The sequence below is a fragment of the Ranitomeya variabilis genome, chromosome 4, assembly GCF_051348905.1.
Source record: "Ranitomeya variabilis isolate aRanVar5 chromosome 4, aRanVar5.hap1, whole genome shotgun sequence".
Taxonomy (NCBI): domain Eukaryota; kingdom Metazoa; phylum Chordata; class Amphibia; order Anura; family Dendrobatidae; genus Ranitomeya; species Ranitomeya variabilis.
This window is the reverse complement of record NC_135235.1, coordinates 289,996,011-290,136,952: the sequence shown is the minus strand read 5'-3', so window position 1 is coordinate 290,136,952 and position 140,942 is coordinate 289,996,011. Positions and strand designations below refer to the sequence as shown.

Below are 140,942 nucleotides of genomic sequence, written 5' to 3'. Positions count from 1 at the left end.
GAGTTCATGAACTGATGACTTTCATGGGTTCTGTGTTGGGAGGGTGATAAGGAAGGGGGTATTTATCCTTTTAGGGGTTAACCAAAACAAACAACCCCTGTAGTGTCCAACTTCTTGAGAGGCAGATCTGGATCTGCAAGGGTGAAATGGTAGATCCACCGGGCAATCAGATCAACCAAATTCGTTCTAGCAATCAATGTGGTGGCAGATATCGCAACCATATCTCTCCCACATCCGGTTTATCCCATTTATAGTCTGTATTTGTTATATCGTTCTCTGTAAATTTGGTAAAATGTACAAAATCTAAAACTCTGCCGTTACATCTGTTATATATCGTGTGGAGAAACGGGTTCAGTGTGTGCTCTTGTCCGCTGGCCCGGCTGTCTTTAGCAAGACTGCATGGACCACGGCTCATACCATTGAACGCCCGCTCTATCTCCCAGTGGGCAATACACTGCACAGACAACACAGGGTTAAGGTAAAACAGTGTGGCAATACTTTATTGAACCACAACACACAATAGCAAACAGAACAATCCCACCCTGGCTGGAATGGCTTGGTTACATGGGCGCATATAAAAGATCACTGCGTCTCCACGTATTTCCAGTATGACATGAAGTCAGAGCTCCCAGGGTCGCTACTCCATCTGTGGATGCACGCACAGAGAAGAGGTAACAACAAGCATAGGGAGATGACCAAGAACTGTCCAGAGTCCATACAAGGTCCACAGCCAGTTGACATGATGTCAGAGCTCCCAGGGTCGCTACTTCATCTGTGGATGCACGCACAGAGAAGAGGTAACGACAAGCATAGGGAGATGACCAAGAACTGTCCATAGAGTCCATACAAGGTCCAAAGCCAGTTGACACGAGAGCCACCACCTGGCTTATCTGACCATCTCCATGGAACCGGGCAACCAGTGGGTCCCAAACCTGGCTTTCTCCAAACATATCCATGGTTCAGAGATGGTCACTGGATCAGATCTGTGTTCTTCCAACAAGAGCCGAAAACCCCTAGGTTGTTTCCTATAGAATCATAGATCAGTGTCCCTCATGATGGTGCCATGATGAATTGGCTGCAGTCCTTTCTCTGGTCTGTTGGGTGGTTTGCAGAATGTCTGGCTGGTAGCTTTGTTTTACTTCAGTCTCCAGGATGTGATCTGAGTCTTTTTATACCCAAGGCATGTAAGCTATTTTTAGAATTACCCAGGGTCTTTCAGTCCAACATCAAGATAAGGTAAACAATGGTGATGAGATTAAGTAGCACTATTAGCATATAAGCACATCAATAAACAAAGCTTAAAGGCCCCGTCTCACATAGCGAGATCGCTAGCGAGATCGCTGCTGAGTCACAAGTTTTGTGACGCAACAGCGACCTCCATAGCGATCTCGCTATGTGTGACACGTACCAGCGATCAGGCCCCTGCTGCGAGATCGCTGGTCGTGTCGGAATGGCCTGGACCTTTTTTTGGTCGTTGAGGCCCCGCTGACATTGCTGAATCGGTGTGTGTGACACCGATCCAGCGATGTCTTCACTGGTAACCAGGGTAAACATCGGGTTACTAAGCGCAGGGCCGCGCTTAGTAACCCGATGTTTACCCTGGTTACCAGCGTAAATGTAAAAAAAAACAAACAGTACATACTCGCCTTTCGGTGTCCAGGTCCCTTGCCGTCTGCTTCCTGCTCTCACTGACTCCCGGCCGTACAGTGAGAAGTGAGAGCACAGCAGTGACGTCACCGCTGCGCTCTGCTCTCAGTGTACGGCGGCTCAGTCAGTCAGAGCAGGAAGCAGACGGCAAGGGACCTGGACACCGAAAGGCGAGTATGTAGTGTTTGTTTTTTTTGGTAACCAGGGTAAACATCGGGTTACTAAGCGCGGCCCTGCGCTTAGTAACCCGATGTTTACCCTGGTTACCCGGGTGCTGCAGGGGGACTTCGGCATCGTTGAAGACAGTTTCAACGATGCCGAAGTCGTTCCCCTGATCGTTGGTCGCTGGGGAGAGCGGTCTGTGTGACAGCTCCCCAGCGACCACACAGCGACTTACCAACGATCACGGCCAGGTCATATCGCTGGTCGTGATCGTTGGTAAATCGCTAAGTGAGACGGGGCCTTAACACACTCAATGTACAGTCACTATTACAGACTAAAGGTACCGTCACAGCGACGCTGCAGCGATACAGACAACGATGCCGATCGCTGCAGCGTCGCTGTTTGGTCGCTGGAGAGCTGTCACACAGACCGCTCTCCAGCGACCAACGATGCCGAGGTCCCTGGGTAACCAGGGTAAATACCGGGTTGCTAAGCGCAGGGCCGCACTTAGTAACCCGATGTTTACCCTGGTTACCAGTGTAAAATGTAAAAAAACAAACACTACATACTCACCTTCGCGTCCCCCGGCGTCCGCTTCCTGCACTGACTGAGTGCCGGCCCTAACAGCAGAGCGGTGACGTCACCGCTGTGCTGTGCTTTCACTTTACGGCCAGCGCTCAGTCAGTGCAGGAAGCGGACGCCGGGGGACGCGAAGGTGAGTATGTACTGTTTGTTTTTTTACATTTTACACTGGTAACCAGGGTAAACATCGAGTTACTAAGCGCGGCCCTGAGCTTAGTAACCCGATATTTACCCTGGTTACCATTGTAAAACATCGCTGGTATCGTTGCTTTTGCTGTCAAACAAAACGATACACGGCGATCTGACGACCAAATAAAGTTCTGAACTTTAATCAACGACCAGTGATATCACAGCAGGATCCTGATCGCTGCTGCGTGTCAAATTCAACGATATCGCTATCCAGGACGCTGCAACGTCACGGATCGCTAGCGTTTAGTGTGACGGTACCTTAAGGCCATGTGCACACGTTCGGTATTTTTCACGTTTTTTTCGCGTATTTTCGCTATAAAAACGTGATAAAAACGCGAAAAAAACGCTAACATATGCCTCCTATTATTTACAGGGTATTCCGCATTTTTTGTGCAAATGTTGCATTTTTTTCCGCGAAAAAATCGCATAGCGGAAAAAAAAGCAACATGTTCATTAAAAATGCGGAATTGCGGGGATTCCGCACACCTAGGAGTGCATTGATCTGCTTACTTCCCGCACAGGGCTATGCCCACCATGCGGGAAGTAAGCAGATTATGTGCGGTTGGTACCCAGGGTGGAGGAGAGGAGACTCTCCTCCACGGACTGGGCACCATATAATTGGTAAAAAAAAAAGAATAAAAATAAAAAATAGTGATATACTCACCCTCTGATGGCCCCCGAAGTGTTCCAGCCTCTCCGGTGCATGCTTTCTCTTCCGTTCCTATAGATGCCGGTGTGGTTCAGGACCTGTGATGACGTCGCTGTCTTGTGATTGGTCGCGTGACCGCTCATGTGACTCACGCGACCAATCACAAGCCGCGACATCATCGAAGGTCCTGAACCACACCGGCATCTATAAGAACGGACGCCGCTGAGATCGGCTGTCTGCAGAGGGTGAGTATAAACATCTTTTTATTTTTTTAATTATTTTTAAACATTCTATCTTTTACTATAGATGCTGCATAAGCCGCATCTATAGTAAAAAGTTGGTCACACTTGTCAAACAGTATGTTTGACAAGTGTGACCAACTTGTCAGTCAGTTTTCCAAGCGATGCTACAGATCGCTTGGAAAACTTTAGCATTCTGCAAGCTAATTACGCTTGCAGAATGATAAAAAAAAACGTGAAAAAAAACGGAAAAAAAACGCAAAAAAAAAAATGCGGATTTCTTGCAGAAAATTTCCGGTTTTCTTCAGGAAATTTCTGCAAGAAATCCGGACGTGTGCACATACCCTAAAGGTACCGTCACATTAAGCGACGCTGCAGCGATATAGACAACGATGCCGATCGCTGCAGCGTCGCTGTTTCGTCGTTGTGTGGTCGATGGAGAGCTGTCACACAGACAGCTCTCCAGCGACCAACGATGCCGAGGTCCCCGGGTAACCAGGGTAAACATCGGGTTACTAAGCGCAGGGCCGCGCTTAGTAACCCGATGTTTACCCTGGTTACCAGTGTAAATGTAAAAAAACCAAACAGTACATACTTACATTTCGGTGCCTGTCGCATCCCCCAGCGTCCGCTTCCCTGCACTGTGTAAGCGCCGACCCTAAAGCACAGCGGTGACGTCACCGCTGTGCTTTGCTTTAAGGCCGGCACTGACACATTCAGTGCAGGAAGCTCTGAGCAGCAGCGCGGACGCCGGGGGACGTGACAGACATCAGAAGGTGAGTATGTAGTGTTTTTTTTTTACTTTTATAATGGTAACCAGGGTAAATATCGGGTTACTAAGCGCGGCCCTGTGCTTAGTAACCCGATATTTACCCTGGTTACCATTGTAAAACATTGCTGGCATCGTTGCTTTTGCTGTCAAACACAACGATACACGCCGATCTGACGACCAAATAAAGTTCTGGCCTTCTAGCTCCGACCAACGATATCACAGCAGGATCCAGATCGCTGCTGCGTCAAACACAACGATATCGCTATCCAGGACGCTGCAACGTCACGGATCGCTATCGTTATCGTTGGAAAGTTGGTCAGTGTGAAGGTACCTTTACACAGTATGTTAGATAGTATATCAGTTGGCAAGTCTGTATTCTTGACCCACCAGACATAAACACTTAAATTCACAAGCCAATATACAGATAAAAAGCCAGTTCTTTTGGTTTTTGCAAAAGCATGGCTGTCTGGGAAATTAAGATACAATCTGGTTTTTCACATTCCTCCCCCATCTTAATTAACCAGACATGATAGGCTTCCGATCATCCAGTTTCCTTAGAGCATATTCCATATGCTCCTTACGAAAATAAACTCCATACGTAATTGAAGAGTAACAACTGGCGTAACGGGTTCTACTGTGCTGGAGTACCTCTTTCAGCACCACCCTGTGTCTCAGGAGGCCCATTCTGCCCTGGCTGGAGTCTGAATGAAGGACGCTGGCTGGAACTCCTTGGTTACATGGACGCATATAAAAGATCACTGCTTCTCCACGTATTTCCAGTGCGACAACACTCCACTCACAGGACACAGAATATAAGGATGCTGGCTGGATCCCTTGGTTACATGTATGGACTCTATGGACAGTTCTTGGTCATCTCTCTATGCTTGTCGTTACCTCTTCTCTGTGCGTGCATCCACAGATGGAGTAGCGACCCTGGGAGCTCTAACATCATGTCAACTGGCTTTGGACCTTGTATGGACTCTATGGACAGTTCTTGGTCATCTCCCTATGCTTGTAGCGACCCTGGGAGCTCGGACGTAACATCTACCATTATCTCGGCGAGTCAGCGGAAGGGTGAGGCCCTATAATGTGCACCATCTTGGGGTAATTGGTGGGATTGTTCTGTTTGCTATTGTGTGCTGTGGTTCAATAAAGTATTGCCACACTGTTTTACCTTAACCCTGTGTTGTCTGTGTAGTGTATTGCCCACTGGGAGATAGAGCGGGTGTTCTATGGTATGAGCCATGGTCCATGCAGTCTTGCTAAAGACAGCTGGGCCAGCGGACGAGAGCAACCACTGACCCCGTTTCTCCACATATCGACACTATCGCTTTAAGCAAAAGGGAAGGGCAGCCCTCCAGCCATGGTTCCCTAGAGGTTTCCTCCACAGGGGGTTTTCCTTTCCTGAGTGCTGGAGGTTGACTCTTTGTGAGTCCGGGGTTGTGCCATTTTTGGTGTCGTGAATAATTTAATAATGTTGAGAACGTTTGACACCTAATTGCAGTGCTTTGTGTATTTATTTTGTATGCGTCTCATTTAGTTTTGGAATCGGGGTCCATCACATACCACAAAGTCATCTGGCTAGACATCTGATGGCCGCACAGGACGCTCGCCTACCAGTGAGTGCAGTTTTTTCCTAGGAGTTGCCCCTGATCTGGTGAATAGGAGACAAGCATTACAACACAATTTCCGCAAGTGTGCACTCATCCTCAGAATAAGAACTTCTATTACAAGCAGCTTGTCTGCCTCGTTTACACAATGAAGATTTTTGACAGTATTTTACATTAGTATTTGTAACCTAAAACCTGGAAAGGAAAAAACACAAAGAAAAATTATAATGGATACACTTGCACCGCTTCTGTGTTTTGGTCCCAAGTACTCATACAAAATATTGACATGCAAAGGTTCCCTAATCCTTACTGGCTTCATCATTACTGCCACATAAGTGGCTGTTTTGGCAGTGGGGGTGGCAGGTAATTGGGGAAGGTTGCAAGTATTAACCCCTTAAGCCCCCAGGGTGGTTTGCACGTTAATGACCGGGCCAATTTTTACAATTCTGACCAGTCTCTTTATGAGGTTATAACTCTGGAACGCTTCAACGGATCTTGGCGATTCTGACACTGTTTTCTTGTGACACATTGTACTTCATGATAGTGGTAAAATTTATTCGATATAATTTGTGTTTATTTGTGAAAAAAATGGAAATTTGGCGAAAATTATGAAAATTTCGCAATTTTCCAAATTTGAATTTTTATGCCCTTAAATCACAGAGATATGTCACGCAAAATACTTAATAAGTAACATTTCCCACATGTCTACGTTACATCAGCACAATTTTGGAACCAAAATTTTTTTTTGTTAGGGAGTTATAAGGGTTAAAAGTTGACCAGCAATTTCTCATTTTTACAACACCATTTTTTTTAGGGACCACATCTCATTTGAAGTCATTTTGAGGGGTCTATAATGATAGAAAATACCCAAGTGTGACACCATTCTAAAAACTGCACCCCTCAAGGTGCTCAAAACCACATTCAAGAAGTTTATTAACCCTTCAGGTGTTTCACAGGAATTTTTGGAATGTTTAAATAAAAATTAACATTTAACTTTTTTTCACACAAAATTTATTTCAGCTCCAATTTGTTTTATTTTACCAAAGGTAACAGGAGAAAATGGACCCCAAAAGTTGTTGTACAATTTATCCTGAGTACGATGATACCCCATGTGTGGGGGTAAACCACTGTTTGGGCGCATGGCAGAGATCGGAAGGAAAGGAGCGCCATTTTACTTTTCAATGCAAAATTGACTGGAATTGAGATGGCACGCCATGTTGCGTTTGGAGAGCCCCTGATGTGCCTAAACATTGAAACCCCCCACAAGTGACACCATTTTGGAAAGTAGACCCCCTAACGAACTTATCTAGATGTGTGGTGAGCACTTTGACCCACCAAGTGCTTCACAGAAGTTTATAATGCAGAGCCGTAAAAATAAAAAATCATATTTTTTCACAAAAATTATCTTTTCGCCCCCAATTTTTTATTTTCCCAAGGGTAAGAGAAGAAATTTGGCCCCAAAAATTGTTGTGCAATTTGTCCTGAGTACATTGATACCCCATATGTGGGTATAAACCATTGTTTGGGCGCATGGCAGAGCTCGGAAGGGAAGGAGCGCCATTTGACTTTTCAATGCAAAATTGACTGGAATTGAGATGGGACGCCATGTTGCGTTTGGAGAGCCCCTGATGTGCCTAAACATTAAAACCCCCCACAAGTGACCCCATATTGGAAACTAGACCTCCCAAGGAACTTATCTAGATGTGTTGTGAGAACTTTGAACCCCCAAGTGTTTCACTACAGTTTATAACGCAGAGCCGTGAAAATAAAAATTCTTTTTTTTTCACAAAAATGATTTTTAGCCCCAGATTTGTATTTTCACAAGGGTAACAGGATAAATTGGACCCTAAAAGTTGTTGCACAATTTGTCCTGAGTATGCTGATACCCCATATGTGGGGGGGAACCACTGTTTGGGTGCATGGCAGAGCTTGGAAGGGAAGGAGCGCCATTTGGAATGCAGACTTAGATGGATTGGTCTGCAGGCGTCACGTTGCATTTGCAGGGCCCCTGATGTACCCAAACAGTACAAACCCCCCACAAATGACCCCATATTGGAAACTAGACCTCCCAAGGAACTTATCTAGATGTGTTGTGAGAACTTTGAACCCCCAAGTGTTTCACTACAGTTTACAATGCAGAGCTGTGAAAATAAAAAAATCCTTTTTTTTTCCCACAAAAATGATTTTTAGCCCCCCAAATTTTTATTTTCCCAAGGATAACAAGAGAACTTCGACTCCAAAAGTTGTTGTCCAATTTGTCCCGAGTACGCTGATACCCCATATGTTGGGGTAAACCCGTTTGGGCGCACGGGAGAGCTCGGAAGGGAAGGAGCACTGTTTTACTTTTTCAACGCAGAATTGGCTGGAATTGAGATTGGACGCCATGTCGCGTTTGGAGAGCCCCTGATGTGCCTGAACAGTGGAAACTCCCCAATTCTACCTGAAACCCTAATCCAAACACACCCCTAACCCTAATCCCAACGGTAACCCTAACCACACCCCTAACCCTGACACACCCCTAATCCCAACCCTAATCCCAACCGTAAATGTAATCCAAACCCTAACCCTAACTTTAGCCCCAACCCTAACCCTAAATTTAGCCCCAACCCTAACCCAACTTTAGCTCCAACCCTAGCCCCAACCCTAGCCCCAACCCTAGCCCTAACCCTAGCCCTAACCCTAGTCCTAACCCTAGCCCTAATGGGAAAATGGAAATAAATGCATTTTTTAAATTTTATTATTTTTCCCTAACTAAGGTGGTGATGAAGGGGGGTTTGATTTACTTTTATAGCGTTTTTTATATCGGATTTTTATGATTGGCAGCTGTCACACACTAAAAGACGCTTTTTATAGCAAAAAAGTTTTTGCGTCTCCACATTTTGAGACCTATAATTTTTCCATATTTTGGTCCACAGTCATGTGAGGTCTTGTTTTTTGCAGGACGAGTTGACGTTTTTATTGGTAACATTTTCGGACCCGTGACAGTTTTTGATCACTTTTTATTCCGATTTTTGTGAGGCAGAATGACCAAAAACCAGCTATTCATGAATTTCTTTTGGGGGAGGCGTTTATACCGTTCCACATTTGGTAAAATTGATAAAGCAGTTTTATTCTTCGGGTCAGTACGATTACAGCGATATCTCATTTATATCTTTTTTTATGTTTTGGCGCTTTTATACGATAAAAGCTATTTTATAGAAAAAATAATTTTTTGGGGGGGATCCGGGGACTGCAGGGAGGAGACGCTCTGTACAAGGTGAGTACATCGCCTTGTACCGATCGTCTCAGGGAAGCACGCAGGGAGCCCCCTCCCTGCGCGATGCTTCCCTGTACCGCCGGTACACTACGATCATGTTTGATCGCAGTGTGCCGGGGGTTAATGTGCCAGGGGCGGTCCGTGACCGCTCCTGGCACATAGTGCCGGATGTCAGCTGCGATAGTCAGCTGACACCCGGCCGCGATCGGCCGTGCTCCCCCCATGTTCCGTGTGCCATTCATATGTACGTATGTGACATCCGTGTATCCGTGTGACACGTACAGGTGCCTGGGAAAATTAAAGCAGTACAGGTTGCGTGGTTCCCAGGCGCCGAGTGCTGAAGACAGCTTTCATCATTGTCACCTGTGAGATTAGTTCGACCAGATGACAATGATGGGAGTTGTATTCAATACCCACTGTGTACATCCTGTGTAAAATTAAGAATTAAATAAAAAAAAGGCATGGACTCACATATAATTTTCATCAACCAGCAGAGGAAAAGCCCACAACTATTGGCTGATGTTAATAATCTGGTTAAGGGGACAATATCCCAAAAGGTTAACAGCTCACAGCTGTTTTGCTTAGCCTTTACTGGTTAGTTTACGAGGGACCACAGAAATAAAATGTCATAGGGTCCCCCTATAATTTCAAGCCAGCAAAGGCTAAACGGACAGCTGTTGGTTTATATTAATAGCCTGAAAAGGGCCAGAAATATTGCACCCCCTCCTAGGCTACAAACATCAGTGCTCAGCCATCCCAGAAATGGCGCATCCGTAAGATGCGCCAAATCTGTCTCTTAGCTTCGCTCTTCCCACTTGCCCTGGTGGAGGTGGCAAGGGGGGTAATAGGGTTGGGGTTGATGTCAGCTTTGCATTGTCAGCTGACATCAAGCCCAGGGGTTAGTAATGGAGAGGCGTTTATAAAAATACACCCATAACTAACCCCATAGTAATTTTTGAAATAAACACACAGGTACGATAAAATCCTTTATTTGAAATAAATACTCCCTGACACTCTTTTTCCTATTTATTACTGAAAAAATGAAAATAATAGAAAACCATATTCCTCACCTGTCTGACGAGAAGATAATCCATTTGTCCCACATCATAATCCATCCATAAGACATCTGAATGTCTTGATGAGCGGTGGCATCATGCGACTGTTCACCCTGATATCCAGTAGATACTGAGCTGAGCTTGGGGCGCAACATCAGTGACAAGTGGTAATGTCATAGAGGTTACCGTCAGTCACTGCCGGCCGTTCCCATGCTCAGTCTACTTTGAGCGACCCGATGAACTGTGGTGACCTCAATGACATCACAGTGCTTGTGGTGACGTCATGAAGGTTACCCCAGTATAAGGTTACCCCTACAGCTTCCTTCCTTGATAAACCACTCCAGGGGACACATGCTCCGCATCCCAAGTTATGCGCCAGTTAAAGGTGATTCTTGCTCATTAGCAGAATACATATATGAGGCACCTGGAGTTTTCTGAATCAATAATAAAAGCATGAGTACGGTGACACCCAAAATCCATGGTCATGAAGATGCTGTTGATCTCAGCGCTGTGCGAGAAGAGGCATACGACAGATTCAACTGGTGATCAATGGGCTCCTTCTGACCTATAATGATTCGATGGGGGTCATTTTAGGTTTCCATACCAAAAATAGTGCTACTGTTTTCGTGGGTGACATGACCTCTCAACAGGGGCTCCATACTGAACACTAACTGGTGGAAACAGTGGAGTTCATATCGAGAATCTGCAGTAAATACGCCAAGCCTGAACATGACCTCAAAGTTTAATGGCAGCGAGCAAGGCTCTACATACTTATCACAAAACGAAAAGCATATGTTATTAATTGCACGTAAAGTAGTAGTAAGCAGAAAATATCCACAGGCATAAAGTTTCATACAAGACGAACTATGATGAGACGGCATGGAGTGGTTTTTCTGCCAACTTACACTCTGCAAAAAGTTACTGACATCTAGTGCCGGTAGAGTGAAATGCAGAGAAGTTGTGCCCAAGTCCGTACTTGTGCCTGTAAAATACAGGAAATATCTAACGCTATAGGATATGTGCCCATGGATGATGGAGGGATGGGGTCACTCACCTCCTGCTCCTGCAAGTCACATTACACAGTCTCACGATCATCATTTTGATTATTATTGAAGCTCCTCTAATTTATTGATATATGTTGCACAAAAGTTATGATTGCACTTTATTAATAAATTTGTTGCAACCAACATGTTTATACTTTTTTTTTTTCTTGCACGGGCATCCATCCATTCCTGTCCTCTATATGACTATCTAGTTAGTTTATATAAAGTTTTTTAGGAGGGTGGGGGTGGACGAACTATTAAAATGTTACGCTTTTCATGTGCTGCACAAATATAGACTTAAAGCGGGTTGTACCCTTTCAAAAAAGTTTTATCCGCAGCTGCAATTTGCTATATATAAAAAAAAAGCAAACAGTCTATGTTTCTGCTACCGATTTTGACATCACGTCGACAGATCGGCAATTAAAGGGGTATTCCCATCTCCAATATCCTATCCCAATATATCTACTACATATTAATAATAATAATACTACATAATAATAATATTAGCAAATATCTCCAATTAGAAATGTAGTATAGTTCTTCTGATTTGCTGTCTCTCTCTTCATGTGCAGGGCATTGCAGGACCTTAGGTATCCATGGTTATGACCGCTTAGTCACATCACGTGAGCCTGGCTGCAACCACTGCTGACATCCACTGATGTCACGTCAACTTCCAGACCTCCTGGATTCCCCCAGGCATGACCCACCGCACGTCACAGCCCAGCATCCAGCTGGTATATATGTCTCACATCCTGGTATATATATCCCCCATCCTGGTACAGTGGAGAAAAAAATATTTAGTCGGCCACCAATTGTGCAAGTTCTCCCACTTAAAAAGATGAGAGAGGCCTGTAATTAACATCATAGGTAGACCACAACTATTAGAGTCAAAATGAGAAAACAAATCTAGAAAACCACCTTGTCTGATTTGGCAAGATTTATTTTGCAAATTATGGTGTAAAATAAGTATTTGGTCACCTAAAAACATGTAAGATTTCTGGCTCTCATAGACCTGTAACTTCTTTAAAAGGCTCCTCTGTCCTCCACGCATTACCTGTAGTAATGGCACTTGTTTGAACTTGTTATCAGTATAAAAGACACCTGTCCACAACCTCAAACAGTCACACTCCAAACTCCACTATGGTGAAGACCAAAGGGCTGTCGAAGGACACCAGAAACAAAACTGTAGCCCTGCGCCAGGCTGGGAAGACTGAATCTGCAATAGGCAAGCAGCTTGGTGTGATGAAATCAACTGTGGGAACAATAATAAGAAAATGGAAGACATACAAGACCACTGATAATCTCCCTTGATCTGGGGATCCACCCAAGATCTCACCCCGTGGGGACAAAATGACCACAAGAACGGAGAGCAAAAATCCCAGAACCACAAGGGGGACCTATTGAATGACCTGCATAGAGCTGGGACCACCGTAACAAAGGCTACCATCAGTAACACACTACGCCGCCAGGGACTCAGATCCTGCAGTAATGTCCCAGGTATAAATGCACACTTACTATGATCCTAAAAACTCTGCACAGAATCCTCGCAAATATTTTTTACCCATGGTAGGAAGCATGGTAGAAATGGTACCTGAAATTCTTTAACTGAGGGATATGCTATGTAGAGAATATTCCAGTGTTTACGGATGATTTTATGTATGAGTAAATGGGTGGTAGGTGTGTACCTGAAGGAAGCGATTGTCAATAGAAAGCCGGGTCCGTGGGGTGGATGTCAAGACAGAAGACAATTCTTTTAAGAGATTAGATGGATAGCCACTTTCTGAAAATGTCTTGCTCATTTCCTCTAACCTCTGTTTTCTTACGAAGGGATCACTGACAATGCTTCTCACTCTTTGGAATTGCGACCGGGGAATAGACTGTATCGTTGAGCTGGGATGGAGACTATGGCAGTACAACAAACCATTCCGGTCAGTAGGCTTAGTATATAGGTCAATTGTCAAGTGTCCCTTGGTGTCCTTAAAGACTAAAGTATCGCAAAAATTAATTTGACGTTGGTCTTGTGACATGGCGAAAGTCAAATTACTCCAAGAGGAATTGAGGACTTGAAAGAAGATATTGAGAGACTCAAGTGGGCCCCCTCATATGCAAAAAAATGTCATCAATGTAACGTTTCCACAGTAAGGAATATTTTTTGAACAACATATTGGGATAAACTATGGAGTCTTCAAAAGCAGACATGGAACAATTTGCATATGGAGGAGCCACATTAGAGCCCATGGCAGTCCCCTTTATTTGGAGATAAAATGTATCTTGAAAAAAGGAAATAATTTTTAGTGAGGACCAATGTTAATAGTTCTATACAGAACTCGGTGATTTCTGGAAAGGTTTGTGATACTGACAAGAGTTCAGATACCGATCTGATACCTTGTGAATGAGGAATAGAGGTATAGAGGTTATTGACATCAAAGGTCACTAAGGTCGCTTCAGGATGAGTTTGATTAATATCTCTGATAACTTGTAAAAAGGCACCCGGATCTAATAAGAAAGAACGACTGGTTTTGATCAGTGGTGTTAGAATTTTCTCAAGGAAAATTAATAATGGTGAAAGTAAGGAGTCTGTTGATGCTACAATTGGGCGACCTGGTGGGTGTTCAAGATCCTTATGAATTTTCGGGAGTATATAAAATACTGGAATAATTGGATGTTTATTGAAAAGGAAATCACGAGTTTTTTGACCAATCACCCCTCTAGTGAAGTTTGTGTCTAGAATATCCAAAATTAATCTACTGATCTGGTGTTAAGGGTTGTAAGGGAGGCGCTGGTAGACAGTGTTGTCCTGAAGGTGTCTTTCTATTTAAATGTTATATTAGATTCTGTTCATAACAACAATGGTGCCACCCTTATCAGCTGGCTTGATCATTAGATTTTTGGCATCCTTTAGTAATCCTTTTCTAAGGGCCTGTTGGTCTAATGGGGAGAGATTGGACTGGTAATGAAGGCGACCCTAGTCCATATCTGACCGGAGAGATTTAAATGCATTATCCATGAAGCCTATAAATGTTTCAAGGGCATGCCTGCCAGAGGGGGGTCCGTAGGTATTTTTGGGACGTAAACGCAGGCTAGCGGCAGTAATATTGGTCTCTAATGTAGTGGTAGGAGTTTGTGTAGGAGATGGGGCCTTTTCTTGAGATAAATGTACCTTCAGTCTTAAAGAATGATAAGATTTTTGACGTTACGTATCAGACAGAATGGTTTTGCATTTATATAGAGGACAAAAAGACCCTTTTGTAACACAGATAATTCAGCTGGATTCAGACTCCTTGATGAAATATCTACCACTATCGGTGCTGTACCTGGGATCGGGTCACACAGACTGTTTCTATTGAGCCGCTTACACTGGCCCCCTCGTCTGGTTTTCTTGGTAAGAAATTAATTGGCAAGTCCCTCCGGTCAATTTCTGAGAATTTTAAAACACAGGGAAGCCTTTGGGATCCATGAATTGAATTAACTGGCTCCAAAAGGATTAAATAGGGAATGTGACCTTCAGGTCTTCATATGAATGTGATTTATTGGTTTAGATTGTCTGCATATTAATATATGACTCCATATCTCTCCTATGCATTCTTCACTTAATATTCCTTCTCTCTCCAGGCGTCCTCTCATAATTTAACATATGTCTAAGTCTGATTCTCTCCATAATTTCAGAGTTAAACCTAGATCTGCATTTAAGTTCACTCTCTCCCACCGGTGTCTCCTGTCATATACTATTATTCCACAGTACTACTGGGTTAGACCGTTTACCATTAACACCAAGCTGACCTATAGTTTACATATGGTGGAACGCAGCTTCCTGCCGACTGACACGCAAGCCGTACAGGTTTAGACTGTGCCAGCACTTCCTATACGATACCTATGAGCGAACAAGACCTTTTTGTGTCACACACTACGTCAATTCCGGTCTCCTGATTGCTTGGAACCACGACTAATCTTTTGAATATTAGATATATTTTGTCTATACCTATGGTTTAAATCATATTTTACATTCTTATATTGTTTTCTTTGTTTAATTTTATTTTAGTACTCTGATGAAGGTCACTCTTGACTGAAACGTCACATTTGTACAGTCACACTGCTATTAAAATCATTAAAAAATTTGATCTTCTGCCCGAGTGCCAAATTTATCCATAATTTCTGATAGGTAGACCGTTTGGATTTTGGGGATATAGTTACCTTACAGGCACTTATCACTTATCTATGCTATGGGGTTTTGAGTTTATAGTTTGATTTTATATATACACAAGCCTCATTCATACATACTTATGTATTGTTTGTTATTCATGATTGATGAGCGAGTATACTCGTTACTCGAGATTTCCGAGCACGCTCGGGTGATCTCCCGAGTATTTTGGGCATGCTCGTAGATTATGTTTGTGTAGCCACAGCTGCATGATTTGCGGCTGCTAGACAGCATGAATACATGTGGGGATTCCCTAACAGGCAATCCCTGCGTGTATTCAGGCTGTCTAACAGCCGCAAATCATGCAGCTGCGGTGACACAAACGAAACCTCCGAGCATGCCCAAAATACTCAGAGATCACCCGAGCGTGCTTGGAAATCTCGAGTAACGAGTATACTCACTCATCACTATTATTTATTCATTTTTTACCATTTCCCTTATTTATTTTCTTTTATTATACCAGACTGTATACATACTATTAGGATATATATTTAATACTGATATATCTTTAATGGTTTTGTGCCTGTTTACGTCTCTGCACTTTGGAATGGGTGGTTATGGGGCTGCATATGTGCTGTTTAGCTGCAATTCTCTACCTAGTTAGGCTACTTCCACACTAGCGTCGTTTGCAATACGTCGCAATGCGTCGTTTAGGAGAAAAAACGCATCCTGCAAAGTTGTCTGCAGGATGCGTTTTTTCCCCATAGACTTACATTACCGACACATTGCGAAGTATTGCCACACGTCGCAACCGTCGTGTGACGGTTGCGTTGTGTTTTGGCGGACCGTCGGCACAAAAAAAGTTACATGTAACTTTTTTTGCGCATCGTGTCTGCCATTTTCGACCGCGCATGCGTGGCCGAAACTCCGCCCCCTCCTCCCCGGACCTTACAATGGGGCAGAGGAAGCGTCGTAAGACTGCTTCCGCTGCCCACGTTGGGCATTATTTTCACAACGCGCGTCGGCACGTCGGGCCAACACTAGTGTGAAAGCAGCCTAATATAGTTGGCACGCGTGCAGGATTTGACTCTTTGGTTTTTGGTGTTTTACTATTCCATTAGCATGCATTTTGACCATTGGTGTTTGCACACCTGCGCATATCTCGGCTTATTAGGATATGTGGTAATATGGTCATATGTGTGCTATTCAATTGATGATAAATGCTTTATATCTGCACCTGCACATACTTAGATACAACGTTTGATATGATGACATGGCTGCATGCCCACTACTCAACTGTTGGCAAATGTGTTGCCCTGAATGCACCAATGTACTTTGTGTGAATGCACTGGTTTTTCAATTCAGGTTTTCTTGGCGCGTTGTGTGGCATGAGACTGTTGTAACTGTCACCACTGGTAAATCATTATCATTTTACTTTATGATATCTATACATAGCGTTTAAGTCTCCTTCTTCTCAGAAGTGGCAATTAGAAATTTGCAATTTCCCAGAAGAACATTGCACTGTCTATGTCTCCGTACACTGATAACATGCACTCTCCTTAGCCTTCTGCAGAGACAGTACACCTTAGACCTTGATCAGTGGCCTCACATGCAGCCAAATTAGACCTTTTGCTTTGCACTGATAATGGGCAAACACCCCGAAACAAATGTCTACAAATACAGTTTCTGGTGTGACTTTTAACCTAAAAGCCCCGTCTCACATAGCGAGATCGCTAGCGAGATCGCTGCTGAGTCACAAGTTTTGTGACGCAACAGCGACCTCAGTAGCGATCTCGCTATGTGTGACACGTACCAGCGATCAGGCCCCTGCTGTGAGATCGCTGGTCGTGTCGGAATGGCCTGGACCTTTTTTTGGTCGCTGAGGTCCCGCTGACATCGCTGAATCGGTGTGTGTGAAAAAAAACAAACAGTACATACTCACCATCTGATGTCCGTCAGGTCCCTTGCCGTCTGCTTCCCACACTGACTGAGATCCGGCCGTACAGCGAGAGCGCAGCACAGCAGTGACGTCACCGCTGCGCTCTCGCTGTACGGCGGCTCAGTCAGAGCAGGAAGCAGACGGCAAGGGACCTGACGGACATCAGATGGCAAGTATGTACTGTTTTTTTTTTTTTACATTTACGCTGGTAACCAGGGTAAACATCGGGTTACTAAGCGCGGCCCTGCTGCAGGGGGACTTCGGCATCGTTGAAGACAGTTTCAACGATGCCGAAGTCGTTCCCCTGATCGTTGGTCGCTGGAGAGCGGTCTGTGTGACAGCTCCCCAGCGACCACACAACGACTTACCAACGATCACGGCCAGGTCGTATTGCTGGTCGTGATCGTTGGTAAATCGCTATGTGAGACGGGGCCTTAAGTCATGCGGTAAGGCTAAAGGGTCTATAATTAACTTTTAGAACTGATACTTCTTATAGGTGGTGTCACGGCTCTGTTGTCGGGTGTCCCGGACCAGGGGCTCCTTCTCTGTCCGTAATGCTAGGGGCGACCTAGCTCGCCCTGTTCCCCAGATTATTTCTGATGGTGATGGGGCCACATACCTTGCCTTAGCTCCTGAATCCACCCTCAGTCTGTACCTTCACCCACCCAGGGAAGAAGGGAGTATTAGTGTACCGGGCAGCACGGTGGCTCAGTGGATAGCACTGCAGCCTTTCAGCAATGGGGTCCTGGGTTCTAATCCCACCAAGGACACATCTGCAATTAGTTTGTATGTTCTCCCCGTGTTTGTGTGGGTTTATTCTCGATACTCCGATTTCCTCCCACACTCCAAACACATCCCGATAGGGGATCTAGATTGTGAGTGCAAATGGGGACAGTAATAGTAATGTATCTAAAGTGCTGCAGAATAAGATAGCGCTATATAAGCACAAGCATAATAATTGTACTCGCTCCGCTCCGTCCATGTCGCACATACGACTCTGTTCTGTACACATTGAACACACACAACTCCACTCCACATACATCATATACACACGGACCCATGTCATACAGTGTTCCACTCCTTAAACACACGGCTGGTTTGTACACATATGCCTCCGCACATGACTCCGCTCCATACATATCATATAAAACACAGCTTTGCTTGGTACATGTACGCAAAGTGCTCCCCTCCGTACACATATGGCTCCGTTACGTACACGTCATACACACACACAAAACAGCTGCATTCACGCATTGCACACAGTGTTCCACCCCGTACACACACAGTTCCGTTTCATACACATACAGCTCTGTTCCATACACATTATATAGACATGCAGCTCCACTCCATATACGTCGCACATACCTGGCTCAGCTCTGCTGACATTGTACATACATGGTTCCACTCTGTACACATCATATATACACACAGCTTCACTCCAAACACATCATACACACACCGCTCTGCTCCATACACATCATATACACACAGCTCCGCTCCGTACACATCATACACACACAGCTCCGCTCTGTACATATCATACACACACAGCACTGCTCTGCACACATCATATCCACAAAATGGCTGTTGTACACAGTGCTCCACTCTGTACATGTCGAACACACAAGACTCCGCTCCGTTAAGTCCACAAACAACTCTGTTCTGCACACATTGACACACAACTCTGCTCCGTAAATATCATATACACATGCGGCCTGGCTCCATACACACACCGCACCAAGCTGTACATACAGCTCCGCACACATCGTACACACACACACACAGCTCCATTCCATACACATCATATAGACACACGGCTCCGCTCTGTATGTACCCAACATATGCACACACCGCTCCGCTCTATACACAACATATGCACACACGGCTCCGCTCTGTACCCAACAAAACTCAAAAATGACAATAAAATACAACGCGGCGCGGAGCCCTGGTGTGAATACGCTTTAAAGCCGCTACAAAAATGATAAAACTGCACAAAAATGGGCATCAAGGTGGGCACCGAAGGGCGTTACTGAAAGGGTTAATGACTTTGGGCCACACATAATGGCGGTGTGAGATCGGTGGCCACAGTCAGTTATCCCTTTCAGTAACGCCCTTCGGTGCCCACATTGATGCCCTTTTTGCGGTTTTATCGTTTTTGTAGCTGCTTTGAGGCGTATTCACACCAGGGCTCCGCGTCGCGTTGTATTTTATTATTGTGTCATTTTTGAGTTTTATATCGTAACTAAACCTGTAAAAACAGGAAAAAAAGAGACTAACGAATAAGAAACCAACTTCAGCTTGGTAAAACATGGCTTCTGGAAGAAGCTGAGGAAAACTCCCCTCTAGGAGCTAGAAGCCGCAACCCCCCAGGTGTGACCGCACCACACACCGGTGTGACTTCCTGTCAGCAGACGACGCCACCACCGGCGCCGCCATGACTCAGCCCGGCCTCCTCCCACATCTCCTCACACGTCACTTCCCCGCCCGGCCGCCATTTTAGTTCCTGTGGTGTCGGAGCGCAGGCGGAAGTGCCGCCATCTGCTCGCAGCGGCTGCGGTCCTCCTCGCCGTGTATCCTCCGAGTCAGGAGGTTTTCGTGAGGAGAAATCTCGGCGGCCTGATACATAATGCCGTCCACCCCGCTCCGTGTGGCCGTGGTGTGCTCCAGCAACCAGAACCGCAGCATGGAGGCGCACAATATCCTCAGGTAATGGCGCAGCCTCCGCTCCTTGTTCCGTGTGTGACGTGCTCTGGGCGCCTAGTTCGGGTCTGTGAGGCCTGGGGGACGTTGTGTCATGTCTCCAAGCCTCTGTTTGTGATGAAGGACCTCGGGAGCGTCCATATCTACCTGCACATACCTCCATGGTGGCCATTCCCACCCAGATGTGTAAAAAATACACATTTGTAACTGAATTTGTTCTAAGCTTTTTTAGGAAATTTGCACAATATTGCAAATATCCGGCCATTTTTTTTAAAAATTCTTTTATATGGCTGGGAAAGGATTAAAAACAAAACAATATTCGCCATTCCTGTTCTCCGTGCTGACACGGCCTGGCATGGGTCCTGGTCAGCATCAGGGAGTCCAGTCTGAGAGCGGCTATGGCAGCAGGGCAGGGGATGTCTTCATTTTTTATTTTCCCTAATCTTCAGGGGTCTGGAGGTCCCAGAGACCCTTTTATTTGGAGTGAATGATTTCTGGACCATACAATCTTAGATTTGTTTCTCTCTGGTGGAAACAGAGCTAGATGTCGCCTTCTTCAGAGGGCGTCTTAAGGATGTGACTGCGTCACCCGGGGTCAAAGATTATTATTATTATTATTTATTGTTATAGCGCCATTTATTCCATGGCGCTTTACATGTGAGGAGGGGTATACATAATAAAAACAAGTACAATCTTAAACAATACAAGTCATAACTGGTACAGGAGGAGTGAGGACCCTGCCCGCGAAGGCTCACAATGGTGACTATGTCCTGGTCTTAAGCCTCCTATGTACATTAGACTGTCAGCCGAGCCCACTGATACTGATTAGTGATGAGCGAATATACTCGTTACTCGAGATTTCTCGAGCACGCTCGGGTGACCTCCTAGTATATTTTAGTGCTCGGAGATTTAGTTTTTCACCGCAGCTGGATGACTTACAGCTATTAGCCAGCTTGATTACATGTGGGGATTCCCTAGCAACTAGGCAACCCCCACATGTATTTATGCTGGCTAACAGATATAAATCATTCAGCTGCGGCGATGAAAACTAAATCTCCGAGCACTAAAAGATACTCGGAGGTCACCCGAGCGTGCTCTGGAAATCTCGAATAACGAGTATATTCGCTCATTATACTGATGTGTTCGGCTGGACAGATAATGATCCGGAATTAGATTTTGGCCTGTCGATCGCTTTTGGCTCTGGGAGAGGAATCTTCCAGCAGAACGATTGTCCAACAACCATGTAATCTGTACGGGGGGCTTTACATTCAGTATGGTATCATATCATGTGGCTGAAGTCAGCAAATAGCCCCAGTGAACACCAAATGGTATGTGAGGTGCATGTGTGATTTTTCTGTTTTTGGAGTGAAAAAAATACCACTTTTTTTTTTTTGGGGGGGGGGGGGGGGACTATAAGATGCACTTTTTTCCCCCAAATTCTGGGGAGAAATGGGGGTGCGTCTTACAATGAGGATATATCTTACCGGCTGTGATGGAACAGGGTCGCTGCTGGAGGAGGCAAGAGTGGAGCGTTGCTGCAGGCTGGGATGAGGGGGTGTTCGGATATGCGCTGGTGTTCGGTGGTGTGGGGTCTCTGCCAACATTTCGTGAAAAAATTAATTTTGATCAAATGTCTAATAAAGGTTTTATGCACACCTCCAAACAATCATATTAAACATAATCCCTTTTGAATTTCACAGGGACAAAGAGGCATAAGCAACAGAATAGTTAAAATGTATCTTTAATTCTAACAATAATAAAACCAATTAACATTCATCAAGGGAAATTTCTATGAGTACATACAGCCAGGAGCAGTGACCAAAGCCAGGTGAAAGTAATGTAGGGCAGCAAGATCTAATCACCTACGTGTATACAGAAATAACGGAGTGCTTAGAACATATCGTTTTAACATACTGCAGTGTAGGTGACTAGCAATAATCACATATGCCCCACATTGAGGAAGCCAGTCAGGCGAAACTGGACTGTCGGGGTAGCTGAGGAGCATCCTTAGCCAGGATATTTACCGATGTAAGGGTACCGTTACACAAAACCATTTACCAACGATCATGACCAGCGATACGACCTGGCCGTGATCGTTGGTAAGTCGTTGTGTGGTCGCTGGGGAGCTGTCACACAGACAGCTCTCCAGCGACCAACGATGCCGAAGTCCCTGGGTAACCAGGGTAAACATCGGGTTACTAAGCGCAGGGCCGCTCTTAGTAACCCGATGTTTACCCTGGTTACCATCGTAAATGTAAAAAAAAACAAAAACGTACATACTGACATTCCGGTGTCCGTCAGGTCCCTAGCCGTCTGCTTCCCGCACTGACTGAGTGCCGGCGGTAAAGTGAAAGCAGAGCACAGCGGATCGTAGCGACAAAAGTGCCACTGTGAGACGGTACCCTTAGTGTAACTTTTTTTACCTATGTTATTGGCATCTGATTATTCCTAGTCACCTACACCGCGGTATGTTAACCCCTTAATCCCATATGACCTACTATCCCGTCGAGGTGGGGTGGGCCTTAATTCCCACCGACGGGATAGTACGTCATATATGCGATTGGCCGCGCTCACGGGGGGAGCGCGGCCAGGTGTCAGCTGACTGTCGCAGCTGACATCCGGCACTATGTGCCAGGAGCGGTCACAGACCGCCCCCGGCACATTAACCCCCGGCACACTGCGATCAAACATGATCGCAGTGTTCCGGCGGTATAGGGAAGCATCGCGCAGGGAGGGGGCTGCATCCGGGTCCTGCAGGGACTACTTCCGGGTCCAGAGCAGGCGCCGGTAAGCCTGCGACGCTGTAAGTCAGATCGCCTATCTGACAGAGTGCTGTGCAAACTGTCAGATCAGCGATCCGTGATGTGTCCCCCCTGGACAAAGTGAAAAAGTGTAAAAAAAATAATAATAAAAAAAAAAATTCCATAAATACATTTCTTTATCTAAATAAAAAAAACAATAAAAGTACACACATTTAGTATCGCCGCGTCCGTAACGACCCAACCTATAAAACTCTCCCACTAGTTAACCCCTTCAGTGAACACCGTAAGAAAAAAAAACGAGGCAAAAAACAACGCTTAATTATCATACCACCAAACAAAGTGGAATAACACACAATCAAAAAGACGGATATAAATAACCATGGTACCGCTGAAAACGTCATCTTGTCCCGCAAAAAACGAGCCGCCAAACAGCATCATAAGCAAAAAAGTAAAAAAGTTATAGTCCTCAGAATAAAGCGATGCCAAAATAATTATTTTTTCTATAAAATAGCTTTATCGTATAAAAGCACCAAAACATAAAAAAAATGATATAAATGAGGTATCGCTGTAATCGTACTGACCCGAAGAATAAAACTGCTTTATCAATTTTACCAAACGTGGACCGGTATAAACGCCTCCCCCCAAAGAAATTCATGAATAGCTGGTTTTTGGTCATTCTGCCTCACAAAAATCGGAATAAAAAGCGATCAACTGTCACGTGTCCGAAAATGTTACCAATAAAAACGTCAACTCGTCCCGCAAAAAACAAGACCTAACATGACTCTGTGGACCAAAATATGGAAAAATTATAGGTCTCAAAATGTGGAGACGCAAAAACTTTTTTGCTACAAAAAGCGTCTTTTAGTGTGTGACAGCTGCCAATCATAAAAATCCGCTATAAAAAGCTATAAAAGTAAATCAAACCCCCCTACATCACCCCCTTAGTTAGGGAAAAATACTAAAATTAAAAAAAGGTATTTCCATTTTCTCATTGGGGCTAGGGTTGGGGCTAGGGTTGGAGCTAAAGTTAGGGTTGGGGCTAAAGTTGGGGTTAGGGTTTGGATTATATTTACGGTTGGGATTAGAGTTAGGGGTGTGGTTAGGGTTACCGTTGGGATTGGGGTTAGGGGTGTGTTTGGATTAGGGTTTCAGGTAGAATTGGGGAGTTTCCACTGTTCAGGCACATCAGGGGCTCTCCAAACGCGACATGGTGTCCGATCTCAATTCCAATTCTGCGTTGAAAACAGTGCTCCCTCCGTTCCGAGCTCTCCCGTGCGCCCAAACGGGGGGGGGGGGGGTATCAGCGTACTCGGGACAAATTGGACAACAACTTTTAGGGTCCAATTTATCCTGTTACCCTTGTGAAAATACAAAACTGGGGGCTAAAAAATCATTTTTGTGAAAAAAAAAAAAAATTATTTTCAAGGCTCTGCGTTATAAACTGTAGTGAAACACTTGGGGGTTCAAAGCTCTCAAAACACATCTAGATAAGTTCCTTAGGGGATCTACTTTCCAAAATGGTGTCACTTGTGGGGGGTTTCAATGTTTAGGCACATCAGGGGCTCTCGAAACGCAACATGGCGTCCCATCTCAATTCCAGTCAATTTTGCATTGAAAAGTCAAATGGCGCTCCTTTCCTTCCGAGCTCTGCCATGCGCCCAAACAGTGGTTTACCCCCACATATGGGGTATCAGCGTACTCAGGACAAATTGTACAACAACTTTTGGGGTCCATTTTCTCCTGTTACTCTTGGTAAAATAAAACAAATTGGAGCTGAAATAAATTTTGTGTGAAAAAAAGTTAAATGTTCATTTTTATTTAAACATTCCAAAAATTCCTGTGAAACACCTGAAGGGTTAACAAACTTCTTGAATGTGGTTTTGAGCACCTTGAGGGGTGCAGTTTTTAGAATGGTGTCACACTTGGGTATTTTTGATCACATAGACTCCTCAAAATGACTTCAAATGAGATGTGGTCCCTTAAAAAAAAAAAAAAAAAAATGGTGTTGTAAAAATTAGAAATTTCTGGTCAACTTTTAACCCTTAACTCCCTAACAAAAAAAATTTTTGGTTCCAAAATTGTGCTGATGTAAAGTAGACATGTGGGAAATGTTACTTAAGTATTTTGCGTGACATATCTCTGTGATTTAACCCCTTCACCCCCGGAGCCGTTTTCGTTTTTCGCTCCCCTCCTTCCCAGAGCCATAACTTTTTTTATTTTTCCATCAATATGGCCATGTGAGGGCTTATTTTTTGCGGGACGAGATGTACTTTTGAACAATACCATTGGTTTTACCATGCCGTGTAACCGAAAACGGGAAAAAAATTCCAAGTGTGATGAAATTGCAAAAAAAGTGCAATCTCACACTTGTTTTTTGTTTGGCTTTTTTGCTAGGTTCACCAAATGGTAAAACTAACCTGCCATTATGATTCTCCAGGTCATTACGAGTTCATAGACACCTAACATGTCTAGGTTATTTTTTATCTAGGTGGTGAAAAAAAAATTCCAAAGTTTGCTATAAAAAAAAAATTGCGCGATTTTCCGATACCCGTAGCGTCTCCAATTTTCGTGATCTGGGGTCAGGTGAGGGCTTATTTTTTTGCGTGCCAAGCTGGCGTTTTTAATGATACCATTTTGGTGTAGATACGTTCTTTTGATCGCCCGTTATTGCATTTTAATGCAATGTCGATGCGACCAAAAAAACGTAATTTTGGCGTCTTTATTTTTTTTCTCGCTACGCCATTTAGCGGTCAGGTTAATCCTTTGTTTTTATTGATAGATGCAGCGATACCAAATGTGTAGGTTTTATTTTTTTTTTTTATTTTTTTTTTTATTGTTTTATTTTGATTGGGGGTTGATTTGAACTTTTATGTATTTTTTATTTTTTTTATATTGTTAAACACTTTCTTTTAAAAATTTTGTCATGCTTCAATAGCCTCCATAGGAGGCTAGAAGCATGCACAACTCGATCGCCTCTGCTACATAGAGGTGAAGCACAGATCACCTCTATGAAGCAGAAATGCAGGTGTACTTTGAACGCCGACCACAGGGTGGCACTCAAAGCAATCGGCCATCAACAACCATAGAGGTCTCAAGGAGACCTGGTTGGTATGGCAATGCACCGATGACCCCCAATCATGTGACGGGGGTCAGCGGTGTAAGCACTTCCGGCCTAGCGGCCGGGAGCGCTAGTTAAATGCCGCCGTCAAGCGCTGACAGCGGCATTTAACTAGTTAATGGGCGCGGACGGATCACGATTCCGCTCGCGCTCATTGCGCGCACATGTCAGCTGTACAAAACAGCTGACATGTCGCGGCTTTGAGGTGGGCTCACCGCCGGAGCCCACCTCTAAGCGGGGGTTCTGCCAGCTGATGTACTATTCCTTCAGCTGGCAGAAAGGGGTTAAGGGCATAAAAATTTAAAGTTGGAAAATTGCGAAATTTTCGCCAAATTTCCGTTTTTTTTTTCACAAATAAACGCAAGTTATATCGCAGAAATTTTACCACTATCATGAAGTACAATATGTCACGAGAAAACAGTGTCAGAATTGCTAAGATCTGTTGAAGCGTTCCAGAGTTATAACCTCATAAAGGGACAGTGGTCAGAATTGTAAAAATTGGCCCGGTCATTAACCCCTTTCTGACATTGGACGTACTATCCTGTCGAGGTGGGGTGGGCCCGTATGACCACCGACGGGATAGTACGTCCAGCGCGATCAACGGCGCTCACGGGGGGAGCGCGGCCGGGTGTCAGCTGACTATCGCAGCTGACATCCGGCACTATGACATGTGGGAAATGTTACCTATTGAGTATTTTGTGACATATCTCTGTGATTTAAGGGCATAAAAATTCAAAGTGGGAAAATTGCGAAATGTTCAAAATTTTCGCCAAATTTCCGTTTTTTTCACAAACGCAAGTTATATCAAAGAAATTTTACCACTATCGTGAAGTACAATATGTCACAAGAAAACAGTGTCAGAATCGCCAAGATCCCTTGAAGCTTTCCAGAGTTATAACCTCATAAAGGGACCGTAGTCAGAAATGTAAAAATTGGCCCGGTCATTAACGTGCAAACCACCCTTGGGGGTAAAGGGGTTAATGTACAAACCACCCTCGGGGCTTAAGGGGTTAAATGATATGTTCTAAGCACTCTAAGGGTATGTGCACACGTAGAATGGACCTCTGCGGATTTTTCCGCAGCGGATTTTAGGAATCAGCAGGTAAAAGGCACTGCGTTTTACCTGCGGATGTAAGGCTGTTTTTATGCGTTTTTTGTGCAGATTCCCCTGAGGATTCCTATTGTAGAGCAGGTGTAAACCGCTACGGAATCCGCACAAAGAATTGACATGCTGCGGAATGTAAACCGCTGCGTTTCCGCGCGTCTTTTTTCCGCAGCATGGGCACAGCGTTTTCTGTTTTCCATAGGTTTACATTGTACTGTAAACTCATGGGAAACTGCTGTGGACCCTCAGATGCAGATCCGCTGCGGATATGCAGCAAAATCCGCAACGTGTGCACATAGCCTCAAGATTGTCGGGCCACATTTGGTGATTTTACCGCAGAGTAATATGATTCACTTTAGTTCAAACATTATGCTGTATAAGTTAGGTGAAACTAATTGAAGTGGGTCTCCATTTAGTTTGGTCCGTTATTTCTGTACACGTATGTAGATGATTAGGTCTTGCTGTCCTATATTACTTTCACCTAGCTTTGGTCACTGCTCCTGGCTGTACGTACTCGCAGAAATTTCCCTTGCTGAATGTTAATTGGTTTTATTATTGTTATAATTAAAGATACATTTTAACTATTCCGTTGCTTATGCCTCTTTGTCCCTGTGAAATTCATAAGGGATTCTGTTTAGGCTTCTTTCACACTAGCGTCGTCCCCGACGCTAGCGCTGTCTCCGCCGCACAACGGGGGCAGCGGATGCATTTTTCCAGCGCATCCGCTGCCCCATTGTGAGGTGCGGGGAGGTGGGGGCGGAGTTCCGGCCTTGCATGCGCGGTCGGATAAAGTGGACCGTCGGGAGCAAAAAACGTTACATGTAACGTTTTTTGCTCCCGACGGTCCGCCACAGCACGACGCAACAGTCGCACGACGGTTGCGACGTGTGTCATTGCTTCGCAAATGCGTCGCTAATGTTGGTCAATGCAGAAAAAACGCATCCTGCAAGCACTTTTGCAGGATGCGTTTTTTCGGCAAAACGACGCATTTGCGACGTAATGCAGTTAACGCTAGTGTGAAAGTAGCCTTAGTAACATTTTGTGAAAGCCCAGATCCCCTGCACTTAAATGGTTTACTATGCGGTGGACTCTTGGGAAAACTGTTGCCGATGGCTGGTGCATGCTCAGATGGAGATCTCGGGAGATGAGATCTGAACATTATGGGCAGCACTGATTAGTCTATGGGGACAGAACTATTGTATTAGCGATTATTGTGCCTCATTGCTCGTTGGCCCGTGTAAATGAACACTGAATGATGTGTATCGCTATTTGTTAAAAGCACTGCCATAACTTCCCTTCCCTAAACCAGTGTAAATGGCCATGTGTGGTTAATATACCAGTCTGTCTACCGTGGTCTTCTTCGATACCCAGCACTGTTCTGGTCCTCTTCTGAGTCACATGACACCAATTCAGATCCTCTCCGTCACACTGGGCTCTGAGTGACTTGTACAATGTAAGCCAATGGGGCATCAGAGCAAGGCTCCATAGACTGACAATGTAATGGACTTACGGCTCACAGAGCACAGTGTGGGGTGGTCAGGATAGTCTGACTTGCTATCATATAACTTGGTTGACTGCAACATCGCTGAATACCAAAGAAAGACCGTGATGAGTGAGTACCTTAGCACACGTTAGACTACACTTCCATTTTATCCTAGTTTAAGGGTGGAAAAATTGAGTGCTTTAACCCCTTCATGACTAGGTTTTTTCCGCTCCCCTCCTTCCCAGAGCCATAACTTTTATTTTTCCATCAATATGGCCATGTGAGGGCTTATTTTTTGCAGGATGAGCTGTACTTTTGAACGACATCATTGGTTTTAGCATGTCATGTACTGGAGAACGGGAAAAAATTCTAAGTGTGGTGAAATTGCCAAAAAAAGTGCAATCCCACACTTGTTTTTCATTTGGCATTTTTGCTAGGTTCACTAAATGCTAAAACTGACCTGCCATTTTGATTCTCCAGGTCATTACGAGTTCATAGACACCAAACATGTCTAGGTTATTTTTTATGTAAGTGGTAAAAAAAAAAGCCAAACTTTGCTAAAAAAAAAAAAAAAAAAAAAAAATTGCGCCATTTTCTGATACTCATAGCGTCTCCATTTTTCGTGATCGGGGTCAGGTGAGGGCTTATTTTTTTGCGCACAGAGCTGGCGGTTTTAATACCATTTTGGTGCAGATACGTTCTTTTGATCGCCTATTATTGCATTTTAATGCTATGTCACAGCGACCGAAAAACATAAAACATAATTCTGGCGTTTCAGATTTTTTCTCGCTACACCGTTTAGCGATCACATTAATCCTTTTCTTTTATTGATCGGACGATATGTGTATATTTTGATTTTTTTTTTTTTTTTTATTTTTTATTTTGAATGGGGCGAAAGGGGGATGATTTAAACTTTTATATTTGTGTTTGTTTTTTTTTCCATATTTTTTGAAAAAAAAAAGTTTACTTTTGCCATGCTTCAATAGCCTCCATGGGAGGCTAGAAGCTAGTACAGCTCGATCGCCTCTGCTAGATAGGAGCAAAGCTATATATTCTATGTAGTAGAATTGTTGCATTGCTATGAGCATCGACCACAGGGTGGCGCTCACAGCAATCTCGCATCAACAACTGATGGCCGGAAGCGCTATTTAAATGCCGCTGTCAGCGTTTGACAGCGGCATTTAACTAGTTAATAGCGGCTGGTGAATTGCGATTCCACCCGCCGCTATTGCGGGCACCTGTCAGCTGTTCAAAACAGCTAATTTGCCCTGGCTTTGATGCGGGCTCACTGCCAGAGCCCGCATTGTAGCAGGGGATCTGACCTCAGACGTACTATCCCTTCCGAGGTCAGAAAGGGGTTAATGGTGCATTTACGGGCCAAAATCGTCATGTGAAGGTTTGCACCTTAATGACAAGGCCAATTTTTACAATTCTGACCACTGTCACTTTGGAACGCTTCAACGGAACCGGTGATTGACATTTTTTTTTTTTTTTTTTTTTTGTGGCATACTGTACTTCATGATGGGGGTAAAAAAAATTTCTTAGGAATTGCGTTTATTTGTGAAAAAAGCAGGGCTGTGGAGTTGGTAAGCCACAGTTGTGACTCCTGGATTTTATCAGGTTCCGGCTCCGACTCCTTCATAAATGGCCAATTCGTAACAATAAATTTACTATTGTAAAATATTAACATCGTGCTTATTCAGTTTCTCACCATCTTATAAGTAATTAGACCACTTAGAGCAAAAACCTATATTTATTAGAATATAGCAAATAACTTTTATAAACTTTTCTAAACTCTTGTAAGTAAATATGCAATAAACACTGTTATGCAGTTAATAAGAAGAAATCTATAAATTTGTCCTCAGAAAAAGTATTGCCTCTGTCAGATCCTCCTTCATGGATGCCCTCAAATCTGATCTAATTATTTTGAGAGCAGAGAACAACCTCTCTACACTAACTTGGGTTGGTGGCAAAGCAGTAACCACTCGGGCAACATCTGACAATGTCAGGATACAGAGGAATCGCTTGTTGCACTGTTATTTTTGATGAACGGTCAAATTTCCCAATTTCTTTTAGTGCACATGAAAAATTCTGCTGAAATGTACTGGCTGTGTTCTTTGATGGGGATGACTCTTCTTCTATGCGGGAACGCTTTGCACGGTCCTTGTGATCCAAATATTTTTCAAAATTAAATTCATCAGTTGATGAGGGTAAAGATGTGGCAGGACGACCAAATTCTTCTTGTTCCTCCTGACTGTTCTGCAACCCTTTCATCCTTACTGCTATTTCAAACATAGCTTCTTTTCCTTTAGTTAGCTGTTGATCATCTAGAAGAATCCGATGCATTGGGTCTACATAAACAGCTGCCAAAAGAATGTTATTTTGTAATAGTAGCTCCTCTCTCAGTTTTATTGATGTAGCAATGCCACTTGCAATTAACCCTCCTCTTTGGGACAGGCGAAACATCAGGTTCTTCCACTTCTTTAAGAAAATACCTGGAGTTAAGTCCTCTGCTTGTAATTTTTTAGTCACTGTACAGTAAGTGGGTGCTCTAGCAATTTTTCCAGCTCAGTCACCTGATTCCACTGACTTTCATTTAGCATCAGTTGAGGGTTAGCCATGTCTACAAGAAAGGTTTTCAATTCAACCAAGCGCTGAATCATTAAGTAAGTACTGCCCCATCGTGTGGCTTGATCAATAATTGCCCCTTTTCCAGCACATCTCTTCAAAATTGAGTCAACTTTAGGGGTTCTGGCAACAGTAGCCAATTTTCTCACCTTGCCAATCAGTGCAGCAGCATGTCCTTCTTGCAGACTGTCTCTTATAGCCAGCTGTAGCGTATGCACAACACAGCGCATGTGATGAATGAAAGAACGTATTGACACAGTTTCAACAAGATCATCTAAACTATCATGTTGCTGTTCATCTGAAGCAACTTCAGTTTGCTCCTCAGTTACAATACTGTGTTCCTCTATTTCAAACATTTCTGTGTCTGTGGACCCAGAATGTTCTTCTAGCTGCTGGTCACCATCATTACACTCATTCATTAGCTTAATAGTACTTATCATATTTGAAGCATTGTCAGTTACGACAGAAATAACTTGCTCCTTTTTAAGTTCATAGTCTTGCAGAACCTTTTCCACCAAGACCTGGAGAAACTCACTGGTGTGATGAGCTTTGGTGTCTTTTACTGCCAATGTCTTGGTAACTATTTCATTTTTGTCACAAACAAATCGGACATTGATGACAAAATAGTTCACTCTGTGACGTGTGCAGGCATCCATTTTAAGAAACAGAAAGAGTCCCTTGAGAGTTTTTTTAAGTTCTTCCTTTTGTTTAAAAGCTTCTTCGATTACTAATTTTCTAACTCTCTCTCTAGAGAAACACCAAGCTTGCGGGCCATTTCCCCATTCAGACACATAAAAGCTTGTCGTGAAAATAATGAAATGGGCACACTATCCTTTACAACAAGCTCTATGATCTGTTTTTTTTTTTTTATTTATCTACTGTCATTGTCACAGTAACTTTGTCACTGACAAAATATCTTGCAACTGATGGCTGCAAAGTTCTCTGCTCCTTTGTTTGGCTGGAAGAGCTGGGCACTGGTTCATTGGTTTGGATGCAGTCTTTCTCATCCACTGCGTTCAGTACTTCTGGATGAAAGCGCTGTAAATGTCTCTTTAGATTAGAAGCTCTTGTAGGAGCATTTTTAGCTTTGCCTGACTATGCACTGATCTTGGCTTCACAGCATTTGTTTTCGTCTGGCTCATTTGTCATACACTGACAGACATAATGTTTTCTATCTTGAGTGATGGTGAAATGTTCAAATACAGCTGATTTAATGTGACGCTTCTTTGACATTCTCAGGTTTTTAATTCTGCATTCACAATCCAAATGACAATTGTTTTTCCTAAAAACAATTGTACAAAATTATTGCCAGGTCGTACAACTGATATAGTGGTCAGTAATACTGTTATTCCTCATGTACTCACAGTTAACTGATGAAAAGTTTGTTGAAAGGATACCGTATATACTCGAGTATAAGCCGACCCGAGTATAAGCCGACCCCCCTAATTTTGCCACAAAAAACTGGGAAAACTTATTGACTCGAGTATAAGCCTAGGGTGGAAAATGCAGCAGGTACCGGTGAATTTCAAAATTAAAAATAGATACTCCATACCGTTCATTATGGCCCCATAGATGCTCCACATAAAGCTGTGCCACATATAATGCTCTGCACCGTTCATTATGGCCCCATAGATGCTCCACATAAAGCTGTGCCATATATACAATGCTCTGCACCGTTGCCCCATAGATACTCCACATAAAGCTGTGCCATATATATAGTGCTCTGCACCGTTGCCCCATAGCTGTGCCATATATATAGTGCTCTGCACCGTTGCCCCATAGCTGTGCCATATATATAGTGCTCTGCACCGTTGCCCCATAGCTGTGCCATATAGTGCTCTGCACCGTTGCCCCATAGCTGTGCCATATAGTGCTCTGCACCGTTGCCCCATAGCTGTGCCATATAGAGCTCTGCACCGCTATTGCCCCATAGCTGTGCCATATAGTGCTCTGCACCGCTATTGCCCCATAGCTGTGCCATATAGTGCTCTGCACCGCTATTGCCCCATAGCTGTGCCATATAGTGCTCTGCACCGCTATTGCCCCATAGCTGTGCCATATAGTGCTCTGCACCGCTATTGCCCCATAGCTGTACCATATAGTGCTCTGCACCGTTATTGCCCCATAGCTGTGCCATATAGTGCTCTGCACCGTTATTGCCCCATAGCTGTGCCATATAGTGCTCTGCACCGTTATTGCCCCATAGCTGTGCCATATAGTGCTCTGCACCGTTATTGCCCCATAGCTGTGCCATATAGTGCTCTGCACCGTCCATTATTGCCCCATAGCTGTGCTGCTGCAATAAAATAATAAAACACATACTCGCCTCTCTTGCTTGCAGCTCCTCGGCGCCATCTTCCCGGCGTCTCTCCGCACTGACTGATCAGGCAGAGGGCGGCGCGCACACTATATGCGTCATTGCGCCCTCTGACCTGCACAGTCAGTGCAGAGAGAGACGCCGGGAAGATGGCGCGGCGCCCGGCGTGTGGAACGAGGACAGGTGAATATGCGATACTTACCTGCTCCCGGCGTCCCGCTCCTTCCCCCGACAGCTGGTCTTCGGTGCTGCAGCCTCTTCCTCTGTCAGCGGTCACCGGCACCGCTGATTAGAGAAATGAATTATGCGGCTCCGCCCCTATGGGGGGTGGAGCAGCCTATTCATTTCTCTAGTGAGCGGTCCCACGTGACCGCTCAGGGGAAGAGGCTGCGGCACCCAGAGACCGTGGGATGGGCAGGGGGAGCGACAGGATCGCCGGGACTAGGTGAGTATATGACAGTCCTCACCCGCCGACCCCACCGCCGATCATGACTCGAGTATTAGCCGAGAGGGGCACTTTCAGCCCAAAAATTTGGGCTGAAAATCTCGGCTTATACTCGAGTATATACGGTACTTCTTAGTCTTCCTCTTCTGAGTAGCAGCTGTGAGATGCTTGGAAGACGCACACCTAGTAAACATCTAGTCTAGAGGAGGAGCTTTACTACTAAGAATTTGCAACACATTTTCACTTTGTTTCATACATTGTAAGTAGGGGGGTTGGGGCAGCATGAGGTTAACCAAGTATAAGATTAGATAAGGGCAGTGGAGAACAGTGAGGCTGAGTTCACACGTTGCAGAATTTGCATGCATTTACCCGCAGAAAACTAGCGTTTTGCAAGCATAATTAGCTTGCAGAGTGCTAGCGTTTTCCAAGCGATCTGTAGCATCGCTTGGAAAACTGTTTGACAGGTTGGTCACATTTGTGACCAACTTTTTACTATAGATGCAGCCTATGCAGCATCTATAGTAAAAGATAGAATGTTAAAAAAAAGAAAAAAAAAAAAGGTTATACTCACCTGCAGACCTCAGCGGCTTCCGTTCCTAATGCTGTGTGTTCAGGACCTTCCATTGACGTAGCGGTCACGTGACCGCAACGTCATCTCAGGTCCTTCACACACACCTCGGAAGCCTCTGAGAAGGTCGGGCCGCCAGAAGGTGAGTATATCGCTATTTTTTATTTTAATTCTTTATTTTTTTACCACTTATATGGTGCCCAGTCCGTGGAGGAGAGTCTCCTCTCCTCCACCCTGGGTACCAACCGCACTTGATCTGCTTACTTCCCGCATGGTGTGCACAGCCCCGTGCGGGAAGTAAGCAGATCAATGCACTCCTATATGTGCAGAATCGCCGCGATTCCGCAATTTTAATGAACATGCTGCGTTTTTTTTCTGGATTGCGATTCCGCTCAGGAAAAAGATGCAGCATGTGCACAAAAAATGCGGATTGCAATCTGTTACATAGGATGCTTAATGTTAGCGTTTTTTTCGCGGTTTTATAGCGTTTTTATAGCGAAAAACCGCGAAAAAACGCAAAAAATCTGCTACGTGTGCACACAGCCTGACACACAAGAAGTAAGAAATGTCTCTATCTCCAGCAGAACTGCTTATCACTGTTGTTCATAGTTTGATAGAACATATATATTTGAGTAACATTTATAAAATTCATATGAAAGTTCAATTATGAAATATTAATACATTTTTTTTTTAAGCTGGAGTCGGTACATATCTACCTACTCCGACTCCAACCAAAACTCCGACTCCACGACTCCGACTCCACAGCCCTGGAAAAAAGCAGTAATTTGGCGAACATTTGGCAATTTTCCAACTTTGAATCTTCATGCCCTTAAATTACACAGTTATGTGACACAAAATAGTTGATAAATAAAATTTCCCACATGTCTACTTTACATCAGCACAATTTTAGAAACAATTTTTTTGTTAGGAAATTATAAGGGTTAAAAGATAAGCGATTTTTCATTTTTCCAACAAAATATACGAAAACTTTGTTTTATGGACCACATCACATTTGAAGTCACTTTTAGGGGTCTACAGGACAGAAAATAACTAAATGTGACACTATTCTAAAAATTGCACCCCTCAAGGTGCTCAAAACCAGATTCAAGAGGTTTATTAACCCTTCAGGTGCTTCACTGGAAGTTTTGGATTCTGGGGGAAAAAAATGAACATTTAACCTTTTTCACAAAAAAATTACTTCTGATCCAATTTTTTTTTTTTTATTCTGACAAGGTAACAGGAAAAAAAAAAAAACCCCAAAATGAGTGTAATTTCTCCTGAGTATGCAAATACCCCATATGAAGGAGAAAACCACGGTAGAGCTCGGATGGTAAAGAACGCCATTTGACTTTTTGTATGCAAAATTTGCTGGAACCATTGGCGGATGCCATATCATGTTTGGAGAGCCTCTGATGTACCTAAATAATGAAAATCCCCCACATTTTGGAAACTAGACCCCTTTGGATTTGGGAGAGCAGAATTTGCTGAATTTCTTTTGGAGTGTGAGGAGTCATTTCACTTTTCCAGAGCCTTTGTACTGTCAGTAATGTGGAAGCCCCTATATTTCCATTATCAGAGGGCATACCTGATGTGGAACTTGCTTTTTTTGTGGATTGAGTTGAAGCTTTTATTGGGAACATTATCCATAACGTTTGGGTTCACATTTATCCTGTGTTCTACACTGAACATTTACTTTGGGGTTTCCCCAAGTCTGAGTGACATGATTCAGATGAAACCCCTGATGGATCCATTCACTATAGTGAGGCAGCAGTGTTACTCGGTACTCCGTCTGGCCTCTGTTCAGCCGTGTCCTTCTTTTCAGAAGTGCACAAAACTGTGGCCGACGGCTTTTATGCAATCCTAAAAAGACTGACACCGCTTGATCACAGGTCAGATGGTGTCCACAGTGCCTCCATCTGCCTCATTGTAGGGAATCTTCAGTTGAGGGTTCCGTCTGAATCACGTATTTCCGAGATTAGCACGGAAATCTCGGTGTAAGCGCTCAGCGCAGAGTGCAGAATAAATGTGATCTTTCGGAGGCAGAATGAAAAAAATCAACACCAGGTGAAGAATTAGTTTTTATTTTTTTATGCCGTTCCTCGTGTGGTATGTGATTAGGCGACTTTATTCTTCAGGTCAGTGCGATTACAGCGATACCAGATTTATGTCAGGTTTTTGTTTGGCTACTGTCAGACACTAAAAGATGCTTTTAATTGCAATCAGTCATGTGAGGGCTTGTGTTTTACGAGACAAGTTAACGTTTTTATTGGTACCATTTTCAGACACAAGACCTATTTTGATCACCTTTCCAATGTTTGGGAGGCAGAATTTTTTTTTTTCTGGGGGGGTGATGGTGGTTGTCATTCCACGTGTGGTGAAATTGATAAGGCAGTTTTATTCTTCTGGTCAGTGCGATTAGAGATATCACATTTATATTTTGTTTTAGTTTTTATAGTGTAAAAGCACCATCTTAAGAAAAAAAATAATTTTATTTTTCCATTGCTTTATTCTGAGATCTACAACTTTTTTTATTTTTCCTCTGTAGCTGTATGGCAGGGTGGATAAAAATCAATGTTTTTTTAAAAAAAAATCAAAAAAATCGGATTTTTTTGATTTAAATCGGATTTTTTTGATTTAAATCGGATTTTTTTCAATAAACTGCTTTTTGAGGAAAATATTTTACCATCCAAAGGTTCTTCCATCATGAGATAAAGCTGAGTTGTTTAACTCAGTAGAATAAAGGCTGTATATGTGTAACATTCACAATGCCATGCTCTTCCAGAGGTTTCTGTAGGATGCTGACTATCCAACAAGTTTGGGCATGTCAACTGAATGGAAAAAGAAACTAAACCAAAAGTGAAACCAAGCTAGAAGTGTGGAATTAAAGGGGCAGTATGAACAAAATGTGGAGGCTATTAATAGTTTATACAATTAAGACATGCTGCTTTTAAACACCTACCTATTGCCATATAGTAAAACAAAAAAGATTTTTACTTACTTTGGGGTCCCCCCCTCACCCTGGCGTTAGATCGTTGCCCCTAGTTTCGTCCGTGTAACTATGGGCGCACATGCGCACTGCTCTCACTTCTCATTTTAATCGTGATTTATATTAAAAAAAACCTTTTGATTTAAATCAGTGATTTAAATCATGATTAAAATCATGATTTAAATCGATCCGATTTAAATAGAAAAAAATCTTTTGATTTAAATCGTGATTTAAATCATGATTTAAATCGGCGTGATTTAAATCAATCCACCCTGCTGTATGGTGGCTTGTTTTTTTGCGGAACAAGATGACATTTTCAGCAGTAACAAGTTTATATCTTTTTGGTCGCGTTTTATTTCTTTTTGTTCAGCGGTATGATAAAGCATTGTTTTTTATTTTATTTTTATGGTGTTCACTAAAGGGGTTATTTAGTGGGACAGTTTTATAGGTCAGGTCGTTCCCGATGCGGCAAAACCAAATGTGTATTTTTTGTTTGTGTGGTTTTTTTTCTCATACAAATACTTATGGCTACTCTAACTGTCAGCTCTGCACTTTATATGAAAGTTGCTGATCATTCATTACTAGCTCTTGTAACCCATCTTCATGAAAGGCTGAGATGGTTTATGTATTCAATAGCGTGATTTGATGTTACTCTAGTATAAGGAGGTTTGCACAGTAAAATGTTAAAGGGAACCTATCACCCCGTTTTTTAAAGATTAGATAAAAATAGTGTGAAATAGGGGCAGAGCTGGGCTTTACATTAGTGCCTTTTTGGTGCCTTTACACCCCCGTTAGGCTGCCGAAATACCTTTGTGAAGTGGCCGTTTTGTCCTGTCACTCAAGTTGGTCAGGTCGGATGGGCGTGGTCACAGCGCTGTTTCTCCCCCAGATCAGGCTCATCATTACGTTGGTGGCGTAGTGGTGTGCGCATGTCCAAGTTCCCGAATCCTGCACAGGGGAGTGAAAATAGCAGCGATGTCCGTTATTTCATTGGTGGTCGGTGGGCGCGGCCATCTTGCTTTGGCCGCGCGTGCGCAGAAGCGGCGCTCTGCTGGCCGCGGCTTCAGGAAAATGGCCGCGGGCATCCGCGCGTGCGCAGATGGCTATCGCGGCGGCCATTTTCGTGAAGCCGAGTTCACATCTCGGCTTCACGAAAATGGCCGCAGCGATAGCCATCTGCGCACGCGCGGATGCCCGCGGCCATTTTCCTGAAGCCGCGGCCAGCAGAGCGCCGCTTCTGCGCACGCGCGGCCAAAGCAAGATGGCCGCGCCCACCGACCACCAATGAAATAACGGACATCGCTGCTATTTTCACTCCCCTGTGCAGGATTCGGGACCTTGGACATGCGCACACCACTACGCCACCAACGTAATGATGAGCCTGATCTGGGGGAGAAACAGCGCTGTGACCACGCCCATCCGACCTGACCATCTTGAGTGACAGGACAAAACGGCCACTTCACAAAGGTATTTCGGCAGCCTAACGGGGGTGTAAAGGCACCAAAAAGGCACTAATGTAAAGCCCAGCTCTGCCCCTATTTCACACTATTTTTATCTAATCTTTAAAAAACGGGGTGATAGGTTCCCTTTAATGTCTGAACTGAAACAATTGTATGAAACCTTATTCTGTTTTGGCAATACTTGTTGAATAGATATGAGCATTTAAAGTTTAATGTTAACCTATCACCAAATATTTGCTGCCCTATCTGACAGCAGCATAATGTTGAGGTAGAGAGCCTGATTCCAGTGATGTATCACTAACTGGGCTTCTTGTTGCAGTTTTGATAAAACCACTGTCTTCTCTGCTGCATATCATGCAGTTCTCTAACTGCTGAGCCCTCTATAACCCCATCCACACCAGTGATTGGCAGCTTTATGTATACACTGTGTGTGTATAGGCAGAAAGCTGCTAATAATTGGAGGGAATGGGGTTATACAGAGCTGACGGATATAGAGGACTCCATGATGCTGGTTTACTAGTGATGATCTACTGCTGATGAAACAGATTTTTACCAAAACTACAGCAAGCAGCCCATTAAGTGACACCGCTGGAATCAGGGGCTTTGTCTTCACATGATGCTGCTGTCAGATTTGCTGCAAAAAACCTGGTGACAGTTTCCATTTAAATTTTTTTGTGCAGTGTCCTACTTATTTCAATTTTTTTTTTTTTAAATTCAAATAGGTTTTTATTGAGTATAAAGTTTCAATAAAACACTTGACATCAGTATATGAATTTTCGAATTTCCCCTACAACAACCCCACCCCCCTTACCAACCCCTCCCCCCTCCTTCCCAGTTAGACAGGTCACGCTCTTCTTAGTGTATCTTGTAACAGTATATACATTAGCATTATATAGTGTCTTCCGTTATGAACATATAGATCATTATTTCACATGAAAAATATCCCCAGGCCTATCTTCCCTTAAGGTACCATCACATTTAGCGACGCTGCAGCGATCTAGACAACAATGCCGAAGTCCCCGATGTTTACCCTTGTTACCAGTGTAAATGTAAAAAAACCCCCAAACACTACATACTTACATTCCGGTGTCTGTCGGGTCCCCTGGCGTTCTGCTTCCCTGCACTGTAAGCGCCGGCCGTAAAGCAGAGCGGTGACGTCACCGCTGTGCCCTGCTTTACGGCCAGCCGGCGCTGACACAGTGCAGGGAAGCAGAATGCCGGGGGACCCGACAGACACCGGAATGTAAGTACCGTATATACTCGAGTATAAGCCGAGATTTTCAGCCCAAATTTTTGGGCTGAAAGTGCCGCTCTCGGCTTATACTCGAGTCATGATCGGTGGTGGGGTCGGCGGGTGAGCACTGTCAGTGTCATATACTCACCTAGTCCCGGCGTTTCTGGCGCTCCCCCTGGCTGTCACACTGTCTTCGGTGCCGCAGCCTCTTCCCCTGAGCGGTCACGTGGGACCGCTCATTAGAGAAATGAATAGGCTGCTCCACCTCCCATAGGGGCGGAGCCGCCTATTCATTTCTCTACAGCGGTGCCGGTGACCGCTGACAGAGGAAGAGGCTGCGGCACCGAAGACCAGCTGTCTGGGGGAAGGAGCGGGACGCCGGGAGTAGGTAAGTATTACATATTCACCTGTCCTCGTTCCACACGCCGGGCGCCGCACCATCTTCCCGGCGTCTCTCCGCACTGACTGTTCAGGCAGAGGGCGCGATGACGCATATAGTGTGCGCGCCGCCCTCTGCCTGATCAGTCAGTGCGGAGAGACGCCGGGAAGATGGCGCCGAGGAGCTGCAAGCAAGACAGGTGAGTATGTGTTTTATTTTTTTTTATTGCAGCAGCAGCAGCAGCTATGGGGCAATAATGGACGGTGCAGAGCACTATATGGCACAGCTATGGGGCAATGGTGCAGAGCACTATATGGCACAGCTATGGGGCAACGGTGCAGAGCACTATATGGCACAGCTATGGGGCAATGGTGCAGAGCACTATATGGCACAGCTATGGGGCAATGGTGCAGAGCACTATATGGCACAGCTATGGGGCAACGGTGCAGAGCACTATATGGCACAGCTATGGGGCAACGGTGCAGAGCACTATATGGCACAGCTATGGGGCAATGGTGCAGAGCACTATATGGCACAGCTATGGGGCAACGGTGCAGAGCACTATATGGCACAGCTATGGGGCAACGGTGCAGAGCACTATATGGCACAGCTATGGGGCAACGGTGCAGAGCACTATATGGCACAGCTATGGGGCAACAGTGCAGAGCACTATATGGCACAGCTATGGGGCAACGGTGCAGAGCACTATATGGCACAGCTATGGGGCAACGGTGCAGAGCACTATATGGCACAGCTATGGGGCAACGGTGCAGAGCACTATATGGCACAGCTATGGGGCAACGGTGCAGAGCACTATATGGCACAGCTATGGGGCAACGGTGCAGAGCACTATATGGCACAGCTATGGGGCAACGGTGCAGAGCACTATATGGCACAGCTATGGGGCAACGGTGCAGAGCATTATATATGTGGCACAGCTATGGGCAACGGTGCAGAGCATTGTATATATGGCACAGCTTTATGTGGAGCATCTATGGGGCCATAATGAACGGTGCAGAGCATTATATGTGGCACAGCTTTATGTGGAGCATCTATGGGGCCATAATGAACGGTATGGAGTATCTATTTTTAATTTTGAAATTCACCGGTACCTGCGGCATTTTCCACCCTAGGCGTATACTCGAGTCAATAAGTTTTCCCAGTTTTTTGTGGCAAAATTAGGGGGGTCGGCTTATACTCGGGTCGGCTTATACTCGAGTATATACGGTATGTAGTGTTTGGTTTTTTTTTTACATTTACACTGGTAACCAGGGTAATTATCGGGTTACTAAGCGCGGCCCTGCGCTTAGTAACCCGATGTTTACCCTGGTTACCAGTGAAGACATCGCTGAATCGGCGTCACACACGCCGACTCAGCGATGTCTGCGGGAGATCCAGCGACGAAATAAGGTGCTGGCCTTCTAGCTCCGACCAACGATGTCACAGCAGGATCCTGATCGCTGCTGCGTGTCAAACACAACGATATCGCTATCCAGGACGCTGCAACGTCACGGATCGCTAGCGCTATCGTTGTTAAGTTGTTCAGTGTGAAGGTACCTTTAAAGGGAAGGTGCCACCAGTTTTCTTGTAGTTTGTTTTTTTGTGAAATTAAGCTTAAAAAAGTAAATAAAATGTATTAATGCAATGTTTGCACTGTTTGCAAACATTTCTATATGAAAAATATTATATATTTTCTTACAAATATATATATTGACCACTAGGGGAGCATTTTCCGTTTTAGACCTCAAGCAGCTATAGTAAGACTTACCAGCTTTACTGTTAGCTGGAAAATTGGGGCAGTAACTGCTGACATCAGCATTTCCCTCCCCTTTTGGGTGGTCTAATATCCCTGGGGCAGAATGAAGAGCAGCATTTTGTGTGTGACTGCCCTGTGATCTGCTATCACCAGCAGTTACTACATCAGAAGTACAGTTACATAGTTTATGTGGTGTGTATGGAGCAGCATTGTCTGTGACTCATCCCTCAGTAAGATAAGAAGGAGCTCCAGGTCTGCAGTGAATGGCCAGGCATTGTGGAGGGAGGGGAGAGATACATTGTATGGCTGAGCGAGGTGTCAGGTGTCACCTCTCTCTGCAGGCTGTGAATGCAGCTTAATGGAGTGAATGGAGCTCCTGTGATAGAGTAAAGGCCCAGTCACACATAGCGAGATCGCTAGCGAGATCGCTGCTGAGTCACAAGTTTTGTGACGCAACAGTGACCTCAGTAGCGATCTCGCTATGTGTGACACGTACCAGCGATCAGGCCCCTGCTGCGAGATCGCTGGTCGTGTCGGAATGGCCTGGACCTTTTTTTGGTCGTTGAGGTCCCGCTGACATCGCTGAATCGGTGTGTGTGACACAGAGCCAGCGATGTCTTCACTGGTAACCAGGGTAAACATCGGGTTACTAAGCGCAGGGCCGCGCTTAGTAACCCGATGTTTACCCTGGTTACCAGCGTAAATGTAAAAAAAACCAAACAGTACATACTCACCATCTGATGTCCGTCAGGTCCCTTGCCGTCTGCTTCCCACACTGACTGAGCGCCGCAAAGTGAAAGTACAGCACAGCGGTGACGTCACCGCTGCGCTCTGCTCTCACTGTACGGCGGCACTCAGTCAGAGCAGGAAGCAGACGGCAAGGGACCTGACGGACATCAGATGGTGAGTATGTACTGTTTGTGTTTTTTTGGTAACCAAAACCTAACCTGCGCTTAGTAACCCGATGTTTACCCTGGTTACCCGGGTGCTGCAGGGGGACTTCGGCATCGTTGAAGACCGTTTCAACGATGCCGAAGTCGTTCCCCTGATCGTTGGTCGCTGGAGAGAGCTGTCTGTGTGACAGCTCCCCAGCGACCACACAGCGAGTTACCAACGATCACGGCCAGGTCGTATCGCTGGTCGTGATCGTTGGTAAATCGCTATGTGTGACGGGGCCTTTAGTGGAGCTTGGCAGAGAGCACTGGGCTATAATAAAATGGCTGCTAGTCAAACCTACAGCAGTGAGTTGTGCAGCCCGCAGAGGCGTGCCCAGCTCACTGCTAACACCTCTCCAATGTTATAGACAGGGTCCTCGCCGGTCTATTATCTCCTATGTCCATGGGGTGCTGTAAAATGACAGTTAGTGTTGTGAACTGCTGTGAAACCAAGATGTCAGCCCCCAGTTCCTTCTTTAAACACATATAACACACGAAATCTGTTTCACATGCATTTAAAACTTGGTTATAGCAGCATGTTATGCTACATTACAGTGATTTATTAATGATCTACAAACGCGGTACCTTACCTTTAACCTCCTCTTAACTCAATTCCAACCAAGGCGTCCACAATTTGTCATACAAGACCAATTTCCCTCTCTTCTGGTACACTCCCTTTTCCAGGGCGATAACATGCCCCACATATTTAATGTACTCTCCCCTCGAAGGAGGCTCCTCTTTTATCCAATTTCTTGCTATGACCTTCCGAGCCGCAATGTCCTACTCTAGTAGCATATTTAAAGGGAAACACAAGTCAAACTAATTACAACGTTGGGTATTGAAATAAGAAAACAATTTCTATCCTTTTAACAGATTTTTCACAGCTGAGAAAATAAAGTATGAAGCTGCCAGGCAGAGAAGGTGGGCAGACTTCAAGCTAGTGCATTGATCATTAGTTATTGCCCACCTTAACTCCACCTGTTCAGTGCTAATAATTCTCTATTCTCACCAAAACCGCCCCAAAAAGTAGCACTTTGGAATGACTTGCCTAACTGCACTTGTTGCCTAATTTCTCAGTTAAAGTGAACCTGTGTGCAGGATTTTGTTAAGTAAGGCCTCTTTCACACTTCAGTTGTTTGGCGTCAGTCTAAATCCGCCATTTTCCTCAAAAAACGGATCCGTTTTTTTTTTTCGACGGATCCGCTTTTTTCCCCATAGACTTGCATTAGCGACGGATTGTGACGGATGGTCGTCCGTTCCATCCGTCATGCAACGGATCCGTCAAAATTTAGCGGACGTCATCTAGACATTGACGGTCATTGCAACGTTTTTTGTCTCCGTTGAAATGACGGATCGCGACGGATCCGTCGCGTCCGTCATTCCATAGAATGACCACCTATGGGCAACGGATCCGTCGCAACCGTTATTTCGACGGATCCGTCGCCCCAATCCGTTTTTTCAATTTTTTTCAATTGCGCATGCTCCAAAAAGTATATACAACCCCCGAGTGACGGATCCGTCGATCCATCACTTTGTCGGAAGTGACTGACGCCAAACGACTGAAGTGTGAAAGAAGCCTAACCCACAGACAGTCAGTTTGGCGCTGTTAAACTGATTAAAATTATAACTTTGCCGCGATGTAACCAAATCGGTACTCCTACAGCTACTGACAAGCAGGGCCGTGGAGTTGGGGCCTGTATAAAATGAACCGACTTTGACTCCTAAAATAAATATATATATATATATATATATATATTTATTTATATTTCTGTGCAGGATGTGCTGTAAATGTTTTCGTAATTTGGGAAAGTTATAAAATGTTCTAGGCTTTTGGTTGAGATGAATCTATGCTGCACTTCATGTACATGCTCAGTAGTGAATTGGTGGTTTGGCTTCCCAACTCCACAGGCCGGCTGACCCGTGTTTGATGAGTGAACGTGCTCGGATAGGGTGTTATCCGAGCATTCTCGTGTGTTAATAGAGTATCTTCCGTGTGCTCGATTATTATGTTTGAGTTGCCGCGGCACGCAGAATATACTCTATTAACCCCTTCCCGACCTTTGACGCATACGCTGCGTCATGAAAGTCGGTGCCAATCCGACCTGTGACGCACCGTATGCGTCATGGAGGGATCGCGTCCCTGCAGATCGGGTGAAAGGGTTAACTCCAATTTCACCCGATCTGCAGGGACAGGGGGAGTGGTACTTTAGCCCAGGGGGGGTGGCTTTGCCCCCACGTGGCTACGATCGCTCTGATTGGCTGTTGAAAGTGCAACAGCCAATCAGAGCAATTTGCAATATTTCACCTATGAAAATGGTGAAATATTGCAATCCAGCCATGGCCGATGCTGCAATATCATCGGCCATGGCTGGAAATCCTGATCTGCCCCCCCCCCCCCACTGCCACCGATCTGCTCCCCGGTCCTCCGTTCAGTCCGGTACTCCCCTGCGTCCGCCTGTCCGCTCCCCCTGTGCTCCGATCCACCCCCCTGTGCTCCGATTCACCCCCCACCCCTTCATACTTACCGATCCTCCCGGAGTCGGTCCGTCTTCTCCCTGGGCGCCGCCATCTTCCAAAATGGCGGGCGCAGTGCGCCCGCCGAATCTACCGGCAGATGCGTTCAATGTACATTTTGATCACTGTGATATAACCCATCACAGTGATCAAAATAAAAAAAGTAAATGAACCCCCCCCCTTTATCACCCCCATAGGTAGGGACAATAATAAAATAAAGAAAATATTTTTATTTTTTTTTCTGCTAGGGTTAGGGCTAGGGTTAGGGCTAGGGTTAGGGCTAGGGTTAGGGCTAGGGCTAGGGTTAGGGCTAGGGTTAGGGCTAGGGTTAGGGCTAGGGTTAGGGCTAGGGCTAGGGTTAGGGCTAGGGTAAGGCTATGTGCACACGCATTCTGGTACTCTGCGGATTTACCGCGGATTTACAACTGTTTTTCTGCGGTTTTTCTGCAGATTTCACTGCGGTTTTACAACTGCGTTTTCTATTGAAACAGTTGTAAAACCGCTGCGGAATCTGCAGAAAGAAGTGACATGCTGCGGAATGTAAACCGCTGCGTTTCCACGCAGTTTTTTCCGCAGCATGTGCACAGCGTTTTTTGTTTCCCATAGCTTTACATTCAACTGTAAACTCATGGGAAACTGCTGCGGACCCGCAGCTGCGGAAACGCTGCTGCGGACCCGCAGCTGCGGAAACGCTGCTGCGGACCCGCAGCTGCAGAAACGCTGCTGCGGACCCGCAGCTGCAGAAACGCTGCTGCGGACCCGCAGCTGCAGAAACGCTGCTGCGGACCCGCAGCTGCAGAAACGCTGCTGCGGACCCGCAGCTGCAGAAACGCTGCTGCGGACCCGCTGCTGCGGAAACGCTGCTGCGGACCCGCAGCGGCGGAAACGCTGCTGCGGACCCGCAGCGTTTGCACATACCCTTAGAATTAGGCTATGTGCACATGGTGCAGATTTGGCTGCGGATCGGCCACTGCAGATTCGTAGCAGTGTTCCATCAGGTTTACAGTACCATGTAAACCTATGGAAAACCAAATCCGCTGTGCCCATGGTGCGGAAAATACCACACAGAAATGCTGCGTTGTGTTTTCCGCAGCATGTCAATTCTTTGTGTGGATTCCGCAGCGTTTTACACCTGTTCCTCAATAGCAATCCGCAGGTGTAATCCGCACAAAAAACACTGGAAATCTGCGGTAAATCTGCATGTAAAACGCAGTGCCTTTTACCTGCGGATTTTTAAAAAATGGTGCGAAAAAAATCTCACACGAATCCGCAACGTGGGCACATAGCCTTAGGGTTAGGGTTGGAATTAGGGCTAGGGTTGGAAATAGAGTTAAGATTAGGGTTGTGGTTAGGGTTAGGGGTGTGTTGGGGTTAGGGTTGTGGTTAGGGTTAGGATTAGCGTTAGGGTTGGGATTTGGGTTAGGGGTGTGTTGGGGTTAGGGTTGTGGTTAGGGGTGTGTTGGGGTTAGGGTTGTGATTAGGGTTATGGCTAGAGTTGGCATTAGGGTTTAGGGGTGTGTTGGGGTTAGAATTGAGGGGTTTCCACTGTTTAGGCACATCAGGGGTCTCCAAACGCAACATGGCGCCACCATTGATTCCAGCCAATCTTGCGTTCAAAAAGTCAAATGGTGCTCCCTCCCTTCCGGGCCCTGACGTGCGCCCAAACAGTGGTTTACCCCCACATATGGGGTACCAGCATACTCAGGACAAACTGGGCAACAACTATTGGGGTCCAATTTCTCCTGTTACCCTTGTGAAAATAAAAAATTGCGGGCTAAAAAAATCATTTTTGAGGAAAGAAAAATGATTTTTTATTTTCATGGCTCTGCGTTATAAACTTCTGTGAAGCACTTGGGGGTTCAAAGTGCTCACCACATATCTAGAGAAGTTCCTTGGGGGTCTAGTTTCCAAAATGGGGTCACTTGTGGGGGTTTCTACTGTTTAGGCACATCAGGGGCTCTGCAAACGTAACATGATGCCCGCAGGCCATTCCATCAAAGTCTGCAATACAAAGCGTCACTACTTCCCTTCCGAGCCCCGGCATGTGCCCAAACAGTGGTTTTCCCCCACATATGGGGTATCAGCGTACTCAGGAGAAACAGGACAACAACTTTTGGGGTCCAATTTCTCCTGTTACCCTTGGGAAAATAAAAAATTGTGGGCTAAAAAATTTATTTTTGAGGAAAGAAAAATGATTTTTTATTTTCATGGCTCTGCGTTATAAACTTCTGTGAAGCACTTGGGGGTTCAAAGTGCTCACCACACATCTAGATTAGTTCCTTGGGAGGTCTATTTTCCAAAATGGGGTCACTTGTCGGGGAGCTCCAATGTTTAGGCACACAGGGGCTCTCCAAACGCGACATGGTGTCCGCTAATGATTGGAGCTAATTTTCCATTCAAAAAGCCAAATGGCGTGCCTTCCCTTCCGAGCCCTGCCGTTCGCCCAAACAGTGGTTTACCCCCACATATGGGGTATCATCGTACTCAGGACAAACTGGACAACAACATTTGGGGTCCAATTTCTCCTGTTACCCTTGGGAAAATTAAAAATTCCGGGCTAAAAATAATTTTTGAGGAAAGAAAAATTATTTTTTTATTTTCACGGTTCTGCGGTATAAACTTCGGTAAAGCACCTGGGGGTTTAAAGTGCTCACTATGCATCTAGATAAGTTCCTTGGGGGGTCTAGTTTCTAAAATGGGGTCACTTGTAGGGGAGCTCCAATATTTAGGCACACGGGCTCTCCAAACGCGACATGGTGTTCGCTAACGATTGGAGATAATTTTCCATTCAAAAATTCAAATGGCGCTCCTTCCCTTCCGAGCCTTACCATGTGCCCAAACAGTGGTTTACCCCCACATGTGAGGTATAGGTGTACTCAGGAGAAATTGCCCAACAAATTTTAGGATCCATTTTATGCTGTTGCCCATGTGAAAATGAAAAAATTGAGGCTAAAATAATTTTTTTTGTGAAAAAAAAGTACTTTTTCATTTTTACAGATCAATTTGTGAAGCACCTGGGGGTTTTAAAGTGCTCACTATGCCTCTAGATAAGTTCCTTGTGGGGTCTAGTTTCCAAAATGGGGTCACTTGTGGGGGAGCTCCAATGTTTAGGCACACGGGGGCTCTCCAAACGCGACATGGTGTCCGCTAAAGGTTGGAGCCAAATGTTTCCTTCAAAAAGTCAAATGGCGCTCCTTCCCTTCCGAGCCCTGCCGTGCGCCCAAACAGTGGTTTACCCCCACATATGAGGTATCAGCGTACTCAGGACAAATTGGACAACAACCTTCGTGGTCCAGTTTCTCCTTTTACCCTTGGGAAAATAAAAAAATTGTTTCTAAAAGATCATTTTTGTGACTAAAAATTTAAATGTTCATTTTTTCCTTCCATGTTGCTTCTGCTGCTGTGAAGCACCTGAAGGGTTAATAAACTTCTTGAATGTGGTTTTGAGCACCTTGAGGGGTGCAGTTTTTAGAATGGTGTCACTTTTGGGTATTTTCAGCCATATAGAACCCTCAAACTGACTTCAAATGTGAGGTGGTCCCTAAAAAAAATGGTTTTGTAAATTTTGTTGTAAAAATGAGAAATCACTGGTCAAATTTTAACCCTTATAACTTCCTAGCAAAAAAAAATTTTGTTTCCAAAATTGTGCTGATGTAAAGTAGACATGTGGGAAATGTTATTTATTAACTATTTTGTGTCACATAACTCTCTGGTTTAACAGGATAAAAATTCAAAATGTGAAAATTGCGAAATTTTCAAAATTTTCGCCAAATTTCCGTTTTTTCCACAAATAAACTCAGAAATTATCGACCTAAATTTACCACTAACATGAAGCCCAATATGTCACGAAAAAACAATCTCAGAACCGCTAGGATCCGTTGAAGCGTTCCTAAGTTATTACCTCATAAAGGGACACTGGTCAGAATTGCAAATAACGGCCAGGTCATTAAGGTCAAAATAGGCTGGGTCATGAAGGGGTTAACTCACAAGGCATTATCCGAGCATGCTCACTCATCACTACCTGTGTTATATATTGTTTGCTCAATGTTTATTAGATCTTGCAAGTATGTAGCAATTCAAGGCAGAAGAAATAAGATGCACATTCTGTGCGGCAGGGAGACACACCTAGTGACCTAGAACAAAGTAGAACTAAAGCATCAAACCTCATGTCTTAAAATAATTCTATTAATGTAGACTTTGGGAGTGGCTAGCAAGGAGGATCATGGGCACCAGATCAGTGTAATAAATTAGCCTAACACCAAACATGTTGGAATTCCCCTGTATTTCCTGGTCAGAATTATTTCTTTGTGCCAACATGCTTCTCAGTGTTGGGGCAAAGTTTTCATCATTCAGTCCCTGTCCCCTCGAGACTCGCAGTCAAATTGTGCGCTACTTGTTTTTTTTTTTCTCCCAAAAAAATCTCTTGAATCATATGTTGACTTACTTGAAGCTACTATGAGACTGACAGCAAAGTTTACTCACATCTGTGTATATAAAGTAGCTGAGATTCTCAGGACAGAAAGGTTGGTGTCATGCCATTGTGCTGTTTTTTTTTTTTCCTCGCCTGAAATGCGTGTGCAATGCGATTTTTAACTTAACATTCGCTTTTACATGCAGTAATTGTCATTTCAAGCTAGTTTTCAAACTAATAAAATTCTTATATATAGATGATAGTAAGACATTTGACATTTCAGTAAGCTATATAATTAGTACAGTGCGTGTGGCTTTTACTGTACATGTATTTGGATAATAAAATGGCTTGAGGGCTGGTGTTCTTATTCTGGGAAAAGGCCAATATCCATGAAGCTTCCCAGCCTATTAACAGCTTACAGCTGTCTGTTTAGCCTTTACTTGTTATCCAAAAGGGGGTCCAAAAAGTGTGGTACCCCCTCTTTTTAATCAGGAAAGACTAAGCAGACAGCTGCTGGCTGATATTAACAGGCTGGGAAGGGTCCATGGATATTGGGCCCCTTCCCAGACTAATAACACAAGCCATCAGCTGCCCCAGAAATGGCGCATTCATTGGATGCTCCAATTCTCTTGGCCTCGGCTCTTCCTGTTTGACCTTGCGGGTTGGCAAGTGGGGTAATGGTTTTGGGGTCTTGTAATGTCAGCTGACATCAAGCCCAGAGGTTAGTAATGGAGGGGCGTTTATAAAAGACACTTCCTAACCCTGTAAGTTTTAAATCAAAACACAGAGAAATCCTTTATTTGAACAGAACGTTCCCCCCTCTTTTACACATTTGTTAGGCCAGGTTCACATTGCGGTAAAGCAAGCCCGTTCAACACATAGCGTTGATGGGCTGCTTTAACGCTATAGCATACATGCCATCACCTTATGCTATACTGCTAGCGCAGATTCATCTGCGCTAGCGGTGACTGAGCCTCAGACGCTGCAGCCCGCGTCCGAGGCTCCGTCACTGAATGACGGCAGATCGCAAGCGCATGCCGATAATGGCATGCATTGGCAATGCGCCCGATAATAGGGGTTAATGGCAGCGTTAACAGACTGCATTATGCCGCGGTGTAACGCGGTCCTTCTAACTGACTGTCATAACGCAATGTGAACCCAGGTAAAACCTCCGGTTCCAAAGGGGTCCGCTGTAAATCCATTGCATGTCTCACGACTATCTCCAACTCTGCTACATCCAGATGGTGTGTTGAGCGGTGACATGACACGCCATCTGAAACACACAGTAGCGTGAGAATGCGCCTGTGGTGATGAGCGCTGACATCAGTAAGGTGACAGGAGTTCATAGCCTATGATGATGGAGAGGGAGAAACTTCACCGGTCCGCCCATCCCTGCTCGTCACTGCAGGCTCGTTTACGCTACTGTCAGTGTGTTGCGGCTGGTGTGCTGAGCATTTGCATTATGTCACTGCTCAACACACCATCTGGATGTAGCCCAGTTGGAGATGGTTGTGGGACATGGAATGGATTTACAGCCAACCCTTTGGGAATATTTGGTGTTTAAAAGGTAATGAGGTTCGATTAAAGGGAATCTGTCACCTAATTTTGGCCCTATAAGCTTCGGCCACCACCATCGGGCTTGTCTACAGCATTCTGTAATGCTGTAAATAAGCCCCCGATGTAACCTAAAAGATGAAGGAAAAACAATTTAGATTATACTCACCTGGAGGGGTGGTCCGGTCCAATGTGAGTCGCAGTTCCGTGTCCGGTGCCTCTCCATTATTAACCCTTGGGCTTGATGTCAGCTGACATCAACCCCAAAACCATTACCCTGCTTGATAATGCACCAGGGCAAGCGGGAAGAGGCTAAGTGCCAGAATTGGTGTATCTAATGGAGCTGTTTGCTTGGTTTTTGCTGGTTAATAAAAATAGGGGGAACATGCACCATTTTTTTAGTTAAGTTCTCTATTAAGGAAATGCATGTACAATAAGCTACACACTGCACTAATTGTATATCTCACTGACATTTCTATGTATGTATCCTAGTCCGAAGGTTCATGCTGTGAATTTACTGTACTCTGCTGATGAAATGTTGGGTTTCCTACTAGATGGGTGCGAAAAATTGCATGGCTCAGGCATGGTCCGTGAGCTGTTTTTTTTTTTTTTTTTTTGTTTTTTTTTCCTCCTCGAACCCATTGATTTGCATTGGTGAATCTCAGCTGTTTTACGCTGCCATTTTATACACAGATGTGAGCGTACCCTGTAAACTGTAGGGCAGGGAAGAATCGTACTGGTTTCTAAACTTGTTTAACCGGCTTTTCAAGCCCACAGTAAACCTGGCAATACACACTAAATATGTTCTGAGTCTGCCAATTATCTAATGCGGGAAAAGGGTGACCTCACTCTCCTCAGGTGTCTGAGGAAAGAAAGGCAACATGCACATTCTTTCAATTCCCAGGCTTAGGCAAACCTTAAGGGTATGTGCACACGTCAGGATTTCTTGCAGAAATTTCCTGAAGAAAACCGGAAATCCACATGTTTCTTTCTTACTTTTTTTTCCCCCGTTTTTTTCACTTTTTTTTTTTTTTTTTTTTTTTTTAGCATTTTGCAAGTGTAATTAGCTTGCAGAATGCTAAAGTTTTCCAAGCGATCTGTAACATTGCTTGGAAAACTGATTGACAGGTTGGTCACACTTGTCAAACATAGTGTTTGACAAGTGTGACCAACTTTTTACTATAGATGCAGCCTATGCAGCATCAATAGTAAAAGATAGAATGTTAAAAATAATTAAAATGGTTATACTCACCTTCTGCAGACAGCCCATCTCCTCAGCGGCGTCCATTCCTATAGATGGTGTGTGCAGGACATTTGCTGACGTCGTGGTCACTTGACCGCGATGTCATCGCAGGTCCTTCACACACCAGCTATAGGAACGGAAGCGGCAGCATGCACCGCTGAGAGGCGGGAAGACAGCGGGGGCCATCGAAGGTGAGTATATGACTATTTTTTTATTTTAATTATTTTTTTATTTTTTTTAGCAATTATACGGTGCCCAGTCTGTGGAGGAGAGTCTCCTCTCCACCCTGGGTACCAACCGTACATGATCTGCTTACTTCCCACATGGTGGGCATAGCCACGTGCGGAAAGTAAGCAGATCAATGCATTCCTAGTTGTGTGGAATCCCCGCAATTCCGCAAATTTAATGAACATGTTGCTTTTTTTTCCGCGATGCGATTTTTTCGCGGAAAAAAATGCAACATTTGCACAAGATATGCGGAATACACTGAAATAATGGGAGGCATATGTAAGCGTTTTTTTCGCGTTTTTATCACGTTTTTATAGCGAAAAAAATACTGAACGTGTGCACATGGCCTAACAATTTTGCTCCTGCAGATTTGTTCCTGCTGTTGGTGTCTGGCATCTGCTTTTCTTTTTAATATGTTTGTAGCTAATCTAGTGTTAATGCTTGTCCTTCTGTGATGCATATTACACAATACTTATGACACACTCAACCCTGGTAAAAGATAACATTTGAAGGCAGAGACTGGTATCTGTATGTGATTGTTGCCTTGTAATAACATGTTGCTTCATTCTGGAAGAACTAGATGAGGGCAGTAGCTGTTCAGCAGTGTTGCACTTGAGTCATATGGTTGTGAGTCATTGCTCTCTGCTTTTTTTTTTTCTTCTGCTGAAAGCAGTGACTGGATTGTTAAATCATAGGCTGTTATAGAACATGGCTCTATGGACAGAAAAGTAGATATTAACCGTATAGTCTGATATACTATAGCAAAACCTGAAAACTACAATACATTTGTTTTAACTATATACTGCTTTACGTACAAAGATGCTGCATTTCTAGCAAAGGGAATCTTTTTATGTTTAGGTACTTTTCACTTTGCCTTAAATTGAATATGTCAGCAGCCTGTCACTCCCCCACCACTGTCAAACTATTGATATGCAAATATAGCTTTTAATGATGAGTCTAGCAATACCTTTTCATGGCTAGTGTGTTCCTCCATTACTAAGAAATCCACATTTGAATTGATATGCAAATTAGGCTGAAGAACTATGGTAGATCTAAAGCTTCTGTCAATCCATCTCTATTACTAGCCCTGTGCTGCCTTCTCCTGCTTGACTGACAACCTTTATGCCTATGCTGTGACTTCAGGCAAAGGATTGATCAGTTGCGCAGGAGGTGGCTGCGCTAGACGGGTAATAGAGCTGGACTGCCAAAGGCTTCAGATCTACCATAGCTTTTCATTTGCATATCAATTCAAACCCTGATTTCTTAGTAACAGGAACGGATTGGCTAGGTAAAAATATGGTTGAACTTGTCTTTATTTGTGCACATAGCCATTTCAAATAGTTTGGCTGGTGAAATTCTGTTGGCACATTTCCTTTAACCCCCTTCACCCCTGGGCCATTTTCAGTTTTTAAGTTTGTTTTTTGCTCACCTTCTTTCGATAACCATAACTTCTTTATTTTTCCGTTAATATGGCCATGTGGTGGCTTATTTGTGGGATGAGTTGTACTTTTGAATGACACCATTGATTTTACCATATAATGTACTGGAAAACGGTAAAAACAATCCAAGTGTGGTGAAATGGCAATAAACGAGTGTGTGGGCTTTTTGTTTTACTATGTTCACGAAATGGTAAAACTGACCTATTATGATTCCCCTGGTGTTTTTACAGGGAATCTGTCACCCCAAAATTGGCCTATAAACTAAGGCCACCGGGATCAGGGGCTTATCTACAGCATTCTGTAATGCTGTAGATAAGCCCCCCCCATGTATCCTAAAAGACAAGGAAAACAGGTTATATTATACTCACCCATGGGCGGTCCCGGTGCGATGATAGATATATATATATATATATTTTCACCGGCCACTTTATTAGGTACACCTGTCCAACTTCTTGTTAACACTTAATTTCTAATCAGCCAATCACATGGCGGCAACTCAGTGCATTTAGGCATGTAGACATGGTCAAGACAATCTCCTGCAGTTCAAACCGAGCATCAGTATGGGGAAGAAAGGTGATTTGAGTGCCTTTGAACGTGGCATGGTTGTTGGTGCCAGAAGGGCTGGTCTGAGTATTTCAGAAACTGCTGATCTACTGGGATTTTCACGCACAACCATCTCTAGGGTTTACAGAGAATGGTCCGAAAAAGAAAAAAAATCCAGTGGGCGGAAATGCCTTGTTGATGCCAGAGGTCAGAGGAGAATGGGCAGACTGGTTCGAGCTGATAGAAAGGCAACAGTGACTCAAATCGCCACCCGTTACAACCAAGGTAGGCCTAAGAGCATCTCTGAACGCACAGTGCGTCGAACTTTGAGGCAGATGGGCTACAGCAGCAGAAGACCACACCGGGTACCACTCCTTTCAGCTAAGAACAGGAAACTGAGGCTACAATTTGTACAAGCTCATCGAAATTGGACAGTAGAAGATTGGAAAAACGTTGCTTGGTCTGATGAGTCTCGATTTCTGCTGCGACATTCGGATGGTAGGGTCAGAATTTGGCGTAAACAACATGAAAGCATGGATCCATCCTGCCTTGTATGGAGCATCTTTGGGATGTGCAGCCGACAAATCTGCGGCAACTGTGTGATGCCATCATGTCAATATGGACCAAAATCTCTGAGGAATGCTTCCAGCACCTTGTTGAATCTATGCCACGAAGAATTGAGGCAGTTCTGAAGGCAAAAGGGGGTCCAACCCGTTACTAGCATGGTGTACCTAATAAAGTGGCCGGTGAGTGTGTGTATATGTATATGTATGTATATGTGTGTGTATATATATATATATATATATATATATATATCGCAGTACATTGCGCAGCCCACGCAGTACAGCAATGTGGGCACGATATCCCTGTTAAAGTAAAAAAAAAAAAAAAGTTATATACTCAACCTTCCATTGGCACCTGGATCCAGGAAGCAGTTACCGACGCTTGGGATCCACCGAAGCTCCGCCGAGCCGCTCGCGCCGGCCGCCATCTTCCGTTCCCAGGATGCATTGCGAAATTACCCAGATTACTAATTTCACAATGCATCGCCGGGAACGGAAGATGGTGGCCGGTGCGAGCGGCTCGGCGGACTACAGAGGGTGAGTATAGCAGATTTTTTTTATTTTTTTTTTATCATTTTGAACATTACATTTTTTTACTATTGATGCCGCATAGGCAGCATCAATAGTAAAAAAAAAATTTGGGGACACACAGGGTTAATAGCAGCGGCTACGGAGTGCGTTACCCATGGCATAACGCGGTCCATTACCGCCGGCATTATCCCTGTGTGAGCGGTGACCGGAGAGGAGTATGCGGCGCCGGGCACTGAGTCAGGGAGGAGGGAGCGGCCATTTTCTTCCGGACTGTGCGCGTCGCTGATTGGTCGTGGCAAATCGCCCACGACCAATCAGCGACTTGGATTTCATGACAGACAGAGGCCGCGACCAATGAATATCCGTGACAGAAGGACAGAAAGACGGAAGTGACCCTTAAACAATTATATAGTAGATATAGATATATACTCTAATTTTTTATTTTTATTTTTTAAAGAAAAAAATCTTTTTACTGATTTCAAGTCGCCCTAGACTTGAAGCTGCGAACTTCTGCTACACATGTCAGGGCTTGTGATCATGACAGCTGTTTTGATTGACATGACAACCAGAGGTCTCCTGCAGACCTCTATGGTTGTCACTGCAAGATTGCTATGAGCGCCGCTCGATGCTCATGGCAAGTGAGTAATTCTGCTACATACAGGCGATCTGATCTCCTGTATGTAGCAGTGCCGATCGGGTTATGGCGGCTTCTAGTCGCCCATGAAGACTATTGAAGCATGCCAAAAGTTAAAAAAAATAAAAATTATATATATATATATATATATATATATATATATATATATATATATATATATATATATATATATATATATATATATATATATATATATATATATATATATATATACATATATATATATATAATGTCTAAGAGTTTCTCTGTGTGTCCTGGAAATCCCACGTCTCTGATTGGTTGAGGCCGCCAGGCCTCGACCAATCAGCGACGGGCACAGTCTTCTGCGAATTCTGGAATCATCGTCCATATACTACGGAGACATGCATATTCTAGAATACCCGATGCGTTAGGCCATGTTCACACAGTGCGTTTTTTACCGCGGAACCGCGGCGGTTTTGCCGCTGCGGTTCCGCAGCTGTTTTCCATGCAGGGTACAGTACACTGTACCCTATGGAAAACAGGACACACTGTGCACATGGTCCGGAAATTTAAAAAAAAAGCCGTGCTGAATAGCTCCCGGAAAAAAGAAGGAGCATGTCAATTCTTCTTCCTGAACCGCAGCGGTTCTGCACCCATAGACCTCCATTGTGAGGTCAAAATCGCAGTAAAACAAAATCGCAGATCAAAAATATATCTGCGGGTTTTACTGCGGTTTGTTGTGCAGAACCGCTGCAGCCGGAAGTGCGGGGAAGCCGGCGGAAGTGCGGGGCCGGAAGTGCGTGGGCGGAGAGACATGGAGGCATACCGGCGCATGGGGATCGTGTCGGCCGTTTGATTGATTTGGTATGTGTGTGTGTGTGTATGTGTGTCTGTGTGTGTATGTGTATGTGTGTGTGTATGCGTGTGTGTGTGCGTGTCCCCATGCGACGCTAGTGCCACCATTGTGCTAAGTCGCCGTATGGACTACGACTCCCATCCGGTATTAGGATGGGAGAGTTGTCCCTGTGTCCGGCGACTTAGCACAATGGTAAAGTTACACCAAACACCTACACACAATACACATACATGACACACAGTACAGTACATACAACACATAACACAGTATATACTCACCAACAGCACACTTGTAGGCGAAGCCCTCGATCCTCCAGGAAAAAATCGCAAAATAATAAACCAAATCCATACTCCCTGTCCGCAGAATCCATAAAACGAGTGTCCCACGCCGATCGGCTGCTCTCCGGCGATACACTGCCAGGAGCGAAGCTCCTAGCAGTGTGTCGCGTACTGTTCCGGAGTTCAATGACTCCGGCGTCTCGGTTAACAGCAGTACAGCTGCGTTGAACTTTCCCACGCAGCACTGCCGTTAAGCGAGAGTGCCGGGGTCAATGACCGCCGGTAAACTCGCTCGCGCATGCGCAGTGACACACCGACAGGAACTATGGCTCCTGTCAGTGTGTTGCTGCATCCGTGGAGAGCAGACATATCTCTGGATGTGTCTGTTCTCCATGGAAAATCTTCGTGGGATACGTGGCACTTAAATACGTGGCACTTAAATACGTGACACGTGTCACTTATACGTGATACGTGTCACTTAAATACGTGACACGTGTCACTTATACGTGATACGTGTCACTTAAATACATGATACGTGTCACTTAAATACGTGGCACTGAAATACGTGGCACTGAAATACGTGATACGTGGCACTTAAATACGTGGCACGTGGCACTGAAATACGTGGCACTGAAATATGTGGCACGTGGCACTTAAATACGTGGCACGTGGCACTAAAATACGTGGCACTGAAATATGTGGCACTGAAATACGTGGCACGTGGCACTGAAATACGTGGCACGTGGCACTGAAATACGTGGCACGTGGCACTTAAATATGTGGCACGTGGCACTTAAATACGTGGCACGTGGCACTGAGATACGTGGCACGTGGCACTGAAATATGTGGCACGTGGCACTTAAATACGTGGCACGTGGCACTGAAATACGTGGCACGTGGAACTGAAATACGTGGCACGTGGAACTGAAATACGTGGCACTGAAATACGTGGCACGTGGCACTGAAATACGTGGCACGTGGCACTGAGATACGTGGCACTTAAATACGTGGCACTGAAATACGTGGCACGTGGCACTGAAATATGTGGCACGTGGCACTGAAATATGTGGCACGTGGCACTTAAATACGTGGCACGTGGCACTGAAATACGTGGCACGTGGCACTGAAATACGTGGCACGTGGCACTTAAATATGTGGCACTGAAATACGTGGCACGTGGCACTTAAATATGTGGCACGTGGCACTTAAATACGTGGCACGTGGCACTGAGATACGTGGCACGTGGCACTTAAATACGTGGCACGTGGCACTTAAATACGTGGCACGTGGCACTAAAATACGTGGCACGTGGCACTTAAATACGTGATACGTGGCACTGAAATACGTGGCACTGAAATACGTGGCACGTGGCACTTAAATACGTGGCACTTAAATACGTGGCACTTAAATACGTGGCACGTGGCACTGAAATACGTGGCACTTAGGCTCTGTTCACATTTGCGTTGTGCGCCGCAGCGTCGGCGCCGCAACACACAACGCAAAGTAAAACGCAGCAAAACGCATGCACAACGCTGCGTTTTGCGCCGCATGCGTCCTTTTTTTGATTGATTTTGGACGCAGCAAAAATGCAACTTGCTGCGTCCTCTGCGCCCGGATGCGTGCGCTGCAGTGACGCATGCGGCGCAAAACGCGGAGCGCTGTCATTCAAAACACGTCCACTCATTTTGGTGTTTAGTCCCAAAATGGAGGATGGAAGAAGAAAAGGGTTGGCCAAGGAAATGACATCATTTCTTTTTTTTTTTTCCCCCACTGCAGTTAAAGCTTTATTTGTGTCAAACACAGACAATTTGCAGAGAAAACTGCATACAAAACGCACAAAAAACCGCACTAAAAAACGCACCAAAAACGCACCAAAAACGCACCAAAAAACGCACCTGCGTTTTCTGCAGAGACCTGCAGATTCAGTCAGGAAAAAAAAAGGATGGAAATCCTGAACGTGTGAACATAGCCTTAGGATCGGGCCACAATCTAGTGTGTGTGTGTGTATGTGTGTGTATATATATATATATATATATATATATATTTTATTTTTTTTTTCAAATCACGCCCCATTCAAAATAAAACAGAAAACATCAAACATACACATAGAAAAAAAAAGACGCCAGTATTACATTTTGTTTTGGTCGCCAAGACGTTGCATTAAAATGCAATTAAGGGTGATCAAAAGATCAGATCTGCACCAAAACGGTATCATTTAAAAACATCAGCTCGGCATGCAAAAAGTAAGCCTTTACCCAACCAGAAATCATTAAAAATGGAGACACTACACTATGTTCCAAATTATTATGCAAATGACATTTTTCTCTGATTTTCCTAAATGGTCGGTCCAAATGACAATCAGTCTAATAAAAGTCATCACCCGATAGAGCATACATCGAATTTTATTGAAGAAACCTCCCAATGATAACAGTATAATCTCCAAAATGAATAAAAACGTAAAATGCACTGTTCCAAATTATTAGGCACAGTAGAATTTCTAAACATTTGATATGTTTTAAAGAACTGAAAATGCTCATTTGTGGAATTTGCAGCATTAGGAGGTCACATTCACTGAACAAAAAAGCTATTTAACTCCAAAACCTCCTAACAGGCCAAGTTACATGTTACCATAGGAACCCTTCTTTGATATCACTTTCACAATTCTTGCATCCATTGAACTTGTGAGTTTTTGGAGAGTTTCTGCTTGTATTTCTTTGCATGAAGTCAGAATAGCCTCCCAGAGCTGCTGTTGTGATGTGAACTGCCTCCCACCCTCATAGATCTTTAGCTTGATGATAATCCAAAGGTTCTCGATAGGGTTGAGGTCAGGGGAAGATGGTGGCCACACAATGAGTTTATCTCCCTTTATGCCTATAGCAGCCAATGACTCAGAGGGATTCTTTGCAGCATGAGATGGGGCATTGTCATGCATGAAGATGCTTCTGCTCCTGAAGGCATGTTTCTGCTTTTTATACCATGGTAGAAAGTTGTCAGTCAGAAACTCTATACACTTTGCAGAGGTCATTTTCACACCTTCAGAAACCTTAAGGGCCCTACCAGCTGTTCCGGACCAAAACATGACTCCTCAACCTCCTTGCTGACGTCGCAGCCTTGTTGGGACATGGTGGCCATCCACCAACCATCCACTACTCCTTCCATCTGGACCATCCAGGGTTGCTCGACACTCATCAGTAAACAAGACTGCTTGAAAAATAATCTTCATGTATGTCTGGGCCCACTGCAACCATTTCTGCTTGTGATAACTGTTTACGGGTGGCCGAATAGTAGGTTTATGCACCAAAGCAAGCCTTTGAAGGATCCTACACCTTGAGGTTTGAGGGACTCCAGAGGCACCAGCAACTTCAAATAACTTTTTGCTGCTTTGTAATGGTATTTTGGCAGCTGCTCTCTTAATTCAATGAATTTGTCTGGCAGAAACCTTCCTCAATATGCCTTTATCTGCATGAACTCTGTTTCAGTCATAAATCTCTTCATAGTATGATGATCACTCCTAAGTTTTCGTGAAATATCTAATGTATTTCCCATATTGCTTGAAACCTGTGGCCTGCTTAATAATGTGGAACATCATTTTTAAGTAGTTTTCCTTTAATTAGAATCACCTGGAAAACTAAATATCACATGTTTAAGATTGATTTCAGTGATCCATTGAGCCCTGAGACACAATACCATCTATGAGTTTATTTTAAAAACAAAACGATTAAATCTTTGACACTTAAATCCAATTTGCATAATCATTTGGAACACAGTGTACGGGTATCGGAAAATGGCGCATTTTTTATTTTTTTTTGTAACAAACTTTGGGGTCATTCCGTGTCAAGTGGACCAGTGGTCCCCACTCGACCTTCTCCGATTTTGCTGAAAATTTATAAGGATGTACATGTTTCTTTGAAAAGAGGTTCTGTAAATTTTTAGGGCCAGATCTCAAATACATTGGCCACTGTTGACCTTTCACTGGAGGTTCCACCAAGCCTGCGGCTTCAGCTAAGAGGATTTTGCAAACTTTGGCACCTAGCCATTAGAGTTCTATACTGGCTATGATGCTGAAATTTGGCATACTAGCCCAACTTTTGCTGCTAAATACGATAAATTTATTACCGGCTATGACAAAACAATATTTGGGCCATAATTTTGTGTCAAAGTAGCTTGAAAAACGCGTCGCATAAAATTTATGCCAAACTTTGCCCATATACAACTCAAGACCAAAAACCAATAGTAACTGGTGCTTTGCCCTGTACACCAAACATCTACATGACTTTGCATTGCTGCAATATCACGGTCAAAGCATATGTATTTGTGGAAATATTCACACCCACATATGATGAAAAACGTTAAAAAAACGAATTTTACCTATTTTTAGGTTAAATTTCTCAAAAAGAGTACCCCTAAAATATATTAATTCTGATATCATTAGAAAGAGCACATTTTTCTCTACAAGGATCATTGTTTGTTTTTTTGGAGTCTCTCCGTTTAAAGGGAACCTATCACCCCGTTTTTTTCGGTATGAGATAAAAATACTGTTAAATATGGCCTGAGCTGTGCATTACAATAGTGTAGTTTGTGGACCCCGATTCCCCACCTATGCTGCCGAAATACGTTACCAAAGTAGTCATTTTCGCCTGTCAATCAGGCTGGTCAGGTCGGATGGGCGTGGCTTCTTCCCCCAGATATTGCGTAGTTTTCCGTTGGTGGCGTAGTGGTGTGCGCATGTCCAACGTCCCCAATCCTGCACGGGGGGGTGAAAATAGCAGCGATGTCCGTTATTCCATTGGTGGTCGGTGGGCGCGGCCATCTTCCTTTGGCCGCGCGTGCGCAGAAGCGGCGCTCTGCTGGCCGCGGCTTCAGGAAAATGGCCGCCGCGATCTCCATCTGCGCACGCGCGGCATCCCGCGGCCATTTTCCTGAAGCCACGGCCAGCAGAGCGCCGCTTCTGCGCACGCGCGGCCAAAGGAAGATGGCCGCGCCCACCGACCACCAATGGAATAACGGACATCGCTGCTATCACTGTACGGCTGCACTCAGAGCAGGAAGCAGACGGCAAGGGACCTGAAGGACACCGACGGGTGAGTATGTACGGTTTGTTTTTTTACGTTTACGCTTGTAACCAGGGTAAACATCGGGTTACTAAGCGCGGCCCTGCGGGATGCCGCGCGTGCGCAGATGGATATCGCGGCGGCCATTTTCCTGAAGCCGCGGCCAGCAGAGCGCCGCTTCTGCGCACGCGCGGCCAAAGGAAGATGGCCGCGCCCACCGATCACCAATGAAATAACGAACAGCGCGCTCTTTTAAATCCCCTGGCAGAGGATTTGGGACCTTGGGCATGCGCACACCACTACGCCACCAACGGAAAACTACGCAAAATCTGGGGGAAGACAACACGCCCTTTTGACCAGACCAGCCTGATTGACAGGCGAAAACGGAGACTTTGCAAAGGTATTTCGGCAACTTAGGTGGGTAATAAACGCATAACAAACACACTAATGTAACGCCCACCTCTGCCCCTATTTAACGCTATTTTTATCCCATCTTCCAAAAACGTGGTGACACGTTCCCTTTAACAGTAATTGTGGAGTATCTCAAGACTCTCATCTATGGGATTCGTCATATCCACTACTTCAGCGATGGATCTGCAGCCCAGTACAAAAATTTAAAAAATGTTCTCAACTTGTGCCACCACAATGCTGATTTCAATATCAGCGCTGAATGGAATTTTTTTGGTACCAGTCATGGAAAGTCACCCTGTGATGGGATTGGAGGGACAGCAAAGAGGTTGGCAGCTCGTGCCAGTCTTCAACGCCCAACTGAAAACCAAATACTGACCCCCGGTGGATTTATTCAACTTTTGCAATGAGCAACTGCATGGAATTAAGTTTTTTTTTTTTTTTTTTTGTTCCAAAAGAAAAAATTGACGAAATACGGGTAGTTCAAGAGGAAAGGTTCAAAGATGGACATACAATTGCTGGAACAAGAGAAAATCACCAGTTTGTGCCACTTGATGACAAAAAGATTCGCATTTCAAGGGTGTCAAATGACCCATCATCTTTCATTGCCTATGTAGATAGATCTATCAGATCAGAAATGCCTTTTGTGCCCATTGCAAACCTCCAGCCAGGGCAATACATTGCCTGCATTTACGATAGGAACTGGTGGATTGGAAATATTTCTGAAATTTCTGTCGACGAGCATGATGCATTAATAAATTTTATGCATCCTCATGGACCAGCTAGCTTCTTTCACTGGCCTGTGAGAAATTATACATGCTGGATTCCCGAGCAGTCAATCATTGCAATAATTCCAGCACCAGCTGCAACAGCAATGGGCCGACAATACAGCTTCTCTGAACCGATTATGTTGCAAATTCAGCATCAATTCCAGACCACTTAGACTGAACATTATGGCTTGGGAACCAACAAAAGATACCCAATATTAGGCTTGGGATCCTAGGCAAAGACACCCACCCTCAGGCTTCGGAACCTGAAATAGAGACCGCCCGAGGCTCGCCTTGCACGGCTATCGGCCATGGCTCCTAGGCGATGGGGCTGCCAATTCTCGAAAGACAGCATTACAATTCTTAATAGGATTATAATACCAATTCTTAGGGAATTGGTTGTGGTATAACCACCATGGACCAACGCAAGAGTTTGACTAGTGCAGTTACCATTCATTGCATATTAATAAATAACACCATGTTCAGTGGCATTTTTCATTTCTTAACCCCTTAACGACCGCCGATACGCCTTTTAACGGCGGCCGCTAAGGGTACTTAAACCACAGCGCCGTTAATTAACGGCGCTGTGGAAAAAGTGAATAGCGCCCCCCAGAGTCGGATTTTCTCTGGGGTCTCGGTTGCCGAGGGTAGCCGAGACCCCAGAGAACATGATTCGGGGGTTTTTTACCGACCCCCGAGTTGCGATCGCCGGTAATTAACCGTTTACCGGCGGTCGCAACAAAAAAAAAAAACGCGATGTGCCGTTTAATTTCTCTGTCCTCCGATGTGATCGCACATCGGAGGACAGAGAAATAGGGTCCCCGATGGCCCCCAATAGCCCCCCGATACTTACCTACCTCCCCCGGTGCTCCTCGTGGGTCCCCATGGGCGCCGCCATCTTGTTTCCGGGAAAAAATGGCGGGCGCACGCGCAGTACGCCCGCCACCCGGCAGATCTTTGGGGTCTCGGCTGCCGGGGGTAGCCGAGACCCCAAAGAACATGATCGGGGTCGGTTTGCACCGACCCCTGTTTTGCGATCGCCGGTAATTAACAGTTTACCGGCGACCGCAAAAAAAAAAAAAAAAAAAGCGATCTGTATTTCTCTGTCCTCTGATGTGATCACACATCAGAGGACAGAGAAATAGGGGGATTCGGTGACCCTAACATACTCACCCGGTGTCCCTGGGTCCTCTTCTGTCTTCTCCTGCCAGCCGGCTTTTTCCTTATGGCGGGCGCATGCGCAGTGCGCCCGCCATCTGCTGCCATCTGCTGGCCGGCAGGAGAAGACGAGTTGGGGCTAAAATTAGGGTTAGAGTTAGGGTTAGAGTTAGGGTTAGAGTTAGGGTTAGAGTTAGGGTTAGAGTTAGGGTTAGAGTTAGGGTTAGAGTTAGGGTTAGAGTTAGGGTTAGGGTTAGAGTTAGGGTTAGAGTTAGGGTTAGAGTTAGGGTTAGAGTTAGAGTTAGGGTTAGGGTTAGAGTTAGGGTTAGAGTTAGGGTTAGAGTTAGGGTTAGAGTTAGGGTTAGAGTTAGGGTTAGAGTTAGGGTTAGAGTTAGGGTTAGAGTTAGGGTTAGAGTTAGGGTTAGAGTTAGGGTTAGAGTTAGGGTTAGAGTTAGGGTTAGAGTTAGGGTTAGAGTTAGGGTTAGGGTTAGGGCTAGGGTTAGGGCTAGGGTTAGTTAGGGTTAGGGCTAGGGTTAGGGGCTAAATTTAGGGTTAGGGTTAGGCTACTTTCACACTAGCGTTTTTTGGCTTCCGTCGCAATGCGTCGGAGAAAAAACGCATCCTGCAAAAGTGCTTGCAGGATGCGTTTTTTCTCCATTGGCTTGCATTAGCGACGCATTGCGACGGATTGCCACATGTCGAGGATGCGTCGTGCTTTGGCGGACCGTCGGCACAAAAAAAGCTACATGTAACTTTTTTGTGCGACGTGTCCGCCATTTCCGACCGCGCATGCGCGGCCGGAACTCCGCCCCCGCCTCCCCTCACAATGGGGCAGCGGATGCGTTGAAAAAACAGCATCCGCTGCACACGTTGTGCGGCGCTTACAACGCTAGCGTCGGTACGTCGGCCCAGCACACTGCAATGGGCCGAGTACGACGCTAGTGTGAAAGTAGCCTTAGGCTTCTATCACACTTGCGTCGGTACGGGGCGGTCGCAATGCGTCGGCCCGACGTACCGACGCACGTTGTGAAAATTGTGCACAACGTGGGCAGCGGATGCAGTTTTTCAACGCATCCGCTGCCCAGTCTATGTCCTGGGGAGGAGGGGGCAGAGTTACGGCCACGCATGCGCGGAAATGGCGGACGCGACGTACAAAAAAAAGGTTACATTGAACTTTTTTTGTGACGACGGGGCTAAAGTTAGGGTTAGGGTTGGGGCTAAAGTTAGGGTTAGAGTTGGGATTAGGGTTTGGATTAGGGTTGGGATTAGGGTTACGTTTGGGATTAGGGTTAGGGGTGTGTTGGATTTAGGGTTTTGATTAGGGTTATGGTTAGGGTTGAGATTAGGGCTGTTTTGGGGTTAGGGTTGTGATTAGGATTATGGATCGGGTTAAGATTAGGGTTAGGGGTGTGTTGGAGTTAGGGTTGGAGTTATAATTTGGGTGTTTCCACTGTTTAGGTACATCAGGGGGGTCTCCAAACACGACAGCCAATTTTGCGCTAAAAAAGTCAAATGGTGCTCCCTCCCTTCTGAGCTCTGCCGTGCGCCCAAACAGTGGTTTACCCCCACATATGGGGCATCAGCATACTCGGGATAAATTGGACAACAACTTTTGGGGTCCAATTTCTCCTGTTACCCTTGTGAAAATAAAAACTTGGGGGCTAAAAATCTTTTTTGTGGGAAAAAAAAATATTTTTTTATTTTCACTACTCTGCATTATAAACTTCTGTGAAGCACTTGAGCATTCAAAGTTCTCACCACATATCTAGATAAGTTCCTTAGGGGGTCTAGTTTCCAAAATTTGGTCACTTGTGGGGGGTTTCTACTGTTTAGGTACATCAGGGGCTCTGCAAACGCAACATAACACCCACAGACAATTCTATCAAAGTCTGAATTCCAAAATGGCGCTCCTTCTCTTCCGAGCTCTGCCGTGCGCCCAAACAGTGGTTTACCCCCACATATTGGGTACCAGCATACTCAGGACAAATTGGACAACAACTTTTGGGGTCCAATTTCTCTTGTTACCCTTGTGAAAATAAAAACTTGGGGGCTAAAAATCTTTATTGTTAAAAAAAAAAATATTTTTTATTTTCACGACTCTGCATTATAAACTTCTGTGATGCACTTGGGCATTCAAAGTTCTCACTACATATCTAGATAAGTTCCATGGGGGGTCTAGTTTCCAAAATGGGGTCACTTTTGGGGGGTTTCTACTGTTTAGGCACATCAGGGGCTCTCCAAACGCGACATGGCGTCCGATCTCAATTCCAGTCAATTTTGCATTGAAAAGTCAAATGGCGCTCCTTTGCTTCCGAGCTCAGCCATGCACCCAAACAGTGGTTTACCCCCACATACGGGGTGTCGGCGTACTCAAGACAAATTGTACAACAACTTCTGGTGTCCATTTTCTCCTGTTACCCTTGGTAAAATAAAAATTTGGAGGCAAAAAGATCATTTTTGTAGAAAAAATGCGATTTTTTTTTTTTTTATTTTCACGGCTCTACGTTATAAACTTCTGTGAAGCACCTGGGGGTTTAAAGTGCTCACCGAATATCTAGATAAGTTCCTTAAGGGGTCTAGTTTCCAAAATGGTATCACTTGTGGGGGGTTTCCACTGTTTAGGCACATCAGGGGCTCTCCAAACGCGACATGGCATCCGATCTCAATTCCAGCCAATTCTGCATTGAAAAAGTCAAACGGTGCTCCTTCACTTCCAAGCTCTGCGGTGCGCCCAAACAGTGGTTTACCCCCACATATGGGGTATTGACGTACTCAGGAGAAATTGCACAACAACTTTTGTGGTCTAATTTCTCCTGTTACCCTTGTGAAAATAAGAATTTGTGGGCGAAAAAATCATTTTTGTGAAAACAAATGCGATTTTTTATTTTCACGGCTCTACGTTATAAACTTCTGTGAAGCACTTGGGGGTTCAAAGTGCTCACCACACATCTAGATAAGTTCCTTAAGGGGTCTAGTTTCCAAAATGGTATCACTTGTGGGGGGTTTCCACTGTTTAGGCACATTAGGGGCTCCCGAAACGCGACATGGCGTCCGATCTCAATTCCAGCCAATTCTGCATTGAAACAGTCAAACGGCGCTCCTTCACTTCCAAGCTCTGCGGTGCGCCCAAACAGTGGTTTACCTCCACATATGGGGTATCGGCGTACTCAGGAGAAATTGTACAACAAAATTTGTGGTTAAATTTCTGTTTTTACACTTGTGAAAATAAAAAAAAATGGTTCTGAAGTAAAATGTTTGCAAAAAAAAGTTAAATGTTCATTTTTTTCTTCCACATTGTTTCAGTTCCTGTGAAGTACGTAAAAGGGTTAATAAACTTCTTGAATGTGGTTTTGAGCAGCTTGAGGGGTGCAGTTTTTAGAATGGTGTCACACTTGGTTATTTTCTATCATATAGACCCCTCAAAATGACTTCAAATGAGATGTGGTCCCTAAAAAAAAAAATGGTGTTGTAAAAATGAGAAATTGCTGGTCAACTTTTAACCCTTATAACTCCCTAACAAAAAAAAAATTTGTTTCCAAAATTGTGCTAATGTAAAGTAGACATGTGGGAAATGTTATTTATTAACTATTTTTTGTGACATATCTCTCTGATTTAAGGGCATAAAAATACAAAGTTTGAAAATTGCAAAATTTTAAAAATTTTCGCCATATTTCCATTTTTTTCATAAATAATCGCAAGTAATATCGAAGAAATGTTACCACTAACTTGAAGTACAATATGTCACGAAAAAACAATCTCAGAATCAGTGGGATCCGATAAAGCGTTCCAGAGTTATAACCTCTTAAAGTGACAGTGGTCAGAATTGTAAAAATTGGCTCGGTCATTAAGTACCAAATTGGCTCTGTCACTAAGGGGTTAAACTGAGAGACTCCAAAAAAACAAACAATGATCCTTGTAGAGAAAAATGTGCTCTTTCTAATGATATCAGAATTAATATATTTTAGGGGTACCCTTTTTGAGAAATTTGACGTAAAAATAGGTAAAATTCGTATTTTTTAAGTTTTTCATCATATGTGGGTGTGAATATTTCCACAAATACATATGCTTTGACCGTGATATTGCAGCAATGCAAAGTCATGTAGATGTTTGTTGTACAGGGCAAAGCACCAGTTACTATTGGTTTTTGGTCTTGAGTTGTATATGGGCAAAGTTTGGCATAAATTTTATGCGACGCGTTTTTCAAGCTACTTTGACACAAAATTGAGGCCCAAATATTGTTTTGTCATAGCCGGTAATAATTTTATCGTGTTTAGCAGCAAAAGTTGGGCTAGTATGCCAAATTTCAGCATCATAGCCAGTATAGAACTCTAATGGCTATGTGCCAAAGTTTGGAAAATCCTCTTAGCTAAAGCCGCAGGCTTGGTGGAACCTCCAGTGAAAGATCAACTGTGGCCAATGTATTTGAGATCTGGCCCTAAAAATTTACAGAACCTCTTTTCAAATATACATGTACATCCTTATAAATTTTCAGCAAAATCGGAGGTCGAGTGGGGACGATTTTTAAAACTGGTCCACTTGATGTGGAATGACCCTTTGGAATTTTTTTCACCATTTCAATAAAAAAAAAGAACCTAGACATGTTTGGTGTCTATGAACTTGTAATGTCCTGGAGAATCAAAATGGCAGGTCAATTTTAGCATTTAGTGAACATAGTAAAAAAGCAAAACAAAAAATTGTGGGATTGCACTTTCTTTTTTGCAGTTTCACTGCACTTGGAATTGTTTTCCAGTACACAATATGTTAAAACCATTGATTGTCTCGCAAAAAAACAAGCCCTCACATGGCCATATTGACTAAAATAATAGCTATGGCTCTGGGAAGAAGGGGAGCAAAAACGAAAATACCTCAGGTCATGAAGCGGTTAAACACTAAGGCTATGTGCACACGTTGTGGTTTTTACCGCGGAACCGCAGCCTTTCTGTAGCTCCTCCTCCACCCCGGGTACCATCCGCACATTATCCGCTTACTTCCCGCATCGTGGGCATAGCCCCATGCGGGAAGTAAGCGGATCAATGCATTCCTATGTGTGCAGAATCGCAGCGATTCTGCACAAAAGTGACATGCTGCGGAATGTAAACTGCTGCGTTTCTGCGCGTTTTTTCCCGCAGCATGTGCACAACGGATTGCGGTTTCCATAGGTTTACATGTAACTGTAAACGCATTGGAAACTGCTGCGGACCCGCAGCTGCAGAAACGCTGCGGTTCCGCGGTAAAAACCGCAACTGCGCATAGCCTCATACCTGGGATAGTTCATCAAAATCAGATCAGTTGTGTTCAACACCTGACACCTTCAGCAGCCAGACATGCAGGGAGCAGAACACCACATCTATATACACTTTTCAGTAGGTGCTGCTGTGTACTGCAGCTCCTCTTCTATTGAAGATAATAGCAGCTGATCTACAGTACTTACTAAATAGTAGAATATTTCACCGCCACCAGTAACAGTACAATGAGCTGGCAAGTTCCTGGAGGAAATACCTTATGGGAGGGGTTCTGGATTTGTATGGCTACTTTCACACATCAGGTTTTCGCTGTCAGGCTAAATCCGGCTAAATTTTTTTTTAAAAAAAAAACGGATCCGGCGAATGTTGTCGCTGGATCCAGTTTTTTTTCCCATAGACTTGCATTAGTGCTGGATTGCGCAGGATGACATTGCGTTTCGTCCGGTTTTCGACGGATTCGGCAAATCTGCCTTTTCCCGTTTCTGGAAAAAACCTCCATAGCAACGTTTTTAGTCTCACCCGCTTTCGGCTGTTTGCTAGAATGGAAGACTGTGAGCCGGGAGGTGCCAGATCCGGAAAATGACGGATTCTGGCTTTTTAAATTGAGCATGCTCCAATTTATTTTTTTTTTTAATATACCATAGTCTAGATATGCTAGTCGGATCCGTCGAAAGAACTGATCCGTTGCATCAGTTTTTCACAATCTGTGCCGGATCTGGTTTTTCCAACATTTGCCGGATTGTGCCTGATGTAAAAAAAAAAAAACCTGATGTGAAAGTAGCCTTAGGCTGAGTTCACACGTATTCACACGTAATTGCTCTATATTTATACAAAGACAATTCCCTTCCAAACGAAGGGTGTATGTACCACTAAATCAAACTACCACATGTAGTGGGACCTGTGTAGTAAAGCAATCTCCACTATGGTACTGATATTAAAAATAGATTTTATTAAACATCATGTAAAAAATACAATAGAATAAAATTACTACATGTAAGAAGGTGCAGAAACCAATAATAGGGACTATACTGCCATAGGAAATTGCAGGATTATTCAAACTAAATACAGCATATATTAAATGGCAGATGCCTATGCTCTCATACGGGAGTCCATGGATGAAAAGCTGCCTGGATCACCAGGACAGTACTCAATACTAGAATATCCTAAGTCGGACCCCTCAAAATGCATGGCATATATGAAAAATAGTAAGAGAATATTACCTTGCTGTTGTCTACTGCAATGACCCCGGCGTCCCGCTGCCCCCCTGGGCAAAAAACTAGCGTTTAGCAAGCATAATTAGCTTGCAGAGTGCTAGCGTTTTCCAAGCGATCTGTAGCATCGCTTGGAAAACTGTTTGACAGGTTGGTCACACTTGTCAAACATAGTGTTTGACAAGTGTGACCAACTTTTTACTATAGATGCAGCCAATGCAGCATCTATAGTAAAAGATAGAATGTTAAAAATAATAAAAATAATAATAAAAAAAAAGGTTATACTCACCTCAGCGGCTTCCGTTCCTAATGCTGTGTGTTCAGGACCTTCCATTGACGTAGCGGTCACGTGACCGCGACGTCATCGCAGGTCCTTCACACACACCTCGGAAGCCGCTGAGAAGGTCGGGCCGCCAGAAGGTGAGTATATCGCTATTTTTTATTTTAATTCTTTTTTTTTTTAACACTTATATGGTGTCCAGTCCGTGGAGGAGAGTCTCCTCTCCTCCACCCTGGGTACCAACTGCACTTGATCTGCTTACTTCCCGCATGGTGTGCACAGCCCCGTGCGGGAAGTAAGCAGATCAATGCATTCCTATGTGTGCAGAATCGCCGCGATTCCGCAATTTTAATGAACATGCTGCGTTTTTTTCTGGATTGCGATTCCGCTCAGGAAAAAGATGCAGCATGTGCACAAAAAATGCGGATTGCAATCTGTTACATAGGATGCTTAATGTTAGCGTTTTTTTCACGGTTTTATAGCGTTTTTATAGCGAAAAAACGCGAAAAAAACGCATAAAATCTGCTACGTGTGCACACAGCCTTAATGATCCAGGTTGTGCAGTTTCTGGAAGAAATCCCTGACTCCTGTCTTCATTGTTATACCTGCGCCCTGTACTCCCTGGGAAATCCATACCTCGTCCTCCCTTCTGTGGGCTCTGCACTCAGATCTTCTGCTTGGGTGACTTCCGCTCCAGTGACATCTGGCATGTGCACCGATAAGGTGCTCTCCCCACTTCCTCCCTGCATAGTCATCACCATGTACACATGGTTCTTAGCAATGACTGTGCAAGGAGGAAGTGGGGAGCTTAATATTACAGGCACGCATACCGGAGGTCACAGTGACTCGCCTGTGCAGAAGATCTGAGTGCAGCGCCTACAGAAGGGAGGATGAGGTATGGATTTCTGAGGGAGTGCAGGTTCTGGGGCTGTAACTGATAATGATGGGTGTGGGGGGGGGAGTATTACAATGAAGACCTGTAAGAGAAGAAAAATCACTTTATTATCCTCACCTGCGGTCTGGTCCGAGGGATGTCTTTTTGGTACGGTGCCTCCTCCTTCATGGTTCGTGTGGTTTGGTTTGCCCTCAAAAGGGCAGATAAGTTCGCTTGCACAAGAGCGCGATGCCGAGCAGACTGTGGATGGTGCAGGGACGCATATCGGCCTAACCTGGTGACAGGTTCCCCTTAACGTTTCTACTACCTGTATGCCCATATTAATAGGTCATTTATATTCTGGGGGGTGACAGGTTCCCTTAAATTTTTTTCCGTGCACTCATTAAGGCAACAGGCAGCATTGTAATCCTATTTACTTCCAGAATAACTTTTTCTGCATGTAAATTGCGTTTTCTGATGCGACTGGTTCCCTTTAAGCGACTGATCTATACCAAGTGCAATAATTGCTTATATTTTTTTTTGTTTTCATAGATGAATGAGGGTTTTTTTTTTGTTTGAGCTAGGCTTTTTTTTTTTTTGTCGACTCTTGGAGGTGTATAAACTAGTGAAGTTTTCATTGGCATATAGTGCAATGTCGTGTGTATTATGTACATAAATAATGTTGCATGGAATAGCTTTGCCTATTATGCTTTTTCTTTTTATGCTTTTTTTTTTTTGTGAAGTTACAATATTCCAAAAATTGATTGTGCCTCCAAAGTAAATAATGGCTGTGGATGCAGATGCTTTGGTAGTCTATTGGAGAGCGTTACTTGTATACCGAATTCCTATATACCAATCAGCAGCTTATCCCCTTCATGACCCAGGGTATTTTCATTTATTTATTTATTTTTTCCGCTTCTCCTTCCCAGGAGTTGCGGGACGAGTTGTACTTTTGAACGACCTAATTGGTTTTAGTATGTCATGTACTAGAGAACTGGAAAAAAATTCCAAGTGCGGTGAAATTGCAAACAAAAAGTGCAATCCCATGCGTGTTTTTTGTTTGGCTTTTATGCTAGGTTCACTAAATGCTAAAACTGACCTGCTATTATGATTCTCCAGGACATTACAAGTTCATAGACACCAAACATGCCTGGGTAATTAGTTATCTAAGTGGTGAAAAAAAAATTCCAAACTTTCTTTTTTTATAAAAAAAAAAATTGCCCCATTTTCCGATACCCGTAGCGTCACCATTTTTTGTGATCTGGGGTCAGATGAGGGCTTATTTTTTTGCACGCTGAGTTGACTTTTTAACTCATGACCTTGGGATTTTCTGTTTTTCCGTGTTCGTTTTTCACTTAATTCCTTCCCAGAGCCATAACTTTTTTATTTTTCTGTCAATATGGCCATGTGAGGGCTTATTTTTTGCGGGACGAGTTGTTCTTTTAAACATCATTGGTTTTACCATGACGTGTACTAGAAAATGGGAAAAAAAATTCCAAGTGCGGTGAATTTGCAAAAAAAGTGCAATCCCATGCATGTTTTTTGTTTGGCTTTTTTTGCTAGGTTCACTAAATGCTAAAACTGACCTGCAATTATGATTCTCCAGGTCAGTACGAGTTAACAGACACCAAACATGTCTAGGTTATTTTTTATCTAAGTGGTGAAAAAAATTCCAAACTTTGCTAAAAAAAAATTGTGCCATTTTCCGATACCCGTAGCGTCTCCATTTTTTGTGATCTGGGGTCAGGTGAGGGCTTATTTTGTGTGTGCCGAGCTTACCTTCTTAACCCCTTCATGACCCAGCCTATTTTGGCCTTAATGACTTTGCCATTTTTTGCAATTCTGACCAGTGTCCCTTTATGAGGTAATAACTCAGGAACGCTTCAACGGATCCTTGCGGTTCTGAGATTGTTTTTTTCGTGACATATTGGGCTTCATGTTAGTGGTAAATTTAGGTCGATAATTTCTGAGTTTATTTGTGAAAAAAACGGAAATTTGGCGAAAAATTTGAAAATTTTGCAATTTTCACATTTTGAATTTTTATTCTGTTAAACCAGAGAGTTATGTGACACAAAATAGTTAATAAATAACATTTCCCACATGTCTACTTTACATCAGCACAATTTTGGAAACAAATTTTTTTTTTGCTAGGAAGTTATAAGGGTTAAAATTTGACCAGTGATTTCTCATTTTTACAACAAAATTTACAAAACCATTTTTTTAGGGACCACCTCACATTTGAAGTCAGTTTGAGGGTTCTATATGGCTGAAAATACCCAAAAGTGACACCATTCTAAAAACTGCACCCATCAAGGTGCTCAAAACCACATTCAAGAAGTTTATTAACCCTTCAGGTGTTTCACAGCAGCAGAAGCAACATGGAGGGGAAAAATGAACATTTAACTTTTTAGTCACAAAAATGATCTTTTCGCAACAATTTTTTTATTTTCCCAAGGGTAAAAGGAGAAACTGGACCACGAATGTTGTTGTCCAATTTGTCCTGAGTACGCTGATACCTCATATGTGGGGGTAAACCACTGTTTGGGCGCACGGCAGGGCTCGGAAGGGAAGGAGCGCCATTTGACTTTTTGAATGAAAAATTGGCTCCAATCTTTAGCGGACACCATGTCGCGTTTGGAGAGCCCCCGTGTGCCTAAACATTGGAGCTCCCCCACAAGTGACCCCATTTTGGAAACTAGACCCCCCAAGGAACTTATCTAGAAGCATAGTGAGCACTTTAAACCCCCAGGTGCTTCACAAATTAATCCGTAAAAATGAAAAAGTACTTTTTTTTCACACAAAATTTCTTTTAGCCTTAATTTTTTCATTTTCACATGGGCAACAGGATAAAATGGATCCTAAAATTGGTTGGGCAATTTCTCCTGAGTACGCCAATACCTCATATGTGGGGGTAAACTACTGTTTGGGCACATGGTAAGGCTCGGAAGGGAAGGAGCGCCATTTGACTTTTTGAATGAAAAATTATCTCCATAGTTAGCGGACACCATGTCAGGTTTGGAGAGGCCCTGTGTGCCTAAACATTGGAGCTCCCCCACAAGTGACCCCATTTTGGAAACTAGACCCCCCAAGAAACTAATCTAGACGCATAGTGAGCACTTAAAACCCCCAGGTGCTTCACAGAAGTTTATAACGCAGAGCCATGAAAATAAAAAAATTATTTTTCTTTCCTCAAAAATGATTTTTAGCCCGGAGTTTATTATTTTCCCAAGGATAATAGGAGAAATTGGACCCCAAATGTTGTTGTCCAGTTTGTCCTGAGTACGATGATACCCCATATGTGGGGGTAAACCACTGTTTGGGCGCACGGCAGGGCTCGGAAGGGAAGGCACGCCATTTGGCTTTTTGAATGGAAAATTAGCTTCAATCATTAGCGGACACCATGTCGCGTTTGGAGAGCCCCTGTGTGCCTAAACATTGGAGCTCCCGCACAAGTGACCCCATTTTGGAAACTAGACCTCCCAAGGAACTAATCTAGATGTGTGGTGAGCACTTTGAACCCACAAGTGCTTCACAGAAGTTTATAACGCAGAGCCATGAAAATAAAAAATTATTTTTCTTTCCTCAAAAATGATTTTTTAACCCACAATTTTTTATTTTCCCAAGGGTAACAGGAGAAATTGGACCCCAAAAGTTGTTGTGCAGTTTCTCCTGAGTACGCCGATACCCCATATGTGGGGGTAAACCACTGTTTGGGCACATGCCGGGGCTCGGAAGGGAAGTAGTGACGATTTGGAATGCAGACTTTGATGGAATGGTCTGCGGGAATCATGTTACGTTTGCAGAGCCCCTGATGTGCCTAAACAGTAGAAACCCCCCCTAAGTGACCCCATATTGGAAACTAGACCCCCCAAAGAACTTATCTAGATGTGTGGTGAGCACGTTCAACCCCCAAGTGCTTCACAGAAGTTTACAACGCAGAGCCGTGAAAATTAAAAATCATTTTTCTGTCCTCAAAAAAGATGTTTTAGCAAGCAATTTTTTTTTCACAAGGGTAGCAGGAGTAATTGGACCCCAATATTTGTTGCCCAGTTTGTTGTGAGTATGCTGGTACCCCATATGTGGGGGTAAACCACTGTTTGGGCGCACGTCAGGGCTTGGAAGGGAAGTAGTGACATTTGAAATGCAGACTTTGATGGAATGGTCTGCGGGCGTCACGTTGCATTTGCAGAGCCCCTGATGTGCCTAAACAGTAGAAACACCCCATAAGTGACCCCATTTTGGAAACTAGACCCCAAAAGGATCTTATCTAGATGTGTGGTGAGCACTTTCAACCCCCAAGTGCTTCACATAAGTTTATAACGTAGAGCCATGAAAATAAAAAATTGTTCTTTCCTCAAAAATTATGTTCTAGCAAGTAATTTTTTATTTTTGCAAGGGTAACAGGAGAAATTGGACCCCAATAGTTGTTGCCCAGTTTGTCCTGAGTACGCTGGTATCCCATATGTGGGGGTAAACCACTGTTTGGGCGCACGTCGGGGCTTGGAAGGGAGGGAGCACCATTTGACTTTTTGAACGCAAGATTGGCTGGAATCAATGGTGGCGCCATGTTGCGTTTGGAGACCCCTGATGTGCCTAAACAGTGGAAACCCCTCAATTCTAACTTCAACACTAACCCCAACACACCCCTAACCCTAATCCCAACTGTAGCCATAACCCTAATCACAACCCTAACCCCAACACACCCGTAACCCTAAATCCAACCCTAACCCTAATCCTAACCCTAATCCCAACCCTACCCACAACTGTAACCCCAACACAACCCTAACCCTATCCTTAACCCTAACCACAAGCCTAATCTTAACCCTATTTCCAACCCTAGCCCTAATTCCAACCCTAAGGGTACCGTCTCACATAACGATTTACCAACGATCACGACCAGCGATACGACCTGGCCGTGATCGTTGGAAAGTCGTTGTGTGGTCGCTGGGGAGCTGTCACACAGACCGCTCTCCAGCGACCAACGATGCCAAGGTCCCGGGTAACCAGGGTAAACATCGGGTTACTAAGCGCAGGGCTGCGCTTAGTAACCCGATGTTTACCGTGGTTACCAGCGTAAAAGTAAAAAAAAAAAAAACGTACATACTCACATTTCGGTGTCCTTCAGGTCCCTTGCCGAAATGTGAGTATGTACGTTTTTTTTTTTTTTTACTTTTACGCTGGTAACCACGGTAAACATCGGGTTACTAAGCGCGGCCCTGCGCTTAGTAACCCGATGTTTACCCTGGTTACAAGCGAACGCATCGCTGGATCGCTGTCACAACGATCCAGCGATGACAGCGGGAGATCCAGCGACGAAAGAAAGTTCCAAACGATCTGCTACGACGTACGATTCTCAGCAGGGTCCCTGATCGCTGCTGCGTGTCAGACACAGCGATATCGTATGGATATCGCTGGAACGTCACGGATCGTACCGTCGTAGCGATCAAAGTGCCACTGTGAGACGGTACCCTAACTCTAATTCCAACCCTAACCCTAAGGCTATGTGCCCACGTTGCGGATTCGTGTGAGATTTTTCCGCACGATTTTTTAAAAATCTGCAGGTAAAAGGCACTGCGTTTTACCTGCAGATTTACAGCAGATTTCCAGTGTTTTTTTGTGCGGATTTCACCTGCTGATTCCTATTGAGGAACAGGTGTAAAACGCTGCGGAATCCGCACAAAAAATTGACATGCTGCAGAAAATACAACGCAGCGTTTCTGCACGGAATTTTCCGCACCATGGGCACAGTGGATTTGGTTTTCCATAGGTGTACATGGTACTGTAAACCTGATGGAAAACTGCAACGAATTCGCAGCGGCCAATTCGCTGCGGATCCGCGGCCAAATCCGCTGCGGATCCGCGGCCAAATCCGCTGCGGATCCGCGGCCAAATCCGCTGCGGATCCGCGGCCAAATCCGCTGCGGATCCGCGGCCAAATCCGCTGCGGATCCGCGGCCAAATCCGCTGCGGATCCGCGGCCAAATCCGCTGCGGATCCGCGGGCGGATCCGCGGCCAAATCCGCGGCGGATCCGCGGCCAAATCCGCTGCGGATCCGCGGCCAAATCCGCTGCGGATCCGCGGCCAAATCCGCTGCGGATCCGCGGCCAAATCCGCTGCGGATCCGCGGCCAAATCCGCTGCGGATCCGCGGCCAAATCCGCTGCGGATCCGCGGCCAAATCCGCTGCGGATCCGCGGCCAAATCCGCTGCGGATCCGCGGCCAAATCCGCTGCGGATCCGCGGCCAAATCCGCTGCGGATCCGCGGCCAAATCCGCTGCGGATCCGCGGCCAAATCCGCTGCGGATCCGCGGCCAAATCCGCTGCGGATCCGCGGCCAAATCCGCTGCGGATCCGCGGCCAAATCCGCTGCGGATCCGCGGCCAATCCGCTGCGGATCCGCGGCCAATCCGCTGCGGACCCGCAGCCAAATCCGCACATGCCATAACCCTAACCCTACCCCTACCCGTAACCCTAACCCTAACCCTACCCCTAGTTCTAACCCTAACCCTAGTTCTAACCCTAACCCTAGTGGAAAACGAAAAAAAAAAATATATATTTTCTTTATTTTATTATTGTCCCTACCTATGGGGGTGATAAAGGGGGGTATTTATTATTTTTTTTTATTTTGATCGCTGTGATAGAACCTACCACAGCGATCAAAATGTACCTGTAAGGAATCAATAAGGGCAGGAGGACGGGGGAGCCGGCAGGCGGACGGAGGGGACCGGACCCCATAACGGACCACTGGGGGGGCGATCGGTGGGTGTGGGGGGGGACATTTTAGGTTTTCCAGCCATGGCCGATGTTATTGCAGCATCGGCCATGGCTGGATTGTAATATTTCACCAGTTTTTTAGGTGAAATATTACAAATCGCTCTGATTGGCAGTTTCACTTTCAACAGCCAATCAGAGCGATCGTAGCCACGGGGGGGTGAAGCCACCCCCCCTGGGCTGAAGCACCACTCCCCCTGTCTCTGCAGATCGGGTAAAATGGGAGTTAACCCCTTCACCCGATCTGACTTGCAGCGTATGCGTCAAAGGTCGGGAAGGGGTTAAAGGAAACCTGTCACACCCCCCCCCTCAGGCGTTTGTAACTAAAAGAGCCACCTTGTGCAGCACAAATGCTGCATTCTGACAAGGTGGCTCTCTTAGTTATGCTCCCTGCACATGCTGAAATAAATGTTTATAAAATGCGCCCCTCATACCCTGAATTCGGCAGGGAGGCAGGTCTTTCCTTCCTAAGCCAGATGCCTCCCAGCTGTCACTCCGGGCCTGTGTGCGCCGGGCGCCACCTCCTCTTGCTTCATTATCAATGGCCTACCAAAAAAAGTTCAGAAATTGTAAATGTACTAATACTAGCATATGTTTTCTAGCAATGATGTATGTTTTATTGAAATCCTCCTCTTTCTGCACTTTTAGTTGTTACTTGATCCCTTCTGCTTGCGTTTGCATCCATTTTGTACTGGATACCTTTTCTACATGAGTTTCTTCTTTGCTAGAAAAACTGATCTCAAAACACTTGTGAACCGAGCCTTGCATTGTGGTATGCTCTGTGATTAGCTATTGCATTTGATAACCTGTAGAATGTGCTATAAATTATGAAACTTTAATTTAAACCTGTCTGCAGAATGTGCAGTGATATTTGTAGTCTTCCTTGAATCTAAAGTTGTTTTTGTTTTTTGTTTTTTTTGTCTTGTCTTTCAGCAAACGGTCCTTCAATGTCCGATCCTTTGGAACAGGAACACATGTGAAACTTCCGGGCCCAGCACCAGACAAGCCAAACGTTTACGATTTCAAAACCACATATGAACAGATGTACAATGATCTGCTTAAGAAAGACAAAGAACTGTATCCCCAGGATTGCATTTTATGTAAACCAAAAAGGTTTCAGCGCTCAAAGGCGTAAAACATTGCATTTGCAGCTCAACTATGTGATAGTAGGAAGGTATAACATCAGTACTGTAATATCGCTTGATTTTCAGGGAATTCTGATGCATGTGTATCTGAATAGTGTGGTAGTGACATACGCCTTTTATTTTTAGTGTATTGGTAAAGTGAAGCCTGTGCAAAGTATGTTCTCAGTTTAGGCTTGTCACCATGGATTACTGATAAAGAGGAGCTATAATCAAAATTTTTTATTTTTGGGTAAGTATAAAAGCTAAATAACCTCTATATACACTATATTTAAATGTGTGGGACTGGTCTTCACTGCATGCAATGTTTCATTTGTGATAACATTGACCTGCCTATTAATTCTTTTCCAAGCACCGTCATATGCTAAGTTGAAATTCCCACCCAACTTTAGGATCTAGTCATTATTCTTGCGTTTGAAGGCATCATATTAAAGGGGTATTCCCATTTCATAAAATGGAGAGAGAACTAGGAAACAAAAAAAACGCAATAGGGTCTTATCTGATAACAGGAGAATAAGTAATGAGACCACTCGCCTGATGTTTGCAAATAGAAACATGAGATAAGCACGTATTACAGCTGCTGCAGGACGCTGGTCACAAATGTGACCAGGGTAAATGGCAAGTAGGAAGGAGGTGTCATCAACTGCGCTGCTAAGGACACGATAGGATAAAATCACGGATTTTATTACAAGGTTTATAGGTCAACGCGTTTCCTTTACACCTTATGATAAAATCCGTTGACTTTATCCTGCTATTGAGTCCTTATCAGCAGCACAGTTAATTACACCATTTCCTACTTTCCATTTCATAAAGTGGCACATTCCTGGGTCGTGACTTTCCTTTAGGACTCAAGCAGACTGTATAACTCGGACGAGTGTTAGCAGTCTTCTTGACAGTCGGTCCAAGGAAATCAAAATCGCAGCATGCACGATTTACCTCTGAGAATCTGATGGCAATTGCCCATTCAACTCTATGGGTCCATGCCAAACATCAGACATCAGTCAGATGACCTCAGAGTGCAGTCCAAATTTCATGGACTGAAATTGTAGAGGTCAAACTTGTGTTTTGTGCTTTTTTTTTTTTTTTTTCTTCTTTTCACCTCTGAGAAAATTGTATCAAAGTCTGATAAGTGTGTGCTTAGCATAATCAGACAGATCTTTCTCGGTTGTAGAGAAAACTATTGCCTGTACCTGTGGGACAGTAATCCATCCTGAGAATGAAGAGGCCTCATCACTAATTAGCTATACTGCAATTTCTGCTCAGCTGTACGGCTCCTTCATTTGCAGGATCACTGGGGATCTCGAAACAGTGAACACAAAGGGATTTTATATCCCTGTGATATGCTCTACCTTTACCAGGCACATATATATATATATATATATATATATATATATATATATATATATATATATATATATATATATATACACACATACACACATATATATATATATATATATATATATATATATATATATATATATATATATATATATATATACACACATATAATATATATATATATATATATATGTGTATGTGTGTATATATATATATATATATATATATATATGTGTGTATGTGTGTATGTGTGTATATATATATATATATATATATATATATATATATATATATATATATATATATACACACACACACATATATACACATACATACAGTGCCTACAAGTAGTATTCAACCCCCTGCAGATTTAGCAGGTTTACACATTTGGAATTAACTTGGCATTGTGACATTTGGACTGTAGATCAGCCTGGAAGTGTGAAATGCACTGCAGCAAAAAAGAATGTTATTTCTTTTCTTTTTTTTTTTTTAAATTGGGAAAAGTTTTTTCAGAGGGTCATTTATTATTCAACCCCTCAACCCACCAGAATTCTGTTTGGTTCCCCTAAAGTATTAAGAAGTAGTTCAGGCACAAAGAACAATGAGCTTCACATGTTTTGGATTAATTATCTCTTTTTCCAGCCTTTTCTGACTATTTAAGACCCTCCCCAAACTTGTGAACAGCACTCAAACATGGTCAACATGGGAAAGACAAAGGAGCATTCCAAGGCCATCAGAGACAAGATCGTGGAGGGTCACAAGGCTGGCAAGGGGTACAAAACCCTTTCCAAGGAGTTGGGCCTACTTGTCTCCACTGTTGGGAGCATCATCCGGAAGTGGAAGGCTTATGGAACTACTGTTAGCCTTCCACGGCCTGGACAGCCTTTGAAAGTTTCCTCCCGTGCCGAGGCCAGGCTTGTCCGAAGAGTCAAGGCTAACCCAAGGACAACAAGGAAGGAGCTCCGGGAAGATCTCATGGCAGTGGGGACATTGGTTTCAGTCAATACCATAAGTAACGTACTCCACCGCAATGGTCTCCGTTCCAGACGAGCCCGTAAGGTACCTTTACTTTCAAAGCGTCATGTCAAGGCTCGTCTACAGTTTGCTCATGATCACTTGGAGGACTCTGAGACTGACTGGTTCAAGGTTCTCTGGTCTGATGAGACCAAGATCGAGATCTTTGGTGCCAACCACACACGTGACGTTTGGAGACTGGATGGCACTGCATACGACCCCAAGAATACCATCCCTACAGTCAAGCATGGTGGTGGCAGCATCATGCTGTGGGGCTGTTTCTCAGCCAAGGGGCCTGGCCATCTGGTCCGCATCCATGGGAAGATGGATAGCACGGCCTACCTGGAGATTTTGGCCAAGAACCTCCACTCCTCCATCAAGGATCTTAAGATGGGTCGTCATTTCATCTTCCAACAAGACAACGACCCAAAGCACACAGCCAAGAAAACCAAGGCCTGGTTCAAGAGGCAAAAAAACAAGGTGTTGCAGTGGCCTAGTCAGTCTCCTGACCTTAACACAATTGAAAACTTGTGGAAGGAGCTCAAGATTAAAGTCCACATGAGACACCCAAAGAACCTAGATAACTTGGAGAAGATCTGCATGGAGGAGTGGGCCAAGATAACTCCAGAGACCTGTGCCGGCCTGATCAGGTCTTATAAAAGATGATTATTAGCTGTAATTGCAAACAAAGGTTATTCCACAAAATATTAAACCTAGGGGTTGAATAATTGACCCACACTTTTATGTTTAAAATTTATAAAAATTTAACTGAGCAACAAAACTTTTTGGTTTGTAAGATTTATGCATCTGTTAATAAATCCTGCTCTTGTTTGAAGTTTGAAGGCTCTAACTTATTTGCATCTTATTAAACCTGCTAAATCTGCAGGGGGTTGAATACTACTTTTAGGCACTGTGTATATGTGTGTGTGTGTGTGTGTGTGTATGTATATATATATATATATATATATATATATATATATATATATATATATATATATATATATATATATATATATATATATATATATATATATATATATAAAAATTTTCTAATAAATGTGTTAACATATGGAGTGCTGGCAATATAAAAGAAATAAATAACATATCTATCTCTCTACCTGTATCTTGTGACAAGGTTAAGAAGACCTTGTCCTTCACTAGTCCTGTCCAGAAAAGCAGACCGTTTCTGCTGGTAGACATGACACAGTCCAGTCATTGCACGGTCCTGATCCATCGCATGAGTGCACCTGAAGAAAAAAACGTGTAAAAATACTTGTCCTCTCATAAGTGATACCGTAGTATGCGTTTTTTATTTTAACATTTAGATACTTCACCATATTTAATTAAAACCTTCTTTGCTTTTTTTCAGCAACATATTTTTGATGATTTTCCAATGTAGTTCTGCAAATTACGAATAACCCTTAAATTTAATTAACTTTAAGGGGTATTCCTACTTCCAAGATCCTATGCCAATATGTAGTAAGTGTAATACAGCAAATCAAAAACTATGCTACATTTCTAATTGGAGGTATTTGCTAATATCCTCATGTGCAGGCATTGCAGGACCTTAGGTATCCATGGTTATGACCACTAGTAACTAGCTAACTGTCAGTATATGTGGTCGTAACATAAGGTCCTGCAGATTGTGCACATATAGAAACAAAGCAAGTCAGAAACTATACTACATTAGTAATTGGAGGTATTTGTGAATATTATTACACCTACTACATGAGAGAGGATCTTGGAGATGGGAATACCCCTTGTAACTGTTTTATAATGGCTGGTGATAGTTGGAAGAAAACCTGAATTTCTCCCTCTATATTTTATTTGCTTGCCCGTTTGAGGAAATTACTTTCCTCAAATTTGTCTTGACACATTGGAAGACCCTTCTTCCTCTGTTGTTGTGACAGATCTTGTATAAGAATTCTCAGTGATGTCAGTTCTACAGATAAGGGTATCAAGCACTCCCAACAGGTCAATACAGGGAATTGTGGTAATGAATGAGCACTGACAGTCAGTCCATTCACACATTGACATGCCTCCAAAAATGGACTTCATTGATAAATTTCCAGAATATACGACTGGTTTACCATCACTGGTAGACAAGAGAGAAGACAAATGTATAAAAACAAAGTACTCGGGGAGCAGTGGGAATAAAATGAGAGCAATAACTGGCAATTTTCAACCACATAACAGGTTCTCTTACTATGAAATGTTTAGTGTAGGTTCACACACAGACTTTTGGAAAACTGGTCCTTTTGTAAAGAAAAAAAAAAAGCAGCATGTTAACAATTAGTGACTAATTTTATTTTATTCCCCAGGCATTATTTTTGCAATATACAGGTGGGCCCAGAAGTATTTGGACAGTGACACAAGCTTTGACAATTTGCGTGTTTACTAAAACATATTCAAGATAGTTATATTATCAATATGGGCTTCAAATGCTGACTCTCAGCTTTAGGCTGGAATCACACTAGCATATGGCAACCGATGTGAGCGCATTGGATGTGATATGCTAATGACACTTGGCTCCAGCACTAGTGTGTGTTCGCCGGGTGTAGTGCTACTGTGCTCTGATTGTGTCACATGAGAGAACCGCAGCGCATGTGTGGAGGAGATAAAGTAACTTCTCCATCTCCACCAATTCCTGTCTTGGTGTATATCCAACTGCATTGGGTGACATCCGAGTGCACTCGGATGTTTCACACGCACCCAAAGACTTCTATGGGAGCATTTGAGCTCAGTCAGTGCTATCCAATAAAATAGTGGATGGCACTCTGCCGTGTTATATGCTTGTGACCCTGGCCTTAACTTGAGGGTTTTCAAATCCTAATGTAAATTAAGTGTTTAGAAATTACAGCTCTTTAATATGTAGCTGCCTCTTTTTAAAGGGACCAAAAGTAATTGGACTATTCCCACTTTAATTCTAAATCCATTAAGCATCTAAAAGGTCTGGAGCTGATTGTGTGGCACTTGCATTTGGAATCTGTTGCTGTGAACTTGCAACATGCGGTCAATGGAAGAGAAACTACATTAGGCTACAAATAAATCCAGAGAGAGCAGAAATATTAGATATTAAATAGTAGAAGTGGCCAAATAAACAGTTTATTGCATTCTGCAAAAAAAAAAAGCGCACTTAGCTTGAACTCAAAAAGGACTGGTAGTCTACGGAAGACAACAGTGGTGTATTATCACAAAATCCTTTCCATGGTGAAGAAACAGCCCTTAACAACATCCAACCAAGTAAAAAAGTCTCCATGAAGTAGGCGCTTCAGTATCTAAGTCTACGACCAAGAGAAAACTTCATAAGAGCAAATACAGAGGGTTCACCACAAGAGGCAAATTTTTAATACAGATTAAAAATAAAAAATCCAGATTAGACTTTGCCAAAACTAAGATCAACCTGTACTAGAATGATGGGAAGAAGTATGGAGAAGGCTTGGAACGACTCGCAATCCAAAGCACACCACATCCCCTGTAACACATGATGGAGGAGGTGTTAGGCCTGGGCATGCATGACTTCCAATGGCGAGAGCAATCTTACAGATTAAGGCAAAGGCATAGAATATTCTGCAATAGTTAAGTCAGCCATCAATTCTCGGCCCCATCAAGTAGCATTTCACATGTTTGACAAAAATTAAGGCCGAAAGACCCATAAACAAGCACCAACTGAAGTCAGCTGCATTAAAGGTCGGCAAAGCACAAAGGAAACCCAGGGTTTAGCAACATTCATGGCTTCCAGACTTCAGGCAGTCAATGCCTGCAAAGGATTCTCTACAAATGTTTTACAAATGAGCATTTTATTTATCTAAAGTTAATTTGTCCAATGACTTTTGAGCTCCTGAAATGAGGCTCTGTAGAAAAATTGTTGCAATTCCTAAACATTTAACAGTATATTTTTGGTCAACCCCTTTAAATATGAAAGTCTACACTTCAGATTGCATACCAGTTGTTTAAATGGTTGCATGCAGAACTGAAATGACAGAGATTCGGCCTCTGTCCAAATATTTCTGGACCTAACTGTACTTAATTTTCCTCTTCCCAAACACTATTCTGCAGTGCTATTGGCTAGTTCTTGTTTCTTTAGAAGCTCTTTTCACCGGCTCAGCCAAGCTATTTCCCTTATTCATGAATAAATACAGCACACCTGTAGATTCCACAATAATGATGCCAAAAGTTGGATAATAAAATATCAATTAAGTATATACAGTTTAATTACTAGGTGTTCTGAGAATAAAAGTGGAAACCACTCAATTATAGAAAATATATCGGACCACCAGAAAATTAAAATAAAGAAAATATATATAACGCGCGCGCGCACACACATACACACACACACTATACTCTAGTATAAGCTGACACCCCCCCCCCCCTCCCCCCCCCCCCTAATTTTGCCACAAAAAACTGGGAAAACTTAATGACTCGAGTATAAGCCTAGGGTGGGAAATGCAGCAGCTACCAGTAAATGTCAAAAGTAAAAATAGATACCAATAAAAGTTAAATCGAGACATCAGTAGGTTAAGGGTTTTTGAATATCCATATTGATGGCCCCATAAGATGCTCCATATTAAAATATGCCCCATATGATACTGCATAAAGGTTAATAATGGCCCCATAAGATGCTCCATAGACACATTTGCCCAATGTAATGCTGCACAAATGTTGATTATGGCCCCATAAGATGCTCCATAAAGATATTTGCCCCATATAGTGCTGCACAAACGTTATGGCTCCATAAGATGCTCTATACAGACACTTGCCCCATTATAGTGCTGCACAAACGTTATGGCCCCATAAGATGCTCCATACAGACATTTGCCCCATACAGTGCTGCACAAACGTTATGACCCCATAAGATGCTCCATACAGACACTTGCCCCATTTGCTGTTGCTGCGATAAAAAAAAATCACATACTCTCCTCTCCTTCGCTCAGGCCCCCAGCACTTTCAATATTCACCTGACTTCGTTCCGGCGCCCCTCCATCTTCAGCATCTCATGCACTGACGTTCAGGCAGAGGGCGCACACTAACCACGTTACCGCGCCCTCTGACCTGAGCGTCGCTGCAGAAGACGGAGCGACGCTCAAGATGGAGCAGGGAGAGCAGCGCTGTGCTTTCTTCCCTGTTATACTCACCTGCTCCTTGCGCGGTCCCTGCTTCCCCGATGCCGCAGCTTCCTCCTGTACTGAACGGTCACAGTTACCGCTCATCACAGTAATGAATATGCGGCTCCACCCCTATGGGAGGTGGAGCCGCATATTCATTACTGTTGAGCGGTACCATGTGACCGCTCAGTACAGGAAGAAGCTGGGGAGCCAGGGACCTGCAGGGACCGCGCCAGGAGCAGGTAAGTATAATTAGACAGCCCCCGCTCCCCCTACCCTGCCGACCCCTGGGAATGACTCGAGTATAAGCCGAGAGGGGGACTTTCAGCCCCAAAAAATGAGCTGAAAATCTCGGCTTATACTCGAGTATATACGGAATATATACAGTACAGACCAAAAGTTTGGACACACCTCATTTGAAGATTTTCCTGTACTTTCATGACTATGAAAATTGTAAAATCACACTGAAGGCATCAAAACTTTGAATAACTCATGTGGAATTATATACTTAACAAAAAAGTGTGAAACTGAAATTATGTCTTATATTCTAGGGTCTTCAAAGTAGCCACCTTTTGCTTTGACTGCTTTGCACACTCTTGGCATTCTCTTGAAGCTCATCAAGAGGTAGTCACCGGGAATGGTTTTCACTTCACAGGTGTGCCCTGTCAGGTTTAGTAAGTGGGATTTCTTGCCTTATAAATGGGGTTGGGACCATCAGTTGTGTTGTGCAGAAGTCTGGTGGATACTCAGCTGATAGTCCTACTGAATAGACTGTTAGCTGCTTTTTTCTTGCCATAATACAAATTCTAAGTAAAGAAAAACGAGTGGCCATCATTACTTAAAGAAATGAAGGTCAGTCAGTCCGAAAAATTGAGCAAACTTTGAAAGTGTCCCCAAGTGCAGTGGCAAAAACCCATCAAGCGCTACAAAGAAACTGGCTCACATGAGGACCGCCCCAGGAAAGGAAGACCAAGAGTCACCTCTGCTTCTGAGGATAAGTTTATCCGAGTCACCAGCCTCAGAAATCGCAGGTTAACAGCAGCTCAGATTAGAGACCAGGTCAATGCCACAGAGTTCTAGCAGCAGACACATCTCTACAACAACTGTTAAGGAGACTTTGCAACAGGCCTTCATGGTAAAATAGCAAAATAGCTGCTATGAAACCACTGCTAAGGACAGGCAACAAGCAGAAGAGACTTGTTTGGGCTAAAGAACACAACGAATGGACATTAGACCCATGGAAATCTGTGCTTTGGTCTGATGAGTCCAAATTTGAGATCTTTGGTTCCAACCACCGTGTCTTTGTGCGACGCAGAAAAGGTGAACGGATGGACTCTACATGCCTGGTTCCCACCATGAAGCATTAAGGAGGAGGTGTGATGGTGTGGGGGAGCTTTGCTGGTGACACTGTTTGGGATTTATTAAAAATTGAAGGCATACTGAACCAGCATGGCTACCACAGCGGCATGCTATTCCATCCGGTTTGCGTTTAGTTGGACCATCATTTATTTTTCAACAGGGCAATGACCCCAAACACACCTCCAGGCTGTGTAAGGGCCATTTGACCAAGGAGAGTGATAGGGTGCTACGCCAGATGACCTGGCCTCCAGTCTCCAGTCCTGAACCCAATCGAGATGGTTTGTGGTGAGCTGGACCGCAGAGTGAAGGTGTAAAGGGCCAACAAGTGCTAAGCATCTCTGGGAACTCCTTCAAGATTGTGGAAGACCATTCCCAGTGACTACCTCTCTTGAAGCTCATCAAGAGAATGCCAAGAGTGTGCAAAGCAGTCATCAAAGCAAAAGGTGGCTACTTTGAAGAACCTAGAATATAAGACATATGTTCAGGTGTTTTCACACTTTTTTGTTGGAAATATGTGACCCCGAGGCTACAGGGTCTAGGAGAGGGGAAAAAGACAAGAAACAAGGCACAGATCTAAGTGCAGATTATTTAGTTCAACTCAATTTTCAAAGGCTAAATTGCTCACCTTTGGTGTGGCTTGTATCATAGCGTATCGACCTTTGTGGTCTGAATGAGATGGCTTGTCTACCTGATAAGCAGCTATAGTCTGGATACAACGGATGTCTCAGCCAGGAGACCGTGAAGTTCAGGAAAAAAAAAAGGTTCATCCGGTCTTTTCAGCGCTCCCAGGTAACAGGCACCAGGCAAAGGTATTACAAATCTTCAGTAATTTATTTAAAATAAAAAACAATATATAGAACAATGCGTTTCGGCTATATGCTTATTAAAAATAGCCTTCCTCAGGTATCATACCTGAGGAAGGCTATTTTTAATAAGCATATAGCCGAAACGCATTCTATATATTGTTTTTTATTTTAAATAAATTACTGAAGATTTGTAATACCTTTGCCTGGTGCCTGTTACCTGGGAGCGCTGAACAGACTGGATGAACACTTTTTTTGTTTTTAAGTATAGAATTCCACATGAGTTTTGATGCCTTCAGTGTGAATTTACAATTTTCATAGTCCTGAAAATACAGAAAAAAAATCTATAAATGAGGTGTCCTAACTTTTGGTCTATACTGTGTGTGTGTATATGTATGTATGTATGTGTGTATATATGTGTGTGTATATATATATATATATATATATATATATATATATATACATACATACATACATACATACATACATACATACATACATACATACATACACACATACACACATACACACACACACACACACACACACACACACACACACACACACACACACACACACACACACATACATACATACATACATACATACATATACACACATAGAGATATAGAAAATATATATATATACATACACAATTTTCTATATCTCTGTGTATATATATATATGTGTGTATATATATATATATATATATATATATATATATATATATATATATATACACACACATACATATACACATACACACACACACACACTTTCTCAAATAGTAGTCCTACATATTACAAACAAGTGCCTGTGCTCGGTTAAATAATTTAACAAAAATAAATACAATATGACGGACCAAGGAAGTAAAAATGAATCTACCACTAATGTGTAATCCAGGTAAAAAAAATCTTTAACAAATCCATACAAATTTTATAGAAAATTAAAATTTTGATATAATGAATATTTAAAAATTCAAAGATGAATGGTCTTCAAGAGGTAGTCACCGGGAATGGTCTTCCAACAATCTTGAAGGAGTTCCCAGAGATGCTTAGCACTTGTTGCTCTTTTGCCTTCACTCTGCGGTCCAGCTCACCCCAAACCATCTCGATTGGGTTCAGGTCTGGTGACTGTGGAGGCCTGGTCATCTGGCGTAGCACCCCACCACACTCCTTCTTGGTCAAATAGCCCTTACACAGCATGGAGGTGTGTTTGGGGGTCATTGTCCTGTTGAAAAAATAAATGATGGTCCAACTAAATGCAAACCGGATGGAATAGCGTGCCGCTGCAAGATGCTGTGGTAGCCATGCTGGTTCAGTATGCCTTCAATTTTGAATAAATCCCCAACAGTGTCACCAGCAAATCAACATCACACCTCCTCCATGCTTCACGTTGGGAACCAGACATGTAGAGTCCATCCGTTCACCTTGGCATTAGAGACCATTGACCTGGTCTCTAATCAGAGCTGCTGTTAACCTGCGATTTCTGAGGCTTTTGACTCGGATAAACTTATCCTCAGAAGCAGAGGTGACTCTTGGTCTTTTCCTGGGGCGGTCCTCATGTGAGCCAGTTTTTTTTGTAGCGCTTGATGGTTTTTGCCACTGCACTTGGGGACGCTTTCAAAGTTTTCCCAATTTTTCAGACTGACTGACCTTAATTTCTTAAAGTAATGATGGCCACTCGTTTTTCTTTACTTAGCTGCTTTTTTCTTGCCATAATACAAATTCTAACAGTCTATTCAGTAGGATTATCATCTGTGTATCCACCCGACTTCTGCACAACACAACTGATGGTCCCAACCCCATGTATAAGGCAAGAAATCTCACTTACTAAACCTGACAGGGCACACCTGCGAAGTGAAAACCATTCCCGGTGACTACCTCTTGAAGCTCATCAAGAGTGTGCAAAACAGTCATCAAAGCAAAATGTGGCTACTTTGAAGAACCTAGAATATAAGGCATAATTTCAGGTTTCACGCTTTTTTGTTAAGTATATAATTCCACATGTGTTAATTCATAGTTTTGATGCCTTCATTGTGAATGTACAATTTTCATAGTCCTGAAAATACTGAAAAATCTTTAAATGAGAAGGTGTCCAAACTTTTGGTCTGTACTGTGTATGTATATATAATTTTTATTTATAGTATATATGATGAATTAAATATCCCAAAGTGCTTTGAAGACTGAAGAATTCTTCCACATGTCGTTTATTTGGGACAGCACATTATGGTAACAAGACATGTCACAGTAGCCCTGACTCCTAAGGCTGCATTCACGCGGCACTGGCTTCAAAATATATATATATATATATATATATATATATATATATATATATATATATATATATATATATATATATATATATATATATAATTTTTAGATGGTGCCCAATTCTAACGCATCGGGTATTCTAGAATATGCATGTCCACGTAGTATTTTGCCCAGTCACTTAGTATATTGCCCAGTGACGTAGTATACAGCACAGAGCCACGTAGTATGTTGCACAGCGAAGTAGTATACAGCACAGAGCCACATAGTATATTGGCCAGTCACGTAGTATATTGCCCAGCCAGGTTTGTCACAGGTTAAAAAAATAAACATATACTCACCTTTCCGAGGGCCCCTTGTAGTCCACGGCAGCTTCCGGTCCCAGGGTTGGTCTGAGCGCAGGACCTGTGATGACATCGTGGTCACATGACCGTGTAGCGGTCACATGACCGTGACGTCACGTCAGGTCCTTTCCGCGCAGGCCTTGTGATGACGTCGCGGTCACATGACCATGACGTCATGGCAGGTCCTTCTGCCATACCATCTTTGCAACCGCAACCTGCAACGGAAGATGGTGGTCGGCGCGAGCGGCTCAGCGGACTACAGAGGGTGAGTATAGCAGGGTTTTTTTTATTATTATTATTTTTAACATTACATTTTGTACTATTGATGCCGCATAGGCAGCGTCAATAGTACAAAGTTGGGGACACAGGGTTAATAGTGGTGGTAACGGAGTGTGTTACCCACGGCATAACGTGGTCCGTTACCGCCGGCATTAACCCTGTGTGAGCGGTGACTGGAGGGGTGTATGCGGGTGCCGGGCAGTGAGTGCGGGGAGTAAAGAGCGGCCATTTTTTTCCGGACTGTGCGCGTCGCTGATTGGTCGCGGCAGCCATGACAGGCAGCTGGCGAGACCAATCAGCGAACGAATAACTGCGACAGAAGGACAGACGGAAGTACCCTTAGACAATTATATAGTAGATTACACACTCGCATGCACACATTATATATCCACACATATGCATGCACACACATATATACACACACACACACACTGTAGCCTATATGCTTGCCTGAATAAACTTCCCTCCACACACACGCACACACGAGAACCAATGTTTGTCAAGTAAATATAACGACATGCACTTGTCTGTGCCATCTAGACCAAAATAGTGGTTGGCCTGTTTACCAGTCCATTATAGAGGCAAGTGCTCTGAGCCAGTCACATCTGCAATTCATGGATGTGACTACTCTGAATTTGTGTGCTTCGCTGTAGCCTATAGTGATGGTCCACACCCAACCTGTGTTGTGGCAAAAGTCTGTGTAGAGCCAAGTTAATGAATAAAGAGGAGGAAATCTTGACCCCCATTGTATGTCAGTTTAGTTGAAATTGTATAGTAGAAATCCTGTTCATTACATGGATTTAAGAGAACTTCCAGATCAAACACGTTTTTGCCTAGTTACTGCATAGGTGATAACTTTTTTTTAGATTAAGTCCTGCCACTGATCACCAGACTGGTTCCCTGTTCTCTGGCTGTAAGACTGGTCTGGACAGAGGAATTAAATGGAGTGATGCAGTAGGTGGTGCATTCCACACTGCAGAGACAAATTTGCATTACTAAGCTGCTTTATTTTTTCTTAATACCACTCATCTTGTTGGTGTGCACATTAGACTAGTCCCTCCCACTGAAACAAATTGGATTGGCCAACTTCAATGTATATGGGGTAGGCACATAAATTCAGTGACTCATTGTGGCTGATAAATTTGACACATCCTCAGAATCTTTTGTCTTAAGTTGACAACACCCTTTAGTTGATTTACTTTGCACCAGTGTGTTCCCCTACCCCCCCTCCTAAAAAAAATAGCAAAAAAAAAATCCCCTTTTCATGACCAGTGTCTTTAGTCCTTAGAGCACCTCTGGCTGTTATGACCTGCTGCGTACGTGATACATAGCCAGACACCGCCTTCTGGCTGCATTCTGAGAAATCTGCCTATTTCTCTTGAATCATGGCTTCTAGTTCACTAATATGCTTAGTGTTCAACCATCGCCTTCAAATACCACTAAAGATAGTCAGGAATTAGTAAGGCCGACTGTGAAACCAACTCCACAATCTTCCAGGACTCATGAAGTCTTGGTGGACTGTGAGCTATGCTTGGGAACATTGTCTTATTTGGGGGTCCGATGGTGCCCAAGCTTCAACTTCATCAAAGAAGCCATGATGTTTTCCCCTAGGATTTCCTGATACTTTATTAAATCCATCTGGTCTTCCACACGCTGTAGGCTTCCTTTGCCGAAGGAAGGAAAGTTGCCCCAGAACATTTCCAAGCCACTGCTGTGCATTACTGTATGCATCACAAAGCCACTGCCATACTTCATTGTAGAAATCACTGAGCCATTGCCATGTTAACGTTAGGTATTACCAAACCACCACCATGCTTCTCTGTGAGCAGGGTGCTCTATTAAACAGATCCTTCATAATTCATTCTAGAGATATACCATGGACACAGACCTCCAGAAGTGGGCTTGAAAAGTTAATTTGGTTTTGACTTTCCACAAAACAAAATCCCAAACTTCTTAGGCTTATTTTATGTATTTCAGCATATTGGAGCTGACTTTTCTTGTGCTTCAGGCACAGTAGAGGTGATGTTTTGCTGATTGGTTATGAAATGCTACAGCAGTTTGTTTGCCCCTACTGTGCAAACTGAAGCTTCAGTGCCTTCTGACACAAAATCTTGCTGCAGGACTTTTGCAGTCACTCGAAGGTCGACCACCTGCCGTTCAAGAATCTGGTGACTGCTTCCTTTCTGCAGCCTCCAGATAGTGCAGCCACTCCGAACTTTGCTTCCAACTGAGTCTGTGTACATTTTAATGCTGTCACTGTCCTGACTTTTTCTGTCTTTTTTTTTTTTTTTTTCTTCTTTTTTTTTTTCTTCTTCCTTGTTTGCCCAAGTCAATGGTTGTAAATCATTGGCCCACTCTTTGACAACCCAAGAACGTTAGTCATCTGGTGGTCTTTGCCTATGAAGAATAGGCTAAAATTCCTCAGGACGCCAGAAGCCAGTGTCTGGCTATGGATCATGTTTGCAGCAGGTCAGAATAGCTAAATGTATCTAATAAGTCATAAAGATGGTTGTCATGAAGGGGGTGAATAATTCTAAGGGTATGTTTCCACGGTCAGGAAACGCTGCTTGTTTGACGCAGAGCTGCAGCGTCAAACAAGCAGCGTCCAGATGTTCCAGCATAGTGGAGGGGATTTTATGAAATCCCGTCTCCACTATGCGTGGAAACCCGCACGCGGCGGCCCTGCGACTCCGGACATGCGCGTCTTTTCAGATCGCAGCATGTCCGTACACCTTGCGGGGACGCAGCGTCCCCGCAAGGCATATCACAGGGCGCTATGGGAGAGAGCGATCATCCCGGATGTGAAGAGTTAACACATCCGGCATGATCGCGTCCCAGAAAGGGGGCGGGGCTTAGCGCCGAGCGGCTTCGCCGCTGAGGCGATACCGCCGGCCATCCTGACAGTGGAAACATACCCTGAGGGTATGTTCAAACGGTCAGGTATCGGCAGCGCTTTGTACGCAGGACATGTCCGCTCCATCCAAAGCGCTGCCGGCTTTTCCGCCTGAGTTCAACCATGTGGAATCACTGTTCCCAATACTGAGCATCTCCACAAGATAAATTGACATGCTGCGGTCTCGAAAGACGCGCCGCATGTCCGTCTCCCTGCACACATAGTGGTGATGGGATTTCTATAAATCCCATCCACTATGCTGTAGCATCTGGACGCTGCGGATGTACGCAGCATCCAACCCACAGCGTTTCCTGACCGTGATAATATACCCTAAGACTTCAGTAGTTGGTAAAAATGGCATTTCGTGATGAATTTGGAGAAGCCACTTTTTGTTGAGCTATTTAACCCCTTTGCGACCTACGACTTGCCTCAGTCATAGGTCGCCTCCCCCTCTTTGATGTGAGCCATGGTGCTCAGCCTGCATCTTTTCAGGCACATGAAATCTAATCAGCTGTAGTGTGCCCCTAACAGTCGTGGGAGGAATTGTAATCCAACCGCGGCTGTTAACTGCCACTGTCAAGCTAACCACGGGATTTACACTTTGCGGGTATGCATTTTTACAATTTCACCTTCGTATGTTTTCCAGTACACTAGATCAATGGTGTCATTCAAAAGTAAAAAAGCTCTCACACAGCCAAATTGATAGAAAAATTAAAAGGTTATGGCTCTGGGAAGAAGGGGAGCACAAAACAGCACTAAAAAAAAACGGAAATCCGGGGTGGTGAAGTGGTTAATTCTTGTTTGGCCAAAACTTTGTTAACTTTGCAAATCTAATTTGCAGTGTAGGGGGTTCAATAATTTTGATTTGGAATTTTATACTTAACTATATGGTGGCCCGATTCTAACGCATCGGGTATTCTAGAATATGTATGTAGTTTATTTATGAAGATTTCAGAATAATGCAATGAATACACAGGATTTGGCCCGGCGCGACCAATTAGCGAAGCGTGGTTCAAATCCCGCGCCAATTCGCGGCCGGACTGCGTCTGTCGCTGGTCGCGCCGGGCCGCAAACAATCAGTGAGGTCAAGGCGAACTACAGGTTTTTGAGGACCCCGGGCGAAAGAGTCACAGTCCACGCAGTATATAGCAATGTAGGCACCATATCCCTGTTTTAAAAAAAAAAAAAAAATTAAAATAAAAAATAGTTATATACTCGCCTTCCGGCGGCCCCCGGATCCAGCCCAGGCCTTTAGCGATGCTCCTCGTGACGCTCCGTTCCCAGTAATGACTTGCGGCAATAACACGTGCTGATGTAGCGGTCTCGCGAGACCACTATGTCATGAGGGGACACTGCCGCAATGCATTCTTGGGACCGGAGCGTCGCGAGGATCGTGAAAGGCTGCCGCGGACGCCGGAAGGTGAGAATATGATTATTTTTTTTTTATATATATATATATTAACATATGTTTTTACTATTGATGCTGCATAGGCAGCATCAATAGTAAAAAGTTGGTCACACTTAGAGGGTTAATGGCAGCGTTAATGAACTGCGTTACACCGCGTTATGCCGTGGTGTAACGCAGTCCTAAAACGCTATGTGGGCGCTGACTGGAGGGGAGTAGGGAGGGGCCAATTCGCCGCCGGACTGTGCCTGTCCCTGATTGGTCACGCCCAATCAGCGACGTGGGATTTCCATGACAGACAGACGGAAGTGGACCTTAGACAATTATATAGTAGATGCTGAGAAAAAAAAATATTGTATCCTCCAGTAAACTTGTAGGTAGCCAGCTTTTACCTGTTTACAAACTCAGATCTATGAATAAACATTTCAGGTTGCTAACAAGATTATGGTCTTGGGATGATTGCCCCGTCCATATGACCTAGGACCATGAAGCAGCGTTACCAGTCTCCCAGTGTTCTAAAACAGGAATTTCTCTGGTGTACCCCAGTTGGTGCATTTGTGTGATTACATGGAGGCGACACATGCCATTGCCTCAAAGGACTTTTACCCACAAGAGCCGTTGATCACTGGAGTTGGGAGCAGTTGTTGAGCTCACAGGTATTTACTTATTTTCTACTATAGTTAAAGATTGGGGAAATATTGTTTTTAATAGGCGGCGTTTTTTTAATTTTGTTTGGTAAATCGTTACCTTTTCTCCAGAACTGCACCTGAGGTTTTGGTGACCAGTTATGGGCTTCAGCTGAGCTAAGCTTACAGTATCGTGCACAACAGGACTGATTTTACTAAATCTTAGGATAAATTGGCTCCTGCTGTTTGATAAATTTGGCACGTCTTGACTGTCTAGTCTAAGGGTCCATATACACTGCTCCATGCACGGTTTTAAACGGCAAGTACGATCAAATGGCTGTGCACACAGGCCGACCACTGTTCAGATGTGCACTGAACGATCAGTAGCAGATCGGTAGGTACGTATAGGCTGCCATTGTTTGCGACATTGCAGGTCCCATTTACACAAAAACAATGTGCTGCTGAGCAGTGATCTACTGTGCGCAACAAAAGATCATTTGCTTGTAGTCTTACCAGTGATCAGTCTTACCAGTGATCGACACTGGTAAGACTACAAGACTATTGTGAAACTAACGTTCCTAGCAACAATCATTTCATCAAGGTTGTGTAGTGTAAATGTACTGGAGGTCCTACACTCTGGCTTATTTTGGTCTACAGTTATGCCAAATTGTGATGCACCTGATTGCAAGTTAGGCCGAGCCTCCACCCACCCATTTTCAAGAGGCCATGTCCCATACATTGTGATCAGAGTGGTGTAAGGTATGTATGACAGGTTTTTTTGGCACATGTAGATAAGGAAGTCAGCCCTATCTTATGGACAGGTTAGATGACATTTTTGGAAGAAAGCCACGTTTTCTAATCATCATGTCTGACTTGTTTTTGTATTTTCGCTTTTTTTCCCCCTCTTTATTCCATGACCCACATTTTATTTTCAGTCTATGTAGCCTTACGAGGGCTTGTGTTTTTTTTTTTGTTCACTTTTGAATTACACAATTGTGCTATGTGCACACGTCAGGATTTCTTGCAGAAATTTCCTGAACAAAACCGGACATTTTCCGCAAGTAGTCCGCATGCAGGTTTTTCTTGCGTTTTTGCGTGTTTTTTTGCTTTTTTTTTTTTTCCTGGAGGTTCCAAATGCAATAATATAGTGGGAAATCCACAAAAAATCCGCAAAATAATGAACATGCTGCGTTTTTGACCACGATGCGTTTTTTTTTTTCCATTATAAATAATGCGATGCATATGTGTGCGTTTTTATAGAGAAAGCCTTAATGTGATGGAAAACAGGAATAAAACTCCCAAGAGTGGGGGGAAAAGAAGGCAGTTTCACTTTTTTTTTTTTTTCTTTTTTTTAATTTATTTATTTATTTATTTAGTGCTCCGTATACAGTAAACATTTGTAGGGGCTTGATTTATTCTTTTTATTCTAGAAGTTTTTTTTTTTTTTTTTAACCCCTTCCCGACATGTGACGGTATAGTACGTCACATGTCGGGACCCCCGCTTTGATGTGCGCTCCGGCGGTGAGCGCACATCAAAGCCGGGACATGTCAGCTGTTTTGAACAGCTGACATGTGCCCGCAATAGGCGCGAGCAGAATCACGATCTGTGCGCGCCTATTAACTAGTTAAATGCCGCTGTCAAACGCAGACAGCGGCATTTAACTACCGCATCCGGCCGTGCGGCCGGATATGAGCGCATCGCCGACCCCCGTCACATGATCGGGGGTCGGCGATGCTCCTCCATTGTAACCATAGAGGTCCTTGAGACCTCTATGGTTACTGATTGCCGGTGGCTGTGAGCGCCCCCCTGTGGTCGGCGCTCACAGCACACCTGCAAATATGCTGTGTAGCAGCGATCTTATGATCACTGCTGCATAGCAGAGCCGATCGGACTGTGCCTGCTTCTAGCCTCCCATGGAGGCTATAGAAGCATGGCAAAAGTAAAAAAAAAAAAGTTTTTAAAAATGTGAAAAAAATAAAAAAAATATAAAAGTTTAAATCACCCCCCTTTCGCCCCAATCAAAATAAATCAATAAAAAAAAAACCCAACCTACACATATTTGGTATCGCCGCGTTCAGAATCGCCCGATCAATTAAAAAAAAAGCATTAACCTGATCGCTAAATGGCGTAATGAGAAAAAAATTTGAAACGCCAGATCTACGTTTTTTTTGTCGCCACGACATTGCATTAAAATGCAATAACGGGCGATCAAAAGAACGTATCTGCACCAAAATGCTATCATTAAAAACGCCAGCTCGGCACGCAAAAAATAAGCCCTCACCTGACCCCAGATCACGAAAAATGGAGACGCTACGAGTATCGGAAAATGGCGCATTTTTGTTTTGTTTTGTTTTTTTGCAAAGTTTGGAATTTTTTTTCACCACTTAGGTGAAAAATAACCTAGTCATGTTAGGTGTCTATGAACTCGTGACCTGGAGAATCATAATGGCAGGTCAGTTTTAGCATTTAGTGAACCTAGCAAAATAGGCAAGCAAAAAACAAGTGTGGGATTGCACTTTTTTTGCAATTTCACTGCACTTGGAATTTTTTTCCCGTTTTCTAGTACACGACATGCAAAAACCAATGATGTCGTTCAAAAGTACAACTCGTCCCGCAAAAAATAAGTCCTCACATGGCCAAATTGACGGAAAAATAAAAAAGTTATGGCTCTGGGAAGGAGGGGAGCGAAAAACGGAAAAAGCTCCGGGGGTTAATGTGCCATTGTGGATTTATATATCCCTATCATTTTCAGTATCCCAGTAGAAGCTAATGAGTAGAAATGTAGAAATAACTTTTCAGAATGTTCAAAAGAAGCACCTTTCAATGTACCCGTGGAAGAGAAATGGAGGCATGTGACCCAGTGAAACAAAGGGATGAGGAGGCAGTCAGCACCCATTTAGCTAAAGAACTGCTACCAGGCTCTAACGCAGGAGAACTAGGATGTACATCAAAAAAGTGCTTTGCCCACCAAGAACACTCCAATAGGAAATCTGAAGCCTTTTTTAAGGGAGAAAAAGTGCTGTGGTGAAGAAAAGGAGTGGTGGTCGTGGGGGCTTCTGTTCCTCTCAGGGAGTAGAGAAGCTATCTGCTGACTGGACATTACCTCACAATGTGTGCGGTCTTCCAGGTGCCCAAATCAAGGTGTCTGATAGGGTATCAAGAGTCTTCAGTGCTACAGACTACCACCAGCGCCTACTAATACACGTAGGAACAAAGGACAACCAAAAAGGACCTTGAAACTATATGCAGAGCATTTAAAGACTTAGGCCGGAAAGTGAAGAAACTGGTAGCACAGGTCATCTTCTCATCCATCCTCCCAGTGGATGGACACGGTGCAAGGAAATTGAACAGGATTCTATGTGAACAACTGGCTACGTCAATGGTGTCATGGAGTGAATTACCTGTATGATGTACTCCTTGCTAGAGATGGGTTGCATCTTACGAAAACAGGAAAACACATATTTGGTAGACGCCTTGCTACACTGAATCATACTCCATACACCATCTGGAGAGCTTTAAACTAGTTCAATATGGGATGGGGAAAAATACGGCCAGGAAGAAATATGCCGCTAATGAATTCTTTTGAGAACCAGGATATTAGAAGTGGAAATAAAGAGCAAAAAAAAAAAAAAGAATTCTGAAATGAAACGAGCAAAAGAAACCAACTGCAAAATTAAAGGGGTCTATACAATTGTACAGAGCATGGAAAACGAGATTTGGAGCTACTAACACGAGAGATGATATAGGCATCACTGAAACTTGGTGGGATGATGCACATGATTGGAATACAAACGTCTTGAAGGCTACAAATTATTTGCTGGAGATCGGATTAACGAGGGTAGGCGGTGTTGCATTGTATGTTAGGAAAACGTATATCCACTGAGATCCAAGCTTCGGAGAATCATAGCTCTGCAGAAACTGGGTAAGAATACAAAGAAAAGAACAGAACAATATTGTAGGTATTTACTATAGGCTGGCTACCTGGACAGACAGACGATATGGATGAACGTTTTACATTAATGTCTGTTCTTAAAGAAGTACGACATGATCATATGAGATTTTATCTATCCAGATATTTGTTGGTAATCTCAGGCAAAAGTAATTGGTCCAGAAAAAAACTTCTCTTGCTGACAACTTTCTTTAAAAAGGTAGAAGAGAAAATGAGGATCTGCCATCTTGGACCTAATTCTTACCAACAGAGAGGAAATGGTTACGTAAAGGTGGATGGACATTTAGGAGGCAGCTATCATGCTATCCTCGAATTTTGCATTGCAACACCAGCAAGGATTCCGAATTTAAGTATGGACTCTGAAAGAGGATGCAAAAGGTCCAATGGCTTAATGTTCTAAAAGACAGAAATGTCTAAGAAGGATGGAAGAGTTTGCAAAGTGAAATTCTCACTGCATCATCAGTATCAATCCCGAAAAGGAAGAATTGGAAGCATATAAAGCGAACAGGATGGATGAGCACAGAACTTATACATTTCTTAATAATTCTTATACATACAGAATATAATGCTGTCTGCAGGGATTGCAGGGCAAGTGTTAGAGCTAAAGCCAGTAATGAAATAAGGCTTGCAAGGGACCAAAAGCAATAAAGGATTTGGAGGGTTTATCAAGCAAAAGAAGAGTCGAAGATGCTGTAGGATTTTTACAGTATGAAAGGTCAAGTGGTCAAAAATGACGTTGAGAAGGCTGAACTCTTAAATTCCTATTTTGCATCTGTGTTCTCTAAGAAAGCAACTGTAACATCAACTGAGCTTCACATTGCTATTGCAGGAATGAAATAATCCACACTACCTATATAAAGGTGGTGAATGCAGAGCAAAGAAAGGAGATGTCCTGCGAGGTAGCAGGCAAACTTTTATTGGAGCATTAAAACAGTAGCATTGCCTCTGGTGAGAACTCAAACCAATGCGTTTCAGCTAGATAGCCTTATTTTTGCTCTGTCTTCAAAAAAAGGAAAGATGGATCCAGAAAATTAAAGGCCAGTGAGCCTTACTTCTATACCAGGAAAGATCTTTGACCACATTCGTAAACACCATGTATGTAAGTACTTGGATAATAATACAGTAATTAACCAGAGCAAGCATAGGTTTGTAGCAAACTAGTCATGCCAGACTAATCGAATATCTTTCTATGATGGAATCGCTGACTGAGTGGATCAGAGAAATGCAGTAGATATACTCTCAGCTTCAGCAAAGCATTTCATAGTGTCTCATACTATCCTTATTGAGAAAATGACCAAGCCTGAGATTGACAAGGCTACGATTAGGTGGATTCACAACTGACTTAGTGATCATACTTAGTGGTAATAAATAGGTTGTACATACAATTGGAAGTGAAGGGCTGTCAGTGTAGAGGGATCATCATTATTCTCATTTGCTCATGGGAACACAAGAAGCAATGGAAAGAAACTGAAAGGAAGATAAATTGGATATTAGAAAAACGTTTTGATAATGAGGGTGATCAATGAGTGGAACAGGAGGCCACGAGAGGTGGTGAGTTTTCCTTCAATGAAAGACTTCAAACGGACCTCAAAACATCCACAATGGTATTAAGTCAGTTCAGGGTGCAAATATCATGCCATTATAAAGCCTTTGCTTCCCTCAGCGCCCCTCCCTGAATATTGAAAAAGGTCTTGGATCATTGGGAAAATGGCCACATAAGCTGGACCCCCACCCCCTTTCACAAATTTCAGAATTTCTCACCACTAGAATAAATTGTGTATGAGATATAGATATAGATATATATATATATATATATATATATATATATATATATATATATATATATACTCTACTATATAACACAGGTCAACAAAAAAAATTTTTTTTTCTGGTGTCCAAAATATTTTAATGAATTTGGGGTATTTTTGGGGTGCTGATTCTGAATATGCTATCAGTTTTGCCAGATTGGCTCAAGTTTTTGACATTTTTGGTATCTTATTTATAGCACTTGTTGGTAAATGCGACGCATCATCTCATTAATTTCTTTGGATTAGTACTTGAACTGAGCAGTTCTCAATATAGTTTTGTGTTAATTAGTGTTCTAAAAGTTTGTTCATAGCTTGATTTTTGCACTAACTTTATGTTGTTGTCTGTTTTCCAGTGAAAAGCATGAACTCATCAAGAAGAAGTTGTCTTAACGATCCAGACTCATTCTGTTACATTTGTGGTGAATACACATTGCCAAAACATAGAAGAAACATAACAGACTTCGTAAAAAAAGTGTATTTTGCCTATTTTGGGGTTATGCTTGGGGACCAAGACAAGTTTTGGGCACCACACATAGTGTGCAAAGCATGTATCGAATTATTACGAAAATGGAGCAAAGGACAAAGAAAAAGCTTCAAATTTGGTGTTCCAATGGTGTGGAGAGAGCCAAAAAATCATCATGATGACTTATTTCTGTGCAGTGCAAGTGCAAGGATTCAATAAGCATAAGAAACGAAAATGGGAGTAACATGGAATCTGCAAGAAGGCCTGTCCCTCATTGTGAAGATGTGCCTGTACCTGTGTTTACCATAAATAACAGTCATCATGATGATTTTTTGGCTCTCTCCACACCATTGGAACACCAAATTTGAAGCTTTTTCTTTGTCCTTTGCTCCATTTTCGTAATAATTCGATACATGCTTTGCACACTATGTGTGGTGCCCAAAACTTGTCTTGGTCCCCAAGCATAACCCCAAAATAGGCAAAATACACTTTTTTTACGAAGTCTGTTATGTTTCTTCTATGTTTTGGCAGTGTGTATTCACCACAAATGTAACAGAATGCGTCTGGATCGTTAAGACAACTTCTTCTTGATGAGTTCATGCTTTTCACTGGAAAACAGACAACAACATAAAGTTAGTGCAAAAATCAAGCTATGAACAAACTTTTAGAACACTAATTAACACAAAACTATATTGAGAACTGCTCAGTTCAAGTACTAATCCAAAGAAATTAATGAGATGATGCGTCGCATTTACCAACAAGTGCTATAAATAAGATACCAAAAATCTCAAACTTGAGCCAATCTGGCAAAACTGATGACATATTCAGAATCAGCACCCCAAAAATACCCTAAATTCGATTAAATATCTTTGGCACCAAAAATGCTGTTGACCAGTGTAATTGTCTAAGGGTGCTTCCGTCTCTGTCCTTCTGTCTGTCTGTTGCGGTTATTCGTTCTCTGATTGGTCTCGCCAGCTGCCTGGTCGCGGCAGCCATGACAATCAGCGATGCGCACAGTCTGGAAAAAAATGGCCGCTCCTTACTCCCTGCACTCACTGCCCGGCACCCCATACACCCCTCCGGTCACCGCTCACACAGGGTTAATGCCGGCGGTAACGGACCGCGTTATGCCGCGGGTAACGCACTCCGTTACCGCCGCTATTAACCCTGTGTGTCCCCAACTTTGTACTATTGACGCTGCCTATGCGGCATCAATAGTACAAAATGTAATGTTAAAAATAATAATAAAAAAACCTGCTATACTCACCCTCTGTAGTCCGCTGAGCCGCTCGTGCCGCCCGCCATCTTCCGTTGCAGGTTGCGGTGGCAAAGATGGTATGGCAGAAGGACCTGCCATGACGTCACGGTCATGTGACCGCGACGTCATCACAAGTCCTGCGCAGAAAGGACCTGACGTGACGTCACGGTCATGTGACCGACGTCATCACAAGTCCTGCGCTCAGACCAACCCTGGGACCGGAAGCTGCCGTGGACTACAAGGGGCCCTCGGAAAGGTGAGTATATGTTTATTTTTTTAACCTGTGACAAACCTGGCTGGGCAATATACTACGTGGCTCTGTGCTGTATACTACGTCGCTGGGCAATATACTACGTAACTGGCAATATACTGCGTGGCTGGGCAATATACTACGTGGACATGCATATTCTAGAATACCCGATGCGTTAGAATCAGGCCATCTAGTGTGTGTATGTATCTCTCTATATCTATCTCTCTATATCTCTCTCTCGCCATCTCTCTCTCGCCATCTCTCTCTCGCCATCTCTCTCTCGCCATCTCTCTCTCGCCATCTCTCTCTCGCCATCTCTCTCTCGCCATCTCTCTCGCCATCTCTCTCGCCATCTCTCTCTCGCCATCTCTCTCTCGCCATCTCTCTCGCCATCTCTCTCTCGCCATCTCTCTCGCCATCTCTCTCTCGCCATCTCTCTCTCGCCATCTCTCTCTCGCCATCTCTCTCGCCATCTCTCTCTCGCCATCTCTCTCTCGCCATCTCTCTCGCCCTCTCTCTCTCGCCCTCTCTCTCTCGCCCTCTCTCTCGCCCTCTCTCTCTCGCCCTCTCTCTCTCGCCCTCTCTCGCGCGCCCTCTCTCTCGCGCCCTCTCTCTCGCGCCCTCTCCCTCTACCCTCTCTATATCCCCAGTATTGCGGCGGCTGAAAACTTTTTTTAATTTTTTTTAATTTTAAATTTTGGCACTTTTTTTTTCTTTTACTGTCTTTAGTTCCCTTGAGGGTAGGTGCACACTGTCAGTAAACGCTGCTGGTTGGACGCTGCGTACTTCTGCAGATGTTACAGCATAGTGGATGGGATTTCAAGAAGTCTCCACAAGATAAATTTCACCCGTACAGTGTATTGGATGCGGTGATTCCGCACGGTTCAATGAACGGATAAGTGCTGCGTCCAAAGCGCTGCCGATTTCCTGAACGTGTGCACATACCCTGTAGGGTTTGTCCCACAAACAAGTTAATTTCAATCAATAGATCTTGAAATAGTTTCCACAATTAGATGTGATTAAATAAAATCTTCCTGTGCTGAGATGATCTTATAAATGTGCTCCTGCTGTGTTATGTTGTGCTGTAGTATGATTAGACCATAATCCCTGCACGGTCAGACGCAGCCATTACACAGGACACAGCAGGGGCACATTTATCAGATTATCTCAGCACAGGAACATTTTATTTACACACATCCCAATTGTGGAAATGATTATTCCAAGATCTATTGATTTAACATTAGCTTTTGTTCGTGTGAAAAAATGTTTTAAGGAATTGGAACTGTGATTGATCTTGCACTTTACACAGCAGTACTACAGTACTGCTGTATATAGCAAAAATCACTAGTCTCCTATGAACACCAGCTGCAGGCTCGTTTTAACAAGAGTACCGTCATTACGGTGTCTTGATCATAACACCGACTGTTGTAGCAACCCACTGGAGCCCCACAATCACGTTGCTGGGGCACCGATGGGCACATAGAATGACAACAATCTCTACTGGCGAGCATTATATGCTGCTGCCAGAGATTGACAGCAACGTTTTAAGGGTATGTGCACACATTGCGGATTTGGCTGCGGATCAGCGGTTTTTCATGCGGTGTACGTACAGTACCGTGTAAACCTATAGAAAACCAAATTCGCAGTGCACACGCTGCGGAAAATTCCACGCAGAAATGCAGCGGTTTATTTTCCGCAGCATGTCAATTCTTTGTGTGGAAGCACAGCGTTTCTGCACCCATGACTATACATTGAGTAAGGCAAATTCGCACATCAAAAAAAACGAAGACAATCCGCAAGTAGTCCTCATTAAATCTGCACCCACTTTGGCCTGCGTTTTCTGCCAAGAGATGCGCATTCTGTGCAGAAAAATCCGCAGCCAAATCCGCAACATGTGCACATACCCTTAAGGTTAACCGTTGCGGGCGGAGATCTACACGTGCGGCTGTAAGAGGCAGATGATGACTGTCACAGCCATCATCAGCCAGGAAAGATGCAGGTTCGGCTCGTGAGTCCAGATCAAAGTCGGGGATCCTGCATATGACATACAAAATGTCACATGTCGGTAAGGGGTAAATAAATGAGGGAATCTTTTCATATTTGGAAAAAATTTGATGAACCTGGCAAATTTGATTTGTGGCAAATTACAAGTACTCGAGTGGCCCTGAAAAGAAAATGTAAGGGTATGTGCAGACAATCAGTAACCCGCAGCGACCAGATGTTACAGCATAGTGGATGGTATTTCAAGAAAATCCCATGCCCACTATGCGTCCACAGATGCCCGCGGAGATGGGACATGCGGCTTGTCAATTTCTCCGCAAGAGAAATTTCACCAATAGAATGTATTGGACGGCGTGAATCCACATAGTTCAGTGAATACACGCGGATTCACCTGCGTTCAATAGACCGCAGCGCATTGGACGTAGCAAACATGCGCTACATTCAAAGCGCTGCCATTTCCTGATCATGTGCACATACCCTAAGGCTCTGAGGTCTCTCAGGACTGTACTCAAGCTATTACATGCAAACATAGCCCTATTAATGTCAGTGACCTCTACAAATATGGTGAGTAAATATATGACCACTGTTCGTCACTGCTGTGCTGTCACACTCTACCTGTACAGTTTTAATTCAATTTTTAGTTTTTGCTCGAGTCCCCAACCCGCATGTTTTGTGGCTGTTAGACAGCCAATAAACCTGCAGGGATTGTCTGCCGTACACGGTAACGCCATAGCTATGTTGACTACTGGCATTAATGTGATTGGCAGGCAGCATTGGGTCTTTGTATAAGACCGGTGATGCAATGCTCGGCACACTGTCTTCAGGAAGCAGTTCAGTTGATCTAGGAGGGAGAGCTTAGACTAGAGCATATGGGCAGTGTCTAAATGTTATTGCAATAGCTGTATACTGCTGCTGCGCCATTAAAACAAGGCTTTTTCAGGGTTACATACGGTCTTTAGTAAAACCGCTGTTACCGGCATTCAGTGTAGGGATAGCTGTTGGAGGAGGGATAGTTTGGGATTAGAGGCATACAGGCAGGCTTTATTTCCTTAGTCCTTCTATAGGTATACTGTTGATGCAACCTAAAAACAAGCCCTTTTCAGGGGTACATATTTTCTTTCCCCTATTAACACCGGAAAGTTTGCAAGCATATATTATATACCAGAGACTGAGAACTGTCTGTGCTGCTGTTGGTGCAGTGCTGCGGGAACACAACAAACCACGCTCATCAACGAGACCTAGCTTCCTGTCCCACTTTGTGGGCGGGGGGGAGGATCCAACTCTTAGGGTATGTGTCCACGTTCAGGATTGCATCAGGATTTGGTCAGGATTTTACATCCGTATTTGTAAGCCAAAACAAGGAGTGGGTGATAAATGCAGAATTGGTGCATGTGTTTCTATTATACTTTTCCTCTAATTGTTCCACTCCTGGTTTTGGCTTACAAATACTGATGGAAAATCCTGACCAAATCCTGATGCAATCCTGAACGTGGACACATACCCTTAGGCTGCTTTCACACACCAGTTTTTTGCCGTCAGGCTAAATCTGGCTAATTTTGGGAAAAAAAATGGATCCGGCAAAAGCTGCCGCTGGATACGTTTTTTTTTTTTTTTTTCTCATAGACTTGTATTAGCGACGGATTGCCTCACAGTTCATCAGTTTTTTGCTGGATCTGTCGAAAATTTGTTTTCCGCAGGAAACGGACATAGTAACGTTTTGTCTGTTGAAAAAAACGGACAGCAACGAGTCCGGCGTTTGATATAATGGAAGCCTATGGCCTTGGATCCATAAAATGACTGAATCCGGCAGCGGATTCCGTTTAGGTTTTAAATGTTTCCCATTCTGGTATCTCTCGCTCGTCCCTGGTTTTCAGCTAGTCAGATCCGGCAAAAAAACCAAAACCTGATCCGTTGCATCAATTTTTCATAATTTGCGACGGAACCGTTTTTTAAAAATTCACCGGATTGAGACTGACTGCAAAAAACTGATGTGTGAAAGTAGTCTTAAAGCTAGAACAGTGCAAACAGATGGTCAGTTGGATGGCAGATGAAGCTTCCAGTATGTTTCCCAGCACCACCCAGTCTTCCTCACGGTCCAGTCTCGCTAGCCAAGAGTAGTCTGGGCCACACAATCCTCAACCGGATCCTCATTTCTCCCACCATGGCAAGTCACAGGAGAGAAGTTATCCCACACTTGGACACTCCGAAGAGCTCTTTACATTTCCACTTATTGATTCTGGCTTTTCGCCCTGCATGTTTCAAGAGGGACACAAGGAGATTGTGTGGTGATAAACAAATATTTGAGCTCATAATGTTTAGAGGGTCCTCTTGTGACCCTCATTAATTTTTCTAGGGTGTGTATGGCGCTCTATTTCATAAATTTTACAGGATGTGTATGAAGCCTACCTCTACAACTGTCATATACACATACACCCCGGAGTAAATGTTTCTCAGCCATTTACATGTCTTCAAGGGTGTATTGCAGTCTCTCCTCATTTTTGGCATCCCTTGCACTTCATTCATAAGCTTTGAGTCTAGGAGTCCCACTACCTAACAAATGTAGCAGAATGTGTATTTTGCCCTCCTTTATGTCTAATACAAGGTGTATCGGAGTCCTTCTTCTAATTTTTGGCAGTTCTTGCATTATCAGCATAGGCTAGGAGTCTGAAACCTTCATAAACTAACAGGATGTGTCTGATCATGTCACACACCACATGCCCAGATAAGGCCGTATACTGTTGAAACTGAAACCCACCGGTAAATGTAATTTTATTTCCCCCTCTACAATGTCATCTACTGTAGTAGTAGTAGGTAATGGGGAAATGCAGTGAGATGGCCGGGCTATTAAGAGGTGGAGGAGGTTTTTTTTTTTTTCTTTTGCCATATACAAATCATTATTGCAGGAAAGAAGGTTTCCTAACATTTTTCTCCTGTAAAACCGATTTTATCTTCAGTTTTGTAGATTTTATTTTCCATCTTTGGAGTAATACCCTGACATTTTTCTCAGCAGCAAACTTGGGAGTTGGATGAATCCGGTTGTCTCCCCATGCTGTTCCCATTCCCTTTGAGCGTACTTTCCATCCATTTCAGCGTCCTCTCCCACTGCACCGCTCCGAGCAGATGACTGAGCGCCGCACTCCTTGGTGTTTATGAGCACAGCGCCATATCTGGCAGTGGTTGCGCATGGTACTGCAGCTGCTGCCAAATGTATGGAGTTGTAACAGGTAAACATAGGTGCACCAAAATATATATTTTTTCCTTAGTATAGGACATAGTCAGATCTCGAAAGCTCTGGATTTTATTTAAATCTATAAACTATTAAGCTTGTGTGCAGACTTTTAAAGGGATCCTGTCACCAGGTTTGGCCAATACAAGTTACAGCCACCCCCTTTCAGGGCTTATATACAGCACTCTATAATGCTGTATATCTGCCCCTGATCCGACCTGTAAGAAAAGAAAAATAACTTTAATTATACTCCCCTGTGGGGTGGTCCTTCCCTGCGTCATCCACACAGGCTCCCCGGAATCACACTCCTGCGCAGGCGTAAGTATGCCTGCGCAGGAGTGTGATTCCGGGGAGCCTGTGTGGATGATGCAGGGAAGGACCACCCCACAGGGGAGTATAATTAAAGTTGCAGAGAGCAGAGCAAAGACCTGCAGGCGCCGGTAAAGGTCAAAGCCCCGGCGCCTGCGCACTGCAGGACTTTGCTCTGCCTTCAACAGGGCAGATAAGTACTCCTGCGCAGGACTGCGATTCCGGGAGCCTGTATGGGTAATGCAGGGACACGTCATCCACATGAAGCAAGCAGGAGGGCGGCATTGCAAGAAGATGGGAGGCGCCGGACCATCGACCATTGGACCGGACTGCCCCCCAGGTGAATGTTGTTTTGGTTTTTTTTTGTTTTTTTTCTTCTGTTACAGGTCAGATCGGGGGCTTATATATAGCATTATAAAGTGCTGTATATCAGCCCTGAAAGGGGGTGGCCGTAACTTGGATCTGCCAAACCTGGTGACTGGTTCCCTTTCAAAGCATTCCAGTTTTCATCTACCCATTGGATTAGTACTTTAGATCGGTGTGGGTCTCCTCCTGATCATCGAAACGAGATTTATTATATACCATTCATTCTTATCCGATCCTAGGCCATGATCAGAAGCAGTTGAATGGAGTAGCAAGTTCTGAAAGTGCCCGCTCATAATCTGTGAAAGACTGATGGCCAAGCTCTGCGCTCATCTATTGTCCACAGTGCTATCATAGCTTTTCGATGGCTGGGCTCAAGAGCAACTGGTCATTTCATTCCGCTTCACCTGACTGCATTCCTACGGTCGCATATTGGCAACCTGTGTGGATTTCAGCACTGATTTTAACAATTGCCTAGCCAGTGAATACACCTTTTAACCAGGTGAACAGGAATGGTGGACTTTTCTAGCTCTGTTGCTCTAGAAGAATACAGGTGCAGTACGTCTTGGCTGGCCTAAATCTGACGAGGATGAAAACCAATGAATTGGCTCTTATCTAAAGACCCCCATTAGATTTAAGTCATCCCAAGTTCTCCGGCAGGATTAGTAAAGTCTAATGTGTATGGGGGGCTGACAGTTTATATTGGGGTAGAGAAAGATCTCATCTGATCTCCAAATGCGGTTTTTTTTTTTTGTGTTTTTTTTTTTAAGATTTGATAACTAAAGAAAAATATGCAATTAATTTTTTTGTACAAATTTTGTGTACAAATTTTGTACACCGGGATAATGTGCGCCCTTTAATATATGCACAGTACTCTTCAACGCTAATTTTTGTACTTTGTTTTTTTTTGTTTTTTTTTTGCAGTGGCTTCCTCCTTACCCCCATCCTTCTATTTTATGCACCCCATCCCAGGTTTTGCGCCTTTTTTTTTTGTTCCCCATACTACACTGCTCTTTATGCATCCTATCTTCATGACCCATGTTTCCATATAAGCTCACTTTTTTTTTTTTCCTGTGATGTGAAAAGTGGGTTATTTAAAATTTTATAATCAATCTTCCAAGATAATGGACATATCAGCAATCTGTAGTATATTAATAGTACTAATTTAAGGTATTAATCCTTTCTCTAATACCCCATTTGCTTGTAATGTCCATTTTGCAGGCATATCTGAAGTATACACCTTACACTTTCTTCTGCCTTGTATGCCATGTATGTGTGCTGTTCTATAGTGGAGGCTACTGCAATAATGAACATGTCTGTATAATGCTTTTGGGCCAATAAAATGCCCTCTTACAAACGTCTGGTTCAGTGTCACTTTTATTGAGCAGCTTTATGGCTACAGAAACCTCAAGTGATCTAGGCTAGTGAGCACGTGTGGCACTGGGTAGTTTCTTCAATTTCAATCATGCCTTCTGTTATAGGAGCCGTAATAGGTTTGTCAGTGGAAAGTCACAGGCCCCCATTCATCAAGACTTGCTTGTCATACGCCAGTCTGAGAATCGTGCAGGAGTAAGATGCATAAATTCCTTAAGGCGATGTTCACACGTTGCTTTTTTTTTTTTATGCACAAGAGACAAATGTACCCTGAAGAAAAACATGCAAGTAAAACAACAAAAACTAAGCAAATTTGTGAATCTTCACATGAGGATTCTCCGGTTATGGGAGAGGAGAACATGTGACCGCGATTGTGCAATTTGCATACATGCAGTCACATGCCAACTAGACTGTATCCGGCCTCGCTCATTGCAAGCGTACTGAGCTAAGCTGGACACTTCTAGTCAGAATGGGGCCCGGTAGTTTGCAAATCGCATACTTGTGGTTGTATGACTGCTCGTTACCGTCAGTATCCTTACAGTGCACAGTGCGCGCGATGCAAGGATTCACAAGACTGCAGACTTGTAGTTTTAGACCAGACAACCTCTTTTATTTTGATTTTAGGAACCTTAAAGTAAGTGTTCTAAAATCTGTATCAAAGTAAGGGGACCTTATGGTGAGTAGCCATAACTAGATTACACATACTCAGGATAGTTTTGGAGAAAACCTTCATATATATGAAGTGGTGCTGAAGAAAAACCCTTCAGGTTCATACACAGAAGCGCTGGCCGAAGTACTGTGCACGGGGTCCCACCGTCCGGAGCACTCTTCCTTCAGCTGCTCCGGCTAGCATAGGCCCTTTTCACACATCAGTTTTTTTGCTATCAGTCGCAATCTGTCGAATTTTGAAAAAAAAAAATGGATCCGGCGTCTGGTGCCGCCGGATCAGTTTTTTGTCTCATAGACTTGTATTAGCGACGGATGGGCTCACGTTTCATCCGTCATTTGTCTGGCGGCCGGAGACAATGGACAAAGTAACGTTTTTTGTGCACATCGAAAAAATGGATCCGTCACCGTCCGTCATTTGCTAGAATGGAAGCCTATGGGGCCGGATCCGTCAAATGACTGAATCGGGTGACGGATTCCACTTTTTTAACTGAGCATTCTCTTGATCCAATTAGCCAGATCCGCTAGTTGGATCCGTCCAAAAAACGGATCTGTCGCATCAGTTTTTCACAGTCTGCGAAATACCCCTCGAGGCAACGGATTGTGACTGACGGCAAAAAACTGATGTGTGAAAGGGGCCATAGTGCTGTCAGATACCTTAGGAGGTGGGATGCTTCAGACTGAGCAACCCCACCCATTGTGTGGCGCATCCCCATATGAAAACAATGAAGGTTTCCTATAAAACTTTCCAGCAGACTTGGGGCTTTTTCACATGCAATGTTTTTGAGGGTTTTTTTTCCTTTGCCATGCGTTTTTTGATGTTTAGCCATTTAGAGCTCAATGTGCGGAAAAAAAAATGCACAAAATGTAAGGAATAAAAATGCTCTATTTAAACCTCATTAACTTTGAGGTTACTTTACAACCTTGCATGTTTTACACGTGGAAAAATGTGCATAAAAAATACACACTTAAAAGCTACCTGTGAACGAGTCCTTAAATAAAAGGCTCTTTATTGTGCACAGCCCCAACGAAGTCCTGTGCTTGGCAGAGTGATGCCAATTTTTGGAGCATACAGGTGATTCCTATATGAAGCACTTTCTGCACATCCTCAGGATGCGCCATAAAGGCTTCGATTCTCTGAACCTCATTATTTCTCTATATAGTTGCAGTTTTATGACTTTGGGGCATCATAGCTCTCCCCTACAGATATCGAAGGATAGAAGGATCCGGCCTTTGGGATTTCAACGTCCGATCCTTGTTGGCTGAATGATCATTAGGTCGATAGTTTCCGAATGTGTGTAGGGGCCCTCTGGATTGGTCAGGATTGCCGTAGTATGAAGCCACTTCAGTAAATTAGTTCCTGGTAGAACAGCTCCATGAATAGTACCTTTGGGAATGGGAGCCATTTGCTTTGCATTGTAATTAGTGACTATTACTAAAACATGCACCTAGTAAATTATTCCTGGCATGTGCACAGGTGTGGCTGCGGTAAAGATTGTGCATCTACCCTCCTTCTGTATGAGGTAGAGCATAGTCTGCAAGTGTTACCATGACTAGGACCTATTACGTGGTCACCAAATAGGTTGTTTCAATTGCAGCTGGCAACCAAGTCTGGCCCATAAAGAACCACTTTGGGGATGCTCTTTTGATGGCTCCAGATTAAGGCCTGGTTTAGGCGGCCATATTTCATGGTCCGCATACAGGACTTACTGCTGGTCTTCTGGCTCGAACCTACAAATTCATATGTTTGAGGCTGTAAGTTTGGGTTGTGAGATTTGCTGTCATTCCAGTTATTGTAGTCCACATACAGACCATGAAACACGGCCATCTGAACTCGCCATGAAAATTTACAGTTTAATATATTCTCCTTGTCTGTTAGCCTGCAAGATACATTACCGTGTACCTTTAAAAGAATATATTATGGGGGGTTCAGACTAAGGGCAGACACAGACTTACCTTTCAGGTGCGTTTACATTATCCAATGTTTTAGTCTAGCACTACATGTGCGCACTGAGCGGTCTTTAATAGATGAAATAATTGCAAAAATCCCAGATATGGGGCTGCTATCTCCCCTGATATGCCAGTTTTAGCATATAATTGTATGCCCCATAATTTAACAACTCTGTAGCATCTTTTTTTTTTACTGTGTTGTGCCGTTCCTTTTGGAAATGCAGGAATAATTTGACAAGTGGGCATGTCCCTGCAGAGTCTGACACTGTCCAATCATGTCTGACCCAGATGACAAAGAAAATGGTGACAATATCCAGTAGTGGTAGGGCCGCACCCTAGAATTATATAGTCTTTTTTGGACTCAAAGGCGCAGGTCCTTACCGGGGGGTCCAACCCAGTCCACAGTTCCAAATATAAACAAAGAAAGGACAGCGCCACATCAGGATGTGAAGAAAGCAACTTACATTTTAATCTGCCTCCTGCGGCAACGTTTCGGTCCGAGGACCTTTATCGTGCTTGATAAAGGTCCTCGGACCGAAACGTTGCCGCAGGAGGCAGATTAAAATGTAAGTTGCTTTCTATACATCCTGATGTGGCGCTGTCCTTTCTTTGTTTATAAAAGAAAATGGTGACGTCCTGTTGTCATGTTAAAAATATATTTGAAGGAGAAATAACTAAGGACAGCGCAATAGTTATAAAGAAATGAGCACTAGCATAGTTTTGGGAAACAGGCCTGTTCGGGAGAGGAAACAGGCCTGTTCGGGAGAGGAAACAGGCCTGTTCGGGAGAGGAAACAGGCCTGTTCGGGAGAGGAAACAGGCCTGTTCGGGAGAGGAAACAGGCCTGTTCGGGAGAGGAAACAGGCCTGTTCGGGAGAGGAAACCGATTATTTCCGTTTCTGGCCAATACTTGTAGCGTTATATAGGGGGGTTCCACTACTTTTGATAGGATAGGTATTTTGTATAAAAAAAAGTGGAAAACCACTTTAAGGACAACCTTACAATGTATTTTTTTTTCTTCAGTTTAATTGAGAACCTCCAGTTACTGCTGCTTCGCTAATTCTGTTTTTAGTCTCTACTCGTCATGAAAAAATTATGCCTGGATGTAAAGTTTCTCTTTATCCAACTGGGCGTATACCAAAGGACTAGTCTGTGGGCGTTTGCTTTATCTCTTTTGCTGGCCAATCAGAAACAGGCCACCCCCCCTAGAGAGGTTCTGTGGTACATGCCCAGTTGTTGAAGGGGAAATGTTACATTTTTATTACCGGGGAGCATAACTTTGACCCAGAGGGTCACAGAAGAAAAAGGAAAACGTTCAGAATCGGGATGAGAGGAGGGAATACGTTTAACCTTTCAGAGGATTTTATTTTAAATTTATCTTTTTTTGTGACATTATTTCTGTAGACAGGTTCAAGTGGAATTAATTGCAGGCGTTATATAGATATATTAGAAATTGCACTTTAGGACATGGAGTCCAACGCTCTGCTTTCTCCCAAGTTTTCCTAGACCATGTAGCGGGGGTTGAGCTTTTGCGCATCTGTCCCATTCAACATCTGGTTCCAGAGCCCCGATCTCTAGGGGGGGTCCCAGCAGTCGGACCTCTAGTCATCAGGGTGTCACATTCCCCAAACATCTCATATTGAAGACCTATCCAATGGTTCAATATGGTGTGACCTGATAATCGCTAAGCCTAACCTAGTCAAGATTGTTAAATAATGGATCAGCACAGAATTTCCAACCTTTTTAAAGTCAAGGGTCACGTTTTTCCTTGTGGAGAGTGACGAGCCAGATCTGGCATGTTAGAGAAAGGAGACTGATGCTCACCTTCATGCTCCTCTGGGAAATTGAAGATACAATTTGCATATTTGGAGGACTAGAACCACCTATTGGAAGCAGTGATCCGAAAAGTCAATATTGACTCTTCAACAAGCCTTGCGATATGACTTGGAATAAAAGCCTACAGGCCCCATCTCATAGCGAGATCGCTAGCGAGATCGCTGCTGAGTCACTAGTTTTGTGACGCAACAGCGACCTCAGTAGCGATCTCGCTATGTGTGACACGTACCAGCGACCCGGCCCCTGCTGCGAGATCGCTGGTCGTGTCGGAATGGCCTGGACCTTTTTTTGGTCGTTGAGGTCCCACTGACATCGCTGAATCGGTGTGTGTGACACCGATCCAGCGATGTCTTCACTGGTAACCAGGGTAAACATCGCGTTATTAAGCGCAGGGCCGCGCTTAGTAACCCGATGTTTACCCTGGTTACCAAAAAAAACAAACAATACATACTCGCCTTTCCAATTTTTAATTAAAGGAGTATTCCCATCTCCAAGATCCTATCCCAATATGTAGTAGTTATAATAGCAAATACCTTCAATTAGAAATGTAGGATAGTTCTTCTGATTTGCTATGTCGCTTGCCTCATGTGCAGGGCATTGCAGTAGTTTAGGTATCCATGGTTACAGCCTCTCACATAGCCACAGTTGCTAGTGGTCGTAATGATGAATACCTAAGCTATTGCAATGCCCTGCACATGGGGAACGTGACATAGCTAAACCGAAAATCTGCAGCAAAAATGTAGTATAGTTCTTCTATGTGGGTTTCACATTTTGCAATTCGTAGGTTGAAAATCTGCAGCAAAAGTCCCAAAGAATTCAACATGGATTCCACTTGTCTTATGTCCCATGTGGACGTACCCTCACAAGGCGTGGTTGGGGGGCTACACACGGCGATGGGAGCTATTTATAGTGGCCGTGGTCCCTCCATCTCCAGTTAGGAATTGCTTAGGTGAGAATCTCATCATCTGGGCAGGAGAGGACAGGCCAAGGACAGAGATTGCTTTGCGTTTCGTAGACCTTGCCCTTTAAGTAGAGCTTATTAAGAAAGCCGTTATTAAATTGTAAAATAGTCAGCCTAATGAATGGCCCAATAATGTCAGTGGTCGCTTCTATCCCTCCATAGTAAATGAATAAATGTATGCCAGTAATGGCTTCTTTTCCCCTTAGTTGATAAAATTAACACACGGCATAAAATTTATATGCAAACCAGAGTCCGGCCGCGTCTCGGGTCCCGGCAGATCGACACAAATCTTGCTGGAAGCTTTTCTCTTATTGATTAAGACCTGCCATTCACTAGATTGAATATTCTCAGCTTCTAATAGTTAATGTGCTCTAATGAAAAGACCCATAAATTGATTTTTTTTTTTTTTTTTTGCAATTTTACATTTGCCCATGCCTTGAGTCCTCGCCAAATTCTAAGATGTCACACTAGACTGGCATGTAACTCCTGCATGTGCAGACTATAATGTGTCACATTGTGTGTACAGGCGTCTTATTACTGACAACCTGCGTCCTACTAATGATGGAGGCTCCTTAACCCCAGATCATTCAGATATACACAGAACGGTATTTTACACATGTTGGACAGAAACAAGAGGATCAAGCCGCGGCCGGAGAGGTTTCAGAACTGCAAAGACCACTTCGACCTGGTGATCACCTGCGAGGAGAGAGTCTACGATCAAGTAGTTGAAGGTGAGTCAGTATTGTGTATCCTATACAGGTGATTGTTGTCTTATGGTTGTGTGCTGCATTGTGTATCCTATACAGGCGATTGTTGTGTCTTATGGTTGTGTGCTGCAATGTGTATCCTATACAGGTGATTGTTGTGTCTTATGCTTGTGTGCTGCAGTGTATCCTATACAGGTGATTGTTGTCTTAGGGTTGTGTGCTGCAATGTGCATCCTATACAGGCGATTGTTGTGTCCTATGGTTGTGTGCTGCAATGTGTATCCTATACAGGCGATTGTTGTCTTAGGGTTGTGTGCTGCAATGTGTATCCTATACAGGTGATTGTTGTGTCTTATGGTTGTGTGCTGCAATGTGTATCCTATACAGGCGATTGTTGTGTCTTAGGGTTGTGTGCTGCAATGTGTATCCTATACAGGTGATTGTTGTGTCTTAGGGTTGTGTGCTGCAATGTGTATCCTATACAGGCGATTGTTGTGTCTTATGGTTGTGTGCTGCAATGTGTATCCTATACAGGCGATTGTTGTGTCTTATGGTTGTGTGCTGCAATGTGTATCCTATACAGGCGATTGTTGTGTCTTATGGTTATGTGCTGCATTGTGTACCCTATACAGGCGATTGTTGTGTCTTATGGTTGTGTGCTGTAATGTGTATCCTATACAGGCGATTGTGGTGTCTTATGGTTGTGTGCTGCAATGTGTATCCTATACAGGCGATTGTTGTGTCTTATGGTTGTGTGCTGCAATGTGTATCCTATACAGGCGATTGTTGTCTTATGGTTGTGTGCTGCAATGTGTATCCTATACAGGCGATTGTTGTGTCTTATGGTTGTGTGCTGTAATGTGTATCCTATACAGGCGATTGTGGTGTCTTATGGTTGTGTGCTGCAATGTGTATCCTATACAGGCGATTGTTGTGTCTTATGGTTGTGTGCTGCAATGTGTATCCTATACAGGCGATTGTTGTCTTATGGTTGTGTGCTGCAATGTGTATCCTATACAGGCGATTGTTGTGTCTTATGGTTGTGTGCTGTAATGTGTATCCTATACAGGCGATTGTGGTGTCTTATGGTTGTGTGCTGCAATGTGTATCCTATACAGGCGATTGTTGTGTCTTATGGTTGTGTGCTGCAATGTGTATCCTATACAGGCGATTGTTGTCTTATGGTTGTGTGCTGCAATGTGTATCCTATACAGGCGATTGTTGTGTGCTGCAATGTGTATCCTATACAGGCGATTGTTGTCTTATGGTTGTGTGCTGCAATGTGTATCCTATACAGGCGATTGTTGTGTCTTATGGTTGTGTGCTGTAATGTGTATCCTATACAGGCGATTGTGGTGTCTTATGGTTGTGTGCTGCAATGTGTATCCTATACAGGCGATTGTTGTGTCTTAGGGTTGTGTGCTGCAATGTGTATCCTATACAGGCGATTGTGGTGTCTTATGGTTGTGTGCTGCAATGTGTATCCTATACAGGCGATTGTTGTGTCTTATGGTTGTGTGCTGCACTGTGTATCCTATATAGGTGATTGTTGTGTCTTATGGTTGTGTGCTGCAATGTGTATCCTATACATGCGATTGTTGTGTCTTATGGTTGTGTGCTGCAATGTGTATCCTATACAGGCGATTTTTGTGTCTTATGGTTGTGTGCTGCAATGTGTATCCTATACAGGCGATTGTTGTGTCCTATGGTTGTGTGCTGCAATGTGTATCCTATACAGGTGATTGTTGTGTCTTATGGTTATGTGCTGCATTGTGTACCCTATACAGGCGATTGTTGTGTCTTATGGTTGTGTGCTGTAATGTGTATCCTATACAGGCGATTGTGGTGTCTTATGGTTGTGTGCTGCAATGTGTATCCTATACAGGCGATTGTTGTGTCTTATGGTTGTGTGCTGCAATGTGTATCCTATACAGGCGATTGTTGTGTCTTATGGTTGTGTGCTGCAATGTGTATCCTATACAGGCGATTGTGGTGTCTTATGGTTGTGTGCTGCAATGTGTATCCTATACAGGCGATTGTTGTGTCTTATGGTTGTGTGCTGCAATGTGTATCCTATACAGGCGATTGTTGTCTTATGGTTGTGTGCTGCAATGTGTATCCTATACAGGCGATTGTTGTGTCTTATGGTTGTGTGCTGCAATGTGTATCCTATACAGGCGATTGTTGTCTTATGGTTGTGTGCTGCAATGTGTATCCTATACAGGCGATTGTTGTGTCTTATGGTTGTGTGCTGTAATGTGTATCCTATACAGGCGATTGTGGTGTCTTATGGTTGTGTGCTGCAATGTGTATCCTATACAGGTGATTGTTGTGTCTTAGGGTTGTGTGCTGCAATGTGTATCCTATACAGGTGATTGTTGTGTCTTATGGTTGTGTGCTGCAATGTGTATCCTATACAGGCGATTGTGGTGTCTTAGGGTTGTGTGCTGCAATGTGTATCCTATACAGGCGATTGTTGTGTCTTATGGTTGTGTGCTGCACTGTGTATCCTATATAGGTGATTGTTGTGTCTTATGGTTGTGTGCTGCAATGTGTATCCTATACATGCGATTGTTGTGTCTTATGGTTGTGTGCTGCAATGTGTATCCTATACAGGCGATTTTTGTGTCTTATGGTTGTGTGCTGCAATGTGTATCCTATACAGGCGATTGTTGTGTCTTAGGGTTTTGTGCTGCAATGTGTATCCTATACAGGCGATTGTTGTGTCTTATGGTTGTGTGCTGCAATGTGTATCCTATACAGGCGATTGTTGTCTTATGGTTGTGTGCTGCAATGTGTATCCTATACAGGCGATTGTTGTGTCTTATGGTTGTGTGCTGTAATGTGTATCCTATACAGGCGATTGTGTCCTATGGTTGTGTGCTGCATTGTGTACCCTATACAGGCGATTGTTGTGTCTTATGGTTGTGTGCTGTAATGTGTATCCTATACAGGCGATTGTGGTGTCTTATGGTTGTGTGCTGCAATGTGTATCCTATACAGGCGATTGTTGTGTCTTATGGTTGTGTGCTGCAATGTGTATCCTATACAGGCGATTGTTGTCTTATGGTTGTGTGCTGCAATGTGTATCCTATACAGGCGATTGTTGTGTCTTATGGTTGTGTGCTGCAATGTGTATCCTATACAGGCGATTGTTGTCTTATGGTTGTGTGCTGCAATGTGTATCCTATACAGGCGATTGTTGTGTCTTATGGTTGTGTGCTGTAATGTGTATCCTATACAGGCGATTGTGGTGTCTTATGGTTGTGTGCTGCAATGTGTATCCTATACAGGCGATTGTTGTGTCTTAGGGTTTTGTGCTGCAATGTGTATCCTATATAGGTGATTGTTGTGTCTTAGGGTTGTGTGCTGCATTGTTTATCCTATACAGGCGATTGTTGTGTCTTAGGGTTGTGTGCTGCAATGTGTATCCTATACAGGCGATTGTTGTGTCTTATGGTTGTGTGCTGCAATGTGTATCCTATACAGGCGATTGTTGTGTCTTATGGTTGTGTGCTGCAATGTGTATTCTATACAGGCGATTGTTGTGTCTTATGGTTGTGTGCTGCAATGTGTATCCTATACAGGCGATTGTTGTGTCCTATGGTTGTGTGCTGCAATGTGTATCCTATACAGGCGATTGTTGTGTCCTATGGTTGTGTGCTGCAATGTGTATCCTATACAGGCGATTGTTGTGTCTTATGGTTGTGTGCTGCAATGTGTATCCTATACAGGCGGTTGTGTCTTAGGGTTGTGTGCTGCAATGTGTATCCTATACAGGCGATTGTTGTGTCTTAGGGTTGTGTGCTGCAATGTGTATCCTATACAGGCGATTGTTGTGTCTTAGGGTTGTGTGCTGCAATGTGTATCCTATACAGGCGATTGTTGTGTCTTATGGTTGTGTGCTGCAATGTGTATCCTATACAGGCGATTGTTGTGTCCTATGGTTGTGTGCTGCAATGTGTATCCTATACAGGTGATTGTTGTGTCTTATGGTTGTGTGCTGCAATGTGTATCCTATACAGGCGATTGTTGTGTCTTAGGGTTTTGTGCTGCAATGTGTATCCTATATAGGTGATTGTTGTGTCTTAGGGTTGTGTGCTGCATTGTTTATCCTATACAGGCGATTGTTGTGTCTTAGGGTTGTGTGCTGCAATGTGTATCCTATACAGGCGATTGTTGTGTCTTATGGTTGTGTGCTGCAATGTGTATCCTATACAGGCGATTGTTGTGTCTTATGGTTGTGTGCTGCAATGTGTATTCTATACAGGCGATTGTTGTGTCTTATGGTTGTGTGCTGCAATGTGTATCCTATACAGGCGATTGTTGTGTCCTATGGTTGTGTGCTGCAATGTGTATCCTATACAGGCGATTGTTGTGTCCTATGGTTGTGTGCTGCAATGTGTATCCTATACAGGCGATTGTTGTGTCTTATGGTTGTGTGCTGCAATGTGTATCCTATACAGGCGGTTGTGTCTTAGGGTTGTGTGCTGCAATGTGTATCCTATACAGGCGATTGTTGTGTCTTAGGGTTGTGTGCTGCAATGTGTATCCTATACAGGCGATTGTTGTGTCTTATGGTTGTGTGCTGCAATGTGTATCCTATACAGGCGATTGTTGTGTCTTATGGTTGTGTGCTGCAATGTGTATCCTATACAGGCGATTGTTGTGTCCTATGGTTGTGTGCTGCAATGTGTATCCTATACAGGTGATTGTTGTGTCTTATGGTTGTGTGCTGCAATGTGTATCCTATACAGGCGATTGTGGTGTCTTAGGGTTGTGTGCTGCAATGTGTATCCTATACAGGCGATTGTTGTGTCTTATGGTTGTGTGCTGCAATGTGTATCCTATACAGGCGATTGTTGTGTCTTATGGTTATGTGCTGCACTGCGTATCCTATATAGGTGATTGTTGTGTCTTATGGTTGTGTGCTGCAATGTGTATCCTATACAGGCGATTGTTGTGTCTTATGGTTGTGTGCTGCAATGTGTATCCTATACAGGCGGTTGTGTCTTAGGGTTGTGTGCTGCAATGTGTATCCTATACAGGCGGTTGTGTCTTAGGGTTGTGTGCTGCAATGTGTATCCTATACAGGCGATTGTGGTGTCTTAGGGTTTTGTGCTGCAATGTGTATCCTATACAGGCGATTGTTGTGTCTTACGGTTGTGTGCTGCAATGTGTATCCTATACAGGCGATTGTTGTGTCTTATGGTTGTGTGCTGCAATGTGTATCCTATACAGGCGATTGTTGTCTTATGGTTGTGTGCTGCAATGTGTATCCTATACAGGCGATTGTTGTGTCTTATGGTTGTGTGCTGCAATGTGTATCCTATACAGGCGATTGTTGTCTTATGGTTGTGTGCTGCAATGTGTATCCTATACAGGCGATTGTTGTGTCTTATGGTTGTGTGCTGTAATGTGTATCCTATACAGGCGATTGTGGTGTCTTCTGGTTGTGTGCTGCAATGTGTATCCTATACAGGCGATTGTTGTGTCTTAGGGTTTTGTGCTGCAATGTGTATCCTATATAGGTGATTGTTGTGTCTTAGGGTTGTGTGCTGCATTGTTTATCCTATACAGGCGATTGTTGTGTCTTAGGGTTGTGTGCTGCAATGTGTATCCTATACAGGCGATTGTTGTGTCTTATGGTTGTGTGCTGCAATGTGTATCCTATACAGGCGGTTGTGTCTTAGGGTTGTGTGCTGCAATGTGTATCCTATACAGGCGGTTGTGTCTTAGGGTTGTGTGCTGCAATGTGTATCCTATACAGGCGATTGTTGTGTCTTATGGTTGTGTGCTGCACTGCGTATCCTATATAGGTGATTGTTGTGTCTTATGGTTGTGTGCTGCAATGTGTATCCTATACAGGCGATTGTTGTGTCTTATGGTTGTGTGCTGCAATGTGTATCCTATACAGGCGGTTGTGTCTTAGGGTTGTGTGCTGCAATGTGTATCCTATACAGGCGGTTGTGTCTTAGGGTTGTGTGCTGCAATGTGTATCCTATACAGGCGATTGTGGTGTCTTAGGGTTTTGTGCTGCAATGTGTATCCTATACAGGCGATTGTTGTGTCTTACGGTTGTGTGCTGCAATGTGTATCCTATACAGGCGATTGTTGAGTCTTAGGGTTGTGTGCTGCAATGTGTATCCTATACAGGCGATTGTTGTGTCTTATGGTTGTGTGCTGCAATGTGTATCCTATACAGGCAATTGTGGTGTCTTATGGTTGTGTGCTGCAATGTGTATCCTATACAGGCGATTGTTGTGTCTTATGGTTGTGTGCTGCAATGTGTATCCTATACAGGCAATTGTGGTGTCTTATGGTTGTGTGCTGCAATGTGTATCCTATACAGGCGATTGTGTCCTATGGTTGTGTGCTGCAATGTGTATCCTATACAGGCGATTGTTGTGTCTTATGGTTGTGTGCTGCAATGTGTATCCTATACAGGCGATTGTTGTGTCCTATGGTTGTGTGCTGCAATGTGTATCCTATACAGGCGATTGTGTCCTATGGTTGTGTGCTGCAATGTGTATCCTATACAGGCGATTGTTGTGTCTTATGGTTGTGTGCTGCAATGTGTATCCTATACAGGCGATTGTTGTGTCCTATGGTTGTGTGCTGCAATGTGTATCCTATACAGGCGATTGTTGTGTCTTATGGTTGTGTGCTGCAATGTGTATCCTATACAGGCGATTGTTGTGTCTTAGGGTTGTGTGCTGCAATGTGTATCCTATACAGGCGATTGTTGTGTCTTAGGGTTGTGTGCTGCAATGTGTATCCTATACAGGCGATTGTTGTGTCTTATGGTTGTGTGCTGCAATGTGTATCCTATACAGGCGATTGTTGTGTCTTATGGTTGTGTGCTGCAATGTGTATCCTATACAGGCGATTGTTGTGTCTTAGGGTTGTGTGCTGCAATGTGTATCCTATACAGGCGATTGTTGTGTCTTCTGGTTGTGTGCTGCAATGTGTATCCTATACAGGCGATTGTTGTGTCTTCTGGTTGTGTGCTGCAATGTGTATCCTATACAGGCGATTGTTGTGTCTTAGGGTTGTGTGCTGCAATGTGTATCCTATACAGGCGATTGTTGTGTCTTATGGTTGTGTGCTGCAATGTGTATCCTATACAGGCGATTGTTGTGTCCTATGGTTGTGTGCTGCAATGTGTATCCTATACAGGCGATTGTTGTGTCTTATGGTTGTGTGCTGCAATGTGTATCCTATACAGGCGATTGTTGTGTCTTAGGGTTGTGTGCTGCAATGTGTATCCTATACAGGCGATTGTGGTGTCTTATGGTTGTGTGCTGTAATGTGTATCCTATACAGGCGATTGTGGTGTCTTAGGGTTGTGTGCTGCAATGTGTATCCTATACAGGCGATTGTTGTGTCTTAGGGTTGTGTGCTGCAATGTGTATCCTATACAGGCGATTGTTGTGTCTTATGGTTGTGTGCTGCAATGTGTATCCTATACAGGCGATTGTTGTGTCTTCTGGTTGTGTGCTGCAATGTGTATCCTATACAAGCGATTGTTGTGTCTTAGGGTTGTGTGCTGCAATGTGTATCCTATACAGGCGATTGTTGTGTCTTATGGTTGTGTGCTGCAATGTGTATCCTATACAGGCGGTTGTGTCTTAGGGTTGTGTGCTGCAATGTGTATCCTATACAGGCGGTTGTGTCTTAGGGTTGTGTGCTGCAATGTGTATCCTATACAGGCGATTGTGGTGTCTTAGGGTTTTGTGCTGCAATGTGTATCCTATACAGGCGATTGTTGTGTCTTACGGTTGTGTGCTGCAATGTGTATCCTATACAGGCGATTGTTGAGTCTTAGGGTTGTGTGCTGCAATGTGTATCCTATACAGGCGATTGTTGTGTCTTATGGTTGTGTGCTGCAATGTGTATCCTATACAGGCAATTGTGGTGTCTTATGGTTGTGTGCTGCAATGTGTATCCTATACAGGCGATTGTTGTGTCTTATGGTTGTGTGCTGCAATGTGTATCCTATACAGGCAATTGTGGTGTCTTATGGTTGTGTGCTGCAATGTGTATCCTATACAGGCGATTGTGTCCTATGGTTGTGTGCTGCAATGTGTATCCTATACAGGCGATTGTTGTGTCTTATGGTTGTGTGCTGCAATGTGTATCCTATACAGGCGATTGTTGTGTCCTATGGTTGTGTGCTGCAATGTGTATCCTATACAGGCGATTGTGTCCTATGGTTGTGTGCTGCAATGTGTATCCTATACAGGCGATTGTTGTGTCTTATGGTTGTGTGCTGCAATGTGTATCCTATACAGGCGATTGTTGTGTCCTATGGTTGTGTGCTGCAATGTGTATCCTATACAGGCGATTGTTGTGTCTTATGGTTGTGTGCTGCAATGTGTATCCTATACAGGCGATTGTTGTGTCTTAGGGTTGTGTGCTGCAATGTGTATCCTATACAGGCGATTGTTGTGTCTTAGGGTTGTGTGCTGCAATGTGTATCCTATACAGGCGATTGTTGTGTCTTATGGTTGTGTGCTGCAATGTGTATCCTATACAGGCGATTGTTGTGTCTTATGGTTGTGTGCTGCAATGTGTATCCTATACAGGCGATTGTTGTGTCTTAGGGTTGTGTGCTGCAATGTGTATCCTATACAGGCGATTGTTGTGTCTTCTGGTTGTGTGCTGCAATGTGTATCCTATACAGGCGATTGTTGTGTCTTCTGGTTGTGTGCTGCAATGTGTATCCTATACAGGCGATTGTTGTGTCTTAGGGTTGTGTGCTGCAATGTGTATCCTATACAGGCGATTGTTGTGTCTTATGGTTGTGTGCTGCAATGTGTATCCTATACAGGCGATTGTTGTGTCCTATGGTTGTGTGCTGCAATGTGTATCCTATACAGGCGATTGTTGTGTCTTATGGTTGTGTGCTGCAATGTGTATCCTATACAGGCGATTGTTGTGTCTTAGGGTTGTGTGCTGCAATGTGTATCCTATACAGGCGATTGTGGTGTCTTATGGTTGTGTGCTGTAATGTGTATCCTATACAGGCGATTGTGGTGTCTTAGGGTTGTGTGCTGCAATGTGTATCCTATACAGGCGATTGTTGTGTCTTAGGGTTGTGTGCTGCAATGTGTATCCTATACAGGCGATTGTTGTGTCTTATGGTTGTGTGCTGCAATGTGTATCCTATACAGGCGATTGTTGTGTCTTCTGGTTGTGTGCTGCAATGTGTATCCTATACAAGCGATTGTTGTGTCTTAGGGTTGTGTGCTGCAATGTGTATCCTATACAGGCGATTGTTGTGTCTTATGGTTGTGTGCTGCAATGTGTATCCTATACAGGCGATTGTTGTGTCCTATGGTTGTGTGCTGCAATGTGTATCCTATACAGGCGATTGTTGTGTCTTATGGTTGTGTGCTGCAATGTGTATCCTATACAGGCGATTGTTGTGTCTTCTGGTTGTGTGCTGCAATGTGTATCCTATACAGGCGATTGTTGTGTCCTATGGTTGTGTGCTGCAATGTGTATCCTATACAGGCGATTGTTGTGTCTTATGGTTGTGTGCTGCAATGTGTATCCTATACAGGCGATTGTTGTGTCTTATGGTTGTGTGCTGCAATGTGTATCCTATACAGGCGATTGTTGTGTCTTATGGTTGTGTGCTGCAATGTCTGACTGTGTGCCTGGTAAACTATGAAGGGAAGCCACGCTAGTGGAGCGCCATGGTCCCTACAGTCAGGGGTGTCGAGAGTCGGACCCCCCACACATCTGATATTGTGAACAGGCCATTAATATGAAAGTCCCAGAATTCCCTCTTGATATTTTTCTGATTCGGGGCACCATATCCCCTGCATAGACCTGCAGTCACCACTAGAGGGAGCCTCGTAGCTTTCTGTTATCATTGAGTGCAATATATGAACAGAGTGCAGTGTAAGCCAGCACAAGAGGGGTTAACTGCGTCCACTTTCATATCTGTGGCTGAGCAGAGGATTTGGTGCCTTTTTATGCGAAAAAATGTAATTGCCCACTATACGGAGATATTAAAAAGTAAGCTTTATTTAAAAAAAAAAAAAATGTTTTAATAGTTTTGTCCAGCATGGTAAGTTGTTAAACTTTACAAAACACTTTTATTAGGGGATTTCTCTTCATTCCTGTAAAACATAAATTGCATGTAAGTGCCTTCCAACCCCTTGCCTTCCGCCATACGTCCTGATACCAATGCAACTGAAGGCAAGTAGACTAAGGAAAAGCCGAGGTTTGGAAGCCACTTGTGCTGCACAAAACTATTCACAAAATAATATAGTTTTTAGAAAATTATTACCGAATTTTGAACATCTTTAAATCAGTCGACATCTACTCCAAGGCGTTTCATTGTGGCCATCATTTCCATGCTTCAGTGGAATAATGCAGAATTTCCAGACTTCATTGCTCCTCGTGACATTATGGGCTGTCTTATTCCACAGACCTGAACTCCAGAGAACAAGAAACCTGTCAGCCCGTGCACGTCATCAATGTCGATATCCAGGACAATCACGAAGAGGCCACACTAGGAGCTTTCCTAATTTGTGAACTTTGCCAATGTGTAAGTTTTTTTTGTTTTTTTTTAATGGTCCTCCATCAGCAGAGAATCTGTGCTATATAAATGCTGCAGCGCTATATGTGCGGCAGAATCCCTCTGCATCCATACTCGCTGCTTTTTCTGTCAAAAATAGAGGTGGCGTCCTGAGCATGTGTGCATGAGGCCTTATAAATGAAAGGACTTAGAAAGGCTCATTGGAGTGTACGCCACCTTGTGGCCCAAAAGGGTGATACAGCTTCTTCTTTTTTTTTTTTTTTTTTTTTTTTTTATACTAGCTGCTATTATTTTTTTATATAGCACCATTGATTCCATGGTGCTGTACATGAGAAGGGGTTGCATACAAATTACAGATATCGCTTACGGTAAACAATCAATGACAGACGGATATAGAGGGGAGAGAACCCTGTATGTGTGACAGTCTTTACTGTGAGGAAACCGGAGACTTGGCACCACAGATGACTATTCTTTCCAAAACTCCTTCCTATCTTAATTTATAAACTAGGACAGTCTATTAATCTCAGGCCTTTACTGCATCCTCCAAGGACAGAACGTCTCTACCAGAGGTTTTCGTTCCAGGGTTAGACAAGTGTTGCATCCTTTACGGCCAAGAAGTAAAAATATATATATATATATATATATATATATATATATATATATATATATATATATATATATATATATATATATATAATCTCATTACGGACCGAAGCTACAGATTACCAAATGGGTGGTCTCCTAACAAGATCTGTTCATGTGATCCTCATAGAGCAGGGGGTGGGACGATCACTTTTTTTTTGTAAGGACCCACCTTTAGCAGCCACATTTCTTCATGTAATACGTACTACCTAGGATTTGTATGACCAGCTATAGCTTTTCAACGGCAATATCAGCTGATTCCTCAAGGATTTCTAAAGCCGAGCTTTCTTGGAACATGTCAAAAAAGTCCATCTCTGTCTTCCAGATACAACACACAGACGACATGGAGAACGAGATAGACGAACTGTTACAGGAGTTTGAGGACAAGAGTGGACGGACCTTCCTTCACACCATCTGCTTCTATTGACGCAAGACCACTCAGGCCTTATCCTCTATCATTATGTTATTATGCTTCTATTCCCAGATTTTATTTTTATTTTTTTTCCCCCTTTTTTAATTCTTTTTTTTTTTTTTAAGTGTTTTTCCTCCTTCAGGTATTTTGTCCAAAAAAATTAAACGGACAGATGTACAAACGTTTGTGTATATATGGGAAATATTAAAGATTATGAGGGATAGATCTATGGGGAAAAAAAACAGGATTGCCTAAAATTTGTGCTGAATGAGTATTATTTTAATCTTTTTTTTTTTTTTTTTTTATAAATATATATGTATACAGTATATTCTTTCCAAATGAGGAGTTTGTGGTTCTAGTCTCTTTGTAACCCTTCGAAGTCAGAAGGGGGGAGAAGAAAGACAGTAATGGACCCGCTTATCAGTACGTGGGTAATACTGACACATGGTGATGCCAGATCTACAAATATGAATATTAATATCTGTACAATAATAGGTAATAAATTGGAGATGTGCTCTAAGTGTTGTGAATTGTTATTACATGTGAAAGTTTATTTCAACACATTGGTTTGTAACGAAGCGATCATCGCTAATAAGGAGGTCAACACAACGTAGAAGCGTTGGTGCGACGCGAAACGGCCGTCGTCCTCCATGCAGCGGGCTTCCCCTCTGCCTACCACTTTATCCCGCGACATGGAATAAAGGACTATTTTTACAGAAATAGTAAATGCAGTAAATGCCGCGCTTTTCTTTGCTTCTTTCTGCCTGATACAAGACTTTACAATACCTGCAGCTCTCACTAGGACGAACTTGTAGGCCATTTGCCAAAACTGACGTTCATACACTTGTTTCACAGATTTATGAAACTAGGACTGTGCTCGGATCTCAATACTTGGCCCGACTGTGGGTCTCCTGACCTGAACCAAATGCATAAGTATACATTTTGGTCAGGAAGTCCTTGACCGGGTCAGATATGGCAGTACATAATTGGACCGTAATACTGGCCTTAATCAAAAGCCTTGTGAAGAAAAATGCTCCGCTGCCTCCAATCGTCAGGACAATTACGCATTTGAATGATGAGTGATGGATGAGGCCGCAGCTGCTTCCACTACTAGGCTTGTTATTGGGGAACTCGGGAAGGGAATGTGTTATATACCTCCGATTTCAACGCATGGAATATATACAGTGGGGAAAATAAGTATTTGATACACTGAAAAAAACAAAGAAGAAAGCAGGGATCTCTAAAATATAACTTTTAATATATAAAGTTTAAAAGAGAGTATTCTAAAATTGGAGACAAGTAAAAATGTAAGTATATACCATAGGGAATAATATGAGTACCAATAGTGTATCCTGTTGGGCCCTATAAATAAACTAAAGTGACCCCTACCTAACAGTGGAGGTTAGCACCCTAAGTTTCAGCGGTAGGCGCCCCCACTCCGCGGCGGCTTGCCCTCCTGTCCCTACAAAACCCTAACCTGGTAATTTAGGATCTCGACATTTGTTTTTGGTGGATTTATTTGATACACTGCCAATTTTCCAAGTTTTCCCACCTACAAAGACAGAAAGGTCTGTAATATTTATCCTTGGTACCCTTCAAATGGGAGAGAGATTGTAAAAAAAAAAAAAAAATCCAGAAAATCAGTTTGATTTTTACTTAACCCCTTAAGCCCCGAGGGTGGTTTGCACGTTAATGACCGGGCCAATTTTTACAATTCTGACCACTGTCCCTTTATGAGGTTATAACTCTTGAACGCTTCAACGGATCTTGGGGATTCTGACATTGTTTTCTCGTGAGATATTGTACTTCATGTTAGTGGTAAAATTTATTCGATATAACTTGTGTTTATTTGTGAAAAAAATGGAAATTTGGCAAAAATTTTGAAAATTTCACAATTTTCCAACTTTGAATTTTTATGCCCTTAAATCACAGAGATATGTCACACAAAATACTTAATAAGTAACATTTCCCACATGTCTACTTTACATCAGCACAATTTTGGAACCAAAATTTTTTTTTGTTAGGGAGTTATAAGGGTTAAAAGTTGACCAGCAATTTCTCATTTTTACAACACCATTTTTTTTAGGGACCACATCTCATTTGAAGTCATTTTGAGGGGTCTATATGATAGAAAATAACCAAGTGTGATACCATTCTAAAAACTGCACCCCTCAAGGTGCTCAAAACCACATTCAAGAAGTTTATTAACCCTTCAGGTGTTTCACAGGAATTTTTGGAATGTTTAAATAAAAATTAACATTTAACTTTTTTTCACACAAAATTTACTTCAGCTCCAATTTGTTTTATTTTACCAAGAGTAACAGGAGAAAATGGACCCCAAAAGATGTTGTACAATTTGTCCTGAGTACGCTGATACCCCATATGTGGGGGTAAACCACTGTTTGGGCGCATGGCAGAGCTCGGAAGCGAAGGAGCGCCATTTGACTTTTCAATGCAAAATTGACTGGAATTGAGATGGGACGCCATGTTGCGTTTGGAGAGCCCCTGATGTGCCTAAACATTGAAACCCCCCACAAGTGACACCATTTTGGAAAGTAGACCCCTTAAGGAACTTATCTAGATGTGTGGTGAGCACTTTGACCAAACAAGTGCTTCACAGAAGTTTATAATGCAGAGCCGTAAAAATAAAAAATCATATTTTTTCACAAAAATGATCTTTTCGCCCCCAATTTTTTATTTTCCCAAGGGTAAGAGAAGAAATTGCACCCCAAAAATTGTTGTGCAATTTGTCCTGAGTACGCTGATACCCCATATGTGGGTGTAAACCGTTGTTTGGGTGCATGGCAGAGCTCGGAAGGGAAGGAGCGCCATTTGACTTTTCAATGCAAAATTGACTGGAATTGAGATGGGACACCATGTCGCGTTTGGAGAGCCCCTGATGTGCCTAAACATTAAAACCCCCCACAAGTGACACCATTTTGGAAAGTAGACCCCCTAAGGAACTTATCTTGATGTGTTTTGAGAGCTTTGAACCCCCAAGTGTTTCACTACAGTTTATAACGCAGAGCCGTGAAACTAAAAATTCTTTTTTTTTTTTTTTCAGAAAAATGATTTTTTAGCCCCCAGTTTTATTTTTTCACAAGGGTAACAGGAAAAATTTGACCCCAAAAGTTGTTGTCCAATTTGTCCTGAGTATGCTGATACCCCATATGTGGGGGGGAACCACTGTTTGGGCGCATGGCAGAGCTCGGAAGGGAAGGAGCGCCATTTGGAATGCAGACTTAGATGGATTGGTCTGCAGGCATCATGTTGCATTTGCAGAGCCCCTGATGTACCCAAACAGTATAAACCCCCCATAAGTGACCCCATATTGGAAACTAGACCTCCCAAGGAACTTATCTAGATGTGTTGTGAGAACTTTGAACCCCCAAGTGTTTCACTACAGTTTACAACGCAGTGCTGTGAAAATAAAAAATCCTTTTTTTCCCACAAAAATGATTTTTAGCCCCCCAAATTTTTATTTTCCCAGAGATAACAAGAGAACTTGGACCCCAAAAGTTGTTGTCCAATTTGTCCCAAGTACGCTGATGCCCCATATGTTGGGTAAATCCCTGTTTGGGCGCACGGGAGAGTGTTTGGGGACGTGAGCTTGGGGGCCGCCGACGCTGTGCTGGCCGCGCTATATAGATGACGATTTATTTTTTTGGCATGGAACAACAGCAGCTCGCAGAATTGTGAGCTATGCTAACTTACAGATATGATCTGCAAAAGATTGACTTTCTGGATGTCAATCTGAAGGTGGATGAAACATCATCCATACAGACTGATGTCTATCGAAAGGTGACATCAGTCAATTCTTTGATTCATGCAAAATCAGCTCATAGCCAAGTCACCATTAGGACCGTCCCAGTTGGACATTTCTTGAGGATGAGGCGAATATGCTCTTTGGATGAAAGGTTTGAAATACAGGCGGATGGTCTAAAAACCCGATATGAGCAAAGGGGTTAATGCAAGCGATGTGTACGTCATGAGTACAATAGGGCAAAGTCCACATCCTGTAATCAGAATAAGAAGGAGAAAGGGGATGAGAAAATCCATTTCATCTTTATTTAATTACAAGTGGGACAAAGGAGAGTAATCCTTAAAAGGCATTGGCCAATACTGAGTACCGAACCCTCCTTGGGACCCTTTCTGGCTGACCATCTACTAATGACTCCGCACAGATCTAAAAATCTTAAAGATCTATTTGTCAGAAGCCATTATATTGCACCAGTTGCTAAACCCTTTGGCTCAAGAAGACCCATTAAGAGTTGTTACACCTGCGGCCACTGTCTGACCAGGAACCTGATGGCTTGATACTATCAAGATAACGGCGGAGCAGACCCTCGTGGACCCATTTAGGCTTGCACAAGATCAATCTTGCTACAGATGGTTCATTCATCAAGTCACCATGGCTGGAGATCAGGCTGAAGGCCGTTAAATAATGATCTCTGTATAATGGACTTGAACTTCGGTCAGAACATACTGACACCGCGATGGACAGATTCCACCCATAAATAATGTATAAAATGGTCTCGATGAGGCCAAATGTACCCTTAGCACCTTAGTGCATAGGTTTAATATTACTTTAACCCCTTTCCAACCTCAGGCGTAATAATACGCCGACGTCGGAAACACCCTCCCTTTGATGTGGGCTTCGGCAGTGAGCCCACATCTTTCCCAGCACGTCCGCAGTTTTGAACAGCTGACATGTGCCCGGAACAGTTGTGGGTGGAATCGCGATCTACCCGCAGCTAGTAACCCATTAAATGCCGCTCTCAAACTCTGACAGCGGCATTTAACACGCACTTCCGGCAAGCGGGTCGTAAATCCGTCCATCAGTGACACCCCCATCACGGGTCACCGATGGGTTGGCATGACAACCAGAGGTTCTCCTGGAGACCTCTATAGTTGTCACTGCCAGATTGCTATGAGCGCCGACAGCCCGATGGTCGGCGCTCATAGCAAGTCAGCAATTCTGCTACATACAGGCGATCTGATCATCACCTGCATGTAGCAGTGCCAATCGGGTTATGGCAGCTTCTGCTCCCCCATGGAGACTATTGAAGCTTGCCAAAAGTAGAAAAAAAAGGTTTTTTAAAAAATATAAAAGTTCAAATCACCCCACTTTTGCCCCATTCAAAATAAAACAATAAAAAAAATCTACACATATTTGGTATCGCCAAGTTCAGAATCACCCGATCTATCAATAAAAAAAAAAACAAATTAACCCGATTGCTGAATGGTATAAGGAGAAAAAAAGGCAAAACGCCAGAGTTACGTTTCTTTGGTCGCCGCAACAGTGCATTAAAAATGCAATAACGGGCAATCAAAAGAACGTATCTGCACTAAAATTATATAATTAAAAACGACAGCTCAGTGCGCAAAAAATTAGCCCTCACTCAACCCGAGATCACTACGAGTCTTGGAAAATGGCTCAATTTTTTTTTTTTTTAACAAACTGGAATTTTGTTTTCACCACTTAAATAAAAAAGAACCTAGACATGTTAGGTGTCTATGAACTCGTAACGACCTGCAGAATCATAATGGCAGGTCAGTTTTACCTTTTAGTGAACATAGTAAAAAAAAAATCAAAACAAAAAAACAATTTCACCATACTTTGATTTTTTTTTTCCCGTTTTCCAGTATACGATATGTTAAAGAAAATGGTGTCTTTCAAAAGTACAACTTGCTCTGCTAAAAACAAGTCCTCACATGGCCATATTGACTGAAAACCAAAAAAAAGTTATGGCTCTGGGAAGAAGGGGAACAAAAAACGAAAACGCAAAAACGAAAATACCTCCGGTCATGGTTAAGGGGCGAACATAGACATGGCCACTCTGGGTCTGATCAAATCCACCCTGCAAACTTAATGTGATTGAATCAGGGTTAACTGTGTGTGGAGGGAGTAGTGCCCAAATAATGCCATCCTAATGCCCACATTATAGAGCAATACAGTACCATAATAATACCACCATACACTGCAAAAGTAACAAAGCTCCAAGCCAAGGGCTGTATATAAGTCAGATGGAAACCTTGGGTCATTTTCTCCCCTTTTGCCACAGAGACAATAGCTGGGAAACCTAGCAATTCCCAGAACGTCTGGGGGGCTGCATGCATAACAACACAACATTACAGTGCATAGGTGTAAGGTTAGTACCAGAAATGGAGGACTGGGCCACCCCCATATTCTTGTGATCCAAGTCAGGTGTATTCTCACTGCTACAAATGTAAAAACCTCAAGTCACCAGTAGATGGCAACAGTGAGAAAGCACCAGGCACCATCCACCTAGCTGTCAGCTGAAGTCACCTTAACCACTGACAGGTATCACAACTAGAGATGGGCTAAATTGTTCAGCTCTCTTCTTATTCACAACCCCTTTCTGGACGGTTTTATGGCATATCTAAATATTGCAAAAAAAAATAAATGAATATAAAATATATAAATATATATTAATTTTATATATGTTTTAATTATTTATTTTAGATGCTATTTATATACATATATAATTTAAAATAAATAAGTAAAACAGCTATATATATAAAAAATGTATAATAAATACACATATTTATCACTTATTTTATTTTTTGCAATATTTTATATATATATTTATATATATAAATATATATACAGTATATATAGAATTTGAATTAAATAGCTAAACATGTATATATATTTTTATATATGTTAAATAAATATTTATTTAACATATAAAAATATATATATACATGTTTTAATTATTTATCTTAGATTATATATATATATATATATATATATATATATATATATAATGAATATTGCAAAAAAATAAATGAAAATAAAATATATACAGTACAGACCAAAAGTTTGGACACACCTCATTTAAAGATTTTTCTGTATTTTCATGAATATGAAAATAGTAAATTCACACTGAAGGCATCAAAACTATGAATTAACACATGTGGAAACATATACTTAACAAAAAAGTGTGAAACAACTGAAATTATGCCTTATATTCTAGGTTCTTCAAAGTAGCCACCTTTTGCTTTGATGACTGCTTTGCACACTCTTGGCATTCTCTTGATGAGCTTCAAGAGGTAGTCACCGGGAATGGTTTTCACTTCACAGGTGTGCCCTGTCAGGTTTAATAAGTGGGATTTCTTGCCTTATAAATGGGGTTGGGACCATCAGTTGTGTTGTGCAGCAGTCTGGTGGATACACAGCTGATAGTCCTACTGAATAGACTGTTAGCTGTTTTTTTCTTGCCATAATACAAATTCTAAGTAAAGAAAAACGAGTGGCCATCAATACTTTAACCCCTTAAGCCCCGAGGGTGGTTTGCACGTTAATGACCAGGCCAATTTTTACAATTCTGACCACTGTCCCTTTATGAGGTTATAACTCTGGAACGCTTCAACGGATCTTGGCGATTCTGACATTGTTTTCTCGTGACATATTGTACTTCATGTTAGTGGTAAAATTTCTTCGATATAACTTGCGTTTATTTGTGAAAAAAACGAATATTTGGCGAAAATTTTGAAAATTTCGCAATTTTCCAACTTTGAATTTTTATGCCCTTAAATCACAGACATACGTCACACAAAATACTTAATAAATAACATTTCCCACATGTCTACTTTACATCAGCACAATTTTGGAACCAAAATTTTTTTTTGTGAGGGAGTTATAAGGGTTAAAAGTTGACCAGCAATTTCTCATTTTTACAACACCATTTTTTTTTAGGGACCACATCTCATTTGAAGTCATTTTGACGGGTCTATATGATAGAAAATACCCAAGTGTGACACCATTCTAAAAACTGCACCCCTCAAGGTACTCAAAACCACTTTCAAGAAGTTTATTAACCCTTCAGGTGTTTCACAGGAATTTTTGGAATGTTTAAATAAAAATGAACATTTAACTTTTTTTCACACAAAATTTATTTCAGCTCCAATTTGTTTTATTTTACCAAGGGTAACAGGAGAAAATAGACCCCAAAAGTTGTTGTACAATTTGTCCTGAGTACGCTGATACCCCATATGTGGGGGTAAACCACAGTTTGGGCGCATGGCAGAGCTTGGAAGCAAAGGAGCGCCATTTGACTTTTCAATGCAAAATTGACTGGAATTGAGATGGGACGCCATGTTGCATTTGGAGAGCCCCTGATGTGCCTAAACATTGAAACCCCTAACAAGTGACACCATTTTGGAAAGTAGACCCCCTAAGGAACTTATCTAGATGTGTGGTGAGCACTTTGACCCAACAAGTGCTTTACAGAAGTTTATAATGCAGAGCCGTAAAAATAAAAATCATATTTTTTCACAAAAATGATCTTTTCACCCCCAATTTTTTATTTTCCCAAGGGTGAGAGAAGAAATTGGACCCCAAAAATTGTTGTGCAATTTGTCCTGAGTACGCTGATACCCCATATGTGGGTGTAAACCATTGTTTGGGCGCAGGGCAGAGCTCGGAAGGGAAGGAGCGCCATTTGACTTTTCAATGCAAAATTGACTGGAATTGAGATGGGACGCCATGTTGCATTTAGAGAGCCCTTGATGTGCCTAAACATTGAAACCCCTAACAAGTGACACCATTTTGGAAAGTAGACCCCCTAAGGAACTTATCTAGATGTGTGGTGAGCACTTTGACCCAACAAGTGCTTTACAGAAGTTTATAATGCAGAGCCGTAAAAATAAAAATCATATTTTTTCACAAAAATGATCTTTTCACCCCCAATTTTTTATTTTCCCAAGGGTGAGAGAAGAAATTGGACCCCAAAAATTGTTGTGCAATTTGTCCTGAGTACGCTGATACCCCATATGTGGGTGTAAACCATTGTTTGGGCGCAGGGCAGAGCTCGGAAGGGAAGGAGCACCATTTGACTTTTCAATGCAAAATTGACTGGAATTGAGATGGGATGCCATGTTGCGTTTGGAGAGCCCCTGATGTGCCTAAACATTGAAACTCCCTACAAGTGACACCATTTTGGAAAGTAGACCCCCTAAGGAACTTATCTAGATGTGTGGTGAGCACTTTGACCCAACAAGTGCTTTACAGAAGTTTATAATGCAGAGCCGTAAAAATAAAAATCATATTTTTTCACAAAAATGATCTTTTCACCCCCAATTTTTTATTTTCCCAAGGGTGAGAGAAGAAATTGGACCCCAAAAATTGTTGTGCAATTTGTCCTGAGTACGCTGATACCCCATATGTGGGTGTAAACCATTGTTTGGGCGCAGGGCAGAGCTCGGAAGGGAAGGAGCGCCATTTGACTTTTCAATGCAAAATTGACTGGAATTGAGATGGGACGCCATGTTGCATTTAGAGAGCCCTTGATGTGCCTAAACATTGAAACCCCTAACAAGTGACACCATTTTGGAAAGTAGACCCCCTAAGGAACTTATCTAGATGTGTGGTGAGCACTTTGACCCAACAAGTGCTTTACAGAAGTTTATAATGCAGAGCCGTAAAAATAAAAAATCATATTTTTTCACAAAAATGATCTTTTCACCCCCAATTTTTTATTTTCCCAAGGGTAAGAGAAGAAATTGGACCCCAAAAATTGTTGTCCAATTTGTCCTGAGTACACTGATACCCCATATGTGGGTGTAAACCATTGTTTGGGCGCAGGGCAGAGCTCAGAAGGGAAGGAGCGCCATTTGACTTTTCAATGCAAAATTGACTGGAATTGAGATGGGACGCCATGTTGCGTTTGGAGAGCCCCTAATGTGCCTAAACATTGAAACCCCCCACGAGTGACACCATTTTGGAAAGTAGACCCCCTAAGGAACTTATCTAGATGTGTGTTGAGCACTTTGACCCAACAAGTGCTTCACAGAAGTTTATAATGCAGAGCCGTAAAAATAAAAAATCATATTTTTTCACAAAAATGATCTTTTCACCCCCATTTTTTTATTTCCCCAAGGGTAAGAGAAGAAATTAGACCACAAAAGT

At 43.4% G+C, this 140,942-nt stretch overlaps 1 protein-coding gene and 1 long non-coding RNA gene across 2 annotated transcripts; both read left to right on the top strand.

Annotated features, from left to right (window-relative positions):
- Positions 1-12,185: 12,185 nt before the first annotated feature.
- LOC143768841 (uncharacterized) lies at positions 12,186-14,695 on the top strand. The gene is made up of 3 exons (XR_013214079.1): positions 12,186-12,701; positions 13,032-13,132; positions 14,462-14,695. It is a non-coding gene; the product is annotated as an uncharacterized LOC143768841 (long non-coding RNA).
- Positions 14,696-19,712: 5,017 nt separating this feature from the next.
- SSU72 (SSU72 homolog, RNA polymerase II CTD phosphatase) lies at positions 19,713-131,529 on the top strand. Its single transcript, XM_077250151.1, has 5 exons — positions 19,713-19,987; positions 80,631-80,774; positions 119,284-119,423; positions 129,845-129,963; positions 130,922-131,529. Exons 1-5 carry the CDS (start codon positions 19,908-19,910, stop codon positions 131,021-131,023), a joined length of 585 nt encoding a protein of 194 aa, XP_077106266.1. The 5' UTR covers positions 19,713-19,907; the 3' UTR covers positions 131,024-131,529.
- Positions 131,530-140,942: the final 9,413 nt, after the last annotated feature.

Coding starts and splice junctions, on each gene's coding strand:
- SSU72 (XM_077250151.1), top strand. CDS start 19,908: ATGCCGTCCACCCCGCTCCGTGTGGCCGTGGTGTGCTCCAGCAACCAG. Junction 19,988..80,630: donor GAGGCGCACAATATCCTCAG/GTAATGGCGCAG, acceptor CTTGTCTTTCAG/CAAACGGTCCTTCAATGTCC. Junction 80,775..119,283: donor CTTAAGAAAGACAAAGAACT/GTATCCCCAGGA, acceptor CAGATCATTCAG/ATATACACAGAACGGTATTT.